Here is a 116,809-nt window from a genome sequence, read left to right on the forward strand (position 1 = left end):
GAAATACAGGTCTGAATCATTCATCCCTCTTTAGCCACACTGATCATCTGACCTACCAGATGATTATTCACTGTCCCCCTGATTCAGCCGTGTCTCTCTGAAAAATGACAATAGTATTAATAATATCCCTGTTTACTGAGGGCTTCCCCAGTGCCAGGCAGGGTGCCAGGCATCCCAGGTGTATTATCTTATTCAGTCCTTGTAACAGCCCTATGGGGCAACATTACTATTCCAGTATTACAGAGAAGTAAACCAGGCTCAGAGGGAATGTCACTTCACTGAAATAATTCTTTAAGTAGTAGGTTAATGGAACTGGGTTTGGTACCCTACTCTGGCTCCAACACTCTTAATTAACCACTGTGCTGAATTTTAAGAAACACAGTGCTTCCTAAAGAAGCAGAGTAGACTGTTATTAGGCAGTACACTTTCAAGTCACTTTGTTTTTAAAAATATGCTTTATTTGATCATCACAGAAAAATCTATTAACTGTTAATTGAAGTTCTGACTTATGCTTTCTATTAGTGTCAAAAGATGCTAATAAAATTTACACCTGTAATTTAAAAGCAATTTAACCTGAAATACTTAAGTTATATCTTGTCAAATTTCTCCAGTGGTGTTGGTAAGAAAATAAACCAAAAGTATAGTTGAGAGGGTTTTAAAGTGTGAAGAGAAGGCCTAGCGTGGTGGCTTATGCCTGTAATACCAGCACTTTGGGAGGCCAAGGCAGGATGATCACTTGAACCCAGGAAGTCAAGACCAGCCCTGGCAATATAGTGAGACCCTGTCTCCACAGAAAATAAAAAATAAAAATTAGCCAGGCGTAGTGGTGTGTGTCTGTTGTTTGTCCCAGGTACTTTGGAGGCTGAGGGGGAGGATCATTTGAGCCTGGGAAGTTGAGGCTGCAGTGAGCCATGGTCATGCCACTATACACCAACCTGGATGACAGAGCAAGACCCTGTCTCCAAAAATATGTAAATAAATAAAAAAAAAGTGTGAGGAAAGAGTAATATTCAGACTGACACATGGCCACCAACTTCCACGTACCACTTAATCTAGCAATGACAATGGCAGAGTAAAGGCATCTCTAGCAAAACCACATTTCTGACACATCTTTGGCCTTGAGGTTAAAGCACAGAGCTAGTGGTTAACCAGTTCCCACCAGCTCTGTGGGGATGACTGTGGGCATGTGTGTGGTTGAGACTGCATGTGTGTCTTGGGATTAAATGAATGAAAAGCCTAGATGCACAAATCAAGTTGATTCTCCACTTCTGAGGATGGTAAAACAGGCAGAAACATAATCCTTCTTTTTCTTCCTTTTCCTTGATTCCCACTGTAGGTTTATGAGAAACTGAAGGACCATATGCTGATCCCCGTGAGCATGTCTGAACTGGAAAAGGTGGACGGGCTGCTCACCTGCTGCTCAGTTTTAATTAACAAGAAGGTAGACTCCTGAGCTTCAGAGTCCTCCCTGGTAGGCGGCAAGACCGCACAGGCAAGGCCAATGACTCTGTGCCCACTCCTGTTGTTTTTCTTGACAATCTACTGTGCCACTGTGCTACTAACTCTTGTTTACAAAATTTGATTCTAAGTTGAATTGCTTCATTCAGCACCCCCACCCTCCCTCCCCTCGCGGTGGTACCTAAGCTGTGGATTTGCTACATGAATTAAGCAACCTAGAAGATATAGAGCTAATGAATTATCAAAATGTGATTAATCATAGTAAGGAAACACTCATTTAGTGTTTGTATTATTGGTGTGAAAATTATTTAGTTGTCAGTATATTCTGAAGAATGTCTTCTTGATCAGTCAGATAAGCTTGTTTGTTTTGTTTTGTTTTCCCTCTATATCATGAATCATGTTTGGTTCCTGTGAAATTCCCTGGTCCAGGGATCCTCCTCCTTTCTCTTTTACTTCTGAATTTCAGTTAGTTACTTTTGCCTTTCGCTCTTCTATCACAGCCACCTTGACCTTGGGTAAAACCCAAGGTCTTTCCTTCTGGCTACCTTCCTGCAGGTCCACCCTGTCTGCCATTGTTCTCCTCTGCCTCTGACTACATCTGCCACCAACAACCCTCCCCTCACCCCTGCCAGGGGCAGACAGGCTCCTCAGCAGAACTGTGACTGAAATCAGCGCTGCTGTCTGGGGCAGTGTTAACTACACAGAGACACATCCTGGCAGGGTTTGCCCCTGAGATCTAAATTCCAGAAGTAGGGCACCACACCTAGGAAGGTAAATCCAGTATCAGAAAGTTGCTAAGAGAGTAAAGATCAAGAAGCTTGGAAACATCCCATGGGAACAATGTCTTAGAAAGTCTTCAAGTCACATACTCTGAATTTTTGCTTCATTACTGACCATATATGACCTTGAAGGAACTCTTTTTTTTTCCCCCCCCTTCAACTCATTTCCGTTTCCACCTACCCTGACTCACCCTGTTTCCAGTCTTCTACCCCTTGCAGTTATCCTGGTCCAGCAAAGTCATTTCTTTCAAAAGAGACATCATGTCTGAAAATGATTACTGGTAGTCCAATATGGGCCAGAGTAAACAGCTCCTCATGGTCAATGAACATGTTCAGGAAGCGATCACCTTGATGCTTGAAACCAACCCCAGACAGTGGACAATTCTACTTTGAAATATCCGTGACTATTTACTGTGGAATCCAATTTAAATTTCTTCTCTAGCCTTTAAATTACACAACTTTCAACTGACACAGGTCTCTTATGAAGAACAATGCAGCACTGAAGGAAGAGATGATTCCTTTACTCAAACCTGCAGGAATCAGCCTATTAACAGGAAGGGGAAACGGTACTTTCCAAGGAATGGTAACTGATCCAGGCACGTTATCACACTTCCTAGTCATCTCCACCTTTCCTGTATTGCCTGTGGCTTGTTGTTTAAGATTAAGAGTCAAAGAGGTTAAGAAATATCACTTCAAGTCTTGCTCTGCTCACCTCTATGTTTGCAGTCAAAGATTCCTTATGTTGGTGACCTAAAGAGAATTACTTTCATTCATTTCATTTCCCCTGTAGCAGATGGAAGTGAGAAACCTCTGAGAAAATGAAAACATCCTTAACCACTATCTTTCTCTTTTATTTGATGATTTTATGCCAGAAATTTGTAAAAGTTTTTTCTCCTCCTTCTCTTCCTTGTTGCTTAACTTTTTAATTCATGCCATATGCAGATAGCCAATTATGCGCATCCTGTCAATAAACCACGTCTTGGTCACTGTCATGTTTTGAACCATCTCATGAGAGATGAATATCATCTTTTTACCCGGGAGAGAATGAATGTTAGCCACATGCCCAAGTTAACAAAGAAAAAATGTTCTCAGCAGTCAAGGTTGCCCTTTTGGGTTAAATCTGGCCCTTCCTTGGCAAAAGCAAAAATTCTCCCTGTGAGAGCTCAACATCTCAAACACAACCACAGGAAAAATGGCCCAGTCAGCCAGTTTAGGCTTACCAGCATATAATTTTTAATATCTTTACTTCTGCCATCCCAAATCAAAGAACTCTTCTCTATTATATCAATTGCAAGCAAATGGATTTTTCTTTGTAACAATTTGTTCTGCAGAAGACTGTTTTTCACTTTTCCTTTCTTTTGCTTCTGTCTGTCTTTCCTTCTCTCTGTCTGGAGAAATCACTTAGACTCTGTGTGCCTCTTCTGCATTGCATTCTGCTCTGCTACATTACCCGCTAGGCTGGCTTCTTTGGACTCCCTATGTGATTGATGATGTGAAAACCTAAATTACTTGCAACATAGTGTTACTTCTTTGATGTTCTCATTAGCATAATGTTATTTTTGAAAAGGAAAGATACTATCACATAAGTTTTCCTCACATCCATTGTGATATACACCAATGGATAAACTAACAGAAACTGCTTTTTGACATTAAAAGACATGAGAAATTATATTTAACTAAGTAAAAGTTAAGTCAGAATTACTTGGGTGATGTGATTCAATTTAGTTAAAGGATGATAAAGAGAAAATACATTATTTAGCATTATTTCTTCAGCTATAATGAATTGCTATAGAAATCAGGCAGATCTTTCTAATGTGTATTGATTGGTCTTTGCAGCTACTGTGAACAGATTACTAAGGCCATCTCCTCATCTCTAAGGGAGAAAAATAGTCTGTAGATGAATAATGTAAGGTAAAGAGTTGCATGTAAGTCTTTATAATTATTTACTTTAACAGTCTCCAGAATTCAGACATGATTTCAGCATGGTGTTAGATTTGTGCATTTTATTTTCCTGACCACCTCATTCCAGTCAATGTATGGTTATCCACTCTGTGTGCCAAAACCAATCATGCCTTTCATGGCCCTTTAGTTCAGAGAAGTTCTGCACTGATTTTTAGTCTCTTGCTGTCTCAATCTTACATGTATACCAATCACAATGGAATAAAATGTGAGTTGTACTGTGATCAACAGCGTATGTCTCTTTTCTTTGCAACAGAAACTGCCATGGGGAATGAAGTCATCATTTCTTTGCTATCAGTCATGGGATATTTTCTTTTGTGCTTTGGGCTATGAACTTAGAAAAATAATGTACCTGTAAATAAATTACCATCAAAGCTTGGGTTAAAATAATATTTGAAGTGATACTTCATACTTCAGGCACTTAAAAAGTGTGCATATTATGCACACTAGGTCAGGAAAGCTTGAGTTCTCCTGTGCCTCTCCTCAAATGGTGTCCCTTTCTTCCCTTTCACTGCTAACCATATTCAGCACATAGTCAGTTACGTGGTTCAGTTACGCAGGCAGGTGAAAGGTTTTTTAATTTGCTCATACAAGAGTTGTTTTTGTTGTTATTGTTGTTTGTTTGTTTTTTGTTTTTTTTTTGAGATGGAGTCTTGCTCTGTCACCCAGGCTGGAGTCCAGTGGCACGATCTCAGCTTACTACAAGCTCCGCCTCCTGGGTTCACGCCATTCTCCTGCCTCAGCCTCCCAAGAAGCTGGGACTACAGGTGCCCAACACCACGCCCGGCTAATTTTTTGTATTTTTAGTAGAGATGGGGTTTCACTGTGTTAGCCAGGATGGTCTCAATCTGACCTCGTGATCCGCCCGCCTCGGCCTCCCAAAGTGCTGGGATTATAGGCGTGAGCCATCACGCCCGGCCCCTGTTTTTGTTTTATAGTAAGCATCTTTTAGGAAATTTGAAGGTTTTTTAAATGAGGCTTTTTTATTTTCAACAAATTTTTTCAATCTGTATTGTTTTCTTTCAATAATTGCAAAAATAACTGCTTACTGTTAAAATTCAAGCAACACAAAAAACTATAAAAGTAAAGAAAAAACTACCCCACGGTTTTATCACCCAGAGAGAACTATTATTAACATTTCAGAGAATATTCACAGATCTGTAAATAGATATCAGTATAAATATGCAATAATTTTACATAATCATGCTGTTCTGTAGTCTGCTTGCTTCGACTTAGCAATATTGTAGGCATCTTTCCATCTCAACAAATGTAGATCTCCATCATCAGTTTTAACAGCCCTGAATATTCTACAACATGGTTATTCAAGCAGCTCTTTCTAAATTATACGTAGTGTTTCATCACAGATAGTCAATATGCCCGCATTGCTATTAGCCAGGGGTCTTCAGTCTATTAAAAATGTGTCGCTTCTAAGCTTTCACCCAGCCCCAGAGCTAGTTCATGTGGTGTATTTTTATAATAACTGAATGGTCTGTGCGAATGCTCATCAGATGTGAAGACCAATTCTAAAATTCCTTGGGGAGGCCATTGATTTACTCACACCTTCTCAGTTGATGTTGCATTGATTATTTCTGCGTTATTTAGATTGATGCTGGCAGTGAAGCTAAAAAATGCCAAATGTAACCTTGCAAACCTGCTGTGGGTCCCAGTCAGAAATGGAGCCCTCCACCTCAGTGCCAGATATACTGCTCCTCCCAGAGGAGAAAGGGAGATACTTCTTTAAGAAAGATTTGGCAGGGGTTCCCTGACTGACCTTCCTCCACACCTCTGAAAGAATAAGGGGAGAGGAAACAGAAAAATGCCCTTTCATGACAAGCTACAGATTCTGGAAGTGGGAATTTTGCTGACTGAAGAATGCTGGTCATCAATGATTTTAGACAAGTGAGCACATATTTAACAAGTGCCCACACCCTGCCAGGCTCTGGAGTACAGCTCCTATCTTTTAAGAGCTGATGGTTTGGAAGGGCAGGGAAGGATGACTACACAATTACACAAATGATTATGATACAACAGAAGGTACAAACTACAAAAGAACAATGCCACATCTGTTCCCAAGTCAGGGAGACCAGACATAGGAATTGGGGTTTATTCTGGGCTTGGAAGGACAGCTCTGGCTTCAATAGGTTGAGATGGGACTACAGGCTGTCTAGGCTGAGGGAGCCGCAGAAGCAAAGGCATGGAGGTGGGTGAGCATCATGTTCACTTCAGAAGCAAGTGTTTGAGCCCCTGTTAAGTGCCAGTTAACTCTGCTAGGCCCTGAGGATACAGTGGTGACTGTCCCTACCCTCCTGGAATGTACATGCAACAGGGAAGACAGACATTGAACAAGTTAGGGCAAGGGGAATGAACATTATTGAAGGAGAATGGGGTGCTTAGAGCAGGCTGTAGGGGCGAGCAAGCGGATTTATTTGGCTGAAACGCAGGGTAAATATAAGAGCAGGGTGAGACAACATTGGTTGGAACGTTGAGGGCCTTGCCTGCTGAGTTAGGATATTTGGACTGAATTTGGCAGTCTGCCAGGATCCCCTGAAGACTTTTCGGTCAAGAAGTGATATTATTGGATCTTGATCTGGCAGCATTATATAGGATGATTGGGAACTGAGAAAGACTGGTGTTTCGCCAAGGTTAATTTCTCCAAGTTTAATTTGTTATTTAAATATCTCTTCTTACCACCAAAATGGAGCCTGAAAGCCTGGCAATTAAGTCTCTTTATATTTTCTTTCCTGAAGAACAGATTAATAACACCTTCCCCTCCCAACTCTGGAGGGACATTTTCAAGGCAAATGAGATAAAAGAACTGAAGAGTTCTTTGGATGAAAGAGATAATGTAAATATCATTATCATCATCATTATCCTTATTAACTCTGATCACAGCAAGCTTAGATCCCATCAAAATGTCATCTTCTATTTGAAACATCAGTCACCTACTCCAGAAATAACTTGGGATTTTCATCACGGATGCCTCTAAGCTGGCCTGACAGCTTCTGTGGTGAATTCACAGGTTTTCCTGGTAGCTGACATGGCTGTCCCACAGACCTACTTGCATTAGGAAACTGTTGGCTAATCGGAATGTTCCCCATCTCCCTGCACCCTCCAAACCCTCATTTCTAAGTTAGTGAAAGCTAGGCCACTTATAGCACAACATAACTGGGGTTATCAGGCTTTTAGGAGGATGGGTAAGTGCCAAATGTATTACTGTCACTATAAATAAATAAAAGATTCAAACAGTATGAACTTGGTAAAATATTGCCTGAGCTGACGTGTCACATGAATGCCTAAAAGCAATGATGGGTCTCTAGGTCTTGGGAGGCCCCCTCTATTTATAAATGGAAAGTGTAGTCATTTGGCTATGAATACTGAGAAAGAGCTTGAGTGAATTAACACAGGCCTAAGGAGGTAGCTTGCTGCCCCAACTTTATTGAAGTCTAATTGACAAATAAAAATGGTATATATTTAAGGTATATACTTGATGCTTAGATAGACATTGTGAAATAATCACCACAATCAAGTCAATTAACATAGCCATCACCTAACATAGTTATCACTTTCTTTTTTTTCTTTTTTTTCTTTTTTTTGGTGATAACAAATACTTAAAATCGTTCCTTTTAGCAAATTTCAAGTATGCAATAGAGTATTGTTAACTATAGTCACATTGCAATACATTTGATCTCCAGCATTTATCCGTCTTGAAAACTGAAACTTTCCACCCTTTGGCATCTCCCCATTTCTCACTTTAAAAGCAATCTTTTAAGTTCCTGCTCATGGACAAGAAAGCTTATTTATTAGCTAGGGCTTTGAGGTAAGAACTCAGAGGACCACTGTTCAAAATTAAACTAGGATCCTATATGCTATAGGTTGAATGTGCCCCTATCCCACCAGGTCACAAAGACTGCATATTTCACATTGATGCAGGAAAAGCTCAGGAACCAAACAAGTTCTGATTCCAAGCAACAGTCTAGCTTATAAAAGGAGCTAATGGAATAAATACTGATTCACAGAGGCTTAAAATTCCAGGGAATTGTTTTTTGTTTACAGGGGACCCAGATGAGGGTATCAGGTCCCCTAATGCTAAGATAGTAACATGGGGTTTGCTTCTTTCCAGGCTTGATAATAATTGGGAGAGACAGAAGGAATGTTGTTAGCAGGGCAAGATATAATAGTAACAAGGAGTCTGTTAGGAAATAGAAGTCATTCCCACTTGGTTCAAATAGATGACCTTAATGAAGGTCTGTTTCAGAAGTACGAGTGTTAAGGGTAAAAACAAGGGGTGGTAAGACACCCGGAAAGCAGATGTCAGCAGCACTCCTAGGCCCAACAGGACAAGGACAGAAAATTGTGCTGCAAAATATAGAACAGAGAAGGCAGGGCCACAGACTCAGACAGAGCACAGAGAAGAAGTACCTTAACCTTTCTCTCTTCACTCTGATCTGCTGGTGCTCCCCGTTGGCTGAACACAACCGCAAGATGCAATTGGCGGCTCAGGGGATGCCTCCAGCCTAGGAGGTCAGCCTCCTAGGGCAAAGGACTGGCAGGGAAGGGCAGAGGATGGATCTGGAGAGTCAGAGGATATCAGCACAAGGCCACTGTGAAAATGAACTCAGCCTATCAGACAGTGGCCATCACCAACTCTGTAAATTTACAACTCTCTGTAAATTTAAATAATGTATTATTTAAGTTATCATTTAATAATTCTTGGCAGATTCCTTAGGCACATACCAGTTCTGTGGTCTGGTCCTCCCTCCCTCAATATCAGAAAATAATTGGAGCAGAATCAACAACAGAATATGAGTATGCACGGCCTGAGGGTGAAAGAACGTTGCATTCCAGACCCATGAGTCCTGGACCTCTTTAGTAAGCACTGTGTTATTTCTAAAATTAGAGCAGTCTCTTGGGCACCTGGTATCCCAAAACAGCTAGCTGCCTTTTTGTAGCATGCCCATGACCTTCTGGTAACATGAAGTTGTTTAGGATCCTGAAGTACCTCTTTTCTGTTTCCCTTTTGTTTTTACATCCTGCTCATCTTGGCAGGCACAGCTGTTTTGGTTTTACTTGGTCATATTGCTTATGGGGATAATAATCAGTCTAAACTAATAGTAGTGAATTCCCCTTTCCTGGGGTGTTCAAGTAGCGTTTGAAGGACCATGTGCAGGAGTGGTTGTTCTATCCAGTAACATCTGATATACTTAACATCCATACCAAGGTATTCCTTTCCCACCCTGGAATCTTTTAGTAGGCCTTTGTACTATATTCTGATTCTGCGTGACTTTAGTTTCCCCTCTGCCACCCTAGTCTCCCAAATAGATGAACATTGCCCTCATCTAGTGTTTTAGTTCATTTTCTGTGGCTATAACAGAATACCACACACTGGGTAAATTGTAAACAATAGAAGTTTATTTGGCTCACGGTTCTGGAGCTGGGAAGTCCTAGTGCATGGCACCAGCATCTAACAAGGGTCATCCCATGGTGGAAGGCAGAAACTAGTGCACAAGACAGAGGCACTAGGGATCGGGCTCACCTTAATAACTACCCACTCCCATGATAACTTACCCACTCCTATGACAATGACATTAATGCATTTGTGAAGGCACCACCCTCATGACCCAATCACTTCTTCTTAGGCCTCACTTCCCAACACTGTTGTTTTAACAATTAAGTTTCCAGTGCTTGAACCTTTGGAGAACACATTCAAATCATAGCATCTATTAAATGACAGCAGTAAGGGTTACAACTTCAATATGGTAGCATGAGGAGCTCTATGGAGTCACTCCCAAGTGAAACTGGCAATTCCTCAAGGATCTAGAACTAGAAATACCGTTTGACCCAGCAATTCCATTACTGGGTATATACCCAAAGAATTATAAATCATTCTACTATAAAGACACACGCACACATATGTTTATTGCGGCACTATTCACAATAGCAAAGACTTGGAATCAACCCAAATGTCCATCAGTGATAGACTGGATAAAGAAAATGTGCCACATACACACCATGGAATACTATGCAGCCATAAAACAGGATGAATTCATGTCCTTTGCAGGGACATGGATGAAGCTGGAAACCATCATTCTCAGCAAACTAACACAGAAACAGAAAACCAACCATTGCGTGTTCTCACACACAAGTGTGAGTTGAACAATGAGAACACATGGATACAGGGAGGGGAACATCACACACCAGGGCCTGTTAGGTGGGGGGAGGGACAGCATTAGGAGAAAGACCTAATGTAGATGACTGGTTGATGGGTGCAGCAAACCACCCTGGCACAGGTATACCTATTTAACAAGCCTGCACATTCTGCACATGTAGGGTAGAGCTAAGAACGCAAGGCCTCTTTTCCCCACAGATCCTAACTGAAAGTCAGTCTTCCTGGGGAGAGACAGGATGTCAGCGTTGCTTATCCTGCCCTTCCCACTCGTGACCTAATGCTGAGACTAAGTTCTGGGTGAGGGTTGCCAGGAGGGTCTCCTTTATTCCTGCAAGCCCCAACTCTTGGGACAGAGGCTCCACTCTGAGAGCATGGTACCAATATGATACAGGGAGCCTGAATGTCCTTGCCTTGGCTCATGGGGCAGGAGTTCTAACCCAGAGAAGCAAACCAAAAAGACCTGAGTCTGTTGCCTTCTCTCTACCAAGCACTGAGAAACAAAAACAAGGGTGTCATTCAGAGAGAAGTGAGCCACATTTCCCTGCCCCCAACGCCCTAGATGATGGCTCAGAGATTTTCCCCAGGGGACAATCAGGCTGTGGAAGGAAGAGCGCTGAATCCCTCCCTAGAGAACTGACTTCATTTGCAACAGAGTGTGAAGTTCAAGTCTAAGTGTGCTCTCAAAAACAGTGGTGGTTGTGGTGAAAGGCAGTTGAGAGGAAATTGGTAGATTCTTTGGAGATAAAGGCTAAATTGGAGGCGTCCAGATCAGAGAGGAAGAGATAAAACTATCTCTATTTGACATGCTCGTCTATATGGAAAATCCTAAGAAATCCACTAAAAATATATTAATAAATGAGGCTGGGCACGGTGGCTCACGCCTGTAATCCCAGCACTTTGGGAGGCCGAGGTGAGCAGATCATCTGAGCTCAGGTTTTGAGACCAGCCTGGGCAACATGACGAAACCCTGTCTCTACTAAAAATACAAAAAATTAGCCTGGCATGATGGCGCATGCCTGTGGTCCAAGCTATTTGGGGGGCTGAGGTGGGAGGATGGCTTGAGCCCAGGAGGCAGAGGTTGCAGTGAGCCAAGATCACACCACTGCACTCCAATCTGGGTGACAGAGTGAGACCGCATCTCAAAAAAAAAAAAAAAAGATTTCAGCAAGATTTTAGGATAAAAGATCAATCAATATATTAAAAATTGTGTTTCTATACATTTGCAGTAAACAAATCCAAAAATAAGATTAAGAAAACAGTTCCATTTATAATAGCATCAGAAAGAATAAAACACTTAGCAATAAATTTAGTAAAAGTCCAAAACTTATTCTCTGATAATTACAAAACATTGTTGAAAGAAGTTTAATATCTAAATAGATGGAAAACCTGCTTATGTTCATGTATTAGAAGACTTAATATTGTTAGGATGACAACACTCCTCAACTTGATAAACATTAAATGCAAGCCCTATTAGAATCCCAGCTGGCTTCTTTGTAGAAGCTGACAGGCTTCTACATTTAGAAACTGAGATTCTACATTTCACATGGAATTACAAGGGGCCTCAAATAGCCAAAACAATATTGAAAAGAAGAATAAGCTTGGAGGACTCACACATCCCAATTTCAAAACTTTAAAAGCAACAGTAATCAAGACAATGCAGTACTGGTGTAAAGATAAACAGATAGATGAATGAAATAGAATTGAAAGTCCAGAAATAAGTCCGTGTCTCTAAGGTCAACTGATTTCAACAAGAGTACCACCACTATTCAGAGGGGAAAGGACAGTGTTCTCAACTGCTGCTGGGACAACTGGATACCCACATATCCAGCAAAAGAATGAATGAAGTTGGATCCTTTCTTCACACCATATACAAAAAGTAACTCAAAATGAATCAAAGACCCAAATATAAGAGCTAAAATATAAAACTCAGAAGAAAACTTAGTGATAAATTTTCATAACCTCAGAATTGACACTTAGATATGACACCAAAAGCACAAGCAACAAAAGAAAAACTAAATTGAACAACATCAAATTTTAAAACTTGTGCTTCGAAAGACACTATCAAGAAAGTGAAAGACAGGCACGGTAGCACATACCTGTAGTCTCAGCTTCCCCGGAGGGTGAGGCAGGAGGATCCCTTGAGCCCAGGAGTTCGAGGCTGCAGTGAGCTATGATCTCACCATTGCACTCCAGCCTGGGTGACAAAGTGAGACCCCATCTCTTAAAAAAACAAAAAAACTGAAAAGATAACCCACCGAACCAGAGAAAACATTTGCAAATTATATATCTGATAAGGGACTTCTATCTAAAATACATAAAGCTCTTACAGCTTGATAATAGAAAAGACAGTTTGAACATAGGCAAAGGATCAAGAGACATTTCTCCAAAGAACATATACAAATGGCCAAAAGCCACATGAAAAAGATCACGTCATACCCACTAGAATGGCTACAATCAAAGTCAGGTAACAGCAAACACTGGTAAGGAGGTGGGGAAATCAGAACCTTCATACCCTCCTGATGAGAATGTCAAATGCAGCCACTGTGGGAAACACTCTGACAGTTCCTCAGACACCTACACATTGAGTTACCATATGATCCAGCAATCCCAGTCCCTGGAATATACCTAAGAGAAATGAAAGCATATGCCCCCACAAACGCTTGCACATGAATGTTTACAGCAATTATTTAAAATAGCCAAAGGATGCAAACAACTCGTGTATACCAATGAATGAATGGATAAATGAAATGGATACCAACTGATGAACACATGAACAAAAATATCCATACAACGGGATATTATTCAGGTGTAAAAAGGAATGAAGTACTGAACATGACATGAATAAACCTTGAAAACATTATGCTAAGTGAAAGAAGCTAGTCGCAAAAGACTACATATTATACAATTCCATTTATGTGAAATATCCAGGGTAAGTAAATCTGTAGAGACAGAAAATAGAATAGTGATTGCTTTGGAGGGGAGAGTGCAAGAAGGGAGGAGAGGGAGGATAAGGGAGTGATACCTAAAGGGTAGGGGGTTCTTTTTGTGGTGATGAAAACTGACGTGATGATGGTTGCATATATCTGTGAACAAGCATGAAATCATTGAATTGCACATTTTAAATGGGTGATGTGTTTGGTATATGAATTATATCTCAATAAAACTGGTTTTTAAAATGACAGCAATAATTCTCCTTGTCCTCTTCATATCTCAAAGGGTGGTTGGGAACATCAAATGAGAGGATTTATATAAAAGTACTTGGCACTCTATGCAGTGCTATACAAATGTAGCCTATTATAGTATTGAATGGGATTAATCAGCTTTTCACCAGCACCTGTCAGTACAAAACTCGGAAGCTGCCATTCCTAAAACTACCTTCGCCCCCAATTAGAATTCCTTTTCTTTAGCGGTTAAAACTCATTGACAGAGCCCAACCCTTGAAATAGTGCTGCATAATAATTGCTTATGGAATGCTTCTTACCTTCATAGCCTTTAGAAATAAAGAAAATAACGTTTCTTTTATATGTTTGCCTAAGACTCAGCTCAAGTGTGTGTAATTACCACACATACCAAGCTCCTCATTATGTCAGCCCTGGAACCCACGTGGCCATTATAGTAATTTGCTAACTGGTAATTGTTCCTTTCCTTTCACAGTCCCAACCCCAGTCTTACATTTTGGCCATTGCTCTGCCCTTCTGAGCTGGTGTGAGTAGCAGTGCGAAGCCAAAGGGTATGAGAACGAAATATGCTGCAAGTGGCAAGTTTGAGAGTAGTGTAGACAGAAGCTGGTCCTTGGCCAGGTGAGCCTATGAGCGCAACACCAACGCGGTACTTACACATAGGACAAGGAGGGGCAGAACAAGTCCCCTATACAAAACTGAGGCCCAGAGAGACTCAGTCACCAGGAAAAGTCACACCGCTAGTGGGTGTGGTACTGGGGCTCAAACTCTGATTGCAGCATTACTCTCTACTGCCCATTGAAAAACAGGTGCCCTGCGAAAGTTTCAAAATTACTGCACATCAAAGTATTTTCAAAATGCGTAAAATGTTTCCTACCTCTGCTTTTCCATATGAATGCCGATCTGACAGTGCGTGTTGCCCCTTTTCCCCAGAGGCATCCTTTGATTTAGCCACAAAAACAAAGGAAATCCGAATATCCATGTTTGCCGACCTTAGTTTTTGCAGAAAAATTGTGGAGTAACAGCGCCCTCAGGTGGTCACTCGAGTTTTCTCAGTCTGCCTTAGAGCGCGAAGTGGGGCTAAGAATGCCACTGCTGCCCCCTGGTGGGCTTGGGACGCCTGGGACCTCCTCACTGAGTAAAGTGCGTCTTCCAGGACCCGTGGGCCTGCGGAGTCACCTCGGAGACCCATTCCCAGCCCTGGCCTGGGGCGATCCTGAGGCGTGGCCTCTCCCACCTCAGCTGAAACCAAAATTGGAATCAAAGCCCTTAGTAGGGGGTGTTTTAAGATCCACACACGCTGGGACCTGGAAGGGCCTGAAGGCTTCGTGGCCAGAAACCCCTGCTGCCACCTATCTCTGGGCCCAAGCCTACGTTTCCTCCCCTGGAGCAGCGGCTTATTAGCTAAGGGATTGTTCCCGTTTTGGAAAAAAAAAAAATCACCAAGCCCTAGGGTTGGGGTATGGATAGCAACACTCTATTTCTATCTTCGTGTGAAATACGTTCATCTGACCCTTACCTGGTAGCAGGTGTTTCTGGGAAAAAGAAAGATCCTAAGAATAATGAGAGCCCGCGATAGGCGTGGAAGGCAAGAGGAGAGAAAGGGAGAAGAAAGGGAGGAAGGGCAATGGGGAGGGGAGGACAACGGAAGGGAAGTGAGGGGAAGGGAGGGGAGAGGAGGGAAGGAGAAAGGAAGGGAGGGAAGCAGAGGACAGAGGAGGAGAGAGGAAAGAGGTGGGGAGGAGGCCAGCTAGACCCTTCTGCAGTCTGACTCAGTCTTCATTGCCCTAGTCCAGGCTTCAAATGCATAAAGAATTTGCAAGTGCACTCTTGTTCAATTCGCAAGACATTTCAGGGCTCCCATGGACTCCCACCATTGCTTAGTGTATTACTCTGAGTTCTCCAGAGAAACAGAACCAGAACCAACAGAAAAAATATATATCATATATATATGAATTACTATATATGCTATATATATGACTTACTATAAGGAATTGACTCATGGGATTGTGGAGGCTGACAAGTCCCAGATCTGCCATCAACACACTGCGAATCCAGGAGAGATGATGGTGTAAGTTCCAGTTCGAATCCGAATGCAGAGGAAGACCAATGTCTCAACCCAAAGGCAGCCAGGCAGAGAAAGAAAATCCATCCTTACTCAGCCTCTCAGTCTATTCAGGCCTTCAACAGATGATGTCCACTCACACTGGGAGTGGGAGGGCTCTGTTTTCCTCAGTCCACTCATTCACAGGTGATCTTAACCAGAAACACCCTCACAGACACACACAGAAATCACCTTAATCAAGTATCTGGGCACCCCGTGGTCCAATCAAGTGCACACGTGCAATTACCCTCCCATTTGGCAATGGCAGCACCTGTCGGCCACGCTGCCTTCTGGTTGCTTGTGCCAGGCTGCTCTCCTACTAGAGAGTAGAGGCTGAGGACAGAAACAGCCTCTTCTAGCACAAGATCCCGGGATCTAGCACAAGAACTAACACAGGAAATGGTAAGTGCTCAGGATATTTTAAAAGTGCAAAAATGGAGAAATGAACAAATGCACATACCTGGGTCCAATATAAAGAAAACATAGGCCAGGCACAGTGGCTCATGCCTGTAATCCCAGCACTTTGGGAGGCCAAGGTAAGCAGATCACTTGAGGTCAGGGGTTCAAGACCAGCCTGGCCAACATGGTGAAACCCTGTCTCTACTAAAAATACAAAAAATATGGGCATCATGGTGCATGCTTGTAATCTCAGTTACTTGGGAGGCTAAGGCAGGAGGATCACTTGAACCCAGGAGGCGGAGGCTGCAGTGAGCCAAGATCGTGCCATGCCATAGAGTAGTTGTCTCATTATACACCTATGTCCTTTATAGAGGACAGAGAGCTCCTTGAGTTAGGGGCCGAGTAGGTCACTGCATCCCCAGTGCTAAGCATGATGTCTGACACATAGTTGGTGCTCAGTAAATATTTGGTCACCCAGGGATGAATAGACCAGTCAATGAGGGAGAGAATGAAGCCAGCCGGCCATCTCCCCAGAGATGAAGCAGGCTCAGATTCTCATTTGGAACTGAGAATCACTCTTACCTGTGGTCAGGATCAGAGACAGGCTTTTACAAACTGGTATCCTGATATTCTCTTCAAACTGACTTGAGAAACCTTTGTAAAATTCCAACCTTGCTTCCTGTCACCACAGTTATCCAGAAACTGTCAAAACCAACAGGACTCCTTGGAGGAAAGCCAGGAAGGTTGTACAATTACTGCTGTCTGTCAGGAGACTATGACAGCACCTTGGGCCCTTCCAGGGGAGGATGAAAGTTCTGATTTCTTCCTACTGGGGATAAAAACAGGAAGAAAAAAAAAGTTCTGATTAGGTGGACTCTGTCACACCTAGCAAGCCTACTCTTCTGACTGGAGAGCTGCCCTAATGCTGGGAGGCAGGTTTCCAGAACAATCTGGAAGAGAGTGAAGAGATCCGGCTCGGCTTCATTGTATTTACCTGCTAAAAAGTCTCTGCTGCTCAGAAAATGCAAGAAAGAGAAATCCACCTTTTGGGTTTCTGTGCCTCCATTTTGCTTGTAAAAATGTTAACGATGGGCCAGGTGCGGTAACTCATGCCTGTAATTCCAGCACTTTGGGAGGCCAAGGCGGGCAGATCATGAGGTCAGAAGATCAAGACCATCCTGGCCAGCATGGTGAAACCCCGTCTCTACTAAAATACAAAAATTAGCCAGGCGTGGTGGTGGGCACCTGTAGTCCCAGCTACTCGGGAGGCTGAGGCAGAGGAATCACTTGAACCCGGGAGGCGGAGGTTGCAGTGAGCCAAGATCGCACCACTGCACTCTAGCCTGTGCGACAGAGTGAGACTCCGTCTCAAAACAAACAAACAAACAAACAAACATTAACGATGGCCCCAGGGAGAGTCACAGGTGAGTGAAAAGAAGCTGTTAGGTAGGTACAGAGCTTTCACAGAAGTTTGGGGAGCACAGCAACCCCCAGCTCCTCAGGTCGGAGGGAAAAGCAAACCTGTGGTTAGCCAAGTCTTCTGCCAGCTCACAGAGACCATAGTGGGTAGCGATGAAGATGTGGGACCTAGGATCAGAACTGCTCTCCATCAGAGCTGCTGTCAAATCCTGGCTCTATCATTTACTTGCTTGGCCCATTACTGTGGTAGCACCAAAGGGAAGCTTGAGGGATGTTAGACAGCTGTGACCTCCATGAGTTCCCAAGCTGTCCCAAGTGATGATAACCATCATCACTGTGATGGACAGTTCTCACGCTTATATAAAGTATAAATATAACCACATGAGAATTTTTTGGTATTTTTTATCACAATCTAAGTTAATATGTGTGCTTTTTATGCAAACACAGCAGCAAGGCAGTTCCCTGAGCAGTGCCCCCACCACCCCATCACCACCATAAACCCCTCCTCTATGTGAATTCTGGAGCCAACACTGGCAAATCTCCATTCCTCTCTAAACCTTGGTTTTCTTCTCTGTTACAACAATAAAGGCTAATACAGTTATTGAGTACTTTCTGTTTGCTGGGCACTGACCCAGATGTTTTTTACGTGAATTATCCCATGTAATCCTTACAACAACAGTATGAAGTAGGTCCTTACCATTCTGTGCCTCAGTTTCTCAAAAGATAGAGACAATAATACCTACTTCCTGGGATTGGAGTGGGGGCTAGAAACAGAAGATGCATGTGGGATATCTGGCCCTGGTGGTGCTCAATCAATGGTACAGTTCTAACAGTTGTAATGATTACAATGATGTTGGAGAGGTTGCAGGTGAGGAAGTGAAGCAGGAAGAGGAAGATGAGGAAGATGAAATCATGGTTTCCGGTGGGCAGAGATGCCAGCTTATACTTAGACCCTCCCTCAAGTGCTCATCCACAGATGCTGTCCCTCCTGACCATGAGACCTGAAATGTCTCAGCAGTGTCACCATGCATGGTTTTATTCGTCCACACTCAGCTGAAGTAAAGAGGGGGCCTGCACAGATCTATAGAGTAAGTGGGTCTGGCCTTGATGTCCCTGGCCTTGGCTGTCAACATCTTATTTCTCTCTTGGTGACACCCCCTCCCCTCGGAAGGGCCCCTCCCTAAGCAAGTTACTTACCAGGAGTTAGAGGGAGAGGGAAAAAAAGGAACAATCCAAAGTAGCCCAGGTCTAGGACTCCAGAGAGAGCCACCAGGTCAGGGAACATGGGAATGAGGTATTAGGTCTGAAGCCCAATAATGTAAGGACACAACAGTCTGAGTCATGCAAAAAGGGACTAAAGGAGTGTGTGATCGAAACTGGTCATTGTCCAGCTATATCCATTCTCCCCTTCTTCCTTTTAGTAATACGTTCTTGAAATTTTACCGTGCACTTGGCCACTCAGCTGAAGACTACATTTCCCAGCCTCCCTTAAAGCTAATTTATAGTTACAGCAGTAAGTTCTAGCCAATGAGATGTGAATGGAAATGACATGAACAGTTTATAGGACACATCCTTAAAACAGAAGCCACATGCCCTTCTTCTCCTTTCCAACCTTCCAGTATGCAGAAACCCAGACCTGGTCCTGGTAAAGCAGCTTCCACCAGGAAGACAAAGGCAATCCCATGGGGTTGGCGAAACCATAAGGAATCAGGCTTCCTAGTTCCCCTCACCTTGGGATGCTCACATATCTTGGAGTTTTTTCCTTTAGGATTTTATAAACATCGACATTGTTTGTTCTTGCATTAAAGCAGCATAACACATGCTCATTTGCCAATTGTCCAAAATGAGTCTAACGTCCAGTTTCAAGAATGAGAATACTCTGGCTAGAATCCCAGTCAGCATGTTACCAAATCCAGAGAAATCTTGAGGGCTTCTCTGAGGGGACATGGGACTGGTTTTCAGGGTTTCAGGGAAAAAACATAAAATTCTGAGGCTCAGATGCAATTTCTGGGCTGAGGTGCAAGGGGAGGTTAGCCACTCCCATGAGAAAGGGCAGAGAGACCCTCCCTCATCCCTCCCCAGATTGCTGGGATCAAGTTCAGGCCAATGCAGAGGATTGGCCTGTACGTGATCCGGCCGAAGATCCAGTGTGGCAACCATGGGACAGCTCATTCCTGGAAAAAGCAAGACCCAGCTTTCTCACCATTGTATCCTGGCTTGCTCACCATCATGTGGCCTGGCACACAGAAGGAGCTCAATAAATATTGATTTGAATATTGACTGAATGAATAATAAGAATTGTACATTTTGAGCTCTTCAAAACAAGAACAGTTCTGGCAGCAAACACCAAGAGTTAGACACTCTAAAGGAAAGACAAGGGTTGGCTCTGCTTGGCCAGTTTCTTCATGGAACATCCCTCTGAAAACCAAGGGACCACAAAGGCTCTTTAAAAAACAGACCTCTCTCTCTCTCTCTCTCTCTCCCTCTCTCTCTCTCTCTCTCTCTCTCTCTCTCTCTCTCTGGGAATCCCTGGGCCACTTCCCAAACTGTAGCAAACAGGGAGTTTGAGTACTTCAAAAAGTCTGTGGCTTTGGAAAAACTGATTTAGAAAGACTGACTAAATGGAACTGCCTTCTTTCACCACTCATTCATTCACTCAACAAAACTTTATTGAGGATGTACTATATGCCAGCACCCAACCAAGCTCTGGTGTTAAAGAAAAGATTATAGTTTACAACTCTCTCCCCATCCTGAACGAGCTTATGTACTGTCCCGGGCTTTTCTCACAATCACAGCCTCTGCCTACCTCCTAGCCTCCACCTCAAAGAGTGGGTGGGCCATGGGGAGCACAGCCAGGATGCAACAGCTAGGAGCTACTTGAAGATGGAAGCAGAGACACAGTAATACCACCATCCAGGGATAGAATGAAAATGGATTTCCCCCTGCCAGAATTGTCCTCAGCTACAAACCAACCTTGCCCCTTAGGCCTCCACTCCCCTCCTTCCCATCTGCTGAAGGATGAGTGGGGCTGCCCTTAATCTGAGGTGGCACAATTCAGAGTCCAGGCTGCTGCAAACCCCTGCACATGCTGCTGGCTGGAAAGTGGATACAGAGATCAGATCAGAAGGCTTTCCTGGTAGGAGCCTGGACACAGGTGCTCATACTACCCACTGCCATTTGGAGTGTAGTGGTTGTCTCTCAAACCCTTCTTGATCTTGGGCAGATTGGAACTGGGCAGTGAGTGATCTGGGGACCCAGGAAGGGGAAAGACTGGAGGGCAGGGGGAACTAGCCCTGTGCCTGGGAGTTGGGAGAGGAGTGACAGAAGGGGTAGGAATGGGAAGTAGAATACCTAGGAAACCCTGCCTATTAGGGAATTGGGTCTGAAAACTTTTTATCAGAAAACCAGTGTATATGACGATGATGATGGTGACCACGAGCAGGATGTGGGGCCATGTGTGGTATCAGGAGAAAATGATCATGATCCATCCCTCAGGATAGCCAGCAATTAGGAAAGATGAACTAAAACCCTCACTGGTTGTTTAAAAAAATATGGATTTAGTTCTTGCTGGAGGAGCTGCTTATTTGTGGTTGACTTTATATTTGCAAAAACCAGGACACATATTAAAAGAACACGTCAGGCTTTTGTTAAAAAAAAAAAAAAAAAAAAAAAAATTATTTTGAACTTGTCTGAGACTTGCAGAAGAGTTTCAAAAAAAAGAGTTCTCTATATCCCTCATCATGTTCCACTAATGATAACATCTTACATGACCATAGGATAATGATTAAGAACGAGAAGCTAACATTGATATGGTATTATTGACTACACCACAGGCCTTATTTGAATTCCACCACTTTTTCTGCTAATGTCCTTATTTTGTTCCAGAATCCTAACCAGGACCCCACATTACATTTAGTTGTCATGTCTTCTCATCCACTCCAGTCTGGAACAGTTCCTCAGTCTTTCATGAACTTGACACTCTCAAAGAGTACTGGTCAATTCTTTTGTAGAATGTCTCTTCATTTTGTAGAATGTTTTCTTATGATTGGAATCATGTTATGCATTTTTGGCAAGAATACCACAAAATTGATATTGTGTTCCTCTCATCACATCAAAGTGTTCATAATGTTGATGTGTCATTACTGGAAATGTTTACATTCATCACTTGGTTAAGCTGGTGTCTGCTGAGTTCTCCACTGTAAACCTAACTATCTTTCCATCTGTAGTTGGTAAGTAGTTTGGGTGCAATATTTAGATTTTTAAAAATCCATCATTTTCTATTGATCATCCCTTTTAACCTCTGCAGGTGTCTGATTCTCCAGGGTAGTAGTCTGGTTAGCTTGAGTAGGTCACAGCCCCTTGACCCCAGATTGTCTCGAGGTCAATGGTTTTATCAATGCCCAATAAATATTCAATGGGTATAGGTGGAAAGTTCCACATGAGACATAACCATCAAATGCAATGTGCAAGCCTTGTCTGGATCTTGATTCAAACAAACCAATTATAAAAAGACATATATAGCAAATTTTAATATAGATAGGATATTGAATGATACTAAGAAATTATTGTTATTTGCGTTAGTGTGATCATGGCATTATGATTATATTAAAAACATCTTTTTCTCATAGAAATATATAGTGAAGTATTGATAGTAAAAGTGATGTGATAACAGGGGTTTAAAATAATCCAGGAAAAAAACATGTGGAGAGACACGTGACGTGAGAGTGGCAAATGCCGATCGTTATTGAGGCAAATAATTGGCACATGGGGCTGGGCGCGGTGGCTCAAGCCTGTAATCCCAGCACTTTGGGAGGCCGAGATGGGCAGATCACGAGGTCAGGAGATCAAGACCATCCTGGCTAACACAGTGAAACCCCGTCTCTACTAAAAATACAAAAAAATTAGCCGGGCGTAGTACCGGGCGCCTGTAGTCCCAGCTACTCGGGAGGCTGAGGCAGGAGAATGGAGTGAACCGGGAGGCAGAGCTTGCAGTGAGCTGAGATCGCACCACTGCACTGCGGCCTGGGTGACAGAGCGAGACTCCACCTCAAAAAAATAAAAATAAAAAATATTTGGCACATGGAATTCCATTATATTTTTCTAGTTTTATATATTGTTTTAATTCCCAAAGTAAAAAGTAAAGGTTTAGATACATTAAAAAGTGATTTGTCTCAGTTAATCTGCCTCAGAAAATACCACACTCATATATTAGTGTAATTTTATTCTGCATTCTGTGAAAACTGGACACTTCCCATACTACAACAAAAGCAAAAAATGATCCTATTATCAGGATCTGGGTGGTTGCTTGCTTTGGGTTCCCAGCCCAGATGACACTGCCCTCTTGGTGGCTTTTTCTCAGGGGCACTCTTTCATCCTTGTCTTCAGTAAGTATTCATCTTTCTTGCTGCTAACTCCTTTCTTTTTTACTTTTTTCTATTTTTATAGAGAAGTAAGGTCTTGCTCTGTCACCCAGGCTGGAGTACAGTGGCGCGATTACAGCTCCCTGCAGTCTCAATCTCCTGGGCTCAAGTGATCTTCCCACCTCAGCCTTCTGTGTAGCTGAGACTAGAGGCACGTGCCACCACACCCAGTGACTTTTTTTTCTGTATAGACAGTATCCTCCTACGTTGCCCAGGCTGGTCTCGAACTCCTGGCCTCAAGGAATCCTCTCACCTCAGTCTCCCAAATTGCTGGGATTGCAGGCGTGAGCCACTGCGACCATCCACCAACTCCTTTAATTCATCTTAATGCTTGTCCTGTTCCTTCTAGAGATTTTAGAGCCCATTTAACCCCAGAGTTGGATTGTTAGCCTCTTTGAGGCTCAACTTCTTTATTTATAAAATGAAGCTAGCATAGACCTACCACACGGGTCATGAAGAGAACTGAGAGGATAACACATGTGCTCCTATTCTGTGCAGGTGTGGTACATTGCGGGTGCTCAAGAAATGGAACTTTCCTTCCACTGCGGTTATGCCTGCCCCAGAAAACCCTAGGAGAGACCCAGTCCTGGCACAGCAAGACACTTAGAACCCAAAACCTGGGCATGAAACCTGAATAATGTGACTTTGCTGAGTGGCAGAATTGTTGCCTTACTCGGTAGCCTAAGTTGTTTTGGAATTTGATGTAGTTAGAGATATAAAACACAATAATCTGACAATTCTATGCTCCTTCTGACCTGGCAGATATCTCTGAGACCACTGTAGATGATTGTGCAGTACATATACTTCTGATACACAGTTACACATAGTCATCCCAGACATCTGCCCCAACAGATGTAACTCGCTTCCTGCCTTCCTCTCTCTATCCCCTTCTATTCCTTCCCATCCTTCTTCCTCTTTTCATTCTTTCATGTAAATGGAAATCATAGTAACACTCTGAGGTTGTGACGTAAGTCAAAGTAGATGTGTCTAAAAGTGCTTTAACTCTAAAATGCTATATAGAAAGTTATGCTTTATTGTTTTATTTTTCAGGACAAGAACTATTATATATGTGTTAGATACCATCAGTTAAAGTGCTGGGTTGGTTTATTTGGGGGGTGTTGGTTCTGGTTGCTGTGCGCATTCCAGTCCCTAAGGCAATCGGTGGTATTTTGAGAACCTAGCTGGCATCCCTATATGACTGGGATAGAGACATGACTCTCCCGAGCGGTGACCCTCCTCCTGGAGCATGCTACCTAGATCCACACAGGTGAGAAGTGGCTCAACTACAAATTAACACCTGGCACTCAGTGTGTCTGCCCTTGTAATTTCTGGCGTGGGGATTGTATCAGAAACCATATGTGTTTCCTTTGTCCTGACATACAAGACTTGTCTCTCCAGATTGGCAGGTACACAGGCCTCTGGCTGAACCTCAATTTCAACAACTCTGGAAGGCCCTTTAAGGTGCTCCCCAGGACCCTGTTGGAGTCTTAGTAATAGGGTTTCACTTCCCACCCTGATTTCTGAACCTATTGAGAAGTAAGATAAAAGACCAAGTGGTTAGAGGCCAAAATATCACATTCACCATTGATAAAGTTTAGGTTGGAAGGCCTAGCTCGTATCTCTTGGCAAATGGAACCTCAGTTTTAGGTGTGACCCTTTCATGGGAGTGCTGGGCCAGGGAAAGCTTCCACCCTGGCCAGAGCCTGCCTGGAGGAGCTGAGCAGAGCCTATGCTCACAGCAGACGAGTGCTCCCAGGAAGAGGACACAAGGTTTCGAGCCACATTCCCAGTTTTTCCCTCCCAAATTCACCAGTTACAGAAGGAACTCTGACTGGGACCCGTGCTAGCCAAGAACCGTTTCTCTCCCACAAAGTCTTCTCAGGGCAAAATGTTTATAGAGTGACAAGTTCCCTCAAGAGGAACATCTGGTCACCCTTGAATCTATGCTATTCTGACAGAATAACTAAAACATGCTCTTCCATGCCCTGTCTGGTGTTTACCACAAACCAAAGCTATGTGCTGGCATTCACACCTCCCACCACCGCAGTCTCTTCTTCCATTTACCTAGCATCCAGCACCCACTCACCACCCGCTCTAGTCTGAGGCCCCACAGGGTATCGTGGCTTGAGCCTAGCATTTCCAACTGTTTAAGGGATGCAACCTGCTTCTCTTTTGTTCTTACACAGACACATTCTGTTGGCAGCTTCCACATCTTTGGACCTCAGTGTCATTAAGCATCACATGGCCCCACAACAACAATAAATGGAAAACCTAATCCTCGTGTGTGTGTTTTTAAAAGTCCGTTCCATTTAAATGAGTCATACCATTAAGTCAACACACAGTTTCGCTTTAAACCCTAAGGCACTTACATAAATCCCCAGGGGTTCACTGTGACCCTGTGCAAGGCTTCTTCCTTTTCTGTAAACTTTCGTTCTTGGATTACACATTTCCAGGGATGACGGCCAACTCCTCCTTTTGCCTTCTGTCCTCTGAGTGTGTGTGCGTGTGTGTGTGTGTGCGCGCGCGTGTGCACAAGCCCATGTGTATTTTATGTCCGCATCCTGGTCCTGCAAATAAAAGTCACCTTTCCTATTTTCTCAGCAACTTGAATCAATTCCACTTTCCCATTTTCCCATTAGTGTTTGGTGTGTGTGCTTTGCTGGATTGGTCAAAGAAGCTCCCCACTCTGCAGAATTTTCGAAGGCTCCTAAGGTAGAGAGCATTATATTGGAAAGAAATGGAACTTTCTGATTCTTCAGAGACTCAGCCTTCTCCTGTGAGGACCCAGTTGCTGGTCAGATGTTTAGGAGAACCCGGCAGGCAGTCTATGCTTCATGGTCTTCCTAATAACACTTTATGCTTCCTTCTACTAAGTACAACCACTATATTTTAATGACTTCTCTTTCTCCTTCCCTGCTCTGTGAATTTCTCCAAGGCAAAAACTCTGTCCTAGCCAGTTATGATGGCTCGCGCCTATGATCTGAGCTACTCAAGAGGCCAATCACTTGAGGCCAAGAATTCAAAACCAGCCTCGGCAACATAGTGGGGCCTTCATCTCAAAAAAAGAAGAGAAAAAAAGTCCTGTGTTCTATTCTTCTTTTGATCCATTTCAGTTAGCTCCTGACTCTTAGTGCCAGCTCAGTTAATATTTGAGAAAAGGTAAAGGAAAAGAAAGAAGCAAGGGAGGCCAGAAGGGAAAGAGGTCCCAGCGCCCTTGAATATGCTGGCACTCCCTCTAGAAAGCTGCTCCTACATGTTTCCCCGTGGCCGGCTCCTTCTCTCTCTGTCATTCCTATGTCCATTCAGCATCACCCCCTCAGAATGTCCTTTCCTGACATCCTTCTTAAAGGAGCCACCACACAGTCACTCTCTATGTTACTTTCCTGTTATATCTACTTCACAGCTGTTTGTGATCTGAAATTATTTAACTGTATGTTTATTTATTACCTGACTCGCTCCACTCTGATGTAAGCTCCATGAGGTACAATAACTTTAGGATCTTAAACAGTGCCTAGCACATAAGTGCCTAACAAGAGTCAATTAAGGCTGGGCACAGTGGCTTACTTCTGTAATCCCAGCAATTTGGGAGACCGAGGCCAGTGGATCACCTGAGGACAGGAGTTCGAGACGAGCCTAACCAACATGGTGAAACCCCATCTCTACTAAAAATACAAAATTAGCCAAGTGTGGTGTCAGGTGCCTGTAATCCCAGCTACTTGGGAGGCTGAGGCGGGAGAATCGCTTGAATCCAGGAGGCGGAGGTTGCAGTGAGCCAAGGTCATGCCATTGCACTGCAGCCTGGGCAACAAGAGTGAAACTCAGTCTCAAAAAAAAAAAAAAAAAAAAAGACCAGGCACGGTGGCTTACGCCTGTAATCCCAGCACTTTGGGAGGCCGAGGCGGGTGGATCACCTGAGGTCGGGAGTTCAAAACCAGCCTCACCAACATGGAGAAACCCTGTCTCTACTAAAAATACAAAATTAGCTGGGCATGGTGGTGCATGCCTGTAATCCCAGCTACTCGGGAGGCTGAGGCCAGAGAATAGCTTGAACCCAGGAGGTGGAGTTTGCAATGAGCTGAGATCATACCATTGCCCTCCAGCTTGGGCAACAAGAGCGAAACTCCATCTCAAAAAAAAAAAAAAAGTCACTTGAATGAATAAACAGAGAAAGAGAGAAAGGCAGGCAGGCTCTCCTCTCCTTTTGCCCACTTGAATTGACACCTTAAAATATAGACCACCACAGACAAAAAGAAGCTGTTCTTCTGTCCTTTGCTGACATGTCCACCCGGCTCTTTAACATGGACCGCAGGGCCCAGAAGGCATCTTTATTGGGAGAACAGTTCAAGATGCAAAAGAACACCGTCGGGAATGTGGTGGTGCTCGGGTGCAGAGCCCTTCTGGAAATGGTTCCAGCCACACCACCTGTGTTCACCATACAGACTGAGCGTCTGAAACTGTTCCCTTGGGAGGGAACACAGGTTTCACAGACACCCACAGGTATTTAAGCAGAGGTGAGGGCTACTGTTGATATGTCATGGCACGTGGGAACATGTGGCACTACAAGACCTCAGGGGAGAGCCCGACTTGGCTAGCCAGGGGCCAGGGGCTGCCGCGCTGCTGCTCTGCCAGCTGCACTGTCCTCATCCCTCCTCTGGGCATCCATTTCCTGCTCTCTCACTGCAGACCTGTGCGCAGGAGCCAAACACGCTGCTCAAGAACCTCGGAGGCCCATTTCGCAATTCCACAGGGGAAAATCTGGTGAGTCCAGCTTGGGTCCAGTGTTTACATCTTGTCCACTCAACTATGAAGGGAAGAGGGTCACACTGTATGGGTGTGGCAGCTGGTACAGGGTTCACAAAAAGGGGTATGTAGTTGGGGATCACCCCAAAAACATCTTTACCTTCGTCAACAGATGGTGTGCACAGTCTCCAATATCTGAGAAGCAGTTTATGGTCATTGCCCTTTAAATGTCCAGATGTTTTCCATTTGTCTTTCCTGTCATTAGCCAACAATCACCTGGCAGTGGAAGCATAAAATATAAGAGGCTGCCCTCTGAAATATTTTCTGGGTCACTAAGGGCATTAAACACTTGTTTCCAGTGTTAGGGAAGCTAAAACAGAGGTCGTGGGTCAATGACAGAGAAATGTTTTAATGTCTACATTGGCCTGAGGAAGCCAAATGCTGCAGAAATCCTGTGGGCAGCTTTCCATCTTCCTCTTTCATCAATGTCAGGGCCTGAGAAAACAACTCTTGGAATGTATCCACTTGAGTCCAACCATTTCAACAAAACAAGATAGAGTATATTCTGAATGCAACGCAAACACACCTCTCTGTGGGTAATTATGAAACCAGCTCACGCAGCCTTATGCCTCCTGCGATGACTATTTCTGACTCATTCCATTGGTTTTTCTGGCTTTACAGCCCAGTTGCATGTGTTATAAGATGACACTAGGTGAGATCATACCCTTTTTTTGTTTGTTTGTTTTTAATACTTGGTAATTTTCAACCGAATTTATGTTTAAGAAACCGTTCCCTTGGAAGGCCGAGGCAGGCAGATCATGAGGTCAGGAGATCGAGACCATCCCGGCTAACACGGCGAAACCCCATCTCTACTAAAAATACAAAAAATTAGCTGGGCGTGATGGAGGCCGCCTGTAGTCCCAGCTACTCCAGAGGCTGAGGCAGGAGAATGGCGTGAACCTGGGGGGCAGAGCTTGCTGTGAGCCGAGATTGAGCCACTGCACTCCAGCCTGGGCAACAGAGCAAGACTCCATCTCAAAAAAAAAAAAAACAAAAAAAAAACTGTTCCTCTGTTGAGGGAATCCTGTTGATAGACTGGAAGAGAGACGGGAGGAAGAGGGGCATAAAATAATGTGGCTTCAAAGACAGATGCAGCTCTGCACAGTAAAGTAAGAAATTGGTTTAACTATGGACAGAGACACATTTCCAAAGATGATGTCTCCTTTGGAGGCATATTCCTACCCGAAGAATATAAGAATATGTAACCCAGTGTGTCCACCACTGCCTTGATTTATTGAGAGGTCTGGGGCCAGTTCTGTCTGGTCCCTTCTTGCCCGGGTACTATTCCATGAAGACCCTCTAGGAGACCAAGTCTTCAATCCTGGGGCTTCTAAGTGCCCTGGACCGCTGGGAGCAGGGACTTTTCACATGGTGTGCGAGGGGCAGAGGGCTGGACAAAGCCCTAGGGCACAGGGTTGTCTCTGGGCCTTGCTAGTAATCACTGTGACTGCAGGCCATGAGCAACGTTCACCACAAGCACATGGACATCTAATCTAGGTCCTGAGGACCAGTGGGGGTCTCCAGGAGTGGGGAGCTGATGGGCCACAGTCCATGTTTCAGTAGAGGACAACTATCTCTCCTTCTGCCCTTGGGGTCCTTACCATCTCCCTATCCCCAGCCTGTGGAATCCTCAGTCTGGAAAGCAAAGCTCTCTTTGCAGTTTTGCAGTTATGCAGGATGCTGTTTCTGTCTTCTACCTGCACTGGTGACTTTTGAACTGAAACGCTACAAATTTGGCTAATTCTCTGCTTCAAAAGCAACATCCTTCCCCTAAAGCAATGATAACTCATATCTCGTCTGGCCTGGGAGGAAGATCATCAGAGTGCAAGTGAAGAAAATCAGAGAACACAAAGCTGGAAGACGTGTGCGGGGGGGAGGGTGGGTAAGAACACAGAGTGAATTATTTAAAACATTAACCCACTTCATACATAGGATCAGGCATTGCGCCTGTATATAAGCCTTGTTATTGTGGAGTTGTGTGTTCTCATTCACACGGTTTCTTGCAGGGCTACAGGACAGACATGTGGACCTCACATGGAGGAGAAAGCAGAAAAAGTAGCTGGACTGGCTTAGTTCAGCAGAGTCTGGGCTGAACTGTGGATGTCCTCCTGTAGAGTTGAGTGGGGAACCTGGATCTTGGGACATGTACCAGGGTGAGACAATTCTGAGGCATGTTCTATACCAGCTCTGTCTGATAGGAATATACTGAGAGTCACATATGTAATTTCACATTTTCTAGTAGCCACAGTTTGAAAAAGCAAAATGATACAGATGAAATTAATTTTAATATTAATATATTTATTGAACCTTGTCTACCTAAAATACTATATCAATGTGGTAATCAATATAAAAAATAATACGTTTTACATTATATATATATATATATATATATATATATATATATATACTGTTATAAATCCAATGTGTATTTTACATTTGGAGCGCAACTCAATTCTTACTAGCTACATTTCAAATGCTCAGGAGTCACAAGTGGCTATTGGCTACCATATTATAGGTCAGGGAAGCTCTATACTCTTTCTCACAGGTTCCCAGTGGGATTGAGCCCCAGTTGCCCACAGTGGTAATCTTCTGATTGATGTCCCCTTTCTAGATTTCCTTTCCTTCCCCGAAGGCCTCCATTCCCCTGCCAATGCTTCCTGGGATCATCTATCCATCAAATGAACTACTTGCTGTCAACTCCTTCCCTCAAAGTCAGCTTCTGGGAAATCCAACCTAAGATATGATTGTTCTAAGCCCATAAGCACTAAGGATAGCCACATCTTCTGTTAATTAACTTCTTCTCATTGTTGAACTTTCTATTACTTTTACATGGAGTAAATACTTGCTAAAGGTTACAGCAGGGTGTATTCTGTGTTATGACAACCTAGCGGAAAGGTCTGCCCATTCTGGAGCCTGAATAGCAAAGAAGAGAACAATGTCCCCTTCCCTCAGGCCAAAGTGGTGGGAGCAGTAGCAGTGCCCAAGGAGACAGCTGTGCTTAGCAGGGGGGTGACCTCTCGAGTGTCACCAACAGCAATGTGCCTGGGCAACAAGGAGACTGGGGCAGCAGAACACAAAGGACTCATCTTGCTTTCACATAAGATGGCCCTGGGGACCCTCAGATAGGCCAGAGGACAGTTTCCAATCACCAGACCAAGGGAAGGAAGTACTGGCTACCACAATTTTATATTTAAAAGGAAATTTAAAATTTTGTAGGTATAGATGGTAAGGTCAGGACACCCAGTCACAAGTGAATTAATTCTCTTTTTTGTTTTGTTTTGTTTTGTTTTGTTTTGTTTTTTGAGACGGAGTCTCGCTCTGTTGCCCAGGCTGGAATGCAGTGGTGCACTCTCCACTCACTGCAATCTTTGCATCCTAGGTTCAAGAGAATCTCGTGCCTCAGCCTCCTGAGTAGCTGGGACTACAGGTGCACACCACCACACCTGGCTAATTTTTTTGTATTTTTTTGTTGAGACAGAGTTTCACCATGTTGGCCAGGTTGGTCTCGAACTCCCGGCCTCAAGCGATCCATCCACCCGCCTCGACCTCCCAAAGTGTTGGGATTACAGGCGTGAGCCGCCCCGCCCAGCCACAAGTGAATTAATTCTCTATCTGCTGTTTCAGTCAGGATGACTTCAAAGAATCCTCTGTCCATGCCTCTGAGAACAACAAAGAAAAACAATAACCAGTTGAGATGCAGATCAGCTCTGGCACTGTTCATAAATTCTCCCAGAAGAAGTGCTTTCCAAGGAGTGGGAACCTGACTTATAATGATGCCAAACAACACCTGACAAATAACACAGCCCTGAGGGGGTGTGGAGCAAAGATGAAAGAGCAGTTTCACGTCAGCAAGCACTAAAATATTTCTAGAAGAAACCTGACCCCAAAATGCTACATCTACATATATTAACAAAATATTCTGTGATTTATTTATCCAATGAAACTGGAAATTTCCTTCCTGCTCATTTGCACTTTGTCTCCATTTCTCTTGTGCAAAATGGAATACCTTTTGAGAATCTAGATGATTATTGCCAGGCACATTTTCACTGGAGCCATCATCTCACCAAATAAAGGCCAGTATATTTCAACCTCCATCAGCCAACATAATAAATGGACAAAACATTATACAGAAGATGAGTCTAACCTTGTGGCCTTATTTCCTTACCTTCCAAAACCATATGCCTCATCATCTTTTCCAAAAAGTGAATTTAAAATAACAATACTAACATTTCATTTTGGCTTCCACAACACACTCTACTGAAATTACTCTCTCTAAAGTCACCAGCAATTCCCTACCCTAATACCAGGGGTCTGCTCTCAGTTATCTTCCTACTTGAATTTTCTGCAGCATGCAACATATTGAACAATCTTTTCTTTGTTCACTCCATTGCAATAAATATTTATTAGTACCTACTATAAGCCAAGCACTGTTGTAAACATCTTCAGTATATTAGAAAATAAAACAAAGACCTCTTCCCTTCTGGAGCTTACATTGTGGCATAAGAAGACATCATAAACCATAACCCTAAGGAAACGATAATGTTAGAAGGTGGAGACCAAACTGCCCTGTGGTGTAGCAAGGAAGGTCTTGAGCTTTGAAGGCAGGAAAGCATGATTCAGAGACTGGAGATAACAGAAAGCTGTGGGGTAACATGAGATTTTCTGCAAAAATATTCCCAAACAGTCTGTGACTTCCTAAGCATCACAAAATGCCAATGTGACTAGATCTCTTATAGAAAACAGAGTTGGGGTGTTGCTTCCCAGCTGGCTCTGGCAAGTTCTATGGATTCCCTCAAATCCACCTCTCCGGGCTCTCTCACTCCTGCCACTGCATTGAGTTTGGGTCCTGAGTTCTGCCTGGATGACCGCCTTAGCCTTCAAGTTGCAGTCCTTTCTGGAGCCCCAGTCTTACTATCATCCACTTCACTCCCCATAGTGCTGCCTGGTGGACTGATTGTCCCCTAAAATACAAATCAAATCCTGGCACTAGCTTTTTCCTGAAGTGGACATCCTAAATTGGCAATATGCTTTCCAAAGAGCCCCTGATAATATAGACACTGAGAGACACACGCTCATCTGCTGAAAGAAGCATACCTAGAAAAAGCACAATGGAATCCATTTTTCTCACGAAACTAGAACAAAATGCTACTCCTATTAAAGAGGGTTGACATGCTTTTCATTGCTTTAGGAACTACCCGTAGTTGAAATCAACAGCAAAGATTCTAAGGAACTGCAGGTCATTGACAGAGGTAAACTAATTTCAACAGCAATCCAGATAATCACGAGTGGTTGGTTTGGGGGCTTTAGAGGTGTCACCAAGCAGTTTAAAGCACAGGAAGCAAGCTCACTGCCTGGAAGCTGAGGAGCTGCAGATTAATCCCTAAATTTAGCATCTTGATATGGGTGAAAGCAAACTAGGTACACGATTGCCCGATCAGAAACACAGAATCAACTCACTTAGCAATAGCGAGTTATGTTTCTGCTCTGAAGGTAGGTCAGCAGTGTACAGGCATTGCCCAGAGGAAACTCACCCAGGGAGGCAGTCTGGGGCTGAGTTTCCTCAAGGAAGCATGGTTGAAGGAAGAAACTGCAGTGTAGCTGAAATAAATCAAGGTTATCATCAAGAAGATGGTGCTGACAAGTTTCAGATCTAAAGGATGAATTAATAATGATACTAAGTCTCAAGAATAGTGAAATCCTGATCATTACTCCCATCTCCTGCCTGCATGGTATATGCAGAAACTAAGCACTCTCTAACCTTTACATGAATCAACGAGATAAGATGTTGCTATTTCTTTTTCTTTAAATGTCAGTGTTTCCTAATACTCCACCTTTACCCCTCTTCTCCTATTTAAGCTTTTTCCTAGGTGGATGAGGAACCTGGGGCATGGAGCATTCAGGTAACTTGCCTGAACCCAAACAGTGAGTAACAGGACTACAAGGAGTGACTCAACCCCAAGTAAAGTAAGTCTGAAAACCAGTGAATGAGGCGTGAGTCAGAAATGATAAAGACGGAGGTCAGGATGGAGAATGGGGCAAGGAATGGGTTGATGCAAGCAGGTTAGAACCAAGGCCAGGAGGAACTACAGAACACTGAATTTTCCTTTGGCTGTTTCCTGGTGTATCCCAGAAGTAAGAATGGCTGTTGAGAGGAACCACGAAAGTAATGAAAAAAGTATGCTGACATAAAAGGGGTTAAGAATGACCTCCAATTGAGGCCAGGTGCGGTGGCTCACGCCTATAATCCTGGGACTTTGGGAGGCCAAGAGGGGTGGATCACCTGAAGTCAGGAGTTCGAGACCAGTCTGGCTGACGTGGCAAAACCCCGTCTCTACCAAAAATACAAAAAAATTAGCTGGGCATGATGATGGGTGCCTGTAATCCCAGCTATTTCGGAGGCTGAAGCAGGAGGATCGCTTGAACCCATGAGACAGATGTTGCAGTGAGCCAAGATCACACCATTGCACTCCAGCCTGGGTGAAAAGAGCAAAACTCCAGCTAAAAAAAAAAAAAGAATGACCTCTCAGTCACTCATTCAACATGTGTTTACAGAACACCTAGCATATGTCAGGCTCTGTTCTAGGAGCAGCATTGAAAAAGTAAATAAAATACTGGCCTCACTGGAGTTACACCCTAGTTGAATAATAATAGATTAAATATGAAACACTAAAAATAATAGATTGCATATGCCCTGTTGTCATAGCCAGCCCTTTCCAAGTCAAAACCCCAGTAAAACCAGATTAGCAAATTAGAGGAAGAATAAAGGAGAAAAATAACAACTTCTGACCCTTCAGGCCAAGCTCTTCCTCATCTAGCAGAGATGCCCAAGATACAAGTGGCTCTGGCAGTGTGAATAGCGGCTTAGAGTTGGGCACACTCAAAATCACTAGGCCAAGCCAAGCACCATGGCTCATGCCTATAATCCCAGCACTTTGGAAGGCCAAGGCAGAAGGATTGCTTGAGCCCAGGAGTTCAAGACCAGCCAAGGCAACAAAGTGAGACCCCCATCTCTAAAAAAATTAAAAAATTACCTGGGCATGGTGGTGTGCACCTGTGGTCCCAGCTACATGGGAGGTTGAGGCAGGAGAATCGCTGGAGCCAGGAGGTCGAGGCTGCAGTGAGCCTTATTCACACCACTGCACTCCAGCCTGGGTGACAGAGTGAGACCTTGTCTCAAAGAAAAATAAAAATCACTAGGCCAATCACATCACCTTCTGGTTTTGGGGGGGTTTTTTAAGAGACAGAGTCTTGCCCTGTAGCCCAGGTGGGAGTGCAGTGGCACAATCATAATCACGGTAGCCTTTAACTCCTAGGCTCAAGGAACCTTCCCGCTTCAGCCTGCCAAGTAGCTAGGACTACAGGTGCAGATACGGTCTCATTATGTTGCCAAGGCTGGTCTCAAACTCCTGGCCTCAAGTGATTCTCCTGCCTTGGCCTCCCAAAGCACTGGGATTACAGGCATGAGCCACTATGCCCAGCCAACTTCTCATTTTTTAATTACCTTCTATGACTCCCTCACCAAAAAAAAAAAAAAAAAATACACACACACACACACACACACATATATACATACACACACACATACCCACACACATATATATAGAGTTTGGGTTATGCTTGCTTGAATACCTTGCAGGAAAGAAACATTACTTCCCAATGCAGCTCACTCTAGAGGAGTTTAGGTTTGGTTTGGTTTTGTTAACCTTATACTGACTCTGACATTAAATTTTTTTATAACTTAGGTGATAGGTCAACAGGTGCAGCAAACCACCATGGCACGTTTACCTATGTAACAAACCTATACATTTGGCACATGTATCCTGGAACTTAAAATAAAATTAATTTTTAAAAAATCATTTTATATTTTCAGTTTGGGGTTATCCACAAATTAATAAAAATGCTTTCTGGATAAGTGGCTTTCAAACAATGCTCTGTAAAGCCCTTGGTGCTTTGAGGAAGTTGCTCAGAAGTACTGGGGCAAGGTGGGTGGGCAAGAGAGAAAACTTCTACCGACCCAGTAGACAGGGCCTTGAGTTTAGTTTCCACAGAGAATTTTATTGGAAGAAAGGGTTGCATAGTTAGAAAAACATTTGAAAACCCCTGTTCCAGATATTCATCCCACAAGTCACTATTATAAATGTTGAATCGAATAGAGTTGAGAGCAGAGCATTAAGATACATTTCCCTGCATGCGGATGGCAATCACTGTGTCTTGGGTATGGCAGGAAAGCCAGGTGCGAATCAATCTCATTGTTCCACATGGACCCCCAAGGCTTATGAAAGACCCTGTAAATGTCTCCCTGAAGCTGTCAGAGTGTGCCCTTTTAAGTTTCATCATTCATCGGGATCATTGCTTTTCAGCCCTGGCTCTGCATTAGAATCAACTGGGAAGTTTTAAAACTACCACTGCTCCTCAAGAAATTAAATATCGTTACCACGCAACCCAGCCATTTCACTCCTAGATATATACCCAAGAAAAATGAAAACCCAAGTTCAAATGTCTGAAGGCCACATCCCTATATACCAGCTGGTGAATACTGGGGGAGGGATTAGATGTCCCAATTTGCAAATGAATTTTTATAATATTATTCATAACAGCCATATAGCCATACGAATAGCATTATTCATAATGGCCAAAATATGTGGAAATAATCCAAATGTCTCTCAAATGATGATTGCATAAATAAAATGTGACATATTTATACAATGGAATATTATCCAGTCATAAAAAGAAATGAAGTACTGATTTGTGCTATAGCATGGATGAACCTTGAAAACATTGTTAAGTGAAAGAAGCCAGACACAAAAGGCCACATATTGTATCATTCCATTTATATTAAATGTTCAGTATGGCAAATCTATAGCAATAAAAAGTAGACTAATGGTTGTCTAGGGCTAAGAAAGATGAGAGGATTAGGGGTGGCTACAGATACAACTATCCTTTTGGAGTGATTAAATATTCTGAAATTGATTGTGGTGATGGTTGTAGAACTGTGAATATACTTAAAACCACTGAATTGTATACTTTAAATTGTATATGTATAAACATATACTTAAATTGTATGGTATGTATATTATACCTCAATAAAACTGTTACCACAAAGATAGTAACTACCACTGCTTTGGCATCCACAGAATTTTTGTTAGGTAAAGTATTTTATTAAAGAACAATTTAAATATATATAAAACAAGTGTTATGGTTTGAATAGGTAGCCTTCAAAATTCAGGTGTTGCCAATATGACAGTATTAAGAGGTGGGGCTTTTAAAAGGTGATTAGGCCATGAGGGCTCCTCACTTAGCAATAGAACTGGTGCTTTTATAGAATGGCTTCATGTAAGGAATTCATTCCTCTTGCTCTTCTACCTTCCACCATATGAAAACTTAGCATTTCTCCTCTCTGAAGAATGCTGGCAATAAGGCATCATCTTAGAAGCAGAGCGCAGCCCTCATCAGACACCAAATGCTGGTGCTTTGATCTTGGACTTCCAGCCTTCAGAATTGCTTGAAGAAATTTTCTCTGACCCCACACCCTTGGGGCTAGTCTGGAATATAGGCCTTTCCTTCATATTTCCAAGACACAGCTCTGTTTGCTTCTGTGATCTTTGAGAGTGGAGGCACCTTTTCTTATTCATATTCATATTCCATTCTTGGTCTTTCTATATACAGTGTCCCCTTGGCAGTAAATACCTCCTTTAAATAGAGGAAATTCTCTAGCACATACACTAAAATCATGGCTTCTCCCTAGTGAGAGGGATGGACTCTGGAAAGCAATAGAGACGATGGTGGAAATAACAGCTCAGTACTCCTTCCATTCACTTTGGATTTTTCCAAAGAATTGTTTTAATTGCTCTAGGTGGGACTTGGATGTCCATTCCCAAGTGATTCTATTAAATAGCCTAGACTGAGGACCACTGACTCCAGTCATGGGAATGGGAAGGGAAATGACTGATTTTGAGGGATGTCACCCGCAAAGAATATTAAAGGAGTAAGTAGCTCCTGAAAGCCTAGACGCTCCCACTCTAGGCTTTCAAGAGCTGCTCCTTCAATATTCTTTTCTGAGGCTGGGCACGGTGGCTCATGCCTGTAATCCCAGCACTTTGAGGGACCAAGGCAGATGGATCACTTGAGCCCAAGAGTTCAAGACTAGCCTGGGCAATATGGTGAAACCCCATCTCTACAAAAAATACAAAAATTAGCTGGGCATGGTGGTGCATGCCTGTAGTCCCAGCACCTTGGGAGGCTGAGGCAGGAGGATCACTTGAGCCTAGGAGGTTGAAGCTGCAGTGAGCTGATGTCATGGGGTGGGTGTCACTTCACCAGCCAGAAACCTGTGTGGCCAGTGGGGCTTTTGTCTGAGCTTTTACTCGGGCCTGCTGGGCTTGTCCCACCCAATCAGCCTGGCAGGCTGTGCACAGCTTGCACTACTGGCCTGAATCTCATGCCTGCCAAGGGGCAGCCAGGCAGGCACAGAGCAGCGAGGGGTGTGTGAGTGAGCAAGTATGGGGCCCAGCCACTGAGCACAGCCAGGCACACTGGCTGCGGTGGGGCAGGCAGCTCCAAGCACCAGCACAGGTGCCAGCTCCCTGTGAGGCTGTGATGGGACCAGGTGTACTGCAGGCAGCTTCCATGGCTGGCACTGAGGAATGCAGTGGCACCCGGAAGCCTGGAGATGCCAGGAACCACAGAGTCCCATAGAGGGTGTCACAGCCCTGGCTTGGGGAGCTCCTAGGTCTGGGCTCCCAGAAGGGCTGCAGCTCTTCTCTCCTTCTTGTTGCCCACAACATGGTGAGCAAGGGGCGTATTTCAGACCCATTTGTGTTACAGCTTTTTTAGCCTAGGCATTCAGCATGTCCCAAGTTCTTGTCCTGTGTCTAGGAAGAATGAGGTACACAGACAGGTGGAGGGTGAGCAAGTCAAAGAGGAGCTTTACTGAGTGACAGAACAGCTTAGAGGAAACCACAGTGGGTAGCTCCTCTCCACAGGCAGATTGTCCCAACAGTGTTCAGCTCTCAGCAGAGGAGACCCTAGAGTGGGCAGCTCCTCTCTGCAGCTGGTAGTCCCAACTTATGCCCAGCTCTCAGCAGAGAGGAAATCCTGGAGCACATAGCTCCTCTCCAAAGGTAGGTCATCTGGTCATCGGAGTCTGGCTGAATCTAGGGATTTTTATGGGCTTCAGAGGGGAGGAAGTACATGCTGATTGGTTCATGGGTGGCCATGGGCGGGCCTGAAAACAGCACCCTAAGTTCCCATTCTGGCCCATCAGCCCCACCACCAGGCTTTAGGCCATCCCTGGCTTGAAGGTGAGGCTTCACCAGGGACCTGCCCCTTTCTGCCCAGGAGCCTGTTTGCCTCCTGCCACTGCCCAAGCTATTTGTGTTGAGGGGTGCCTGCAGGCCCACGCTGAGCCACCCTCAGTGCTCCCTCAGTCTCCCTCCTATGCTCATCAGTGCCCAAAGCCTGGAGGGGAGGCAAGGCGGCAGGGGGCTGGCATCTCAGTGCTGCTCTGAGCATGCGTACACCCAGCTGGGTTGCAACAGGGCCTGGGCTTGGCCTCAACTTTGCTCTAAAATCAGAGTGGGCACCGGGAGTTGGGGAGAAGCCAGGCAGCAGGAGCAGGCACTTCTGAGCCTGCAGGGGCAGGGTCAGAAGTCATCCCCCAAGAGATGCCTGGGTCCACAGCCGTGGCTGGATGCCTGCAGCTGTGCCTGGGAGGGCAGGGGACCTGCCTGATTCTGGCCCCCAAGAGCACAGGGATGTCCAGGTTTGGAGCTGTGCCTGGGCAGCTGAAGCTGCACTGGGGGAGCAAAAGGCTCCCACCCTGCCAGCTCAGAAGTGGGCAGGGCTTCCACAGTTCCCGGCTCCTCTCAGCTCTGTCGAGCTCGCAGCCCTGGCCACGCCCCTCCCCACCCCAGCCACTGCAACCAGTGTCATGACAGCAGTCACTCCAGATGGGCCACCCATGCCATCACTAAGATTGCAACACTGCACTCCAGCCTGGGCAACAGAGCAAGACCCTGTCTCAAAAAAAAAAAAAAAAAAAGTTATTTTCTGGAATTATGCTTGCCATCAAACCCCACCTGGAGTTTGCAAATATCATCTTCCTCTTTCTGAGACTTGCATTAGTTAACATTGCCGGTCTTCAGCTACTCTCATTGTTGCACATTGCCCTTCATGAATCCTAAGCTGGAGCAGATACACCCATTTGTGAGGCTCAGGATATAATGATTCAGAGAATGCTCAAGCATCCTAGCTTCTTCTGAATCATTATGTCCTGAAGCACTTAGCTCAGTCTACAGCTAATAATTAAGAACACTGGCCTTATTATCAAGGCTGAACTGGAATCCCAGTTCTGCTACTTGGTGGGAGAAGGAACTTGGGCAAATCTTGTTTCTAAGCTTCAGATTTCTCATCTCTAAAGTGAGGATAATAAAGCCTACCTGTAAGGACTGTTATAGGCATTAAATTCCCACCACAGATGTAAAGCGCTTGGCTCAGAGTGAATGTGAAATAAACTGCTAGTGATTATTTCTTCCCAGGGAGTTGTAAGACTGGGAGATCTAGCCCCTCCTCCAATATCCCCCTGCTGGTATATTGGTATACAACCTCCAAACATTCAGGATTCATAGCAGGTGCCTGCCTGCACTCTTCAAACTAGTCTTCTAGGGGGAAGGCAAAGGGAATGATCACTTATCTCTGGTTCCCTCATCAGCCCCAGCAATGTCCTAGTGTTGGGGTGCACTAGCAAATATTGTCAGAGCATTTTCTCAGGTCCACGCCCACCACCCTACACTTTCCTGGTCTTTCCTTCCTAAGCCGAGAGCCATTCCTAGAGACAGGACCCCCAGGAGTCTTCACAAAGTCCCTGTGCTAGACATCTGAATTTCACCACATAGTATCTTGCCATTAAAACCTAAGAGTGTCTGTCTCGGAATTGGCCACTTTTTTCTTCCAACCATTTACAGAAAATGGATAATCCATAATTTACAATTCCACAACCACCTGGAATAGAATTTGTTGCTCAATACAGCATCTGACATCTGACAGGAAGTATGGAATAAATAATCAACAAGCAGTTAAAGCTCCACGTGTTAAAATCCTCCCACCCAGCTTAAATACTGGGTGAACTCCTCTTTCAATGTTGTTTTATCAGTCAGAATGGTTTCCTCTTCCCTACCTCTGAATTCTTATTATCACTATCTTTATTGCATACTTACTAATTGATCCAAGATCCTACAGCTAATAATCGGCAAATGTAGAATTCAGCTGTACTGACTTGAATAGCATCTCCCCAAAATTCACATCTACTGGAACCTGGAATGTGAACTTATTTCAAAATAGTCTTTGGCTGGCATGGTGGCTTATGCCTATAATCCCAGCAATTTGGGAGGCTGAGGCAGGAGGATCATTTGAGCCCAGGAATTGGAAACCAGCCTGGCCAACATAACAAGACACTGTCTCTACAAAAGTAAAAATTAAAAAAAAATAGCTGAGCATGGTGGCACATGTCTGTATTCTCAGCTACTTGGGAGGCTAAGGAGGAGGACTGCTTGAGCCCAGAAATTTGAGGCTGCCATGAGCCATGACTGTGCCATTGTACTCCAGTCTGGGTGACAGAGAAAGACCGTCTCAAAAGAATAAAAAAAATGTGTCTTTACAGATGTAATCAAGTTAAGGTAAGGTCATACTGAATTAGGGTGGGCCCTAAATCCAGTGACTGGCGTTTTAAAAAGAAGGAAACGTGGACACAGAAACACAGGAGGAGACACAGAGAGGAAGGTCATGTGAAGATGGAGGCTGGGGTGGGAGTGATGCCACCACAAGCTGAGGAATGCCAAGGATTTCCAGAAGCCACCAGAAGTGAGGAAGAGGCAAGGAAAGAATCCTCCCTCGTGGCTTCAGAGAGAGCATGGCACTGCCAATTTTGGACTTCCAGCCTCCAGAACTGTGAGGGAATAAATATCTGTTAAGCCACCTTGTTTTTGGTAATTTGGTATGATGGCCCTAGGAAACTAATACACTGTCTGTCAGGGATCAGACATCCTCATTCTTAATGATATCTCATCCGTACCACGATGTTATGCAGCCTTATGCTTGTAGCACCTAAACCGTATCCCTCATAGCACATTTTTCAGGTGCCTTCTATTTCACAGTAGCAGGCAGATGGAGTACCTAGAAGTTGAGGTGGTATGGAGGCTGTGTTAAGGGATGAGGAAGAAGTAGGATTATTGCAAGGTAGTGGATGGGCAGGGCTGTTTTCTTGAAACTATGCCCAAACTTCATTGTTAGACAGACCCTGTGATTTAGCAGAAAGAGGAAAATTAGTTTACTAATGAAAGAATTGTGATGCATTAGAAAGCAAGAAGGATGGGGAGTTGCAAAGCCTGCCACAAACGAGCTCTGTGATTAAGCACGTGGTATTCAGATGTGGCTTTTTAAGCTAGGCAATCCATCTTGGGAACATTGACACATAGTCTGAAAAGCAAAATATTACTCTTTCAGCTATAAAAAACTCCTGTAATCCTCATTCAGTCCCACCCAATCCCTGATCCTCATTCTGTAACTACCAATTCTTACACAGAGCAGACACTTAACTTTTTAGTTGACTAAATAAATAAGGGAATGAATACTGAGAATAGAAAAGGGTTGGAGGTGTCAGAAATGAAATGATGGTCAAGGAAAGAGAAAGACTCAGATGTATAGTAAGGGCATGGAAGAATGTTCATGAATCAAAGATGTCTGCCACTAACATTTGATAATCAAAAGCCATAACAAGCAAATGTGGCAATATATCAATATCTGTTCAATCTTGGCAGTGAGCATAGGGTGTTTGTAATATTCTTTATAGTTTGGTGAGCTTAAAATGTTTCCTTTAAAAAAGAACAACAGTGCAGTAGCAACCTCAAAATGAGTGCATTAAACTGGCAGCATTCAATTCACTTGCTTTGATGAGTGAATCCTCTCCTTCATCAGCAGAACTGATCTGACTGTGGTAAAAACAGTTCATTCCCACACACAGATAGACCAATACAACCCTTTTGGAGAGCACCTGCAAAAATATATACGAAAAGCCAGAAAATATTCATTTCCTTGGGCTTTGTACTCCTGGTTCTGGGAACTTATGCAAAGGCAATGATAATTTGAAAGGAAAACTGATGAAAATATGTAAATTCTATGACAATTTTTTAGTAACAATGAACACTTGGGAACAATTTAAGGTGTCAGTGGGGAGTGCTCACCACTGCCCCAACCCCGGTCACGCCACCCTAAGCTGTGCCTGGATGGCTGTGTGTAAGGAACATGGCTGTGGTTTGGTCAAGGACAGGCCAAGGTAAACATCCACAGGGACTCAGCGAGTTTACAGCGCAGGCGTATAACTCCACTTGTTATCAGAGCTATGCAGTCATTACATGGGAAGGCCATCCCTTGGCTCTAAGCCACTATTGTCTGTAAAAGGTATAATTGCCCATTGACACTGTGCAGACGTGCTGGCACCCAGAGAGAGAGAGCCAGAGCTGTCCATCTTGGAGACTGACAGTGGGGAGCCAGGACACAGCTCGGCTTGCTTGTGCCCAGAGGGAGAAAGAGTTAAGCTGCTGACCCTGAAGGCAAGGGAGAGTCAGCCACGCAGCTGTGTAGGGGAGCCGCCAGACTAAGCAGCTGAGACAAGGTGGACAGTGTGGAGAGCTAGTGTAAGAAAGCTGTTGACGAGAGCTGCTGCTGAGTAAAATCATCTTTCACCTGCCTATAGTCCCCTGAGTGTTCTTTCTGCTCATCCACCCACTCCCCTTAGACCTCAGCATGGGCTGGAACCTGACCCCAAGCATGACATTTGGTGCAGTTATGAACCTGACATTGTGGTAGCCTCCACCCAGTCTCTGGTTCTGCCCTTGCCCCTGCCATCTACTCTCCACTTAGCAGCCAGGGTGATCCTTTCAAAATGAAATCAAACTGCTTCCTTGCTTCATTTCAAAATGCTCCCACCACCCTCACTGCTCCACCCTGGTCTGAACCACAACCTCTGGGGCCTGGATAAAGCAGTAACTCCCTAAATGGTTTTCCCTCTTCCATCTTCTTTCCCCTTAGCACAAAAGTAAAAGTGCTTCCTTTCAAATCACAAATCAGATCATGTCACTCTGCTCAGAACCTTCCAGTGGCTTCCCGTCTGACTCAGCACACTCATGACTCAGCACACAAGGAGTTCATCTCCTTCCAGTTACACTGAGCATTTTTGTTGGTTGCCGGCTGTACTCATAATGCTCTCTCCTTATATCCACACAGCTTACTCCCTCACTTCCTTTAAGCATAAATGAAATCCCTTATCTTGGTATTGACAAGCCGAGAGCAGACTCTCCCAAAGTGAGCAGTGAGGTCATGACCACTCTAGTTTAAATTTTAACCAATCCATACAGTCTCATCCTGCTTCCCTGTTTTATTTTTTCCTCTTAGCATTTATCATCTTCTAATAAATTAAATAACTTACATATAGGCAAGCATGGGGGATCACGCCTGTAATCCCAGCACTTTGGGAGGCTGAGGTGGGCAGATCACCTGAGGTCAGGAGTTTAAAACAAACTTGGCCAACGTGATGAAACCTCATCTCTACTAAAAGTACAACAATTAGCCGGATGTGGTGGCATGCGCCTGTAGTCCCAGCTACTCAAGAGGCTGAAGCAGGAGAATTGCTTGAACCCGGGAGGCAGAGGTTGCAGTAAGCCGAGATGGTGCCATTGCACTCCAGCCTGGGCAACAGAGTGAGGCTCCGTCTCAAAAAAATAAATTAATTAATTTTTTAAAATAACTTAGATATAGCCGGGCGTGGTGGCACATGCCTGTAATCCCAGCTACTCGGGAGGCTGAGGCAGGAGAATCACTTGAACCTGGGAGGCAGAGGTTGCAGTGAGCCGAGATCGTGCCACTGCACTCCAGCCTGTGTGACAGAGTGAGATTCTGTCTCCAAATAAATAAATAAATAAACTTAGATAAAATTTTTCAAGTGCCTACCTCTTCTGCCCCAAACACACATACGCTAGAATATAAATTCCATGAGGAAAGGGATTTTTATTGGTTTTGTTCACAGCTGTTTTCCTAGCACCTAGAACAGTGTCTGGCACATAGTGGACATTCAAAAAACATTTGTTAAATGAAAGGATGAATGGTTAAGCAAATCAGATGGAAGATGATGAACAATTAAGCAATCAGAAAAAATACTGTCCTTGTATAATGTGTCAACATGGAAACAGGACATAATGTAAACATCAGAATCCCTGTGCTGAGATTCCAGTTTTTGTGGCTCTGGTTACATTGTGTGTGTGTGTGTGTGTGTGTGTGTGTGTGTGTGTGTGTGTGTTTGCTTTCCCTTTCCTTAAACATTGGCTTTCCCAAGTTTGTCCTTGGTCCTCCTGTCATTTTTATCTACTCTTGTGGCTTCAAATACCATCGAGTTTATTTATAGTTTATTTAGCATGTTGTCCAAGCGACCATCTTGGGCCCAGGGCCCTACCTGTAGCTTGTCATCCACACTTCTCAGGTTGCTTTTTACACAGCACCATAGTAGTTAGAATATGGTCTGGGGATAGTCGTGTCTTCATCAGTCTCCCCCTATAAAATGGAGGACTCATAGTATAAGTTGCCTAGAACATATTAGTGAGGACTCAATAAATGTTTGAGTAGGATGAGCCGGGTGGCTTATGCCTATAGTCCCTGCACTTTGGGAAGCCAAGGCGGGTGGATGGCTTAAGCCCAGGAGTTTGAGACCAGCCTGGGCAACATGGCGAAACTCCATCTCTATAAAAAATACAAAAAAATTACCTGGGCTGGTTGGTGGTGCACGCCTGGAGTCCCTGCTACTTGGTGGCTGAGGTGGAAGGATCGCTTGAGCCGTGGAAGCGGAGGCTGCAGTGAGCCGAGATCGCACCACTACACTCCAGGCTGGGCAACAGAGTGAGATCCTGTCTCCATAAATAAATAAATAATCAGTTGAGTGCATACTGTGTGCTAACTACCTTTAAGAACTTTATATATGATCCCAGCAGCCCTAAAATGTAAGCATATCTATCTCCATTACACAGATTAACTAATGAGGAAAAATTACGTTTACAATGAACAGTGACCAAAAAGTATGCAAACATTAAACTAGGTGTTAAAGTGGTGGGATTGTAGGTGCTTTCTTTTTTTCTTTCAAAAATTTCTTTAGTAGTTAGGCTGTTTGTGTGTATGCACGTGTATGTGTATATGAGTGCGTTCGTGTGTGACCGAAACAGTAACCGGCAAACATAGCAATAGGACATTGTAGGGCAGGGTCTGGGAAAAGGGGAGGAACCCGAAGGTACTGACGAGCTCAGACCAGACTCCCCCGAAGTGAGCAGGCAGCAAAGGCTGAAAGTGCCAGCTGCCTGGGCACTCACGGACCCCACCCACTGAAACGATGCCTTACGAGGAAGCTAACCTGGGCCACTTACCGACGACCTGCGCAGGCGTGGCTTGAGGAAACGCCCATTGTGGGTGGAGCCACCCGAAAGGCTCCGATCGGGGGCGGGAACAGGATCGGCCCGCGGGCTGGCGCCAATAGGCTGCCGCAGAGACAGGGCGGGCTCTGCCAAGGGACGCGCTGCGGGGCGGTCCTGCGCCTGAGGCTCTAAGAGAGGGAGGGAACACTCCTCCGAGCTCCGCGTCGCGACGCGTAGGTTTGCGGCGCCGTCGACCCCAGGGGCGGGGCCGGAAGCGCTACGTTTTGACCCCCCGAGTCCCTCTGTTCCCGAAGGGGCTGCCGTCTTTCTCCCGACCCGCTCTGCCTCCTCTTTTCCCCCATTACCGGGAGACCGAAGCCCCCAGCCAGGGCGGGGCGGCGCAGCTCGAGCTCCCGGACCCGGAAGAAGCGCCATCTCCCGCCTCCACCATGGAGCCCACCGCGCCGTCCCTCACCGAGGAGGACCTCACTGAAGTGAAGAAGGACGTGAGTAACGCAACTGTACCCAGGGTGGGCGGGTGCGGGCTGCAGCCCAGCGGGCGAGGGAAGCGGAAGCCTGGAGTCCGAGGACAAAGAGGATCCTCCAGGTCCGAGGAGCGGAAAGTCCTAGCACAGGAAGACTGTGGCGAGCCCTGTATCCGAGGGACCTTGGTGGCAGTGGTCCTCCAGTGACCTGTCAATCCAGGTTTTACGTCGCTAAACGCAGAGCTTGGGCTTTGTTGCCCAGTGGAGTTTTGATTCTTGCCCACTCCTCACCCATCCCCTCCTGCTTTTCCCCACACTGTGTTCTTGGAGCTGCTTCGTCATGGACCGGTGGCTCAGATTCATCCTTGAGTCAGGCTGCCTAGGCTGCTCTCTCAGCCTGGAGCGAAGGCTGTACCAGGTGAAGGATCCCAAGCAGTGGACCAAAAATGTGAAGCTCTTTTGCATAGGGGGCTTGAGGAAGCTCAACAGCTGAAAGCACAACCTGGAATTCCCCTAGTAAGCAGACGCCCACATATTTAAATTGGGGTTGGGGGAGTGAATACACGTAGCTGAGAATTAATGTACAGGTAAACGTCGAAAATACTCAGTAGCTAAATTATGCTCTTCTCGGATGGTGCAGAACTACATAAACCTTCATATTTATTTGTAACGAATGGCTTTGTTGAGATAGGACATTCTTTTTCCTTTGAGTTTACTTGTTTTACCAGATGAGACCTGTATGAGTATCACTAAAATACTTTATGTGAATTCAAATTAAAAACAGAAACTCAACATGAAACGTGTTCTTACTGAACACTGCAGTACTTTCACAAAGTCATTTTGGTGAACTGGGCAGGATGGCAACTTTTTAAATGTTCATCCACTTCAAATCCCTTCCTCTTCCCTGTAAGCTTTATTACACTGTACTCACAATTGGTGTGACTCACCAGCAGAAGGAAACTGCATGTGACTGGGAGTTGTGCTTAGTTTCCTTATTCAACAGAGATTTATGGAGCACTTACTATATGGAAAGCACTGGCCTTGGGTCTGGAAGGATACAGAAAAATGAAGATCAGTTTCCTACTTTACATTATAGTAGAGATAAGAATGGAACATAAATAACTACTGTAGAATAAATGTTGTCTTATTCATGGTGAGTGCCAGTAGAACCTTGAACTTCCAAGAGCTAGTCCTCCTATGTTCCAGATGCTGTGTCACACAGTTTACAATGTTCCCACTTAACCTTCACAACAACCTCTAAAGAAGATAATTGCCATTCCCATTTTACAGCTAATAAAACAGGAACTGAGAAATTACAAGTGGAAGGAAATAAGATCTGTATATAAGTACAGATGTGAAGAGGGGCTTCCAGGTCTTTGTTTTTCTCTGTCAGTTCATTGATGTTATCTGTCTTCAGGATTTCATTTTACGCCTATATTAGAAATGCGTAACCTTGAGGAAACCGTGGATGGGTTTCAAAAGGTCTATAAAAAAAAACTACGTGCATGCTTTTTTCTTTGAGATTTTTTTCATGATATTTTCAAAATGTTTTCTGATCTTAGTTTTAAAATTATCCACATATTTGGACTTCTCTCTCTCTCCACTCTAGGTCCTTATTTCCAAATGTCTACCGGAAATCTACTTTTACATCCTACAGATTGCTCACCTTGTCAAAAAATTGAGTTTTTTATTATCCTTTTCCCAAAGTTGCTTGCTATTGCTGCTGCATTGCCTTTCCTGATGAATGGTGTGCTACCACCCTTCGCCTTGGGACCTCCCACTTCTTTAGTGTCTCCCCCTTCTATCTAGTTATTTGTCTCATTGTGTTGGTTGGATTTAGTTCAGTTTAATAAATATGGATTACATGCTACTGTGAAGCTGATACTGTGGTTGGTTCTAACAGTTCAAAAATTAAAAATGAAGACACAATCCTAACTTGAAAAGAGCTCAGTTTCTTGAGGGGAATCGTTTTAAATCACAAAATAAGTGCAGTGAGTTTTACATTCATCTGAAACATTAACCGCTTGGTGCTCTGGTAAGTACGGAATATACAGTGTTGGCTAAAACATACCTCGTAGCTGTCTGCTTCAAACAGAGATGTTAGAGTTTAAAACAAATAAATATATTTGTTTTTATTATGGCAATTACTATGAAGGAATCAAACAGTGCTAAGACAATAGTAGGGGAAATCGACTTGAGATGGGATGGTCAGGAGAGGTTACATTTAAACTGATTCCTGAAAGATTTGACAGAACTGAGGGAAGAGCATTCTAGGCAGAATAGAATTTGTCAAGTACCTAAGACATACAAGACCTTGGTGACTTGGGGAAATCGGAGGAAGGCAGAGGGTAATCTGAAGTGAAGTTAGGAAGGTGGGCTAGAGCCATTTTCATGAAGAGCCTTTTAGTAAATAAAGTATTTGGCGTCCCCCCCCCCCCCCCGCCAAGTAATGTAGAGACATGTTGAAGAATTATGTTGTTTAAAGATCCCTCTGCCTGTTTCATGGACTGAGGAGAACAAGAATAAGAACAGGGAAGCCAGTGAGCAGGCTTTTGGAATCTATAGAGATGAAAGATGATGATGATTTGGATCAGGGTGAAGGTAGTGGAGATGGATGGAGCAGGAGAATTCCAGATGCAATTTCTGAACTAGAAAGGATAGGACCTGGTGATGGATTGAACGTGGGAGTTGAGGAAGAGGATATAATTAGATTAGTACATGGAAATGTCCTATCAGCAATTACATCTGCAAAGTTAAAGATCAGAAGAGAGATCTGAGCTAGAAATGTAAGTGTGGGATGGAATGATTTTACCTAGAAAGCTGAGAGCTAGAAGAGAAAAATGATTTAAAAACCTTTAAAGAAAAGAGTTTAAAAAAGTGAATTGTTAGCTTGAAAGTAGGGTAACAAAAAAGAAGAAGAGAAAGTGATTGAAAACTTGTGTCCACAGAGATGGGAAGAAAACCAGGAGAGTGTGGTATTCATGTAACAATTTTATTGTTTCAGGGAGGGAGTAGTCAACTGTGTTTATGCAGCTGAAAAATAAAATGCAGATGGAAAAGATTTGTCAATAAGGGGGTCATTGGTGACTTCAAGAATAATACTGGGGCAGGATAGAAGTATCTGGAAATGAATTTTGAGATAAGGTGAAATAAGTGGAGTCCTGGTGTATAGAAAGGTGAAATGTATACACAAGGTGCTACAAGGACAGAGGAGGGGGTGCCTAACTCATTCTGGGAAGTTAGGTAAACCTTTCCAAAGAAGATGACCACTGACCTAAATCTTAAAGGATGAATAGGGGCTTTAGGGTCTGATAAAAGAAAAGAAGACAAAAAATACCTAAGGAAATGTAGAGAGACGGATAGTTTTAGGTAGAGCATAAATTTTCAAGACAAAGGTAATGATAGATTAAGTTGGAGAGGTAGGCAGGAGCCATATTATCAATGAACCTTGTCTTCACTAATTAGTTATTATTACTTACTGTGTACAGAGACTATGCGTGACCTTCATATATAGTATTTGCATTTAGTCCTCCTTGATGTCCTGTGAGTTAAGTTTTTAATTCTTATTTTATCAATAACATACCTGAAGCTTGGAGTGGTGAAGTAACTTGGGCCAGCTCTCACAAGGGTGAGTACTAGATTCAAGATTTGAACTGAGGTTGGTCCAACTTTAGAGCCATGCTCTTAACTTCTCTACTATTCTGCCACGTAAAGGAACTTTATCCTTTAAGACAGGGCAGAACATTGTTTTTAAAATTGTTTTTAAATTAACAAAATTTCAATATTAGAATTTGCTGGGCACAGTGGCCCACCCGTGTAATCCCAACAACTCAGGAGGATAAGGTGGGAGGATCACTTAAGGCCAGGAGTTCAAGACCAGCCTAGGTAATGTAGCAAAGATCCCTCCTCTACAAAAAAATAAAAATAAAAATTAGCTGGGCATGGTAGCTCACACTTTTAGTCCTAGCTACTCAAGAGGCTGAGATGGGGATCACTTGAGTCTAGGGATTCCAGGCTGCAGTGAGCTATGATCAAGCCACTGCTCTCCAGCCTAGGTGACAGAGTGAGATCCTTAAAACAAATTTAGTAAAATTCATAGAATACTCCAGATTTCCATTTTCTCTTGAAGGAGAAATGTTGAGGAGGGGGAAGGAGGTAGTAAGTGCAGCTAGGTTTCTATTGTTAATAATCCATGCCAGATATGATAAGGACCAGGTCCTGGACATAGTTATTTGCTTACTCTGTGCTTTTCCAGTATTTGACCTACAATCTTTTTTTTCTGGGCCCTATCTCGTTGTTTTATAATTATTGCCTGTGATATTTATCGTTTTCCCACCTAGACCATGAGCCCTTTGCATGTAGGATTCAAATCATGTTCATCTTTGTATACTCAGTGCTCAACACTCGGCATATTAGGAATTAAGATATGTAAAATGTTTGTCATGTGAACAAACAAGTAAATGTTGAACTTCAGTAGACCAAGAACCACAGGAACCCTTCACCTAGCCTACTTTCCTGACATCATGTACTAGGGTACTTGGCCTTCCATTACCTTTGTCATCATTACTAACATATATTGATCACTTACTGTGTACCAAGCACTTTTCTAAGCACTTTGCCTATCTTTATTCCTCATATAACAGTCAGCGGAGGAAACAAGCACAGAGGAGTTAATTACCTGCCCAAGATCGTATATCTAGTCAATCAAGGAGCTCAAATACAGTCACCGATATCAAGTTATTAATGCCATTTATTGAGATCAACATGGGTTTTCTGCTAATTAAGCTCTCAGGCACTTCTCAAGTCTAGGTTTGCTTTTTTGTGGTGTCCTTTTTCTTTATTTCTTTCATTTTTCCAACACTCACTATTCCCCACACATCTTTCCATCTCCCTTCCACCAAGGCCGGTTCACTGAGTTAAGAGTGTAGTCTTTCCAGCGGACTCCAAAGACAGATACATATGGGCTCTTTCAGTTTAGGGTTTTGTTTTTTGTTTTTAATAGTTTTACTCTAAGGAAATGGAGTAATTAATAACAAACATGAGAAAGTTACAGACTGTGAGACCTCTCACTAAGTTATTGGTCCTGACTAATTCTGGACTCGTTGCTAACTGATAGCTAAAATGTATAGTAGTCGTTGCCCTCATCTTTACTCCCGAAGATGGCCCTCAACAGACCTCCCTGTTTCCAAGGACCCAGGCCCTCTAGATTCAGCCGGTCCCTCCTCACAACAGCCTGGTCTTGGTTTTTAGGTTTGAAGGTGAGATCAAAGCAGTGAGGAATGTCTAGGACTTACTTGTGTCTACTTGGACCTTCATCTTAATTAGCATGCATTTTAGAAGGCCTGAGCCGCCTGACTTTAGAACATTATCTCACACCAGTTAAGATTGCCAACTAATAGTCACCTATGTGATTTTCTTAGATGTTATAAAATAACATTGAACCATATTTTATGTCTTTTAGGCCTTAGAAAATTTACGTGTATACTTGTGTGAGAAAATCATAGCTGAGAGACATTTTGATCATTTACGTGCAAAAAAAATACTCAGTAGAGAAGACACTGAAGAAATTTCTTGTCGAACATCAAGTAGAAAAAGGGCTGGAAAATTGTTAGACTACTTACAGGAAAACCCAAAAGGTCTAGACACCCTTGTTGAATCTATTCGGCGAGAAAAAACACAGAACTTCCTGATACAGAAGATTACAGATGAAGTGCTGAAACTTAGAAATATAAAACTAGAACATCTGAAAGGTAAGATATCTTACTTATCTAAGAGTTAATTTAAATGTAACAATGCTTTTTAAAAATGCAGAGCAGGCCAGGTGCCTACATTTTAGGAGGCCAAGGCGGGAGGATTGCTTGAGGTCAGGAGTTTGAGACCAGCCTGGGCAACATAGCGAGACCTTGTCTCTACAAAAAATAAAAAAAATTTGCCAGGCATGGTGGTGCATACCTGTGTTTCCAGCTACTCAGGAGGCTGAGGTGGGAGGATCACTTGAGTCTGGGACATTGAGGCTATAGTGAGCCATGATTGTGCTACTACACTCCAGTCTGGGCAACAGAGCAAGACCCTGTCTCAAAAAAGCAAAACAAAAAAAAACAGAAATGATCATTTGGCTTTCAAAGAGTTTAAACTTCAAAATTATATTCAATTTGCATTTATTTTACCTTATATGACCTTACTACATTGAAAAAGTGGAATATCTGTCAATATACTGCATTTCTATTCGTTTAATACCATTTATGGAAAACGTAACTATTATGAAATCCCTGTATACATAAGGATTTGTTTCTAAAGTCAGCAGAATATAAAATTATTCAAGAGTAACCTCTGAAAATACTGTACATCGCACATAAAGAACAGTATTTAGGCAAAGTATTTTAAAAGTCCAACTCTGCTAGTTTTTCTTGTGATCACCAGTTGATCGATCACAAGATGAAATAATTGGCACTTGTTTATAGGAATCACGTTGCATAAAATATTCGTGACTTGAAACTAGTCTGGCAGGATGTGAAAGCATGGAAACATTAAGAGAATAGCAAATTCACCTGTCCCATTTGACTCTCACTCCAGAATATACACTCATTGATTGGAATATTGTGTGGAATTGCCTACACAATTTAAATCCCCAACCCCCTCCTTTCTCTGTTCCTTGCTGTCTCTCTCTCTCTCTCCAGAACACATAAATGTGCATGTGACGTTCTACAGCTGTTCTAGGCATTAGGGATACAGAAAAGAATAATTTAGGGTTCTGCCCTTAAGGAACTCATAGTCTGTAAGTGTCCCCTTGCTGGGACACATTACAAGTTTTCCCTTTTGAGCCATATCTAAGAAAGTAGTTTCTATAGCATGGAATAGACATGCTGACTGTAAGGTTGAAAAACTAGTGGAAGAAGTGACATGTAAGTGTCCTTTATAGACTATGCAGGTTTTACCTAAAAATTGTCAACTCAGGGTTTCTGTGCCTGTAGGTTGAATATTTGCTAAGCCTAACAGAAGGGTAAATTGTATTTGTGTTTATTCTTTCAATCCTGTGGATAATGGTTAACTACACCCCTTGGATGTGATAAAATTCTTTGATGGTATCTAAGTTGTTTTCTGCTGTAGCAATACCTGAGACTGGGTAACTCATAAAGAAAAGAAATGTATTCATTTTTTACAGTTCTGGAGGCTGGTTAAGTCCAAGTCCATGGTGCCAGCATCTGGCAAGGGTCATCCATGGTGGAAGGGCAGAAGATGGAAGAGTGAGGGAGGGCAAGAGTGTGAAAGGGAAGAAAAAGGAGTCGAACTCCCAAAATAAGTAACCCATTCCCATGATAATGGCATTAGTCCAGGGCAGAGCCCTCATGACCCTGTTGCCTCCCAAAGGCCTCAGCTCCTAACACTGCTGCAGTGGCAACCAAGTTTCCAACATGTGAAATTTTGGCAGATACATTCATACCATAGCTGTTGGGAACAACCACTGTCATTTGAGTAAACTATGAGGTTGAGAAACAGGACATTATCTATTGAATTGTAGTTCTCAATTTCCCACAAAGTAGTCCTGGAATGTTGGACATGACTTGACTGTCCTGTGCCTTTTTTTTTTCTATTTTTTTTTTAAAGACCGTCTTGCTCTTGTTGCCCAGGCTGGAGTGCAATGGCACGATCTAGGCTCACTGCAACCTCCACCTCCCAGGTTCAAGCGATTCTCCTGTTTCAGCCTCCAGAGTAGCTGGGATTACAGGCACCTGCCAACACGCCTGGCTAATTTTTGTATTTTTAGTAGAGACGGGGTTTCGCCGTGTTGGCCAGGCTGATCTCGAACTCCTGACCTCATGTTCCGCCCACCTCGGCCTCCCAAAGTGCTGGGATTACAACTGTGAGCCACCATGCTCCGCCCTTTTTTCTCATTTTTAATAATAAGAGACTATCCTAGGTGACCTCTGAAATTCCTTTTAGTTCTAATATCCTATTATTCAAGAACTAGCCATTGCCATTGATCAACAGATAGAATTTTAGCATCTGCCCTGTTTACATTTTGTTTTTATTGGCTAATATTTTTTGTACCAGAATACTAAAGAATATTTATTGTGAAAGCTATTTCTTATTTTATAAAAAATTTTAGATGGTTAAGTTTATATGTACACTGTACCTTAAATAAGAATTATAACATGTCGTTTAACTTCCATGAGACTATTTTCTTATCTAGAAAATGCAAATAATAGTATACTTCATAGTTGTTGAGAAAAGCAAATTAGATTTGAAATAGATTATGACAGAAATTATAAATTGCTATTTAAATTTTGATTGTGGGGTAACTAGCTTGTAATCTTTAACAAGTCACAAGATGGACAGTGACTCCATTTTTTTTAGTTACTTTTTCATTTACATATGAATAATTTTATTGTAGGACTAAAATGTAGCAGCTGTGAACCTTTTCCAGATGGAGCCACGAACAACCTCTCCAGATCAAATTCAAATGAGAGTAATTTCTCTGAAAAACTGAGGGCATCCACTGTCATGTACCATCCAGAAGGAGAATCCAGCACGACGCCCTTTTTTTCCACTAATTCTTCGCTGAATTTGCCTGTTCTAGAAGTAGGCAGAACTGAAAATACCATCTTCTCTTCAACTACACTTCCCAGACCTGGGGACCCAGGGGCTCCTCCTTTGCCGCCAGACCTGCAGTTAGAAGAAGAAGGAACTTGTGGAAACTCTAGTGAGATGTTTCTTCCCTTAAGATCACGTACTGTTTCACGACAATGACACTTTATTGCCTTTTAATTTTTAATGATGACAAAAAATGTTTTAAAAAATATGAATCTTTTTATAAAATGGCTGTAATGATTTGTTTACATTTGATACATGTCTTTTAAAATGCGATGTAAGCATACTTTGTAAATAGGATTTTTAGAATTAAAAAAGCATGCTTTTAAGATAGCTAATTGTAAATCATGTTGATCATGTACTTTTTAGTAATTTCTTTTTTTCCTTTTTAAGGTCTTTCACTATTTTTTAAAATATTTTCTATTTTAAGACTGATTTTAATAGGGAATATATCTCTATTTGAGAATAGACTCTTACTGGGAAGAACATTTTTTCCTCAGTGCATTTGTGCTTGAAATTTTCAGTCTAATAGTCTTTGCCAGTCATTCAGCAGCAAATTTTCAGCATTAAGCTGTTCCTGTTCAGTAATAAAACCAATCACTGATGGGAAAACTGCCAATATAGAAAAATAAAAATAAAAAATCTCTTTTCCACTCCATTGTCTTATAGGCACTTAAACAGCCTTTTTTTTGAGACCGGAGGAACACTTGATGGAGTATGAGCCACCTCAGATCTCAGTTTGCCAACATTCATTTCTAATTAACATTACTAATTATACTACTTTGTTAGGATTTTCACATTCTTGGTTTAATCATTTTCATTCTTAAAGACAAATATCTTGGCCTAAACCTCAGTTATTAGATGTAATTTGATGAGGTATTTTTCTCTCTCTTTTTTTTTTTTTTTTTTTTGAGACAGAGTCTTGCCCTATCGCCCAGGCTGGAGTGCAGTGGCTCAACCTGGGCTCACTTCAACTTCTGCCTCCCATGCTCACGTGATCCTCCCTCCTCAGCCTCTCAAGTAATATAGCTGGGACTACAAGTGCGTGCCACCATGCCTTACTAGTTTTTGTGTTTTTTTATAGAGATGGGGTTTTGCCATGTTGTCCAGGCTGGTCTTGAACTCCTGGGCTCAAGAAATCTACCCAGCTTGGCCTCCCAAAGTCCTGGGATTACAGACTTGAGCCACCTCGCCTAGCCTGATGAGATTTTTAAAAAAATATTTTCTCTGTACTTTTCATTCTCTTTTAATGAGGACCAATGTACAGTTGAAATAACTAGAATAAATTATTTTTGGTGTGTGTGACAATTCTGTTTTTAATGCTATAAGTGGGCCATTAGCCAGATTTGTCTTTTTGTTATATAACAAAATTTGACTAATTTTACACATTTATAAATCTTATGTTCTCACTGTTTTTATTTAAATTACAATTTATCTGTTTCCTGGCATCTGTCTCCTATATATTTCCATTATTAATTGCAAAAATGTAGAAATTGAAATTTTCCTATTAACAATAAAATTTTTTTAAAGTAGTGCTATTTTGGAGTTACAAATTTTCAATAGGAAGTATCTAAAAGTTTTTTTAATATGTGCCAATATTTATAGAAAACATTACTTAAGATTGTGAGATCGAGTTCTATTTCTGGATAGACTGATGAATTTATCCATCATGAAGAAGATTGGCATATTATCTTTAAAATTTTTTAAAGATTGGGTTTTTTTAGTGTAAGCATTTTCTAAGGATTATAGAGAAATGTTTCACCTCCAATGCATAGCAAAAATAGTGGTGTTAGAAAGAAAATAGGTTACATTTAAGGAAGGTGATTTAAAAAGCAGAAGCAGACTTTAAAATTCAATTCCTGGACACCTTTTTAAAAATTGTATCAAAGATTATAATTTAGATATACAATAACACCTATATATAGATTAGTTTTAACACTGAGTTTTCTTTCAGACTGTTTTCTAACTACATAGACAATAAGATTAAGGTTGGCATAAAGCTAGGTTTGTGGGTTTTTGACTTCTACAAAATCTTCTTTTTTTCCTTTTAGCCCTGAAAACTAGCCATTGCCAAAAGTGTGTAATTTAGGATAACTGACGGGATGCAATTTGTTAACTAAGTTCATTAATGCAGCAGTGAAAAAGTTACTTTTCAGGGATACCATATTTATCATAATACAAAAATGTTATGTATATGTATATATTATTAATACTTTATTTTTGGAGCAGTTGTAGGTTTATAAAAAAGCAGAAAATACAGAGTGTTTCCAAATACCCCTTTCTCCGTCAGTTTCCCATATTATCTTGCACTGATGTGGCACATTTGTTATAATTGATGAGTCAGTCTTTTTGTTTGTTTGTTTGTTTGTTTTGGAGACGGAGTCTCACTCTGTCACCCAGGCTGGAGTGCAGTGGCGTGATCTCGGCTCACTGCAAGCTCCATCTCCCAGGTTCATGCCATTCTCCTGCCTCAGCCTCCCAAGTAGCTAGGACTACAGGCACCCGCCACCACGCCCGGCTAATTTTTTGTATTTTTAGTGGAGACAGGGTTTCACTGTGTTAGCCAGGATGGTCTCGATCTCCTGATGTCATGATCCATCCACCTCGGCCTCCCAAAGTGCTGGGATTACAGGCATGAGCCACCAATCTTTTTTTTTTTTTTTTTTTTTGAGATGGAGTCTGGCTGTCACCCAGGCTGGAGTGCAGTGGTGCAATGTCAGCTCACTGCAACCTCCACTTCCCAGGTTCAAGGGATTCTCCTGCCTTAGCCTCCAAAGTAGCTGGGATTATAGGCGTGTGCTCCCACGCCTGGCTAATTTTTGTATTTTTAGTGGAGACAGGGTTTCACCATGTTGGCCAGGCTGGTCTTGAACTCCTGACCTCAGGTGATCCACCCGCCTCAGCCTCCCAAACTGCTAGGATTACAGGTGTGTGCCACCACGCCCAGCCTGATGAGTGAATCTTGATACTATTGTTAACCCAAAGTCCATTGTTCATATTAGGGTTCACTCTTTGTGTTATACAGTCCTGTGGGTTTTGACAAATGTGTAATATCATGTATCTGCCATTATGCAGAATAATTTCACTGCCTTCATAAGCTCATGTGCTCTGCATATTCATACCTTCCTCCCTCTCGTCTCACTCCCAACCCTGGCAACCACTGATCTTTTTATTGTCTCTGTAGTTTCATCTTTCCCAGAATGTTATACAGTTGGAATCAAAGTATGTAGCTTTTTTCAGACTGGCTTCTTTGTCTTATCAATGTGCATCAGAATTCTTCCAGGTCTTTTCATGATGAGTTCACTTTGTTTGTTTACTTTTAAAAACTTGCCAAGTTCACTGGTGAGAGGGGGAGAAAGAGTAGAGCAGCCTGTGACTGAACAATCAATTGAGATAATTCACTACTTTCAGGGGAGGGAGAGTTCACTTTTGAAGAGGTGATTTGTCTTTAGTCAGCATATCACTCATTGTGTGCAATGTCAAACACTGGTAAAATACGGGCAGGCCAAGATAATGGCAGTTTTTTGTTTATTTGTTTTCATAGATAGTTTTTTATTTTAAATCCAATTTATCACATTTTTTTCTCATGGCTAGTGATTTTTGTTTCTTGTTTAAGAAATTTTTGCCATCTCAACATCCTGATAATATTCTATGCTTTCTTTTGGAAGTTGTTTTAGTTCCTCATTTAGCGCTATAATCCATTTCAAAGTAATTTTTGTGTATGGTATGAGGTAGAAGTCAAGTCTTAACAGCTACCATCTTTTTACCTAAGCAATGTAAAAAGGAGGTGGAAGTTTCACACTCTAGTATTATATTGTATCACTGGATAAATATATCCACTGTTGCCTTTGGAGAAAAAGCAAACCAAGAAGCAAACTCATCTACAGTTTTTAAATGTAATCTTATGAGGGCTTTCTGAAAGGAGAACTGAATTTAAGGACAGATAATATGCAAAAAACTTGAGTGCTGCAGCTAAAATCTTCATACTGAATTTACCATACTATTTAATTACCAGAAATAGTTCTTTATTGCAATGGCTCCCAAATTTTGTTGTCCATTTTAGAATCAACTGAGGAGCACTTAAAGATCCCAGTCTCCAGCCATACCCAATAAATCACAATGTTTGGTTGTGGAAGCCAGGCATCAGATTTCCGGGTGATTTTCAGCAGGCAACAAAGTTTGGAATCCACAGCCTTACTAGATGCCAAATAATGAGTTTAGTGTTTCCACATGTGTGATCTTGTTTCTTGTTTTTTAATCCTAATAACAACCTGCAAGGAAGGTTTTATTGTCTTTTTTTTTTTTTTTTTTTTTTTTTTTTTACAGATGAGATACTCAAGATAAAGTCAATGATTTAAAATCACACAGCTCTTTAGGATTAAAATCCAGGGCTGTTTGACTCTTAAGCCTGTGTTCTTACACAACACATGTGGGAGAGTCCAAAAATAAAGAAAATGAAGATAATTCTAGTTACCATGGAGACAAAATAAGGCATGAGTTAAAAAGTAACTTGGAAGATACTTGATAATAATATTGTAGAAGGCTTCTCAGAGCAGGTGAGGCTTTGAGCAGAGACCTAACTCATAAAAAGGAGCCAGCCATGGGAAGTTCTAAAGGGAAGAGTTCCAGGCAGAAGTAACATTGAGGTCAGAAGCCCTGAGGTAGGAATGAATTAGTGAGAGAACCTGGAAACATTAACATCTTATTAGCAATGAGCTCACCTAGCATCCAGACCTTGGCTTCTAAATACCATTCTCCATTAAAAGGAATCAAAGTTCCTTGGAAATGGCTAATTTCAATGCAAAGTATAAGATGAGCCTGAAACATCTTGTTTCAGGAAGCAGACCAAGTGATCAAAGAATCTTGGGGAGGACATGTCCAAAGAATGCAGAAGCCTGCTTGAAGGGGCTCCCACTGGCCAAATCAGAGAGAATTTCAACATCAAAATAAATAATAATGGATTATAACTCATTTGATAAGAAACCATTAGTTAATGCTAATATAAATAAATGAACAGACTGGGCATAGTGGCTCATGCATGTAATCCCAATGCTTTGGGAGGCTGAGGTGGGCAGATCACTTGAGCCCAGGAGTTCGAGACCAGCTTGGCCAACATGGGGAAACCCTGTCTCTACTAAAAATACAAAAATTAGCCAGGCGTGGTGGCAGGTGCCTTAATCTCAGCTACTCAAGAGGCTGAGGCACAAGAATCATTTGAACCTGGGAGGTGGAGGTTGCAGTGAGCTGAGATTGTGATACTGCACTCCAGCTGAGTGATGGAGTGACACTCTGTCTCAAGCAAAATGAATAAATAGACAAATAATTTGGAGGAGAATGTGATGTTGACAAAGTCTCTAAATACCTCACTACAAAAATACAAAGGAGGAAAAAAGTAACTACAGTGGAGAAGCCTGGGAGATACAACCTTAAACAAATCAAAGGTAAAGTCATCAGTGCCAGGACAAACTGAAATCATGTGCCTTCTGGTAGAAGGCAGTGAGAAGACCATAATACCACTTTCATAATATTCTTGCCAAAGATTCATAACCTGACTCAAATCATTAGGAAACATGAGACAAGAGGAATTGTTGGCAGCTATCTTTGTAGATAATCTGCTACAAAAATGCTAAGTTTAAGGAGCTTATGAGACATTGAAGTAGGAAACTGCATATAGGAGTTTGGTGTTCAGGAAGACTTTTGGACCAGTTATGTAAATGTGGGAGTTATTAGCATAAACTAGTATTTAAAACCTTGGAACTTGGTGAGTTTGCCTTGAAATGGAGGGTAGACAAAAAAGAGGAAGGCTCAGAAGTGAGCCTGAGATGCTTCTGCATCTAGAGGTGATACAGAGAAGACAACAGAGAAAACTGAAAAGGGCCCTGTGAAATAGGAAGAGAACTAAAGTGTATGATCTAGTGAAAGGCAAGAGAAAAGCATTTCAAGAAGGCAAGTATCTTGTTGAAAGGTCAAGTAAGAAGTGGTCTTTGGACCAAGTCTCACAGAGACCACCGATGGTTTGATAACAAGGACTCATGTTGCTCAAACTGAGTACCTCAGTCTCCGAGGCATTCAACAGTGAGTCCGTTTTAAAAGTCACTCAGAGTGTCAGTTTTACTCAGTAATAAGTAATTCTAAATATTTTTGTCTATTAAAAGAAAGCTTTATTAAACACAACCATGCAAAATTTCCATACATTTTCAAGATCTTGTATTAAAAAAAAATACATATGCCCATGGGACTTTGGGCCACAAGTATCAGCTCAGTTTCTGGAGGAACTGGAGACCCAGGTCACTCTTGGGCAATTAACTGTGTCTATATGGCCAAGCCCCAATAAAAACTCTGGACAACAAAGCTCCGGTGAGTTTCTCTGGATGGCAGTATTCCATGCATACCATCACGTGTCTCTGCCAGGAGAAGTGCATACTGTTCACAATTCCACTAGGAGAGGACAACTGGAAGCTTTGAATGTGGAACTCTGCACTATATGCCTCTTCCCTTGGCTGTTTGGTTCCCCCCGCCCCCGTGTTCTTTTGCTGTAATAAACTGTAACCATGAGTATAATGGCTTGCAGTGAGTTCTGTGAGTCCTTCTAGTAAATTACCAAACCTGAGGGTAGTCTGAAGTTTGCAAAACCTGAAATTGGTGTCAGGAGTGAGGATGGTTTTGGGGACTCCCAAACTTTGCACTTTGAGACCATCATTTTCCTCTGCCAACATAGGAACCTGGATGAGAAAACTTGAGAAACACTTATCTAGACCCACACCATCATAAATTATTATAATCAAAAAATATTTATTAACCACCTGCTCTGTGACAAGCACTGCGCTGCGTACTAGAAATCTAAAAATGAGCAAAGCACGGTCCAGCTTCTCCCCTCAAGGAGCTCATAGACATTGTACCACAGGAAAGAGGGAGTGAACAAGATAGTTATATAACTCTGCCCTGGAGCCTACTTCCAGGGAGGAATGGCAAGTTATGTGTACGTGTGAGTATCTAAACGGGCAGGCATCCTTAAGTGAAATCTAAATTTTTACACTGATAACTTCATTGGGGTATCATTCCTATTTAGTTCACCAGAAGGAGTCAAAGAGTTCTAGTTTCCCTGAATACTAGTCATATGGTTACACGATTTACCAAAAGAAGGAACAAAAATGCAGAGAAAAATTATATGAAAAGACAGGTTACGGTTCCAGTAAGTGGTTGGTTGAGGCCCCAGAAAGATACCATATGGAAAATTTAAGATCCACATGGTGGTCGGGTCTAGAATTTGGGTGGAAAGATTGGGGTTGAACACTCAGATTTGGGAATCATAGCATAGTTAATGCGGTGGAAAGGGATGGGCTGAGTTGCAACTTTGTAACGCCCTTTAAAATGTTAGAAGCATCACCGAAAGATAGTACAATATGTTGGGAAACACCAACATTTAAGGGCCATATGGAGCAAAGCAGGCGGAGAAGAGGCTGACAATGAGAAGCCAGAGAGTTTGGATGACCCAAGTGGTGGGCTATGATCCAAGAGTTTTATCAAAGCTGCTCAGAGCTCACTTGAATGAGGTCAAGCAGGAAAGGATTTAGTTCTTGGCTTGGGGAAGTCCACCACCCCTAGAGGTCTTCCATGACAACCTAAGGAATCACACTGAGAGTAATTTTTATTTGGAAGACGAGATGCAGTGGATCAGGAAAAAATCCTACCCTCTCTGGGCAAGGGCTAAAGTGGAGTGACAGCGAAAAGACAAAATTCTTAGCTTTTCTATGCCTTTAGTAAATGCTATCGAATGCGGGAAGTTTGGCTGGGATCCCTGGCTCATGAGCATACTTCGTCTCTTCTCAGAGCTTTTCAGAAATGAGCAAAAGCAGCCCCGCCCCTGCTTGGCAACGTGCCGGGCCCGCCTCCAGCCTCAGCCCCTTCGCTAGGAAACAGGAGCGAGGCGCAGCCGCCAGGGGGCGCAGAGAGCAGGCTTATTTGTAAGACTTGGGGCGGGGCCACGCGCTGGGCGGGCCCTGGCTTGACTTCCGGTTTCCGGCTTCCGGCGGAGTGCTGGGTCGTCGCTGGCAGCCGTCATGGCAGCGGAGGAGAAGGACCCTCTGAGCTATTTCGCGGCATACGGGAGCAGCAGCTCAGACTCCTCGGACGAGGAGGATAACATCGAGCCGGAGGAGACGAGTCGCAGAACCCCGGATCTGGCGAAGTCGGCGGGCGGCTGTAGGAACAAGGCGGAGAAGCGGCTCCCGGGACCCGACGAGCTGTTTAGGAGCGTGACTCGCCCGGCCTTTCTCTACAATCCGCTCAACAAGCAGATAGACTGGGAGAGGCACGTCGTCAAGGCGCCTGAGGAGGTGAGGTCCCCGACCCCGTTTCCCGGTCTCGGCCCCGGCCTGCGCCCCCTTCCTCCTGAGCCCTCTGCTGGGGACCTGCTGTCCGTTCCCCCACACGCAGTCACCCCCGCGGGATGCCGCACCACCCCCTTCCACCTCAAGCCCTGGGAAACCTGGCCCCCTCCCCCAGCCTGGTGGGTGTCAGACCGGACCCGCAGCCCCGCCCCCTTGTGAGGAGACCCAAACCTCCGCGCTCGGTGCCCCGACCCCGCGCGGCGAGGACTAACGGTGGTGACTCCCCCGCCCCCCCCGCTGCAGCTTCTCCCTGAGACCCCTTCCCTTTGACGCCGAAGTGCCTGCGGTGCTGCCTCCAAGACAGTGTCTGCTGCAGCCTCCTGAAGGGGTCAGCCTTGGCGTAGTATCTCTGAGACTGGATTCTTCTTTGGTAACTAAAAGTTATTAGCTTTATTCATATAGGGAACCCTTTGGCTTTTCACTTAACAGTATTGTGATTTTGATGGAAAAATGTGTCTTTCAACCTTAAAGAAAAAAAAAAGCCTGAACGATAAGCGAACGGCAGGGAGTTGCATGTGCCCACGTCCATCATAGGAACCTCGGTTCGTCACAGTGCTTCTTAATGTGCTTGCTTAACAGCCTCCAAAGGAATTCAAAATATGGAAGTCAAATTATGTACCACCTCCTGAGACCTACACCACTGAGAAGAAGCCTCCTCCTCCAGAGCTTGACATGGCAATAAAATGGTCTAACATATATGAGGACAATGGTGATGATGCCCCACAGAATGCTAAGAAAGCTAGGCTTCTACCGGAAGGGGAGGAGACGTTGGAATCAGGTAAGGAAAGTCAGAATCCCGTGGTAATCTATTTTGATCCCCGTGATGGGCTTTAAAAAATGAGATATTTAATGAATGAAAATTAAATCTAGCAAATTAGCAAACTAATTTGATGGTCTTTGGATACTTCTTGCTCTGCTTTTGAGAAAGATCATATATATTTGGCTTTGACATGAAGTCTCTGATAGCTAATAGTTGCTGTGTTATTAATGAAAGATCATAATGTTCAGGCTTTAAAGTGAAATATCTGGTATCTCATCCAGTAGTCTGTGTTTTATGAGGCCTTATTATTAGAACACAAATCAATTCATGGATTCTTGTGACTGGCTGCAAAGTGCCGAAGGCTTAATTTTCTTTTTTTTTTTTTTTTTTTTTTTTTTTGCGTCAGCGTTTCGCTCTTGTTGCCCAGGCTGGAGTGCAGTGTCGCGATCTCGGCTCACTGCACTCTCCACCTCCCAAGTTCAAGTGATTCTTCTGCCTCAGCCTCCAAGCAGCTAGGATTACAGGCGCCTGCCACCATTCCTGGCTTTTTTTTTTTTTTTTTTTTTGGGTGGGGGGGTTAGAGATGGGGTTTTACCATGTTGGTCAGGCTGGTCTTGAATTCCTGACTTCATGTGATCCATCTGCCTCGGCCTCCTAAAGTGTTGGGATTACAGGCGTGAGCCACCGCGCCCGGCCGAAAGCTTCTTTTTCTATTAAAGCAGTTGTGCTTCAGAGCTAAAATTATTATGACAAAATGAATTTAACTGAGCATTACTACATAGTAATAGGAAGATAATGACTTAGTTGTTTTACTTTAGTTCGTAACAGCATAATTTTATCTCTGACTTGGACTGTCACAGTAATCTTTGCCTACACACTCTTATCCAATCTGTTCCATCCTTCACACTGCAGCTAGTGTTGAGTTTCTAAAAGTCATATCTGATTATATAACTTGCCTGCTTAAAACCCTTCAATGGGATAGAGTCAAGGCCTTCTATTGATAGGCCCTTTCTCCCTGTCCACAGTCATTTTTAATGGCCCCTTTCTAGCGCTTGAAGATCTTGAAATCCAGAACTGAATTTTATGGTTCCCTGCCTTTCAGTATATATTGCACCTTATTCTGGAGTGTTCTTTCTTATCTCTGGCTAGTAAACTCATTCATCTTTCAAAATCCAACTCAAAAGAAGAAATCTCAGGTATCACCTCTAATAATTATTTGCTCCTCTGTACCTTGTTTATGCTAATGCTGTTGATTGCCCTCATCACTTGTATGTGGTTTTTTAAAAGTCTGTCTGCTTTATGATGAGTTCCTCAAACAGCAGGATTTGAAGTGTTTATGTTTGTATCAAGTACATTGTAAGTGTTCAGTAGATAATTGTTGAATCGAACTAATGTTTTGGACCATTATTTTTAAGAAAGAGTATGCCATTTTTGTTAAACAGATTTCTGATCTTCTAACAATACAGGGGCTACTTAGCCCCTTTTTACAGTCATGCAGGGAGTGATGTTTTAAGAGAAAGGAGAACTGACTAGCGGGAGTTCTTTCTTTAATTTTGATTCTACCTAACTTTTCCATTACTTTTGCTGACTTTCAATATGTATTAGAAGTCAACAATTAAGGAGCCTCTTCAGTAAGTGGCATCTTTTTGCAGACCTAAAATGATGTGAACATTTATAATACCTCACATTGTACAATCTTTTTCTTTTCTTTTTTTTTTTTTTTTTTTTTTTGAGAGGAGTCTCGCTTGGTCGCCCAGGCTGGAGTACAGTGGCACTCCATCTTGGCTCACTGCAAGCTCCGCCTTCTGGGTTCACACCGTTCTCCCGCCTCAGCCTCCCAAGTTGCTAGGACTACAGGCGCCTACCACCACGACCGGCTAATTTTTTTGTATTTTTAGTGGAGACGGGGTTTCACCATGTTAGCCAGGGTGGTCTCCATCTCCTGACCTCATGATCTGCCCGCCTTGGCCTATCAAAGTGCTGGGATTACAGATGTGAGCCACCGTGCCCAGCCAATCTTTTTCATAATTAGTAAAAATATATTTGCTTAAGTAATCTGTAATTATTACAACACCTTGTGAAATAAGAGAAATGTGGAAATGATAGCTTACATCACTTGTCCAAGGTCACAAAACTAGAAAATGCCAAGTTCTAAAATACACACTTTCTCACAGTTTTCTTATTACTCCCAGCAACCTGATACAGAAGTGCTACATGACTCATTATTACTATTTTACAGATGATAGAACAATCTCAAATTAGAGAATTTTCCCAAATTCATTCACACAGCTAAAAAAGAGGCAGAGTAGTAGGCATTCAAATCCAGACCTTTAAATATAAATTATGCCTTATTAAACTGGTATTTGGTCTCCTGATGAATAGCTATTTCTCAACAGTGTTTGAGATACAGATATTCTTCTGTAGGGAGAATGGCAGTAAAGATACTAGGGTTGATACTCAAACTAGATTTCCATAGGCTGGTGCTCTCACATTTTTGTCATTATGTGGAAAAAACCAGGATTATACACCAGGGCAAGCAAGCAAGAATTATCTTTCTTCCAGCTTAGCTTTTAAGTTAGAAGGAGTTCCAAATATATGATAAGTAACACTGCTATTTACATAGATAATTTCTGTCTTTTTGATCACATGATGGTCCTTTGTCAGAAAACAAATACAGGCAACATCAAATGACAAAAAGACCCACTTTTAGAAGTGATTTTTGCCATTTCAGATTCCTATATCATAAACCCACTGTAAAATCAATTTATGTCATAATTTTTTAGCCTGTTTTTTTTCATTCATAAAATATGTATCAGAAACTCTACACTCTAATCCAAATTTTAGATTATCAAGTTACTTTTTTATTTTGCTTCCCCATTCTGCCCTTTGGCCTTTTATTGCTGGTTAACATCTGTCTTCCAGTTGTTAGAGGAAGAGCTGGGAAAGGTTCAGAACTCATCACTGAGTCTTGCTGCTTATCAGCACTTCTGGTTTTAGTGGTTGTAAAACATAAGTAAGCAAAGCTTAGTTATTAGTTGTAGCTTTGTTGACATGTATAATTAATTGTAAAAGCATAATTAATACAGTGATTTTTAGTTTACGTTTTTAGAATTTAGAAAGTTTGTTTATTGATAAGTTAAACTTACTTAACTTGAGTGATTTGAGTTCCATAATAAAAAAAATTGTTTCCTCACCAGTACATCTATACTATATGAGACGGAGTAAAAAAGCTCAGTAAAGTTGATAAATGAACATTGCTCAGATGTTTTCCCCCACTCTAGTTTATAAAGCAATGCCTTGTCATGACACTAGATGGCATAGCACTTCTGCTCAAATCACTGATAGCCAGTTATTTTTCAACTTCAGTAGTTTGTGGTTTTGTTATTCAGTTAATTTATTTGTAATAAGTGGCAAATTAAAAGCAAAAATATCTCAGTATCTTCTAAATGTATGTTAATGCATAGTGAATATTGTAAACTTAATACTTTCCATTTCTATATTATCACTACTGAAAATCTCAAAAGGACGAGCTTGGTGATAATTCACTCCAGTTAAAAAGCAAAAGGTGCTGGTTGCGGTGGCTCACGCCTGTAATCCAGCACTTTGGGAGGCCAGGGCGGGTGGATCACGAGGTCAGGAGATCGAGACCATCCTGGCTAACACGGTGAAACCCCGTCTCTACTACAAATACAAAAAATTAACTGGGCGTGATGGCAGGTACCTGTAGTCCCAGCTACTTGAGAGGCTGAGGCAGGAGAATGGCGTGAAGCTGGGAGGCGGAGCTTGCAGTGAGCCGAGATTGCGCCACTGCCCTCCAGCCTGGGCAACAGAGCGAGACTGCATCTCAAAAAAAAAAAGTAAAAGGTTTGGCTTGTTTTAGTGGTATACTATGTTATTTGGTTTGTAGAGCCAGTGCTTTTGTGTGAACATGATAAACTACTGATTAAAACTTTGATTTGTAAATTCCTGGGGTGCGTTGTTGATCTGAATTGTATTTTATTATTTTATTACACTGCCTACGTAAATCCATAGTGCTCTGTGAAGCATATGAATAACATCACCATGCTGTGCTTGAAGAAGAGTGAAGATGAATGGTACTGATTGTTATCTGTGTCAATAAATGAGATATTCTGATTATGGTACAGTTAGCAGAAGGGAATTAAAGGCTTAAGATTTTAAGTATATTTCCTTCAAGGAATGTGTGATTTGATGTCAGTAGTTCCCCACATTTTTTAATATGAAGGCCCCTTTCAATATCAAAATACTTTATAAATCTCCACTTGAGGACCTGTTGAACTTTTTGAGTATCTGTTGATCAAGAAAATAAAGTCAAAAGCAACAATTAATTAGTAATGTGCTCAAAATAAATTTGTATTTTATAAATCATGATATCTTTTCCATGTTACTCTGTCTATTTGGAGTTCTTAATACCACACATTTGTTTAGGGAGATGGAATTAGCAACTAGTCTGTGCTACCCTGTATTTTTTTTTAACCATGTAGTTGGATATTTTAAAACATTGCATTAAAAAAATTTTTTTATTCTATTTTAATTTTTTAAATACTAGTTTTAAATATTCGTTTTAAAATACTAATAAGATTTTGGAAAGGTGTAAAGGACATTGTTTTAATGTAAGGCTCTTCTCTAACCTCCCTCCCCTCTCCAAATTCTCCATAATATGAAGTAGGAAGATACATATTTTTCTGTTGCTGTTAGAATGTTCTGGCTGTCCTAGGAATGGGGGGGGGGGGGGCAGAAATTAGAACTTAGTACGTGATAAAATTCCAAATAGAGATTTGGAGAAACCTGTTTGTGAGTGCTTTTTAACCTCAAAATAAGGATTTGGGGTGGGTGGAGAAGGTGATGGGGAAAAAAGTTGTTTTTGGAGGAGAGAAAGCAGATTGAAAGGAGAAGGACAGCTGATAGCCACTTAAATAATGTCATGGTTAGATTGATACCTATTTTTTGTAAAAAGAAAACAATATGTTCCATTATTACAAAGCATTGATTGTATTTGAATATACACAATGTAAATACTATTATGTAGTGGTATCCAAGGGAGAGAGTACAGTCATGAGTTCTTAGTTTCTGTTTTTGGTTTGGCCAATAAAGCCCCTTCATCATCCTCCTTTTCTGCTTATCACTAGAGACAGAAACTAAAAACCATGGCTTCAGGCTGCTAAAAGCCTAAAACAAAACAGCACAACAACAACAACAACAAATAAGGCAGGTTGGACAAGCTTGCTGAGTATTTGGGAGCCTTTTTCAAAAGTCTGATTTGGGGGAAGTCAAGTCACTTATTTTAAGCTACCTTAATATAGTGCTAAAGAGTCACTTTGTGAATTTTGTATGGCTGCAATTGAAAAAAAAAATTGCTCACTTTCATTTGCATTTAAAAATCAGAGCTCTAAAAGTTAATTCTTGTTTTTTATTGGGAAACTCTGAGAGAAACATTAGTTGATGAGGGTAATAATTTTGGTATAAAGCCAGTGAAATTTTAATGCTTAACATGTTGGGTTTTTTTAAATTACTGATCGAAACTCTTCCTTTTCTATTTAAAGATGATGAAAAAGATGAGCATACTTCTAAAAAGCGCAAAGTAGAGCCAGGAGAACCAGCAAAGAAGAAAAAGTAGAAACAAATGACCAGAATTTCTGGACTGCTAAACTTGTTGAAATGTTTCTTTGGACAGATTAAGTTGATATTGTGGGTTATTATGCCACATCTCCATGAAAGTGCATACGTTAATGAACTAATAAGTATTGCCTCAAGAACTTTCCACTGTAGAATTCTTTTTTAATTTAAAACATGTATGTATTTAAAACTCAAATGGTGACTTGTGATTGTGAAATTGATAACACTTGGATGCATTCTTGCTCTCACAGAATTGGTGACATGCTTTTGAGAGTTTTGTCACATGTTGACATGCCAATGTTCTATAAACCTTTTATAAAGGAATATCTTTTTAAAGTAAATATATTGTAATGTACTGTGAACTTGTAGGGTGCTTTTCAACAGTCTTTGTACAGTGTAAATAGATCATGGAAATAAAATTACTTATTCAATATTACTATTACTGCATAACATTAACATTTGAATGTTTGTCTGTGACAAGTACCCTATTTGTTATGTGACATTTTAAGTTGTAATAAGTATTACCATTTAAAGAGTGCCTCCCGTGTTCCAGGTGCTTTGTGCATATGTTTTCTCTGATCCTTAAACCTAGCAAGGTATTATTAGTATTCTCATTTTTTAATAAAGAGTGCTTGAGTAGCTTGTCTAATGTTACACAGCTAGTGAGTGATTCATTTGGAATTTAACTTGGGACACTTGACCTCCAAAATCCTCACATTAAACCACCTGTCCATCAGTCAAAATGTAGTCATCTTTCAAGAATGACATCAGTTATCATCTCTTCCAGGTACCTTTCTATTGTACCTGGAGATCTGTTAGTGGAGGTCTTTTCCTCTCCTGATTGTATGACTGTACTTGTCATCTGTGCTTTATGGTTATTCATTAATTTCTTTATTAAATTGTAAGTTTACAGGACATTCAGTTAAATTTGAATTTCAGATAAATAATGTTTTAGTGTGTTTAGTATTCAGGACATATACAAAAAATGGGTTTATCTGAAATTCAAATTTCACTGAACATCTTTTATTTGGTAACCCTACTTCTGCATGTTTTCTCTACCCAGCTTCTTCTATTTTAATGCTTTGCGTATAGTAATAATAAAATGAACAAGAAGTAGTTGGGAAGGTGTAATCTTTTGAGTTCCAAAATGCAGTTATCTGTAGCATTTTGAACAATAAAAAGGTTACACACTGCATCAATCTTTCCATGTATCTCAAGCCCTTAAGAGATAAGAATTACAGAACACTGCACATTCAGTGTATAAGAACAAGACAGCCAAGCATGGTGGCTTATGCTTGTAATCCCAGCACTTTGGGAGGGCAAGGTGGGAGGATAGCTTGAGGCCAAGAGTTTGAGACCAGCCTGGACAACATGACAAGACCCCATCTCTACAAAAAATGAAAATTTAGAAAAAGAAAAATACATAATCGGAGTATTTTTTTAAACTGTTTTTCCCCATTGTGGAAGACAAAATTTGAACAATTGTGCAAGATTTGTTTACTTAGGCATGTGTATCAAGTAGATTAAAATTTATAAAAGTCATTAAGAGTGATTGCAGCAGTCATGGTGCTTTGTGGAATGAAGAAGGTCCGTAACAGTATGATGGCTTCCAGTACATGTTGAGTTTAGAAAAACCAATTCTATAGCTGCCCATCCTCCAGGTTTGCAAATACATGAATCGCAAAATTGAAGTAATTGCTAAAGCAAGAGTATATTTTTTTAAGATTGTAGTCTTCGTAATGAATTTGGAAATTTGTGGTATCATACACTAGGGAGTGGCATCAAGTGATAAAGCAAGACCCTAGTATGACATGACACCAAACCAAGTTATATTTGTGAAGTTGTAATTCCCAGGCTCTGGAGAAATCTAAAATTTGGATGCATGTGTTGGTGGAGAAATATCTCAGAAGTTAACTGAAAACATTGCAAGGTTCTTAAGTTAGCATGAAAGCAAACTTCTCTCTTTCCTGGAAGACGTGCAGAGTATGTTTTATGAGGGGGAAGACAGGACTTAGGAGGGAAGAGGCTAAATATTTTGGAGCAAGTCTGATGCAGCCATTTGTATCTCCTGGTTGGAAAATGGACTTTCATATCACTCTACGTTCATCATCACATTAGAGAATAGATTATTTTCCCCTTTAGAGATGTCCTGGGAGCGTGTTTGCACAAGCGTCCCTGTGGGTACTGAGGTAAAGTTTGGTTGAGCTAGTGGAAACCTAGTGGGGAAAAGTCTTAAAAATCCATATACATAAGAAAAATCATCCATCCAAGTATCTTTCATTTTAGAGAATCGAGTCAGTTGCTATTTCTGATTGTTTCCTCCTGTTTAAGGAAGTTAAGCCTGGGCAACATGTTGTGATCCTGATCTGGTTTGGCTGTGTCCCCACCCAAATCTCATCTTGAATTTTAATTCCCACAATTCCCATGTGTCATGGGTGGTGACTGAATTATGGGAGTGGGTCTTTCCTGTGCTGTTCTCATGATAGTGAATGAGTCTTATGAGATCTGATGGTTTTAAAAACCATCAGTGCCGGGAGTGACCCTGCACAAGCTCTCTTTGCCTGCTGCCCTTCACGTAAGATGTGTCTTGCACCTCCTTGCCTTCTGCCATGATTGTGAGACTTCCCCAGCCACATGGAACCGTAAGTCCAATTAAACCTGTTTCTTTTGCAAAGTGCCCAGTCTCTGGTATGTCTTTATCAGCAGCATGAAAATGGACTAATACAGTTAATTGGTACCAGTAGAGTGGGGTGCTGCTGAAAAGATACCCAAAAATGTGGAAATGACTTTAGAATTGAGTAACAGGCAGAGGTTGGAACGTTTGGAGGGCTCAGAAGAAGACAGGAAAATGTGGGACAGTTTGGAACTCCCTAGAGAATTGTTGAATGGCTTTGACCAAAATGCTGATAATGATATGGACAATGAAATCCAGGCTGAGGTGGTCTCAGATGGAGATGAAGAACTTGTTGAGAACTAGAGCAAAGGTGATTCTTGTTACGTTTTAGCAAAGAGACTAGTGGCATTTTGCCCCTGCCCTAGAGATTTGTGGAACTTTGAACTTGAGAGAGATAATTTAGGGTATTTGGTGGAGGAAATTTTTAAGCAGCAAAGCATTGAAGAAGTAATTTGCATGCAGTTAAAGGCATTCAGTTTTATAAGGGAAGCAGAGCATGAAAGTTCAGAAAATTTGCAGCCTGACAATGTGATAGAAAAGAAAATCCCATTTTCTGAGAAGAAATTTAACCTGGCTGCAGAAATTTGCTTAAGTAATGAAAAGTCAAATGTTAATCCCCAAGACAATGGGGAAAATGTCTCCAGGACAGGTTAGAGGTCTTCACAGCAGCCCCTCCCATTACAGGCCCAGAGGTCTAGGAGGAAAAAGTGGTTTTGTGGGCTGGACCCAGGATTCTTGTGCTGTGTGCAGCCTAGGGACTTGGTGCCCTGTGTCCCAGCCACTCCAGCCATGGCTGAAAGGGGCCAATGTAGCACCCAGGCCATGGCTTCAGAGCGTGCAAGCCCCAAGCCTTGGCAGCTTCCACATGGTGTTGAGCCTGCAGGTACACAGAAGTCAAGAATTGGGCTTTGGGAACCTTGCCTAGATTTCAAAAGATGTATAGAAACAACTGGATTCCCAGGCAGAAGTTTGTTGCAGGGATGGGGCCCTCATGGAGAACCTCTGATAGAGCAGTGCAGAAGGGAAATGTGGAGTTGAAACCCCCACATAGAGTCCCTGCTGTGGCACCACCTAGTGGAGCTGTTAAGAAAAAGGCCACCATCCTCCAGACCCCAGAATGGTAGATCTACTGGCAGCTTGCATCATGCGCCTGGAAAAGTCACTGACAACACCAGCCTATTAAGGCAGTGGGGAGGGAGGCTGTACCCTGCAAGGCCACAGGGGCAGAGCTGCCCAAGACCATGGGAACCCACCTCTTGCATTAGTGTGACCCAAGTGAGAGACATGGAGTCAAAGGAGATCATTTTGGAGCTTTAAGATTTGACTGCCTTGCTGGATTACAGACCTGCATGGGGCCTGTAGCCCCTTTGTTTTGGTCAACCTCCCATTTGGAATGGCTGTATTTACCCAATACCCGTACCCCCATTGTATCTAGGAAGTAAATAACTTGCTTTTGATTCTACAGGCTCATAGATGGAAGGGACTTGCCTTGTCTCAGATAAGACATGGGACTGGACTTTTGGGTTAATGCTGAAGTGAGTTAAGACTTTGGGGGACTAGGCCGGGCGCGGTGGCTCAAGCCTGTAATCCCAGCACTTTGGGAGGCCGAGACGGGCGGATCACGAGGTCAGGAGATCGAGACCATCCTGGCTAACACGGTGAAACCCCGTCTCTATTAAGAAATACAAAAAAAACTAGCCGGGTGAGGTGGCAGGCGCCTGTAGTCCCAGCTACTCGGGAGGCTGAGGCCGGAGAATGGCGTAAACCCGGGAGGCGGAGCTTGCAGTGAGCTGAGATCCGGCCACTGCACTCCAGCCTGGGTGACAGAGCGAGATTCCGTCTCAAAAAAAAAAAAAAAAAAAAAAAAAAGACTTTGGGGGACTGTTGGGAAGACATGACTGGTTTTGAAACGTGAGGACATGAGATTTGGGAGGGGCCAGGGGTGGAATGATATGGTTTGGCTGTGTCCCCACCCAAATTTCATCTTGAATTGTAACTCCCACAATTCCCATGTGTCATGGGAGGAACCCATTGGGAGGTGACTGAATTATGAGGGCAGATCTTTCCTGTGCTCTTCTCATTATAGTGAATGAGTCTCACGAGACCTGATGGTTTTAAAAATGGGGGTTGCCCTGCACAAGCTCTTTTTGTCTGCTGCCATCCACATAAGATGTGACTTGCTCCTTCTTGCCTTATGCTATGATTGTGAGGTTTCCCCAGCCACATGGAACTATATGGCCAATTCAACCTCTTTCTTTTGTTAATTGCCCAGTTTTGGGTATGTCTTTATCAGCAGCATGAAAATGGACTAATACAGAACTCATCTCTACAAAAAAATTTAAAAAATTAGCCAGGCATGGTGGTGCACTAGCTACTGGGAAAGGCTGAAGCAGGAGGATCGCTTGAGCCCAGGAGTTAAAGGGTGCAGTGAGCTATGATGCACCACTGTACCCTGGCATGGGTGACAGAGCAAGATCCAGTCTCTAAAAAAAAGAAATAAACTGTATCAGGCATGAATGGCTTTTTGTACAGGGTAATTTGAGAAAAGAACTAAGCATATGGGGGCCATGTTTTAAAATTTGAAGTGCAAATAGCTTCATAGAGTTTTATGGGAAACATTCCAACTGGAATCAGAAAAATATTACTGAGTCAACTGCTTTGGCCAAAAAAAATTACTGAGAAAATTGGCAATGCATTTTCACCATTAAAACAGTAAGATTCTGGACTCAGTTGTAAACTTGCAACTTTCTAATCTTAAAATTTAATGCTGTGTAGTGCTTTTGAATTCACAAAGTTTAGTCACATAATATTTTAGTTTCCAAAAATCCAATTAGGTAGGTTTCATCATTTTCAAATTGTGAAATGGAAAATAGGCCCAGTGAGCTGACACAGTTTACCCATGGATGTACAGTGTGTTAGCTTCAGAGAAGAGAGGGATGGAGAAACTGGTAGTGCTTAGTTGGATATAATGGCTGAGCATGAGGCTTTCATTGCAAATTATGTTTTTAAATTTAAAACATGAACAGATTAATACAGGTTTGAACATAATCTACATATAAAATATGTCACACAAGTTAGGTACAAAGCTCTACCAGAGACATTTGAAACCTCTAAGTATTTTTACAGGTCTATATAATCTGAATAAACTCCACAACTCAGTTTGATTAAGTAAAAAACTGACTAATCTGAATTCATAACTGGACTTGAAAACATATGATGGGTGGTATTTTGGATTTTTAGAATTTTTACCACACTGAACTGCTTCCCTATGTCACCCCTCCATTTCATAATAGTACAGAAGTTTCACATATTCCTACAAAATCGTGTTAAAATTCCCATCAAATGTTTTGGAATTTTCATTACATTCTAAAGTTTTCTCTTTTCATCTTCCTCCACATAGATAATTTTCCAAATTTTTTGAAGCATTGCATTTCAATGAAAAGAGAGTGGGGAGACACCAAGAGGCACTTATGTGTTCTGTCCACAGACGAGGGACTTTTTGCCTGTTTTTTTCATTGACTAGAACAATGCCTGGCACATAGTAGGCACTCAATATGACTGCTAAATGTTGCAGGTAAGCTGAATTCCTCATGTCATTTGTCTTGGTATAATGCTATCCCCCCATCCAGAGGCTTATGTTTTCAGTTATATGGGCCAATATGTCTTATTAACAATGTAAACAAGTTTGAATTGGGTTTTCTGTCATTTTCCACTAAAACCATCAATTAGTGCAAAACTGATTTTATTCCTTTGGTTTCTTCCGGGGCTCCATGCTATTCTGGTTCTATTTTCTCTGCTTCCTTCTCTTCCAACTGCCCCTGGTTGCCAGTGTAGTCTACATTGTTATTCTTCTCATTCTCTACCCTTATTCTTGAAGATTTCAGTCAAGTTCATGGCTACCACAATCAGTAACACTTTGATGATCCCTTACACTGTATGGCTTGCCAAAGTGCTCTTATAAAGGCTAGATTTGTGTATCCAATTGTGCATCTCCACTTGGGTCTTAAAGGTCCCTACCATACTGTATGTCCAAACACATTGTGTCAAAGGTCACACCATGTACCATATTTTGTTTCTGATTGATGGCATCACCATAAACCCAGAAACCTGCCCTACCTCACTTCCCATCACATAGGTTTAGTCAGTAAATCCTGTGGTTTCTACTCCCTCATTCCCATGTGCCTCTATTTTTTCTCTCTCTTTTTTAAAATCTTTGCTTTTGAATGGCAGCAGCATATGTCACATGCCTCTTAATCTAGCTCTAACGAATCATTTACAATTCCCCAGATATGCTATTTAGTTTCGTAGCTCTGTGCCTTCACTCACATAATTTGCTTGACCTGGCCCTTTTTTGTCTTCCACGTGAACTCCATGTTTTCTCCAAGAACCAGTTCGAATATTCCGTCTTTAATGCACTTTGTTTTATCTCCATATCCACTTCTACATTGCTTTCCCTCATACTCGGCACTAAATGAATAGCCAACGTTTATTGAATGCTTGCTATGTGCCTGGCATTTTTCTAGGTGCTTTACATGTATTGACTCATTTAGTTTGATGAGGTAGGTGCTATTACTAACCCTACTTCTCAGGGGAGAGAACTGGTACAGAGAGGTTAAGTAATTTGTTCAAGGCACCGGAGCTGGGAAACCCAGGCATTCTGACTCCAGGGCCAGTACACTAAGCTGGAGGAGGGAGGAATGCCTGCATTAACCAATAGATTGGCTTAGTTCTTTGTGTGTGTTTGTTTCAAAGAATGTCTTACCCTTAGAACGCACTCAGAATACAAATATTTGGAGAATTAATGAATCCAAAACCATTTCACTAATCAGAGGAGCAGCATTGGTTGAATACACCAGAAACATCTTTTACATGGATTAAAGTCAATATGCAAATGTTTTAGGATGGTCAATACATATTTTAAGGACTTAGTAACTTATTACATATTTGGAGTATCTATAATTGAAAGCCTTAAAAGATAGTAATAGGTCTGAGAATATTACTTCTTTCCCCCAAAATATATTTTTTACCTTTTCAGTTTCTTTTAAAAATTTTTGCTGCTTATAAAGAACAGTTTTTCAACGTCTACATTTTTTAAAGCAAAATGAGTTTTAAGCTACAAATTTTGCCTCAAATTCCATTGACTATCCTCTAACATTTCATTTTATGGCTTGAGTTTAGGATCATAGCACCTGGCATGGAAAGGCCTCCAGAGGTCCTCCAGTCCAGCCAGCCCCAAACAGGAAAGTCTTCAGTGTGATCTTTGTCTCGCTTTTCTAGAGCCACAGACAAGCCCACAAAATGACAGGTTTACAGCCTGGATTTGAAGAGTCATTTCCTGTGTGTCTGTAATATTTTGGTATGCAGGGTCTGGAACTCCTCTTTCTTTCCCTTGTTTACCATTTTCTGAAAGGGAGAAACAGAGGATTTGGTGCATGGCATTGAAGTAAAAGTGTAGCCCTTTTCCTGGTATAATTACCTGTCTCTGTTCCTAAATGGGACCCAGATCCTAGCAACCTTCCCTCGCATAACATGCTAGGAAGTTTGCATTCACATTTTAAATTTAGAATTCCTCAGGGAAACTGCAGTGAATTAACAGAGCAATCACTTCCAACTGAGGAGGTGACTTATCTGCCAGAAAATCTCCAAACAAGCCAACTCAGAAATCACTCCTCCAAGGCCTTCCCCCGACACCCCCAGCCTAGGGGCATTTTAAGACCCTGCTGCTAGTTTTCAGTTTGGAGATACATACCGGTACACATACATACACCCTGAAGTGTTCGGTAACCATCAATAGGATATTTCCCTCATTTTTTAGCCTGTTTTGCCTTGAGGCCTTCCTTCCAACCCTATCCTTAACTACAAAAAGTGGCCTAAAAGCCTTAGCAGTAAAATTTCTTCCATAACATCTGGAATCCATATGTCAAATCTGTAAGGCATAAGCTCTTTTTTCTTTTCTTTTTATTTTGGCTTAATTATTTGAGCTCCAAATCCCCTACTCCAGCCTCTTTTCATACCAAACTAATTAGGGCAATTATCTGAGCCATCCGTGGCTACAGATCAGTTAAACCCTGTTATTGAGGTTAACAAATGAGAGGGTTAATTTTTCTTGACTGCTCCATAGTTGGTGAAGAAAGATAATAAGCCCTTATATTTGTCGGGTGCTTTTGAGTTTTCAAACTCTCTATTCTCTACACCAAGCTGCCACGTGGGAAAAGGGCTTACTTTGGGGTTCCAGACTGTCTGGAACCCTGAGGTAAATGATTTAATTCTGAATGAAGCACTGGAATTTCCTGCTCTACATGAAAGCGGCCCCTCCAGCTTTGCTGCTGCTCAATACGTAAAAAAAATTTGATGCTGTTCTAAAGAAACAGGATTGCCATTTCTTTAATGCCTCTGGCATCAACTTGGAAATGTTTACTTAAAATCTTAGACAGTAAAGTGGCTTTTTCTAGATAATAGGACAATGTCTTCTGTGTTTCTAACTTACTTAGAAGTTGCTGAATTCATCCAATTGCTCTGGCTAATTATGAACTACTTAGGTTTTTCTATTCTTTTTCCACTTTTGTTTCCATTGCAACAGTAAGAAGACTATCCTGTCAGTCTTGCTGGGCAGCAAACCAGTCCCTAATTTAATCTTTTGCCCTGGAGGTTTATTTTAGATCATGCAGCCCAGCATTGAATGTTTTTTTTTAAGCCCAGGAGAGTAGGTGAAGGAGGATTAGGGTTTCTTAGCATTACCATGATTTCAACTAGTTTTTCCAAGTGGGATTTGTGAAAATTTGGTAAACAGTGATGGAGAACAGCTTTTCAATTGCCTCACAGAAATGCCAACGGTAAGCCATATGTCATAGAAGCACAGAAAAAAAAAAAAAAAAAAAACTCTACATGCTTTTATTACTACAAATATACTTAGCCTTTTCAAGGACAGGATCAATGTTTACAACAAAAACACAGTAACAATTCATTCTACTTAAGTCACATTGTTTTAATTCTCATAACATCAGTGTTATATAGTTACATATAAGTTATTTGTAAAAGTAATACTCATTAAATTTTTTTCTGATGATGAAGATAAGATACATTCTTACTATAGAAGTTCTGAAAGAAAAATTTAAAAATAGAAATCATTATTAGTAGAGAAATCCACTGTTAACATGTTAATAGTATTTTCTTATAGTGTTTTTTTCTATGCACATGTATACATATTCTAAACAATATAGATAAGAATCAAAGGCCGGGAGCGGTGGCTCACGCCTGTAATCCCAGCACTTTGGGAGTCCGAAGCAGGTGGATCACGAGGTCAGGAGATCGAGACCATCCTGGCCAACGTGGCGAAACTCCGTCTCTACTAAAAATACAAAAAATTAGCCGGGCGTGGTGGTGCCCTCTTGTAGTCCTACCTACTCGGGGGGCTGAGGCAGGGGAATCGCTTGAACCCAGGGGTGAAGATTGCAGTGAGCCGAGATTGCACCACTGTACTCCAGCCTGGTGACAGAGTGAGACTCCGTCTAAAAAAAAAAAAAAAAAAAAAAAAAATTCTTGGCCGGGTATGGCGTCTCATGTCTGTAATCCCAGCACTTTAGGAGGCCGAGGTGGGCGGATCACCTCAGGTCAGGAGTTCGAGACCAGCCTGGCCAACATGGTGAAACCCCATCTCTACAAAAGTATAGAAATCAGCCGGGCATGATGGCAGGTGACTGTAATCCCAGCTATGCGAGAGGCTGAGGCGGAAGAATCACTTGAACCTGGGAGACGGCGGTCGCAGTGAGCTGAGTTCATGCCATTTCACTGCAGCCTGGTCGGGGGTGAGTGAGACTCCACCTCAAAAAAAAAAAAAAAAAAGAATTCTTTAAAAACCCAATTTTTGGCCTGGCACGATGGCTCACACCTGTAATCCTAGTGCTTGGGAGGTTGAGGCAAGAAGATCCCTTGAGGCCAGGAGTTCAAGACCAGCCTGGGCAACGTAGTGAGAGCCCATTTCTACAAAAAAAAAAAAGAAAAAATTAGCCAGGTGTTGGCCAACGTGGTGAAACCCCGTCTCTACTGAAAATACAAAAAATTAGCTGGGCGTGGTGGCACGTGCCTGTAATCCCAGCTACTCGGGAGGCTGAGGCAGGACAGTAGCTTGAATCAGGGAGTCGGAGGTTGCAGTGAGCCGAGATCATGCCACTACACTCCAGCCTGGCGACAGAGCAAGAGACTATCACACACACACACACACACACACACACACACACACACACACACACAAAACAATTAGTCAGGTGTTATAGTGCTTGCCTGTAATCCCAGCTACTTAGGAGGCCGATGTGAGAGAATCACTTGTGCCTAGGACTTCGAGGGTACAGTGAGCTATGACTGTACCATTGCACTCCAGCTGGGTGACTGTGTTAGGCCTTGTTTTGTTGCTATAAAGAAATACCTGAGATTGGGTAATTTATAAAGAAGAGTTTAATTGGTTCACGGTTCTTTAAGCTCTACGGGGAGCATGGTGCTGGCATCTGCCTGGCTTTTGGGGAGGCCTCGGGAAGCCCATAATCATGGCAGAAGACAAAGTGGGAGCGGGCATGTCACATGGCAAGAGCAGGAGCAAGAGAGAGGAGGGAGGTAAAGTGCCACACACTTTTAAACAACCAGATCTCACAATAACTCCTTCATTATCATGAGGACAGCACCAAGGAGATGGTGCTAAACGATTCATGAAATATTATCCTTCATGATCCAATCACCTCCCATCAGGCCCCACCTCCAACACAGGGGATTATATTTCAATATGAGATTTGGGGGGACAAATATCCAAACTATATCAGTGACAGAATGAGACTTTGTCTTTCATAATTTTTATGCCTGTTTGACTTTATTTAATCAACAATTTATCCACTGGACATTAAAATGGTTTTCAAATTTTTCACCACTATAAATAATGTTGAGACAAACATCTTTGTAAATAAGCATTTGGATGTAGTATTTAATTATAAAACTACTTTTTGTGAGTAAGATTTCAAGATGAAGTCGTGTGCATTTAAAGTTTATCTAGTTGGCTTGACCTGCTTCTAACTTCTTGAGATCATATTTAAACAAGAACTTTCAAAACATTTCTACATATCCTTGAAGTCCGAATTGTTCAGTCCCTTGCCAGAAGCCAGCTCTTTATAACAGCAATTTGGCATTTCTAATATGTCCTCTTTTTAGCTGCTGTCAAAAACCACATTTCTTTTTAGACTGCTCCAAGAAACTACTCATCAGTGCTCAAATTGAGAACCTACTTATTTTGCCTTCTGTAAAAGGAATTTGTGGCCACAATGCACTAAAGACAAATTTGGAGGTGAAAAGAGGACTGGGACAAAAAAATAAAGCAGACTGGGCCTTTTCTCCCTCATTTATATATTATCGACAAGATTATTGCAATTAGCAGAGATACACCTTAGGTGGAGCTAAAGGCTACTGAAGCATTACACATGGTGGCCCGGCAGGCAGCCCTCTCTGATGCCCCAAAGTAGCTGGCTGGCCTCACTGTGGCAGTCACCCAGAGCCAACTATAAGGGAACACCTGCTCACCCAAAAAAGAAAAGAAGGAAAATTCCTCCTTATCTTTGCTTGTAGAATTGAGGAAATTCCACAACTGGAGTTCCCAATAAAGCATTAACCAGAGGGTTAAAAAGCAGACTCTCAAGAGATGAGCTACTGGGGAGAAGTAACATTATTCTAAGTCTCATCTTGCTACTTAATCACACTTACATTGTTAGCTCACTGCTGGGCATATTTTACCCTCCTAAGGAGATCAGGGGCTGCTGGAGAGTGCACTGGAGCCTTATATTTCTTCTGGGACTACCTCAGGGACCCAGCACAAAGCAGTAAAGTTAGAAATTGTTCAATAAGTAACAATTTGTTCAATTGAGCAAATGAACAAACACCATCTTAGAGCAAATGAGTTTTCAGGTCTTTTCCTGCCAGCTTGTTTGTGATAGGGGCACTAAGCAAACCAGCCAAGGAGAAAAGAGGCCTAAGACACAGCAGTTTGCCCATGTCTTGATTTCCTTGGGCTGGCCCTGAGCGACGCTAATCAAGGCTGGATTCTGACTCCTGTACCTCAGGTAATCCAACTAATAAAAACCTTCCATTAACCAAGATCCTCCCCTTTTCTCTATTATTAGAAAAAAAAAAAAAAAAACAAGTTATGAGAAAACAATAGGGATTTTATCTTAAATAAAATGACTTCGCAGGCTTGGCCTTTAACTGGGTATAAATTCAACCCAACCTCCCAAACCTTCTCAATCAATGTTTCCCAAAATGTGTTCCAGGGAAAAAATGGAAGAGTCTCTGAGAAAAGGGTCCATTAAAGTCCAAAATTCTCCCCTCCTAGCGATCCATTTTTTAAAAAAAGAAAAGTTTTAAAAGCTTTGAGGAGTCATTAAATAAAGAAGCCTCTTTAACTTCTTGGCAAAGTGTCCCAGTGTCTCAAACTTCGTAAAATTTGCAGAACAAACTCTGAGACATGCTACTGTCCACCAATGATAATACTCTTTCCTGTGGAATGGCAATGCTCACTTGGGCTTACACAGGTGGGGATGAGAAACTGATCATTGATTATTCAAAGGGTTAGTGTCTTCTGTAGAGTGTATTTTCTTTCTTTCTTTCTCTCTTTTTTTAGAGACGATGTGTTACTCTGTCGCTCTGTCACCCAGTCTGGAGTTCAGTGGCATGGTCATGGCTCACTACAGCCTTGAATTTCTGGGCTCCAGTGATCCTACTACCTCAGTCTCCAGAGTAGCTGGGACTACAGGTGCACCACTACACCTGCCTAATTTTTTTTTTTTTTTTTTGTACTGACAGAGTCTTGCTATGTTGCCCAGGCTGGTCTTGAACTCCTGGCCTCAAGAGATCCTCCTGTCTTGGTACTCTGAGAAGCCAAGGCAGGAGGATCCCCTGAAGGATCTCTTACAGGCATGAGCCACTGCACCTGGCTATTTTCTAAATTAGTTTTCACAATAGTTGAATCAAATATATATTTTTATGAGAAGTACAAATTAAAACTACTTATAAATGGTATTTCTTATCAACTGGGGATTAGAAAAATTCCACTTAGCAACACACTTTGTTGGTAAGGCTACGGGAACACAGCATGCCCTTACAATGTGGGTAGGAAGACAAAATAGTCCAACCCATAAAGAGAGCAATTTGACAATATCTATAGAAATTACAAATATATTGACTCTTTGATCCACCAATCTCACTTCTGGGAATGTATCCTGGAGCTATGCCTGTCCGTGTAGGATATAGGTACCAGGTTGTTAACTGAAACATTGTTTATAATAGCAAAATACTGGAAGAAATTCAAGTGTTATAGGGGACTGGTTAAATAACTATGGTACAATGGAACACTACACAGTGGGGAAAATGAGGAAAATAAAAAAGTCTCCATATGATTGTGGAAAGATATCCAGTATATACAATAAAACGAACTGAGGAAGTTGGAGAAGATATATTTACTTATACTACTCTTTGTGGAAGAAAGGGGAAGATAAGAATATATATTCATACTTGCATTTGTATTAGGAAATACTGTCACCATGAAAGAAACCAATAAAAATATTCACGTATAGAGGGCAGGAAGAGTTTGGGGTAGACACTAACAATATCAAACTTTAAGCCCTGTGCTTCCAGAAAACAATGAAGGTTAAGAAATTCCCAACCCACTAGGCGCAGTGGTTTACACCTGTAATCCCAGCACTTTGGGAGGCTGAGGCAGGTGGATCACCTGAGGTCAGAAGTTCAAGACCAGCCTGGCCAACATGGTGAAACCCTGTCTCTACTAAAAATACAAAAGTTAGCCAGGTGTAGTGGTGGGCACCTGTAGTTTCAGTTACTCGGGAGGCTGAGACAGGAGAATTGCTTGAACCCGGGAGATGGAGGTTGCAGTGAGCCGAGATCACACCACTACACTCCAGCTTGGGTGACAGAGAGAAACTCCATCTAACATAATAATTAAAAAAAGGAAATCCCCCATTCTTTGTGTGCCAGGAACCAGCGAAGAGCACCTGCTGTCTGAGGTGAGATCCAATTCTGTCCCTCTCGGGACTCTCATGAGCCCCATGTATGGTGATGCCCTTGCTTATCTGCCCCTTGCCTTCTCTTAGAAACATTCCTTATTGATACACATTCTCACTATTACAGTAGCCAGAATAAAATCATCTCCTTAATTGACCAGTGCATTTTCACAACAGGATTGGGAACAAGGGTGTGTTCCCCGATACACATCTCTGTGTTTATCTTTTAATATCATTTTAATTTCTATGTGAAATTAAACTATGTGACTGCATCGTCTACTTTTAAAAATTTACTTAAAAATACAAAACAAGCAAAATAATTTTCTGATTAATGGCTTTATTGAAAGTTCCATTAACCAGAAAACCTCAGTCCCAGCATCCCGGTTAACCTTGTCAGGATAAAAGCACATCCCACTTTTCAGTGCTCCTTTTCTATGGAGGGATGAAGTGCTGGCTCACTGACATGCACCAGCCTTTCCCTTCCTCGTACGTACACTTGTAATAACAGGAGGCAGACAGAAAGAAAAAAGAGGGAAAAGACATGAAGCAGTTTGTTCTGTGGTGTACATTTTTTAACCCCTGGCTGATAAAATTCTCTACTTTCAGCCCATAATATCACCTTCTACCACAAAAACAAAGGAATGTCATGTTCTCTTTTCACCATTTATTCCTGCCCTTTGGGGCTTCTTTCTCCTTCCCCCTTCCGTTTTGATTAAGGTTTTGGAAGCCTGAGCCTAGATGTACCTCGTGCACGCTCTCTTCATGCTTCTTGCTGGCTGGAACTTGCCATGGTGGCCTCGCTTTGATGACAAAGCCCTATGAGAGGGCACAGCAATTTCCTAAAAGGCATCTCAGTCCTTGAGTGGTCATGAGGAGCAAATCTACCCTGAAGACCTAGACCATTCACACTAAAACTGAGATATAGAGGAAAAAAAAACTTCTTTTCCAGGTGGCATGGCTTAACTTCATCCTAACATAGTTTCTTTTGAAGAAAATAGAAAGAGTTGTACTACATGATCTCTAAGAAGCTTTCCAGTACCAACTTATGTGAATCAAAGCATGATATTGTCACTGTAAAGGGATAGAGAGGCTTCAAATCATAGCTTTGTTTATAGAGCATGTCACTGGTCACAGCTGTGATACATTTGCTACTCTGTGCCATAGTGGGTAAGACCTGGATCTTGGGTTCAGCCCTCTTGAATTCAATTCCTGCCCCTGTTCCTTACTACCTGTGACCTTGGGCCAATTGCTTAAGCTATCTGAACCTCATTTTCTTATCCATAACATTCAGATAATACTAGGAATAATTTCTCAGCATGAGATAATCCAGGAAAAGTCTTTGACTAATAATTAGTTCTCAATAAATTATAGTGATTTTTTTGTCACTATCATTGTTATTATTGATACGACCTTTGTCAAAAATATAATCCCCAACTGTAATACTCTTTGTATGGACAACTTTTGTCCAATTCTGATTATATGCTTTATATCATCATTTTAGAGAATGACTGGATAAAAAACATCACAACAGATTGAAATCACCTTGAAGAATGAGTTGAATAGATGTGACAGATATATCACTTCTTGCATATATCTGGTTCTCCTCTCTTTCCTGGGAATACAGGAAGACCATATTTTCCAGCCTGTTTGCAATAAGCCAAGGCCTCATGGCTAGTTCTCATCAAGGGACAGTAAGTCAAAGAAATGTAGACAACATCTGGTGCAAAGCATTTCAGATTGGATGTGAATCTCCCTGATTTTTCTCCTCTTGAAGCCACTGGGAACCCCCATTCACCTGGGTCCTTGAATGACTAACTGGAGCAGGTGCACCTCTCAACCCCCACTAATTCAAACTGGACATGTGGAATGAGAAATAAACCTTTGTTGTATTGACATTCAATATACAATGACATTATCTGTCCTTTTCTAATACAATGAGTAATGACCAAGTTACCATAATATCCAGAATATGTAAGCCTTTGAATTGACTTGAAGGACAAAGTACTCACTATCTGTCTGTTATGATGGGCCCTTGCTGGAAATTTTCATGACAAAAATCATAATAATAATAGCTAATGCTTATATAGGACTTACTATGTGTCAAGTATATTCTAAGAGCTTTATATGTATAAATTCACTTAATCCTTTTTTAAAAATAAATTTAATTGGGAGGCCATTAGGTTGAGATAGCTCCAGTACCCTGGGTTGCTATATAAGCAAACCAAAGCCCATGCAAACAGTACAAAAAACCTAAGCTTTGAGGCAGGTGGATTACTTGAGGTCAGGAGTTCGAGATTAGCCTGGTCAACATGGTGAAAACCCATCTCTACTAAAAATGCAAAAATTAGCTGGGCGTGGTGGCTCATGCCTGTAATCCCAGCTGCTCCCAAGGCCGAGGCAGGAGAATCACTTGAACCCGGGAGGCAGAGGTTGGAGCGAGCTGAGATCGTGCCACTGCATACCAGCCTTGGTGATAGAGTGAGACTCCATCTCTAAAACAAAAAGCAAAAAAACAAAAAAAACCTAAGCTTGACTAATCAGAAACCTCTAGCCTCTAACCAGAGACATTCTATTTTAGCCGAATGCATATATACACATACATATATACATATATGCCTATTTTTATGTATGTGTATTTATATATATTTGTTGTTGTTGTTATTGTTGTTGTTGTTGTAGAGATGAGGTCTCTTTATGTTGCCCAGGCTGCTCTTGGGCTCCTGGGCTTAAACAATCCTCCCACCTCAGCCTCCCAAAGTACTGGGATTACAAGTGTAAGCCACTGTGCCCAGCCCAAAATACATTTTGTTTTGCTTCCATGAACACCTTATAAAAGTCTCCTTTCTCACCACCCCCCACCCAGTGGAGTGCTAAACTGCTTGTGGTCTGGTGCTGCCCAATCATTGACTGCTCAAACAAGTGCTTTATATTTTTAATGTATCTAAGTTTATCTTTTTAACACCTCATGACAACTCTATAAGTGAGGTGTATCAAACCATTTTGCAAATGAGGAAACTGAGGGCCAGAGAAATTAAGAAACTCACCCAAAGTAAGAAGTTAAGTCAGGATTCAAACCCAGGTAGTCGGACTGTGGAGTCAGTTAGAGTACTCTTTAACCACTATGCAATAAATATGAATTTAAAAATTGGCTGGGTGTGGTGGCTCATGCCTGTAATCCCAGCACTTTGGAAGGCTGAGATGGGTGGATCACTTGAGGGCAGGAGTCAAAACTAGCCTGACCAACATGGCAAAACTGTGTCTCTACTAAAAATACAAAAATTAGCTGGGCATGGTGGCGCACACCTCTAACCCCAGCTACTTGGGAGGCCAAGGCAGGAGAACTGCTTGAATCCAGGAAGTGGAGGCTGCAGTAAGCCAAGATCACACCACTGCACTCCAGCCTGGGGTGACAGAGTGAGACTCCATCTCAAAAAAAAAAAAAGTCATCTTGTCAGGCACAGTGGCACATGCCTGTAGTCCCAGCTACTCAGGAGGCTGAGGTGCGAGGGTTGTTTGAGCCCAGGAGCTCAAGGCTGCAGTGTGCTATGATCCTGGCTGTGAATAGCCACTGCATTGCAGCCTGGGCAACATAAGGAGACTCTGTCTCTTAAAAAAAAGAAAAAAAAAAAACAAAAACAAATAATCTCAGTACACTCTGTAAAGAACTATAATTTCTAAAGGAAACTTCAGGCTGAACACAAATGCAAAAATCCTTAACAAAATACTAGCAAACCAAATCCAGCAGCCCATCAGAAAGTTAATACAGGTCAGAAGTGGTGGCTCAAGCCAGTAATTCCAGACTTTGGGAGGATTGCTTGAATCCAGGAGCTCAAGACCAGTCTGGGCAATATAATAAGACCTCATCTCTACAATAGATTTAAAAATTAGCCAAGCATGGTGGCATGTGCCTGTAGTCCCAGCTACTTGGATGCTTAGGTGAGAGAATCACTTGAGCCTGGGAAGTGGAGGTTGTAGTGAGTTGAAATTGCACCCCTGCACTACAGAGCAAGATCCTGTCTCAGAAAAAAAAGAAATGTTAATACGTGACAATCAAATAGGCTTTATTTCTGGAATGCAAGGCTGGTTCAACATATGTGAATCAATAAACATATGTGAATCAATAAATGTGATTCATCACATAAAATTAAAAACAAAAACCATACAGTCATCTCAATAGATGCAGAAAAAGCTTTCAATAAAATTCTACATCTCTCATGATAAAAACCATCAGCAAACTAGGCCTCAGAGGAACATACCTCAAAATAATAAGAGCCATTGTTGACAAGCCCACAGCCAGCATTGTACAAAATGGGCAAAAGCTGGAACCCTTCCCTGTGAGAACTGGAACAAGACAAAAATGCCCATTCTCACCATTCCTATTCAACATAGTACTGGAAGTCCTAGCAAGAGCAGTCAAGCAAGAGAAAGAAATAAAAGGCATCCACGTAGGAAAAGAAGTCAAACTATCTCTCTTTGCTGATGATATGATTCCTTACCTAGAAAACCTTAAGCACTCCACCAAAAGGCTACTAGAACTGATAAATGATTTTAGTAAGGTTTTAGGATACAAAATCAATATGGAAAAATCAGTAGCATTTCTATACACCAATAATGTCCAGGCTGAGAGTCAAATAAAAAACACACTCCCATTTACAATAGCCACAAAGAAAATGAAATACCTGGGAACACAGCTAACCTAGGAGGTAAAACATGTTATCTACAAGAACTACAAAACGCTTCTGAAAGAAATCAGAGATGACACAAATAAATGGAAAAACATTCCATGCTCATGTATTGGAAGAATCAGTATCATTAAAATGACCATACTGCCCAAAGCAATTTACAGATTCAATGCTACTCTTATCAAACTACCAACGTCATTCTTCACTGAATTAGAAAAACCTACTCTAAAATTCACTTTGAAAAAACAGAGCCTGAATAGCCAAAGGAATCCTAAGCAAAAAGAACAAAGCCAGAGGCATCACACTACCTGACTTCAAACTATACTACAAGGATATAGTAACTAAACAGCATTGTACTGGTACAAAAACAGACACGTAGACCAATGGAACAGAATAGAGAGCCCAGAAATAAAGCTGCACACCTACAACCATCTGATCTTTGACAATGTCTACAAAAACAAGCAATGGGGAAAGGACACTCTATTTAATAAATAGCACTGGGCTAACTGGCTAGCCATATGCAGAATGAAACTGGACCCTTATCTTTCACCATATACAAAAATTAATTCAAGATGGATTAAAGATTTAAATGTAAGACTTTAAACTATAAAATCCCTAAAAGAAAACCTAGGAAATACCCTTCTTGACATCAGCCTGGGCAAAGAATTTTTGGCAAAGTCTCCAGAGGCAATTGAGACAAAATCAGAAATTGACAGTGGGAACTAATGAAGCTAAAGAGCTTATGCAAAGCAAAAGAAACTAACAATTAAGTAAACAGACAATCTACAGAATGAGAGAAAATATTTGCAAACTATGCATGTGATAAAGGTCCAACATCCAGAATCTATAAGGAACTTAAATCAACAAGCAAAAAACAGCCCTATTAACAAATAGGCAAAGGATATGAACAGACACTTCTCAATAGAAGATATACATGCGGTCAACAAGCATATGAATAAATATCCATCATCATTAATCAACAGAGAAATGCAAATCAAAGCCACAGTGAATTTCACACCACTCAGAATGGCTATTACTAAAAAGTCAAAAAAACAGGTCGGGCGCAGTGGCTCATGCCTGTAATCCCAGCACTTTGGGAGGCCAAGGTGGGCAGATCATTTAAGGTCAGGAGTTTGAGAACAGCCTGACCAACATGGTGAAACCCCATCTTTACTAAAAATACAAAAAAAATTAGCTGGGCATGTTGGCACATGCTTGTAGTCTCAGCTACTCAGGAGGCTGAGGCAGGAGAATAGTTTGAACCCTGGAGATGGAGGTTGCAGTGAGCCGAGATCGTGCCACTGCACTCCAACCTGGGCAACAGAGTGAGACTCCGTCTCAAAACAAACAAACAAAAACAAAAAACAATGGATACTGGCAAGGCTGCAGAGAAAAGGGAATGCTTAACACTGTTGGTAGGGATGTAAATTAGTTCAGCCAGTGTGAAAAGCAGTTTGGAGATTTCTCAAACAACTTTAAACAGAGATCCATTTGACCCAGCAATCCCATTACCGGGTATATACCCAAAGGAAAATAGATCATTTTACCAAAAAGACACATACACTCATATGTTCATTGTTGCACATTCAAAATATCAAAGACATGGAATCAATGTAGGTGCCCATCAATGAGGGACTGGATAAAGAAAATGTGGTACATATACACCACGGAATACTATGCAGTCATAAGAAAGAATGAAATCATGTCCTTTGCAGCAGCATGGATGGAGCTGGTGGCCATAATCCTAAGTGAATTAACACAGAAACAGAAAACCAAATACTGCATGTTCTGTCTTATAAGTAGGAGCTAAACATCGAGCATCCATGGACATAAACATGGGAACAAAAGATAGGGGTCTGAGTTAAAAAACTACCGGTTGGGTAGTATGCTCACTACCTGAGTGCAATATACCCATGTAACACATTTCCACATGTACTCCCTGTATCTAAAATAAAAACTGAAACAAAAATAAAAACAAATAAACCACTATAATTTCTTTTCGCTATAGTGAAAATAACCAGGAGCTATGATCATGCCACTGCACTCAGCTTGGGTGACAGGGCAAGAGCCTGTCTTAAGAAAAAAAAAACAAAACTAAAAAGTAAAAATAATCACTAAGAAATGGAAATGGGAAAATATTTTATTTGCAGTAGTGAAATAATTATAAATTATTTCTAAATAAATTTAACGTGAACAGTATGAGACCCATATGAAGAAAATGATAAGATTTTTTTGAGAGATACAAAAAAAGATCTCAACGTGTTCCAGGATGGGATAATTTAATATCACAAAAAGGCTAATTATTGTATATTAGGACATATTCATACTAACAGTGGTTTAAACAACCTAGAAGCTTATTTTTCCCTATGTAAAAGTCTGGGTAGGCCCTTCAAGAGCTGGTAAGGTGCTCTGAATGCCAGAGCCTCAGGCTTCTTTTCCCTTGATGCTTTGCCATGTCTTCACCCAGCCAGCAGGAGGAGAGACCATGCCCTTTCCCTTTAAGGATACATCTAAGGTGGGTTCCAGGGGAATAGACTCTGAGCCAGAGATTGACAGCAGGAAGTTTACTGCGAAGTGATCCTGGGATCAATATCTGGGGGAAGAGTTATTGGGCAAAGAGTTACAACAAAATTTGCAGCAAAGGCCTCAGCCAATTCCTTGAGGAGTTCTAGAAGTGTGGTAGCTCTTTAGCACTGATTTCCCTTAAAGCAAGGGGACTGGACTGACCAGTCATTGGAGGTGGGTTGATGGGCAGCCCTGGGAAGAGGAAGCAATGTTAGGCGAGGTGGCTCCCTACAGCTGATGGCAGTTCTTGAAGCAGGATGCAGCTGAGAGCCAACAGCTGAGGGAATGAGTTCAGCAGCTATGAAGTAGTATCTGCGCAGTGCCCTAAAGCAGCACTCCCCAACCTTTTTGACATCAGGGACTGGTTTCGTGGAAGAAACCAGTCACTGGTGCCAAAAGCACCTCGGTTTTTCCATGAACCAAGGCAGGGGGTATGGTTTTGGAATAATTCAACTACATTACATTTATTGTGCACTTTATTTCTATTATTATTACATTGTAATATATAATGAAATAATTATACAAACCACCATAATGTAGAATCAGAGGGAGCCCTGAGCTTGTTTTTTTGCAACTAGACGGCTGCATCTGGGGGTGATGGGAGACAGTGACAGATCATCAGGCATTAGATTCTCATGAGGAGCCACACCTAGATCCCTCACATGCACAGTTCACAATAGGGTTCATGCTCCTATGAGAATCTAATGCCACTGCTGATCTGACAGGAGGTGGAGCTCAGGTGGCAATGTGAGTGATGGGGAGGGGCTGTAAAAACAAATGAAGCTTTGTTTGCTCACTGCTCGCCTCCTGCTGTGTGGCCCTGCTCTAAAGTATTACTATAAAGCACTTCCTGAAAGTTACATATATTAATTCTGCTAACATCTCATTGGCTAGAACTTAGTCACATGCATACTGGTACCTGAAAAGAAGGCTAGGAAATGGAGCCTTTATTCTAGTGGATTATATGCCTTGCCTAAACTTTGTTTTTGACTCCACTCTGTCATCCAGACTGGAGTTCAGTGGTGCAATTATAGCTCATTGCAGCCTTGAACTCCTCCTGGGCTCAAGCAATCTTTCTGCCTCAGCCTCTCAAAAAGCTTGTGCTAGAGGCATGCACCACCATGCCCAGCTATTTTTGAAACCTTTGTTTCAAACTCACTGTGTTACCCAGTCTGGCCTCAAACTCCTGGTCTCAAGTGATCTTCTGCCTCAGTCTCCCAAAGTGTTGAGATTACAGGCGTGAGCCACTGCAACTGGCCAAAACATTTACTGGGAAGGAAGAAGAGGAGAATAGTAAAGAGAAATTGTAGTTTCTGTAACATCTTCCAAAACTGATATAATGTTATCACAGTTTATTTACACAAGAATAGTTTATTTTGGGAGCTGGATAAACAGAACTTATAATTCACATGTACAAACAAATGTCCAAGAACAGCCAGATAAGTTGTGAAAAAAAATAATATGTGGGACATGCTTGCTCAGATGTTAAAATACTTCAAAAATGACTGAAATTAGAAAAATATGATCGTGGCATAGGAATAGACAAGTATGTCATTGAAACAGAATAGAGAACCCAGAAATAGATTCAAGGCAGGACTGCTATCCTCTTAGTTTGCACGATATCCCTGTTGCAGTGGTTTACAGACAGCGTCTGTTCTGACTGGTCTGTGCCCATACTGTTTTAATTGTTTATATTTTGGAGGTACCCCTGGTCCCAGGACATATGGTAACTTAGTAAATGCAAAATGTCATACTTCGATTCAGTGGTTAAGAATTATTTGCTTCACATATTTAGCTGATAAATGCCTCTCTCTATAGGTTAGACTAAAAAGTGAGACTCTTACCTCATACTATATAAACAAATTTCAGATGGACTTGAGTTATAAATGTTAAAAATGTAACAATGGGGCCGGGTGTGGTGGCTCACACCTGTAATCCCAGCACTTTGGGAGGCTGAAGTGGGAGGACTGCTTGAATTTGAGACAGGAATTTGAGACCAGCCTGGGCAACATAGTGAGATCCTGTTTCTACAAAAATATAATTTAAAAATTAGCTGGGTGTGGTGGTGCATAACTATAGTCCCAGCTACTCAGGAGGCTGAGATGAGAAGATTACTTGAGCCCAGGAGCTCGAGTCTACAGTGAGCTACGATCCCACCACTGCATTCCTGGGTGGCAGAACAAGACTCTGTCTCTTTAAAAAAAAAAAGTAACAATGAAAATTTAGCCCCACAAAATTTCAGTTAGATAGCAGGAATAAGTTCAATAAATCTATTGTACAACATGGTGACTATAGTAAATAACTGCATTATATTCTTGAGAATCACTAAGAGAGTAGATTTTAAGTATTCTGATCACAAAAAATAAAAAATATGTGAGATAATGTATATGTTAATTAGCTCAATTGAGCCATTCCATAATGTACACATATTTCAAAACATCATGTCATATGTGATAAATATATGCCATTTTTATTTGTCAGTATAAGAAAATATAAAAAAGAAAATTTGCCCTAGATGTTGGAGGGGTTTTTTTTAAGATGGAGTTTCACTCTTGTCACCCAGCTGGTGTGCAATGGTGCGATCTCGGCTCACTGCAACCTCCACCTCCCAGGTTCAAGTGATTCTCCTGCCTCAGCCTCCTGAGTAGCTGAGATTACAGGCATCCACCACCACACTCGGTTTTTATATTTTTAGTAGAGACAGTGTTTCACCATGTTGGCCAGGCTGGTCTCGAACTGCTGACCTCAAGTGATCCACCTGCCTCAGCCTCCCAAAGTGCTGGGATTACAGGCGTGAACCACCATGCCCGGCCAATGTTGGAGGGCAGGAAACCCAGAAGCTGTAAAAGTAAAACGAGAGAACTACTCAAATATAAAAAATATTATTGTGTGGAAAAAAATACCACAGACGAATTAAAAAGACAAATAACAAATTAGGAAAAATATTTGCAGTGCATGTGAAAAATAAAGGGTTAAGAGTTTTACTGTACAAAAGGCTAAGAAGGTCACATAACTAAAAAACGGTCGAAGGACGTAAACGGGCAATTCACGTGAGAGCAAGTCCAAGATGGCCTCTAAACATAGAAGAAGATGCCAAAACGATTAATCTCATGAGGAGTCAGGGAACTGCAAATTAAAGAAACAAGTGAGTTATCCCTCTACAGACATCACATTGGCAAAAATGAAAAAGGGATAACAGCTACTGCTTTCAGGAATATGTGGAAAAGGCTATTCTCACACATTGCTAATGGAAATGTGAATTGTTACAGTATTTTGGAAAGCAAAATTAAAATTGAAAAGATATATACTCTTTTGCTCAACAATGTATTCATAGGAAGAATTTTCCTGCTTATGTAAAAGCATCAGTAAGAAAAGCTATACATAGAAAGATGTTTACTGCATCCTGGTGTGCCATTGGGAAAAAAAAAAGTTAAAAAGTGTTAGGTTGAAAAACGATTAAATAGGTTATGGTTCATGCATGCAATAGAAAAATTATGCAACTATTAAAAAGAATGATTTAGAACTATCCAAGGTTTTTGGAGGGGAATCCATGACAGTTTAGATGAGAGAGGCGAAATGCCTAGAATCCCTATCACGCACAGACACACAGGAAATATATGTATGATTTCGTAAGCATGGGGTAGGAAAAGAACATACTTATACCATATTTTGATATTGATTCCCAAAGATGAAGAAAACAACCAACCAAGCAATATTTTAAAAATTAAGCGCCATAATAAGAATAGCGTACATGTTACTCTCTTTATATAAATGTGTATACGGAGATGTATGATGTATGAAAGGATGGTTGCCAAAATGTTAACAGTGGTTATCACAGGTGATGAGGTTTCAGGACATTTTTACTTTCTTTCTGTCTATAACTTGTTTTTGAATGTTTTAAAAACTCATTACTTATGTAGTCAGAAAAGCACAAAGCTGTTTACATTACTGGGGAAATAAATAAGTGAATTAAAATCCCCAATAAACTTCTTGTTAAATTAGATATTAATTTAGGAAGAAACTTGAAATGTCATGAAAATACTTAGGCAATAATGAATTGTCTCTTCATTTATTTAAACTTGATTTAAAACAATAAAAATATTTAAGCACTTTTAAGTGTTTCTTTCCAGTTTGCTACTTTAAGTAATAAAATTTAGCAAACCTCAGTTACATCTGACTAAGATTTTGTTATTGAGAGAGAAACTTTTCACTGTGATTCAAAAGAACAAAATTTGTTAAAAGGTTTATATTCTTTTGATATTTTTTATGAACTCCTTTAATTTTTTTCTTCAATGGCCCACAACCTCATATTCTGAGACATGCTATTTCATGGTTTATTCCCTCACTCTGTTTCTTTAAATCTGATAGAACTTTGTGGTTATCAACTTACTATGACAAACTTATTATTAGAACACTTTGGTTCTCTACAGCCTCAACACAGAATTTATAGTGTTTTTTGTTATTTCCTTGTGAGTCCATTCATATGTATGTGCAACTTCTTTTAAACAAGTGAAAAGCTGTTTACAAAAGAAGAGCTAAGTCATAACTGTGGAAGGAACTCTACCTCTTACACTATGAAGTGGTATTAAAGGGAAAAGACAGCAGTGAAAGCTCTAACAGCATAAACTGTGACTGGTTAGACACAGAGAGATAGGGCACTGTTTCAAACAGCTTCGTCAGACACATAAACACATTTTTCTCTTTTCTGACTCCCCTGGGCTTCTACATTCTAGCCCTCTTGTCACTGTCTACCCACGCAGTCTTTTTCTTCTTTCTCTGACTGAAACATCTTCATGGTCTTTTTGAGTATTGTGTTCCAGTAACTTTTCTTTTATTTCACAATGAGAGGCTTACTGGTATCTAGTTTTAATAAATGTATTCTCTCTTCAGTAACCAGGTTTTTGAAAAGCAAAAAGGATAGACCCAGCAGAATTTCAAGAACATTCCATATTCCCTGAGTGAGTCACCTTAGTATGTAGCGCCGGCTCCAGAGTGCTAAACAGCTTCATTCCTCCTCTGGCTAAAAGCCTCACTTTGTTATGGGTTGTAGGTAGGGCACTCATTTGCCCCTTGACCTAGACCAGTTCTGCTTTTCTAGAGGCAATAAAATTCATGCTAATGTAAAAAATGTGATCTTGCAATACCTAACCAATAGGGAAATTATGAAACAGCCATGTTTTAATAGCTCTTTCCAACCCACTGCTGAAAGAGCTGTGGAAATCCAATGTTAGTCTTGTTTTTATAGCTAGTATGACTTACTTTGCTTCAGTGATGCAATAGGTGAGCAAACAATGGTTGCTTATGATCAAGGTAAGATTCGAGATTTACATATGACACCTATTGTGTCATATGTAAAGAACTGTCATCTATCTTTCCTTAACAAAAATCTTACTCAGCTGGCTCTCTGTAATGACTGGGTATCAGCACAAATCAGATAATGTGTTTTGATGTTTTAGAAAATTCCAGTTGCTCTTGAGGCTTCATTATTGACAAGGGCTATCAGGCTTTCCAAGAGGGTCTTATCTGCAAGCAGCAGCAGTTACTGCATGAGCTGCCAAACAGGTTCAGTGGGATTACACAGCTGCCTTGGAGCTGGAGGCCAGGCTGGGTGAACTCCCTGCTTTCTCTTTTCAAGGCCTGCAGGCTTTGACCTGTAAATAGGTGCCTAAACAGGGTCTAATCTGTCACACAAATATGCCTTAGCAAAAGTGGTAATGTCCCTTATTACCTGGTTTAGCAACAATTCCAGGACATATATTTAGAGAAGTACTTGTATAAATTGCTACACTTGAAGCTATGCCTGGTGTTTCTATAAAACTCTCTTAAGAGATGATATAATGGTTCACATTTTATTTATAGCAGCCAATGGAAACAAGGCCTTTCCTATAACCCCAGCTCTCAAGAGCAGTTCTAAAATAACAAACCAACATGTGCACTTTGAAGATATGCCCTTTAGGCTGAGCTCAAGTGTTCTGTTCTTGGGGGATTGTGTTTTACCCTTTTGAGATGACTTTCCCCCTCTGCCTGCCATGATTTATGATCTTAATTTTCCATTAAAAAACAGATTTCAATTTTTAGCTTTTTCTTGATAGTTCAGAGAACTGTTTTCAATCTGTAAAAGTTAAAAAAAAAAACCTCCTTAAAATTGTTGTAATCTTTGACATTCACAGTTGAAAAGTAAATTCCTAGCTAAGATTTGCTGTTTTATTCCTAAAAATCAGGACAGATTGGGTAAAAAATGCAAACAGCTATTTAAATGTAAGTTATTTTGAAGGCTGTTTGGCAGGATGCTTGGAGAAAAATGTAATTAGAAGAGAGATTAGGACTTCCACTCACCAAATAATGTAAATATTTAAAATATCTCAGGCAGTTAGCACTTAATAATAACAAAAATCCTTATCAGAATAGCATTCTTCTTTTGAAGCGGGGAAGAATAACAACTGGTCATTCTGTTCTACTGTAGCAAGTCAAAGCTTGTTATTGGGAATGATGTAGCCTATTAAAACATTATCTTTCTTAATGTGCATTTCATTAATTAACTTTTCAATGTTAGTATTCTATAAAGCAAAACAGAAGTTATATATACAATTATTTAAATCATATTCATAACTACTGGTTATTTAAAGCATATTTAGCATTTAATATATATGGCAAGGTACTCTTTTCTTAAGTGATATACTTTAATAGAACTGGCTCCGTGGTGGCAGACCACAGTTAAGTAGCCGATGTTAAACAATGACTTATTTTACCCTTCCTTTTTTTGTTAGGATAGTCATTTTGAAGATATCATTTTGTAGCATATATTCAAGTCTGAAGAACTTTTCAACTTTATTTGCTCCCATAATTAGCTCTGTGATATGAAGGTGGCAAGAATTGCCAGGTTTTCTGATTTAAAATATTGCCACAATTTTAATGAACAACTTTGAGGTAATTTATTTTCTAACAACCTGAACTAATGTGAGGCAGAAATAATACAGGGCGGCTGCAGGAGAATAGAGAATTCCAGGCAGCAGTTTCACACGACTAGCAAAAGGAAACTGTTGAAATACCTGCAGAAGCTAGGGGCTTATAAGATCCCCAAAACTAGGATGTAGATCCAACTGGCTAAGACCCCACTGGACCCAATATGGTGCTAGATTTGACCTAAGTTTCACCTAGGACCTTATTATATACTCATAAACATGCTAAATCACCCACCAGTGCCATGACAGTTCCAGGGACACCCATATTTAATGGTTGACACAACAGTTCTGAGAAATCTCTATCTTTTTCTAGGAATCTTCATGAATATTCTACCCCTTAGTTAAAGAAAACCCTAAAGGTAGTCACCTCAAACCCCCATGCACATGACTCTCTCTTATGTATGCCTGCACTCCCCTTTCTTGAGTGTGAATTTTTTGCTTGCAGTAAATCTTCGTACTTTCACTACTTTCTGACTCATCATTGAATTCCTTCTTACCATGTTGTCAAGAACCGGCACACTAGCCAGGGTTGAGGTCCCATCAGCGTTCAGGACCTCACCTATCCCGCCAATATCAAATTGACACCCTGTTTATTTAACCTAAAGCAAATAATTACAGGGTCTATAAATGATACTATATTATTGACACCAAGGATTTTGTGGAGTATCTCAGTTTCAGAAATACTTTTTTTGCACAACCTCAGTCTGATTTACACGTCTGCTTTAAGGCCGCTGCCTTTTGCCTCACTCCTTTTCCATTCATTCATTCATTTATCCATTCATCCATCCATCAACTACTGACTATATGCCAGGCCCTGCATATATGAAGAACAATATTTGAGCTGACACTTGAAGGATAAGTTGGGTTGTACCTGTGCTTCTTCCCTGCCCTCATGGAGTTTACATCCTAGTGGGAGAGACAGACAGTAAATAAGTAAAATATATCAACAAAGAAGATAATTACAGTTCATGATATAGGTTATGACCAGAAACTCTTTGTTACAAGGACATTTAAGCTTAGACCAGAAGGCTGAACAAGAGCCAGGAATTCTCTGCAAAAAGGAACTATTGTGCAAAGTCCCTGAGCAGGAAATCTTTGGCAGGTTTGGGAAACAAAAAGGTAATCAGCATAGTGGGAGGGTGAGGGGGAGAGTGGTATGAAGTGAATGCTATGATTTGAATATTTGTGTCCACTGCCAACCCGCCATATGTTGAAATGCTAACTCCCAAAGTGGTAGTATTAAGAGATGAGACCTTTGAATGGGATTAGTGCCCTTATAAAGGAGGCCCAAGAGAGGTCTCTTGCCCCATTTACTATGTGAGGACACAGTGAGAAGGTGCTATCTATGAACCAGAAAGTGGGCCTTCACCAGACACCAAATCTACTACCACCTTGATGTTGGACTGCCCAGCCTCCAGAACTGTAATAAATACATTTCTGTTGTTTATATGCCACTAGTTTATGGTATTTTGTTGTAGCAGCTGGAACAGACTAAGACAGTGAAGATATAAAGGCAGGTAGAAGTCACATCATGCAGGCCCTTGTAGGCTGAGGAAGGGGGTTTGGAATGTATTCTATAAGCAATAAGGCCCTGAAGGGCTTAAGCAGCTGAGAGTTGGGGATGTGAAGGGGAGCAGTGTTCAGGATCAAGTGTGTCACATGCAAAAATGTGGAGATATGAAAAAGTGTGGCTGGGAATGGTGGTTCACACCTGTAATCCCAGCACTTTGGAAGACCAAGGCAGGAGGATTGCTTGAGCCCAGAAGTTTGAGACCAGCCTGGGCAATATAGTGAGACCTCATTGTTACAAAAAATAGGAAAAAAATCAGCCACACATGGTGGCACACACCTGTAGTCTCAGCTACTTATGAGGCTGAGGCAGGAGTATTGCTTCAGCCCAAGGTTAAGGCTGAAGTGAGTCAAGATCACACCACTGCACTCCAGCCTGGGTGACAGAGCAAGATCCTATCTCTAAAAAGAGAAGGAAATAAAAACTATGGTGAAATTCTTAAAATTTAGGAAAGAGTTCCTCGTTTACAATTTTGAATGGAAATAGATATGATAAATAACTTGAGCAATTTTCTGCACTAAAATTTTGTCAGTAGTCAAAAGTTAAATGACAGCCCCTAAAGTCCAAAGCTTTAGAACATTTCACTATGCCAATGAAATTAAGCATGTTTTCTAAATGGATTTATCATGCTCTGAGGACACATTAAATGAACTAAATGAGCAACTTTGATCCATTGCTGGTCTTTCAAAGGACACAGAACAGTATCATTTCCTCCTTCCTTTTCTCTGGCCATAGGTAATCAGAAATCGTTGGTGATTCTTATTTTTATTGATTCAGAAATCACTGCCTTTCTAAAGGGTGCAGGGAAATAATTTATGGTGAAAGTGTCTATTTCTGGCCGGGCACGGTGGCTCAAGCCTGTAATCCCAGCACTTTGGGAGGCCGAGACGGGCGGATCATGAGGTCAGGAGATTGAGACCATCCTGGCTAACATGGTGAAACCCCGTCTCTACTAAAAAATACAAAAAACCAGCCAGGCGAGGTGGCGGGCTCCTGTAGTCCTAGCTACTCGGGAGGCTGAGGCAGGAGAATGACCTAAACCCGGGAAGTGGAGCTTGCAGTGAGCTGAGATCCAGCCACTGCACTCCAGCCTGGGCGACAGAGCGAGACGAGACTCCGTCTCAAAAAAAAAAAAAAAAAAAAAAAAAAAAAAAAAGAAAGTGTCTATTTCCATGAATAAGAATTACATTAACAGGATGGAATTTTATATTCATAGGATGTTTGTGTTTGGGCAGAACTCCATTATGAATTTCTAAAAAAAACCTTTCATTAAATTATGAATTCAATTTCAGCCTTTGCATTTCTTGCTTATGTTGATGGCTATCTTTTCCATGTCTTCCCAAAGGGAGATTTCTGGCAGGCTCTTCCATTGGTAAGCTTTCCAGTTATAACTAATCTTTCTGATCCCACTTTGCCTTTCCATCTTGGCCTGTAATTGACCTCATTCACGCATTTCTTTAGCATACCAAATACTCTGTGTTTCTCCAGCAGTAGTTCTGGAATGTTTACACGGAGAATTAGTTTATAGTTTGGCTTATTCGTTTGTTAACATAATGCTATGGAATGAAATCCTTGCTTTCCTTCAGCCTTGACAGGCCTTGGCAGTAACTGCTACTTCACTGTGATTTCCTTTTGGGGAAAAAGCACTCATTCCTCTTTCACACACAACCTCACCGCAGTCATTTCCCTGAATGGAATGTTAAACCTCTTCTCCCTGTTCCAAGTCTTACCTAGGAGTTGATCCCATGTTCTTATTGAAGCAGATCCCTTGCTATTCCCAAGTACACAGTGTACTTTCCCACCTCTCTGCCTTTGTTCATGCTGTTCCACAAGGGTGGATGCCTTCCCACTCATCTCTACCAGCCAACATTTGGCTCCTGCCTCCTTCACCGAATCTTTTTGGAAACCTTTAATCAAAAGTCTTTGTTTGACTTCTCAATGAGCATTTTGCCTAAGACTATGAAATGACCTGATCAGATTTTCCAAAGACAACAGCTAGAACTCAAGATTCAGTAAACAAAGGGATAAGCCTGTGGCTAGAGTGGGGCATAAAAGAACTAGGTATTTGGGGAATGAGTAAGATACAGAAGGAAACTTTTAGTTTTCAAATCAGATTTTTTTTTTCATGTGAATTCTAAAAGTCAGTTACCACTTCTGTGATCCTGGATGACTTACTTTCCCTCCCTGAGCCTGTGAAGTTGAGATAGCAAGTCCTATTTCTCAGAGTTATGAGGATAAATGAGATGATATATGATTTAGTGCTTGGCACGGGTTTGGATCTCCAGAAATGTTAGTTTTGCATCACTAGATTCTATACGGGAAGAGATCAGGGAGGGATCAGGGAGCTCTGCCCCAGTCAGCAGCTATCCAAAGAAATGGAATGCCAGTTAGTATCAAGTATATATAGTAGGTTTGAGAAAGACTGAAGTCAGCCCATAGGAACTAGTTAGAAATTCAAAGCACAGGAATTAGAAAAGTTGAATATATGTATCCTTGGCCTTGGTCTTGTGGCTTTCATTGGTCAATGGAATGCAGCAGAAATGACATGCCAGTTCCAAGCCTAAGCCTTTAGAGGCATGTCACAGGTAGCCACTGCTCCTTCAGCCAGGCAGCAGAGTGAGGCATGTGTAGCCAAGCTGACCTGTAGTCTGATAGCAGAGCTGCCCCAACTGATCTGCAGACCCATTAGCAAAAAGTACATATTCATTGTTGTATGCCCCTTATATTTTGTAGTTGCTTTTATTATACAGTTATTATTGCACCAATAGCTGACTAATTTACCTTTCTTCTTATCTGTTACTTCAATGGCATGAGGAGCCCAAAATTACCAGGTGATAGTTTCAAATTACAATTCAATGAGATATTTTTGTGTTCCTTGATGGATGCATTGTTTTCATGGGGATTAAGGCCTCTAAGCCAACAGAGCACAAAGTTTCAGGGACAGGAAGCACAAATTCTGTGAGAGAGTTGAGACATGATAATGAGAAGAAACCTCTACCCCCTAATGCTACACTTTGATTCTGGGACTCCTATATTGTTGCTACTGTGATCCCATATCGGTTGCTGATACAAAGCACATACTGCATTTTGTAAAATAGAACATTATCCTTTCACAGGAGGTTGTCTCCCAGTTGGCACCATAACTAAGCCTTCAGGAGGTCATTCAACCATTGCTTACTTTTTTTTCCTTTTGAGACAAGGTCTCGCGCTGTTACCCAGGCTGGAGTGCAGTGGCACGATCTTGGCTCACTGCAGCCTCCGCCTCCCAGGCGTAAGCAATCCTTTCCTCCTCAGCCTCCTGAGTAGCTGGGCCCACAGGCGCACACCACTGCACCCAGCTACTTTCCACCATTTCTAGCAGGTTATCTGCTTCTGGGTGATGGGATAAGTGTTAAGACCATGAAATCTGAGCACATATCCTATGCTATCTGTCTTTTATTGAATTCCTTGAACAGAATCAAAGTTATGACAGAGAATAAGGCATTCTGTAAAGTCCACAGATGATGGTACTGGCAGATGTGCTGTAGGAAGGAAAAGCAAATTTATATTATGAATATGTTTCTAGTCCAGGGAGAACAAATTCCCTCCATGTTGGAAGGGATCCAGAACCATCAACCTGCTACCAAGGTGCTAGGCTCCTCCATATGAAGGCAGCTGTTCTATAGTCTCAGTCTATGGACTATGGACTATAGTCTATGGACTAGGCTGAGGGCAGATTAGACTCTCAGCAGTTGTTAACCAGGTCAGTCTTGTTAAGAAGAAAAACATGCACTTCATTCTACCAAATACTTTCACTGAAGAAATGAAGGAGGAGCAATGGAAGTGGTAAATATTTAGGTAAACATAGTAAACTAGTATTTACCTTTTAAGTTCCTCAAAATATATTTGATGGCTGAAAGGAAAACTTCTGAGGCTGGGCACGGTGGCTCATGCCTGTAATCCCAGCACTTTGGGAGGCCGAGGTGGGCGGATCACCTGAAGTCAGGAGTTTGAGACCTGCCTGGACAACATGGTGAAACGCTATCTCTACTAAAAGTACAAAAATTAGCCGGGCGTGATGGTGGGTGCCTGTAATCCCAGGTATTTGGGAGGCTGAGGCAGGAGAATCACTTGAACCCAGGAGGCGGAGGTTGCAGTGAGCTGAGATTGTGCCATTGCACTCCAGCCTGGGTGGCAAAAGAGAAACTCCACCTCAAAAAAAAAAAAAAAAAAAGCAAAATTTTAACATTCTCTGACAGGGTTTCAATATACATAGATATAAGATAAGACTATTATAAAGCCGGGAGGGTAAGAGGACCGGTATGTTGGGAGGTTTCTATATTCTACTTGAAGTGGTAAAATACTGATTTTAAGTGGACTGTGGAAAGTTAAGTATGTATATTATTCCCCAAACTAATTTAAAAAAAAACTGTATAAAGAGATAGAGTCCAAATTGCCATAAATCAAAATGGAGTGTGAAAAATTATTCAAAAACCCCAAAGAATAGAGAAAACAGGAAACAATAACAGAGAGAGAACACACAGAAAACAAATAATAAAAGGGTAGACCTAAATCCAAACATATCAATAATTTTTTTTTTTCTTTTTTTTTTTTTTGAGACAGAATCTTCCTCTGCTGCCCAGGCTGGAGTGAAGTGGTGTGATCACAGCTAACTGCAGTCTCTGCCTCCTGGGCTCAACTGATCCTCCCACCTCAGCCTCCTGAGTAACTGGGGCAACAGGCACAAGCCACAATGCCCAGCTAAGTTTTGTATTTTTTGTAGAGACAGAGTTTCACCATGTTGCCCACACTGGTCTCAAACTCCTGGGCTCAAGTGATCCACCTGCCTCTGCCTCCCAAAGTGTTGGGATTACAGGCATGAGCCACCACCCCTGGATGAAACATATCAATAATTTTACTACATTTGAATGGATTGCACACTCCAATCAAATTTATTTCTAGTGTCATTTCTCTTTTAGCTGAAGAACTTTATTTAAAGTTCTTTTAGAGCTGGTCTACTGGCAATGAATTATCTTAGTTTTCCTTCCTCTGAGAATATTTTTATTTCACTTTATTCCCGAAAGAGAGCTAGGACAGTATATAATTCTGAGTTTCCAGCTCTTTTCTTTCAACATTTCCTTCCAATCTCCAAGACTCAAATCTGCAGTCATTGAAATCACTGTCCCTCTTATAGGTATGCATCATTTTTTTCTAGCTGCTTTTAAGATTATTTTTCTTCGTCTTTAGTTTTTAGTAAGTTGATTATAATTTCTGGGCATGGATTTCTTTGGCTTTATCTTGTTCAGAGTTCACTGAATTTTTTAAAATCTCTATGTTTATGTCTTCTGCTAAACTTGTGAAGTTTTCAGTCATTATGTCTTCAAATATTTTTTCAGTACCATACTCTTTTTCCTTTTGGAACTCTAATTACATATGTTAGCCTTTGTTTTTTGTTTTGTTGTTGTTGTTGTTGCTGTTTGAGACAGGGTCTCACTCTGTCACTCAGGCTGGAGTGCAGTGGTATGATCACAGCTCACTGCAGCCTCAACCTCCAAGGCTCAAGTGATCCTCCTGCCTCCTGAGCAGCTGGGACTACAGGCACACACCACCATATCCAGCAAATATTTGTATTTTTTCTAGAGATGAGGTTTTCCATGTTGCTCAGGCTGGGAAAGTTAGACTTTTTTTTAGTAACTCACAGGTCCCTAAGGCTGCATTCATTTTTTAAAAGGTGTTTTTTTCTCTGTTGTTCAGATTAAAAGCTTTCTCTCTCTCTTTTTTCTTTCTTTCTCTTTCTTTTCTTTCTTTCTTTCCTTTCTTTTTCTTTCTCTCTCTCTCTTTCCTTTATTTCTTTCTTTTCCTTTCTCTCTCTCCTTCCTTCCTTTTCTTTCTTTCCTTTCTTTTTCTTTCTCTCTCTTTCCTTTATTTCTTTCTTTTCCTTTCTCTTTCTCTCTCCTTCCTTCCTTCCTTTTCTTTCTTTCTTTCTTTCTTTCTTTCTTTCTTTCTTTTTCTTTCTTTCTTTCTCTTTTTTTTTCTTTTTCTCTCTTTTTGTTTTTTTTGGACAAAGGTCTCATTATGTTGCCCAGGATGGTCACAAGCTCCTGAGCTTAAATGAGCCTCCCACTTCAGCCTTCCAAAGTGCTGGAATTACAGATGTGAGTCACTGTGCCCAGCCCAGATTGGAAAATTTATATTGACATATCTTTAAGTTCATTGATTCTTTCCTCTGTCATTTCCATCTTTTTTTTTTTTTTGAGCCTATTGAGTAAAAGTTTTTGTTTTGTTTTGTTTTTTTTGTTTTTTGGTTTTTTTTTGGCCATTGTACTTTTCAATTCTAATATTTTCATTTGGTTCTTCTTTATATCTTTTTTTTCCTGAGACTTTCTATTTTTCCATTTGTTTTAAGAGTGTTCACAAGTGTTTGGTAAAGCATTTATATAATAGCTGTTTTAAAGTCTGTCAGATAATTCCAACATCTGTGTTATGTTTGTATTGGTGTCTATTATCATTTCCCAGGCAAGTTAAGATTTTCCTGGTTCCTTGTACTCCAAGTAATTTTTAAATTATTATTATTTGTAGAGATGAGGTCTTGCTATGGTGCCCAGGCTAGTCTTGAACTCCTAACCTCAAGTGACCTCCCACTTAAGTCTTCCAAAGTGCTGGGATTACAGGTATGAGCCATCATGCCTGACTACCTCCAAGTAATTTTGGATTGTCTCTTGGACATATTGAATACCATATTCTGAATCTCTGGGTCTTATTTACATTCTATGGTGAATGTTGATTTTTTTTGGTTTGTTTTTTCAGCAGACAATTAACCTGGTTAGGTTAAGGCTGCAAGTTTCAACCCACTTTCTGTGAGCTGTGGTTCTAATGTCAGCTCAGCTTTTTAAGCCTCTGTTGTGCTATTCAGATCTGTCCCACATATAGGTTATCTGGTGGCCATTTTGGGCCCTGGATGGTGGCACGTTTGTTAGTTTGGTTTTCAAAGTCTTTGGTGTGCTCATTAGAATCAGATTCATGTTTGCAGAGCTCGCTGATGTGTTCAGGAATTCATAATCCATCTCCCCAGTTTCTATAGTTCTTTCCAGTCCCCTGGTGCTCCCTGTTTTTGTTTTTTGGCTACCAAGCTGAGGCTTTAGTTACCCATCTCTGCTGCACCCTCCTATAACTGTGCTTGCATACAGGGCCAAGTAGCAGAAGGATGAAGAGAGAGAAAAAAAAGGCAATGGGGGCCTGCTCCACTCTCTTGGGGCCACAGTTCCACCATTCAGAGACAAAGGTTCCCTTCTCTTAGAGTGTTGGTTCCTGCAGGCTCCTATTGTGGTCCCCACCATCACCCCTACAAGACTGCTTGAGAATTGGAACCCAAGACAGCAGAGAGAAAAAAAAACCCCGAGGACTTCTGTACTTTCTCTGAGCATTAGGAGTTCCTATCCAGCTCTGTAACAGAAACCTAGAGGGTTTCTCCTGGAGCTCTCCCTTTTTGGGCCCCAGTGCCCACTTCCAGGTTTAAGGTTGCATTGCATTCAGGTCAAGAGATACTGGAAGAAAAAGAAAAAAAGAAGTAAACTCATCATCATTTTGGTCATCCATTGACTTCTAATCTTCCACAATCCACCTGCTACTATTCACTTTCAGAGTCTTCAAATAGGTGTGGTGCTGCATGCATTATGTCCACATTTTATAATTAGAAATGTAACACTCAAAACCCAGAACCAGAACACCCAAAACCTTGGTTTGCTTTTTGGCTTTGCAGTTATTTTATATTGTATTTGTTATGACTGCATTCTGGGGAGAAGTATCCAGACTTGTGGGTGTATGTTCGCTTTTTATTAAGAAATTTTATCTGAAAAAGAATTCTCTTGTTTCTCCTTGTCTATAATATGTGAACCAAATATAACTGTGATTCATGTATTAAATACGCATTTATTTAATTTACTTCTAGGGTAAACAGAGACATAAAACTTCTCATGCCTCGGGGCAGTCTTGACTCAGGCATTGAACTCTGTTACAAGCTTTGTTCCCTTTTTATTTGAACAATCTTCAGGCACTTAATTATGAGGTTGCTGACTGGCGTGCATGGTGAAAAAAAAGTTTTCAGGTTAGTGAGCCTATTCTACATTTAAAGAAAAACATTTACCACCAATGTAATTTCACAGAGATCCTGGTAGAAATGACATTCCTACTGGGTCATTTGATGTTTTCATTGTAAAATAAGTTTTTAACTTTTTTCTTCCTCACATGTTACATCCAATATACTAGCAAGTACCAATGCTGTTTACAATAAAATATCACACTCTAAGATAATTGTTGTGTATTACCAGAATATTATTTTAGTACTACTTATCAAGTTGAAATATTGAAAAACATGGTTTCCAGCAACTACTCTTCACATGAAGTTGAAAACAATTCCATTTTAATAATTGTGGCTGTGGGAGTGGTTACATGAGATTTTTCTTCTTGTTTATCTTTGCTTTTCTATGTTTTTAAGTTATCTTTTTTTTAAAAGAAAGCATCACTTTCATCAGAAAAAACATGCTTTACAAATGAGGATACTTGTACTAGAAGCTTGGACAACTAGGGTTGCATCCTCCTCAAACCTGAATAAACATGACTAAAATGGCTTGTCCCTTCTGGGTCTCAGCTATCTCATCTGAATGTGGTTACGATCATCTCTATTCTGCTTATTTATTTCCAAAGGTTTTAGGTAAGAATCAGACTAAGAGGTAAAGTAAAAACAGTTTACTACTCATAAAATTCTGTGCAAATATGAGGTTCCTGCTGATACTGAGATTATAATGATGCAAAATAAGGCAAGAGGGAAGTTTTATCATTACCATAGACCTTAACCCTTTTCGTAATTAGGCTAATGGTAGATTATTTAAAATTATGATATTATGCATTCCTTTCTTCTGGAAACAATTTTTGTGTGTTGTTCCCTGAAGATCAGAGGTCGAAAGCTGGCAACCAGCACGTGTGTTTGGTTGACCCACCCAGAGTTAGCCTATGTAGTATATTTTAAAATGTGAAACTCACTTCCTTAGCCAAAGTGGGGAAGAAAGGAACACAGGAAAAGGGTGAGGGAATGATTCTTTGTAGTTCTCCATTCTTTCAGCTGAGAAAGTACTTACTCTTTTTTACTAAGTCCTCTGGTTATGTCTAGATTTGAACACTCATTGACAGGACCTACCTGGCCCCAGCAGGCACTGAGTTTGGAACCCTGTTGTAGATGTGTAAAATCAAGTTGTCTTTGCATGAATTCTACATTAGATTTTTCTTTTCAGAGCAATTACTGAGCTTCTATAGGGTACTGACCTCTCCAGTGACCATCACAGTGTTGCTGATGACTCTACAGGCTCCTCTTATCTCTTAATTAAGAAGCCACTGTATTTATTTGTTTAATATGTAGACTTGAGGACTCTATTAAAAAACTAGAATATAGCAAGTGAAAGCATTTCTGACAGTGATTATGCAATGAAACATAGCTTTCAAGCTGCTCTTCTCTTGGAAAATTGTCATGTTTCTTTCTTTCTTTTTTTTTTTTTTTTTCTTGAGACAGAGTCTTGCTCCGTTGCCCAGGCTGGAGTGCAGTGGTGCCAGTGCATCCAAGAACACCTGGGCTCAACTAGTGATTCCCCCAGCCACAGCCTCCCAAGTAGCTGGGACTGCAGGTGCACACCAAAATGCTAATGTGTTTGTTTGTTTGTTTTATGTTGTGTAGGGACAGAGTCTCGCTACGTTTGCTAGGCTGGTCTTGAACTCCTGGGCTCAAGCTGTCCTGCCTTGGCCTCCCAAAGTGGTGGGATTACAGGCATGAGCCACTGCACCTGGCCTATGCTTCATCTCAAATGAGTCAGAGATGGTGATTTTGTCTACTCTGATGACAAAATAGATAGTTCTATTCGTCATCTTGAATTCAGTGTTAGTGTGTGAAATAACTTTGTTAACTCTTGGATGACTTGTTTAGTAAAAATGCTAAGAAGGTGACAGGAACGTGACTCGAGACTGATGTCCAGACTTTAAAAGATAGGAAGAGGCATGCAGTGGCTGGGCCCAATGGATTCAATGAATAACACATGATGTCAGCCTTCAAGGAAAGTATACTAATGCAGAAAAGAATTTGACAATTACTGTCTTGTCTTGTGATGAGTAATTGGAGGGAGAACTCTTCAGAGCAAAGAAACTATCCTAAATTCCTGATGTGATTTATCAGTATTTATCTCAAATATACAAAAAAGCGAAATCTATCACTGCTTTGATAACCTTTTAAAAACATGTTACCTTAAAAACTTGCTTGTTTTGAAAGAATATACTTTCTTTTTTTTTGAGACAGAGTCTCGCTCTGTTGCCCAGGCTGGAGTGCAATAACACAATTTTGGTTCACTGAAACCTCTGCCTCCTGGGTTCAAGTGATTCTCCTGCCTCAGCCTCCCGAGTAGCTGGGATTACAGGCGCCTGCCACCATGCCCAGCTATTTTTTTTTTTATTTTTAATAGAGACGGGGTTTCACCAGGTTAGCCAGGACTGTCTTGAACTCCTGACCTAAGAATTCACTTGAAATACGTTTCTTGGAATGTATCGGTTCTACACTGAATGGACTTATCTGGCCTTGTATACACTATGTCTCACTTTCTTGTGTGTGCCATAATTGCGTGCATGCACTACACTTTAAAACAGCAACTGAGGGCCGGGCATGGTGGCTCACACCTGTAATCCCAGCACTTTGGGAAGCCGAGGCGGGCGGATCATGAGGTCAGAAGGTTGAGACCATTCTGGCTAACATGGTGAAACCCCATCTCTACTAAAAATACAAAAAATTAGCCAGGCGTGGTGGCAGGTGCCTGTAGTCCCAGCTACTCGAGAGGCTGAGGCAGGAGAATGGCGTGAACCAGTTGCAGAGAGCCGAGATCGCGCCACTGCACACCAGCCTGGACAACAGAGTGAAACTCCATCTCAAAACAAAAACAAAAACAAAAACACCAAAAAACAGCAACTGGGATAAAATCGAGGTGTTTCTACAGTAAAATTATAGAGTCATTAATAATTGTATGTGTTCTTATGAAAATGAGGCTGGTAGGAAAATAACTGATTTTTTATGGTAAAAATAATCCAGCTTCCTCTGGACCACCAAAAACAGTTAATAAATATGTGTGTACCTACAGTTCCCTCTTTACATATAATTGAATTGTTGGAAGATAATTTTAATCAGGAAAGAAGTTAACGGGTAGTTTTGGTTTGTGTTTTTCCCCTTAATTGGTTTTCTGCTATTTCTAAAATGTTACATAATATATAGCTCCTTACCCTCTACCTTAGGGAAAATTGTCCAGTAAAAGAATACAAAAGGCTAAAGATGTGTTTACTTACCTATATTTTTCAGTGTAATTATGGTTTTTCCAGGTAATTTTTTGCTTATAAGGGTAATGTTCTTTGGTTTTGTTTACATGAAAGAACCATGAGTTTCCAACAGGAAATGAAAGTAGGCTGTTATTTCTAAATGCTGAAAAACGTTTTTGTTTTCTTGGTGGAAGTGAGAGATTGAGGGGGCCAGAAGTCTTGTTTAATTTTGTAAGTCTGTATATGAATTCTTTGGTAGTTGATAGATAAAAGTGAACTTTAAGAAGTCATTTGTATTCATTTGTTGAGTAGATAATTGGTCCTCCATATCTGTGGGTTCTGCATCCATGAATTCAACCAACCTCAGATTTAAAATATTTTCAAAAAAATTTCCACAAAGTTCCAAAAACCAAAACTCAAATTTGCCATCCACTGAGTACTGTGTTGAATCCACTTGAATGAAGTGATACGTAGGCATTGTATTAGGTATTATAAGTAATCTGGAGATGATTTATAGTAGACAGAAGGATGTGCCTAGGTTACATGAAAATGCTATGCCATTTTATATAAGGGATTTGAGCATCTGTGAATTTTGGTATCTGAGTGGGATTCTAGAACCAATCCACCCAGGATACTGAACGAAAACTCTATAGAATCAAAGGTTTTATGAAAAACCAGCATTTGGAAATGTGACAGTATTTCTGACAACAATTACCCAATGAAGTATCTTTCAAGCTATTTGTATCTCCAATATTCTCTTAAAAGTTCCAATAAAACATTTTCTTTTTTGTTAAGATTTTCCATGAATATTAGTTGGGAGGAGAGCTAATGACAAAAAGGCAGGGAGTTTCGCCAGCCTGGCCAATGTGGTGAAACCCTGTCTCTACTACTCTACTAGAAAAATACAAAAATCGGCTGGGTGTGGTGGCAGGCGCCTATAGTCCTAGCTACTCAAGAGGTTGAAGCAGGAGAATTGCTTGAACCCTGGAGGCAGAAGTTGCAGTGAGCCAACATCGTGCCACTGCACTCCAGCCTGGGTAAGAGAGCGAGACTCCATCTCAAAATACTACTACTACTACTACTACTACTACTACTACTACTACTAATAATAATAATAATAATAATGCAAGAAAATAGTCCTCTTTTTAAAAATTGAGATAAAATTTGCATACTATAAAATTCACCATGTTAAAGTCTAGCATATTGACAGGTTTGTACAATAATTATCACAATCTAATTCCAGAACATTTTCATCACGCTAGGAAGAAACCCCATGTCCTTTAGAAATCATTCATTATTTCCTTCTTCCCCCAGCCTTGAGCAGCTACTAATCTACTTTCTGCCTCTACGGATGTGCCTATCTGGACAGTTCATATAAATGGAATCATACTATGTGATCTTTTGTGTCTGGCCTCTTTCACTTAGTGTAATGTTTTTGTTTTTTATTTTTTTGAGACAGGGTCTTGCTCTGTCATCCAGGCTGGAGGGCAGTGGCACAATCTAGCCTCACTGAAGCCTCAATCACCGACACTCAGGTGATCCTCCCACCTCAGCCTCCCGAGTAGCTGGGACTACAGGCACAGGCCATATCTCTAGCTAATTCTTTGTATTTTTTATAAAGACAGAATCCCACTATGTTGCCAAGGTTGGTCTCGAACTTCACTTGCCTTGGCCTCGAAAAATGCTGGGATTACAGGCGTGAGCCACCAGGCTTGGCTGGAACATAATGTTTTCAAGGTTCATCTACCTTGACTGTTACCTCTTTTAATTCTCTTAACAACACCCTGTGAAACAATGGCAAACCAATTTTACCATGAAGGAAATGGAAACATATATTTACTTGTTCTTGGGCACAACAATCACACTTTCATTCAACAAACATGTATGGGGCACCTATGCCTGACAGAAATATTCTGCAAAGTGAGGTTCTGGCATTTAGAAGGTGGCAATACCACAAATAAATGGACATCCAATATAATGTTAAATAGTAATAAGTATAATAAAGAAAAATAAAGCAAAATGAGGTGGATAGGAAATGCAAAGGGTATTATTTTAGATGGTGGGGGAGTCAGGGAAGGTCTCTCTGAGGAGATAACATTTGAAATGAGACCTGAATGGAAGGAGGTAGTAGGTCATGAAGAAATCATTTCAGGCAGAGGAAACAGCAGATGCAAAGGTCTTGAGGCAGGAGTGCATTTAGTGAGCAATGAGGAAGCCAGTGTGAATGGATGGCAGTGAGAGGAGAGGGGTGAGGAGAGAGGTAGAAGCAGCCAGAGATTTGGCCTCGGTTAGGGGCAGGGGCAGCCCTATTGTAACAGGGCAGCAGGCACATGGCAGAGTATCAGAGTACAGATAAAACATGCTGGTAGAGCTGGTGGTGGAAGGATAAGGAAACTCTCTCCTGAGTGTCTATCTCAGTGTAACAAGAAGAAGAGTGATAACTGAGAGTGAGGAGAGGGTGGTGGTGTCAGAAACTTGAGAAGAGAGTGAATGGACCAGGGATATTTGGTGAAGTTATCTAGCAACACCTGGGGACTCTTTGTGATGTGATTTTCTTCAGCCACATTTAAGCCTTCCAAGTGCCAATGCAGAGTATGAAGGAAAATCAGTTTCAACCAGGGCTGAGGTTGTGCCAAGTGAGTAGGACAATGGGAGAGACAACAGGCTGGGTGCAGTGGCTCACGCCTGTAATTCCAGCATTTTGGGAGGCAGAAGAGGGAGGATCACTTGAGGACAGAAGTTCGAGACTAACCTGGGATATATAGTGAGACCCCATCTCTACAAAAAGACAAAACGAAGACTTCTATCAAGAGGGACAACAGAGCATGGTGATATATGCAAGGGAGTGATTCCACAAGGACCATGCAATCTCAACAGAGAAAGCAGGGAGGAAAGGACAGAAGGGGAATGATAAAGACTGTAGGTTAGTGGGATGGAGTTAATGGAGTCTGACTGCCAGAGGGAGGGAGCTGGAAAATAGGAAGTGATATTTTGAGAGTTTGTAGTTATTGGTTATGACAAAGTCTAAAGTAAGACTCTAGGACCGTGTGGCTGAGGTGGGTGGAGGTTAAGATTATTAGAGAAGAGAAACTTAAGAAAATAAGAGACCAGGGTACTGGATGGACCCTTTTGTGAATAATGAAATCACCAAGAGGATGACAAGAAAAATGGTGAAGAAAAGGAAATAATGAGGGAGACACTAGAATGAATGGAGGGAAGTTCGTGGATAACTACAAAAAGCAGATGACTATAAACAGCAAAAAGCAGTAGTATCGTTTAATGTCATGTATTTCAAAAGAGCTGCAGACTTTTAGAAAAGGGGAATAATGGTCTGGAATTAGCAAAGATGAGCAAGAGTTCATTTCCCTGATCAGTGGTTTTGGTGTATATGACTGATAAAGTTAGGATTTAAACTAGTTCTGTCTGATTTCCAGTCATTTCCATTATACCACCTCAGGTCTGGATTGGAATTATAGTTCTTGGACCTAGATTTCAACATTCTCTTACCATCTCTGCATTTGGCTGCCCTCAAAGTTGTGTTGCTTTAAACAGTTGCCAGGATCTATTATAAAAGTCTGATTCATGTTAAGATTTTAAAAATATATTCTGGAAAATTTCAAACATGTACAGAAAACAATCCCCCATGTAGCCATCACCCAATTTCAATACTTACCAGCCCAAAACTCACCCTCATTCTTCCACATCCTCAGTCTCCTTCCTCTGCAATTACTTTGAAAAAAATCCCTGGCTTTATATCCTGTCATCCATATTTCAACATTTACCTCTAAAAGATAAAGTGCTATTTGTCAAAAAATCACATCTAAAATTACAATAATTCTTCAATATAATCAAATATCGAGTTCAAATCTTCCTGTTTTTTTTAAACAGATGTTTGTTCAGATCAGACTCCAAATAAAGTCCATTCACTACAATTGGTTAATATGTTGAAGAAACTGCGGCCTTTGTCCTGTAGCTTCCCACAGTCTGGGTTTTGTTGATTGCATCCCCATGGTGTTATTTAACATGCTTCTTTGTTTTTTATAATTCCTGGAAATTGGTAATCAAATCTTGAGACTGGTCAGACACAGGTTTTATTTTTCTAAGAACTCTAACATGAATAAAATCATAGCTGGTGGTGTATACTTGATCAGAGGTCAGGTCAGGTTGTCTGTCTCTGTGATGTTAGAAGCCACTGGTGATTTTTGCCTAGATCCATTATTTCAAAATGGCAACCTTGTATCAATTTTTCTTCATTTATTAGATTGACAACTTTGAAACAGAGCAAGTTCCCTTCATGAACTAATTTGTTACCCTGAAGTCCAATGATGTGATTTAGGAAAGGGCAGCCTACACTTTCCCTTTTCTCACTGCCTATTTACTTTGGAAACAGGCTTATCTGAGTGCATATTTTGTCTTTAATGTATTTAAAGCTTGTCCTATGTTTAAAACCAAAGTACATTTCAGAATGCACTTTTGCACTGTGGTGTAATATGAATAGATTTATCATTAAATGGAAATAAAGGATTTAGTTCTAACACCCTTGAGTTGGACTGTACTGAGAAGCATTAAAATGTTTAACAAGCAGCTTCCCAATGTTCAGATGCATTTCACAAAAGCTCATAAACTATTAAACTCTTTTCTGAAAGGTGACCAACTAAATAATTTATAAAAACAAAGGTTCAAGCCAGTGCAAGGATTATTACATCAACTGTCTAGTCTCTTTTTCTATTCAAAGAAATAACACAGGAGTGTAGTGTCTATGGAATCAGACAGATGGGATTTGAATTCTTCTTTACTTGCTATGGTGAGCTTGGGCAAGTTACTCTATAATCCCAAATATATTAATATAATAAGAGATTCTGAAATATCAGTGACTATTCTAAAGCATACATTTCTAAAACATCAGAAATACATGTGCATTTAGCAAAAGCAAAAGTCTCTTTTTTACAACTTTGTTTTTCTTTGCATTTTGAGGCAGAGTGTTGTTCTGTCACCCAGGCTGCAGT

The 116,809-nt window shown here is 41.4% G+C and overlaps 4 protein-coding genes across 17 annotated transcripts in view; 3 read left to right on the top strand and 1 right to left on the bottom strand.

The window, feature by feature from the left end:
* Positions 1–4,420, top strand: part of DDAH1 (dimethylarginine dimethylaminohydrolase 1) — a 255,707-nt gene extending 251,287 nt beyond the window's left edge. For all 14 annotated transcript variants that reach the window (XM_077991877.1, XM_077991919.1, XM_077991856.1 and 11 more), the window contains 1 exon segment: positions 1,337–4,420. In XM_077991877.1, the coding sequence (XP_077848003.1) occupies positions 1,337–1,453 (117 nt within the window). In that variant the 3' untranslated portion in view covers positions 1,454–4,420.
* Positions 4,421–39,520: 35,100 nt separating this feature from the next.
* Positions 39,521–47,008, bottom strand: LOC144332743 (uncharacterized). The gene is made up of 2 exons (XM_077953410.1): positions 46,142–47,008; positions 39,521–45,631 (listed from the first exon to the last, which is right to left on the bottom strand). The coding sequence occupies exons 1-2, from the start codon at positions 46,562–46,564 to the stop codon at positions 45,527–45,529; spliced, it is 528 nt and encodes a 175-aa protein (XP_077809536.1). The 5' UTR covers positions 46,565–47,008; the 3' UTR covers positions 39,521–45,526.
* Positions 46,335–55,518, top strand: BCL10 (BCL10 immune signaling adaptor). The gene is given in 3 exon segments (NM_001261215.1): positions 46,335–46,635; positions 52,076–52,364; positions 55,007–55,518. Coding segments are annotated over 3 exon segments (702 nt in total). The 5' UTR covers positions 46,335–46,578; the 3' UTR covers positions 55,363–55,518.
* Positions 55,519–63,241: 7,723 nt separating this feature from the next.
* On the top strand, positions 63,242–70,614 carry C1H1orf52 (chromosome 1 C1orf52 homolog). Its single transcript, NM_001258201.1, has 3 exons — positions 63,242–63,539; positions 64,173–64,371; positions 69,915–70,614. Exons 1-3 carry the CDS (start codon positions 63,264–63,266, stop codon positions 69,986–69,988), a joined length of 549 nt encoding a protein of 182 aa, NP_001245130.1. The 5' UTR covers positions 63,242–63,263; the 3' UTR covers positions 69,989–70,614.
* Positions 70,615–116,809: the final 46,195 nt, after the last annotated feature.

This window comes from Macaca mulatta, chromosome 1, assembly GCF_049350105.2.
Source record: "Macaca mulatta isolate MMU2019108-1 chromosome 1, T2T-MMU8v2.0, whole genome shotgun sequence".
Taxonomy (NCBI): Eukaryota; Metazoa; Chordata; class Mammalia; order Primates; family Cercopithecidae; genus Macaca; species Macaca mulatta.

Excerpts from the sequence above, each read along its gene's own strand:
- LOC144332743 (XM_077953410.1), bottom strand. The coding sequence starts at position 46,564 with ATGGCGCTTCTTCCGGGTCCGGGAGCTCGAGCTGCGCCGCCCCGCCCT. Across the intron at positions 45,632-46,141 it reads CACGCCTGCGCAGGTCGTCG|GATCTCACTCTGTTGCCCAG; the intron begins GTAAGTGGCCCA and ends TTATGGAGACAG.
- C1H1orf52 (NM_001258201.1), top strand. The coding sequence starts at position 63,264 with ATGGCAGCGGAGGAGAAGGACCCTCTGAGCTATTTCGCGGCATACGGG. Across the intron at positions 63,540-64,172 it reads TCGTCAAGGCGCCTGAGGAG|CCTCCAAAGGAATTCAAAAT; the intron begins GTGAGGTCCCCG and ends CTTGCTTAACAG. Across the intron at positions 64,372-69,914 it reads GGAGGAGACGTTGGAATCAG|ATGATGAAAAAGATGAGCAT; the intron begins GTAAGGAAAGTC and ends TTCTATTTAAAG.